The 141096-nt window shown below is 40.3% G+C and overlaps 2 protein-coding genes across 2 annotated transcripts; one reads left to right on the top strand and one right to left on the bottom strand.

Annotated features, from left to right (window-relative positions):
- Positions 1-27596: 27596 nt before the first annotated feature.
- On the bottom strand, positions 27597-31404 carry FOXA1 (forkhead box A1). The gene is made up of 2 exons (XM_059819821.1): positions 31333-31404; positions 27597-28859 (listed from the first exon to the last, which is right to left on the bottom strand). The coding sequence occupies exons 1-2, from the start codon at positions 31402-31404 to the stop codon at positions 27597-27599; spliced, it is 1335 nt and encodes a 444-aa protein (XP_059675804.1).
- A 4900-nt stretch (positions 31405-36304) lies between these two features.
- On the top strand, positions 36305-108184 carry TTC6 (tetratricopeptide repeat domain 6). Its single transcript, XM_059819535.1, has 33 exons — positions 36305-36481; positions 45022-45864; positions 51946-52017; positions 52851-52943; positions 57705-57835; positions 61204-61413; positions 68250-68409; positions 69991-70089; positions 71151-71228; positions 72350-72412; positions 74419-74846; positions 76516-76674; positions 76726-77002; positions 79325-79454; positions 80891-81066; positions 81491-81627; positions 83708-83877; positions 84358-84478; positions 85787-85937; positions 87327-87409; positions 88515-88596; positions 89481-89624; positions 91691-91825; positions 93109-93258; positions 93518-93658; positions 94297-94410; positions 95929-96048; positions 98510-98583; positions 100437-100647; positions 104443-104595; positions 104799-104969; positions 106425-106650; positions 108048-108184. The coding sequence occupies exons 1-33, from the start codon at positions 36305-36307 to the stop codon at positions 108182-108184; spliced, it is 5616 nt and encodes a 1871-aa protein (XP_059675518.1).
- Positions 108185-141096: the final 32912 nt, after the last annotated feature.

Below are 141096 nucleotides of genomic sequence, written 5' to 3'. Positions count from 1 at the left end.
CTCTTGTAAAGAAGCTGTCTCGTGTTTTTGGTTGGCTGGGTCATGCTAATCTATTTCCTTTCCAGTTCTGCAGTGTTTTTACTGAGCTACAACCAGATTTGTGCCTGATATTCAAGATACAGACAAATTGTGACTTTAACAGTTGTCATAGTGATGTTGTCTGTTTTTTTCTCTGCTATTTGTAATCATTTTTAGCATTGGATTTGCTTTATGACAGATGATTTCTTGGAATCAGTATTTCTGTAATAATAACAACAACTCTAGATCTCATTCCTCAGTTATAATATTCAGCTCAGAGATCATCATAGGGTGTATGAAGACAGAATTGTTTTCTGAATGCATAACTTTGCATTTGTGGGTACTGAATGTCATGTTTAGCGTACATTCCCTGATGACCACGAGCTCCTATTCCATCTCTTCTCACAGCTCATGTTTAGTACTCACAGTAACATAGTATCGTCAGCATCTCCATGCTGAATATGGTGATACGAAATAACCACCGTCTCCAAATTAACCCCCTTTTCAAGGTGATTTCTTAGTTATGTTGAACAACATGGGCTCTGGGGCAAAGATGCCTGTAGGACAATAAGGTAACTTTCCTTCACTGTGAAAATGATACATTTATTCTTACCTGTTGTTTTAATCTAACTTTTAACTACTTATTTTTCCATGTAAAGATCTTCCCTCTTACTCCTTGGCAGCTTTGATGAGGAAGCTTGTTTGCTACTTTGGAAATGCAAGTTTACTAAATCAGACCTTGTTTTCCATGCATGAATGTGCTAAATTCCTCCTTCCCCTAGGAGTATCGAGAAGTCCTCACCTTGCCCCCAGTCTTTCTGCCTCTGAGCGAATAATCTTGTGAGTGCAGGCTTCATACAGCAAGGCTGTTTGACCTCCATCCTCTTGTGTCAGCTGGCTTTGTTTAGGAAGGTAGGATTGGCCAGGCAAAAGCAGTCTAGCAGGCTTAATGTCAGATACATCTGGTTGTGGGTAATACTCGATTTGGTAAAATTAGGTGATAATTTTGCTTCATAATTTTCCTTTTGACACATTGTACCTAAGTGAGAAAATATTTCCTGACTCAGTCTTATGTCTTGTACCAAGTAGCCTGAAATTCAGTGAGCATTTTAGTTAGGGGTTTTTATCATCCTGTAGGTAAATGACTTTGAATCATAGTTAAATTAGGTGTTAATCTTTAGAATTCAGCTAGAAATGTTTGTCTTCTTTGAAAAGGACCTTGGGAAATCTACTGTGCTGAGAGGTGAAGATTTGGAAACGGTTGGGTTCTCACTCTTCCTTGCTAACAACCTGGTGTGTGGTCTTTGGCAAATCCCTTAGTGACAGTCATAAAAGGTATGCAGCCCCTGAAGAGGTGCCTAGGCTCCTTGGGGGAGTTTGCAAAAGCATCTGTGTGGCTAACGTCAAAACGCTTTCTCTTCTTCACCAGCTGAAGTGAACAGCAAAAGTCACACAGATCTAGTAATGCACGCCCAGCCTTTAGTGCCCTCAGGTGAATTTCTGGCCCCATTGAACCCAGTCTGAGTTTTGCGTTTCAGTGTAACGAGGGCAGGAATTCTGGTCTGGCATGTAGAAATAGGCAATAATGATAACAAGGGTTAATTGGCTTTTATCGTATAGTTTATTCATTGAGAACTGATTGATGTCCACGCAGAACTCTGAAGGTGAAAAGAAGCCTGCCCTATATAGCAGACAAATGCATTTGTCACTTCTGTCCTAATTTATGAGAGAAGGATGAGATTGCATCAGATTATGTACCAGGAGTAGCAATTCATTTGCCTCCTGATGGAACAGCAGTTCATGATGAAAGATGGTTGTAATTACTGGTCAAATTAGTGTCCCTGCTGTCTTGAAGAGCACTGAGATACTCAGAAACGTCCTTCCCCTGTGAGATTTTGTGTGTTTCCCTTGATGATCCTGCAGAATGTTATGCATTGGGAGCCATTTCTGGTATATGCCAGGGTAAAATATGTAAATAGCATCATGTTGGCTCAGGATAAGAGCGTTATTAATGCTTTTCAGCACTGTAATTATATTCATAGTAAGCCTTCCCTAAGCCCTCACTAATTAACAATATTGTGACAAATCAACTTTAACAGAAAAGAACTGTGAACCTTTAGTCATTTAGTACTGTTTTTCATTCAGCCCACAGCCCAAAATCAGTAGCACAGTTTTCTGTACCAGTGTTGGGAAAACTGCTGATATTTGAAAAGTTCAGAGCCAGCTCAGTCTTGTTAGTGGAATCCTGTAGATGAAGTCAGTTTGATTCCTCTTTAAATATAATCACAAGAAAGTAAGATTCATTAGTTAATCATTAGTGTAGGAGAATATTAAAACTGCTTTTATAAATAAGCCATCATACTGAAATAGTTTAGTAATGTCAATATGTTGTCACAGGCGCATTTATTTATTTATTCCAAATCACAGGACGTTTTCCAAGGTACCTTAATTTTTAAATTAAATGGCTTTATAAATATTCTTACCTGATATTTATAAATATCAGGTAATCAAGATTTGCAACATCTTTAATCCACATAACACAAATTAACTTGCTATCTGTATGTCAGGATTTCTGTGTGCCTTTATTTTCTTCATTTAGAATAATTCCAAAGGAAGGCTATTAGGTTAGTTGTTTTTTTTCTTTTTAATTTGTACCCCAAAAGATTTTCCTCCCATGCAAGAATAAACCATGGGCACATGAAATCACCGGGCGGCAGTTTCTCTGATCCTCTGCTTGCTATGATCGCAGCGTTTCACGTACTGACTTTTATTGCTTCACATTCACATTTCACATCAGGTCTGCAGAACTGGACTTTCTCTGTTTGTTCTTCTCATGCGTTGGTAAATAAAATGTATTCACAAGCCCAAAAAACCAAAGTGGTGTTCTCATATTAGGTTGATTATAAGTCAGCTGTTGAGCTTCAGTGGTCTAAACATTTCATTCTTCAGTTTTGTTGGGAGCACACGTGTTCTGGGAGGCTTTTAAACAAATACTTGAAATGGTTGAAAGATTTACATTGCCAGTGCCTAGCTAAATATGTAGTCTTTAGAAAAGACATGGTTTATTTTGGCACCATTTGAAAAACTCAAATATTTTAAACATTTGTTAAGTTCGAGCTTGCACATTTGAACTAGAAGTTTGCATTCCAAAATTACATCTCGGGTTACCTGTCTCTCTCTCTTTTGTATTTTATAATCCCTTTATTAAAATAGTCTTTGCAAAAGGAGTTGGGTTTTGGGGTTGTGTGTGGGTTTTTTGGAGGGGGTTGTTAATTGTAAAATATTGCCATTAACTTAATCAATTTTAAGGTAATGTTTACCTGGTAACTCTATTCAACTAAACATCAGAAATGCAACGCCAGAAGTGTTTTCAGAATTTAGGGCTTCATGTTGTTAGCCAGGACTTGGTTGTAAAATTAATCGAATACAGGAGTAGTGGCCAAATCCTGCAGTGCTTTACTCTTAGTCATGCTGTGTACTGTGATGAGTAAGTACTAACCCTGCTGGTGAGTGCAGGGCCAGGCAATAAAGAAAACGTTGAAAAGGTGTACTGAACTGATAACATAGAATAGCTCAAGGAAAAGGAAAAGCTGCCTTTCACCTGGAGTTGGTTTTCCTTTCCTTCCCTTGGCAGAAGGGGGAGGCAGGGGCAATGTTTAGTTTTAATTTTTTATTTTAAAAAAAAAAAAATGACCTTTTATTTTCTCGTAAGTTTTAACCTGAAACTTGTACTGAAACTTAAAAAGTTGAGAAAGTATAAATTGAAACGGCCATATTTTGTTTGAAGCCTGCAAGAACCCCCGTTCAACAAGTCCTGGAGCGCACCGCTACAATTGTGCACGTGCTTGGGTGTGTTGCCCTGCCAGCCGCTAGCTTCAAAGGGTCACACTGCTTTCTGGGAAGCTGTCATCAGGAGGAGTTTGGCATGTTTCCTCCATGGTTACCTTGGGCCAAAGGTCGAAACAGTGTCACACTGACAGAAGCTCATCATTATTTGAATGGCTTCTGGACATGGTAGAAGCAGATCCATTGTCACATGGTAAAACAGCAATATGCCCGGTAAAATTGGTCACAACTGCTTCCCAGTGGCGACGCTAAAGCAAGGTTGTGATAAACCTTGCAGAATGCATTTCATGAATTTACGATGATAAATACTCACACATGAATGTGCACACTGTATTTCACATAAAATTGAAAAATGTAATGGTTTTCCAAAGAATTCAATGGCTGGAAATGATGGTATATTTGTTTATGAACACTAATTAGCACAACTAATTCCAGAGCCAAACTTAAAAAAGAAAAAAAAAAGAAAATCAAAATATTAAGATGCAAAAATTAAAAACTGCTTTGGTACTACTCTAATTCATTGTCTGAAGCCTCAGGACTTTGTTCATTAGTATTTGACTTCTAATGATGTAGGGCCACTGTTTCACAAGTTTTGTGATCAAAGAGGTAAACTGTTTTCAAAAATCACTCTATGAAAAATGAGGTTACTGGTGTCTAAGTTGAAATAGATATCAACTTACAGATACCAGCTTAGAAGTTGAAGTTTTGCTTAGAAGCAAGATTTCAAATATCCGTAAGTAAGAATCAGCTTTTCAAAAAACTAATTAATTTCTTCACTTGGATATTTAGCCTATTCAGAGAACATACTCAACTCAGATGCAGCTTCTGTGGAAGTATACTATACTAGAAATAGAATAACAGTAGGAAGTCTCCATCAACACATGCTCATAGCACTAATATCACCCCATTTGGTGCTTTCACATGCTATATAAAATTACCAGCTTTGTTTCGTCCACTTTATATAGGGAAAATGTTCTCTCTCACCTTTAACATTCTACCAATGCATGGAGAACCTCAATATTACAAATTAGTAACAATGGTTATAAACATTACCGGTAGAGTTAAGCAAGAGAGGGAGGCACACGAATGGATAAAGATTAGGAATGTGATCAGCTATGGCATTTGTTATATCAGTTGTTTTAAAATGGCAGTGGCAGAAAATAAAATGCTTCACGTTATGACTGTGGTACGGCAGACCAGTTCTACCACTCGACCGTATTCTCACTGGTGGGGATGCTACTCTCATCCACAGTCCAAATATGTAGGACTCCATATCCACGTCATTGGATATGGATATGGAGCTGTGGGGCTCCAAAACACTGTAGCAAACATAGGGTTATGAGCTCTCAATGTGTGACCCAGTCAGCAAACTGAGAAAGGTGTGAGTAAGTCATAGCTTTGACTTGGATTCTTCTTCCCATTAGACAAGGAAGGCACAAATCAGGACACCTGGACTGCCCTGTTGTTGCTAAAGCTGGGTAGCAGAGAAAGTACAAGATAGAGATTAAATTTTGACCAGAACAGCAGGAAGGAATTGGGTGAAATCCAAAAACACATGAGTGTGGAAGCTTTGCCTGCTTCAGATGTAGAAAAGGAGGAAAAGTTGTTACAATGAGTGACGGAAATACTTTGCTTTGCTTACACATAGAAGTCTTGAAAGCTTCATGGAAGTCAAAGCAAGATACAGCTGTTGTAATATTTGAAAGTAGTTGTCTCACTGAGGTCAAAGTTGGTGTGTGAGCAAAAGGCTAGGAAATTCGTTGAAATTTCGTTGTGTTCAGTTTTTTCACTAAATTCTTGTTTGGTAGGGCAAGCTACCTTGGTTCTAAATTTCAGATAAAACATTTCTAACATTTAGCTCTCTTGGTCACTGTATAATCAATATGAAATTTAGCAGTGTCCCCTCTACTTCTCACAGATTGAGCAACAGAAGTGGCAGTTGTCCTATCGCTAAGGCTTTCTTGGTATAAATATGACACAAAAAGTTATGATATCAAAATAGTAAATCTTGAATTATATTTAATAGGATCTGATCCCTTCTACAATTTTCATCAATATTCAATAGTACTTTATCCCCAAATTGGTAAAAGAAATGCCTAAATGAGCATTTGACTGTATGTTGTATTTCTTCACTCTGGATCTGATTAAAATTGACTAAACTAAACTGAGGATTTTCCAGGCAGATCTTACCACCTGTTGGTGCAGGCAGCACTCCCAGATGTCAAAGCACTATTCCGGCTCAGGTGTACTCATGAAATGCCACATCTAGCCATCCACAGCTCTTCGTCACATTTCTAACGGTTCCCACTCTCTGGCTTAGAAAGTCATGGCTTCTATCCAAGTGAGTAAAAAATGAGCAGGGCTTGGTTAACCTAGCTGATTTTGGCTTAGCCAAAAGTGGTCTAAGAGTGGCTGCAGCCTTTTCAGTGGGCTAGATCAGTGACCACAGGGAACATCTGGAAGATCTGGTCCTTGCTAAATTACAGGTCTCAGGTATTCATTCTGGGCTGTCTCCATTGTTAGTCCAAGATCATGAGTTGCCACTGTATGAATAAAAGTAAGGGCCACATCTATAGCACAGTTGTCATTCAGTGGTTTAAATTTTAATGTGCCTTTATTTGCTCAGTAGTTGCTTTAAGTCAAGCTATAAAATCATATCAGTAACAGATTTTATATGTACAAAAGGAATTTTGTAGTCTTTAACAAGAATAATGCCCCTGTTGGACTGCTTTATAGACTAATGTTTGGCTACTGGGCCATGGAAAAACCTCTGAAGCTGGTTACAGTTTCCCAGGAGAGTTAACAAAACTGAATTTTACCATCCTAATGTATTTTATTTTTTCCTCTTGCCAGTAGCAGCAATGCTAAGCTTTGCAGAAGGGAGGGGGCCTCCCTCAGAGGCAAAGGAGAACCTGTGGAGTTTCAGGGCATCCAAAGATACAGGGGCAATACTATGAAAGTGAGTGGATTTCTAGAGGATCTGTCATAGGGAATGGGGCTCAGAAAGGTTTGTGTGGTCTTGGGGACCGACTGTTCCCCCAAAGAGGTAATATCCTGGGGGGCAGCTGAGTTGTGTGCAGTAACTGAGATTTAGCAGCATCACGATGTAGGCAGTTATGCCTTCTGCTGACTACAAGACCCATGTTCCCCCTTCCCTAGGGGTACAGGTTTCCTCGCCTGGTGCACACATGTGCACTGCCAAGGTAGAGATGCTCACTTGGCCCTTCAGACCATATGACCACTTGGGCCCAGACATCTCCTATACTGAGGTAAGTTCTTCCTTAGTTCAACAGGTCCCCATAAAAGCCAGCCAAATAAATATTGATCAGACCAGCTGTGGCCAAGAGGGGTGGTGCTGCATGTGCTGGTGAGCCAAGTGGGGAAGGAGAGGTCAAGACAGAAAGGGAGGGAGGAACGGTGGAGGGTGACAGTACTTTGCAGATCCTTGTAGGGTCTTGAGATACGACCTGGCTGTGGGGTCCCAGCAGACAGGGAACCACTGGCCTCTGTGTCCATAGAGGACCAGAAGCAAGTTTTTAATACCATTCTTGCACTTGACAACAACTAATGCCTGTCCATGCCTGACGTCACCTCTGTTTTATTCAGGCAATCAAATCCCAGCCTAAGCCATTTACAGAATCTGGTTGTTTGAGTACATTCAGTGTTTCTGCACATCCTTGCTGGAGTAACACATCACAGGTGCGTTAACCAGGGCTGTGCCCGAATGATGGCTGCACCTCTGCACATCTAGATTACCAGGTCAGGCAGTGCAGGAGAACCAGATCCCTAGAGCAAAAAGATGTCATGGAACCCCCCATGGCCAGCTTCTGTGCATTTGGGGCTAGCTCCATGCTGGTCCCTGGGCTGGGCTGCCTGGTAGCAGGTGATAGAAGCACATCTCTCAGTATCGTTTCTGTGGTATCCTGAGTGCATCGAGACTGCTTGGGGATGTGAACCAAAGCACAGAAAGTGGAGCCAACTGGGGGAGTGGCTCTTGAAGTGCACCCCTAACACAGACCAAAACACAAATGTAAATGCATCCTGAGTCAAATCTGCCTCAGGAATTTGCTCTTTGGAGGCATCTGTTTTGCTTACTCTGCTGGACTGTGATTTCCCCATTCTCACCCAAAAGCATTGCATATGGGACTAACTGCGCCCATGTATAGTACTTTTGGACTAGAGTTTACTCACCTCCTGAGAGCCTGAAGTGCAGGAGGAGCAAGGACAAAGATGTGCAAACTCACCCTGCACTCTGTATTAAGCAAAGGCTTGACTAAGGGTTGTGCTGCCAGTGTGCAGGGGTATCTGTGGAGAGTGAAAGAGACTGCGCTTACCTGCACAGCTACGGCATCAAACATCTGAATACATCAACAACTGCCATAGTATGTGCTGGAACGAAGGCCAGAAAGCTTCACAGTTTTGCTCTTCTTTGATCACATAATGGAGAAACTCATCTCAATTGCTTTTCAAGCAGCCAAATGCCCTGCTTCCTCCACATTTTGCCTGTCTGCTCATGATAACTTTATTTCCCCAGAGCTCTAACAGCCACTAGAGTAAGACTTATAAATCTGAACTGCCTGTGCCTAAAGAAAATATGCTTTCATCAGTGTGTGTTTTTGTGAAATCCCACAGGACTGTTCTTAACAGTCCTATACAGCAAATCCACAACTGCCCATTGTAACTATCCACCCTGAATTTCAGTAATGGCGTTATCCTTGTAATTTTCCAGTCATTGAAATCTGGTCTGCAAATGACTAACATTACATGTTATGAGGTGTTCCATCCAGAACTTCACCCTTACACAGCCTTATTTCCTGTAGAGCCGACCATTTGTTATCAGGTGACCTGCTACCTACTATCTCATTAAAAGTAATATTATTTTTTTTCGGTGCTATTGACATTTTATCTTCTTAGGGCTCTTCTAAAACCACCTGCTGCAGGTGTCTAACTAGGTGCTGTGACTATTGCTTTCCACTAGTAGGAAAGCGAGCCAAGGTCTGGCAGGCTGAACCACATATTACCCTCTTGACCCAGGATGTGTAGGAGATATACCACCACCTGCCACAGGCATGTCCTGTTCCCTTCTTCCACCCCACCCCCCACACACTTGCAAAACCTGTAAATTATGTCTTTAGTTCCTATTCAGTTACTCTTTTACCTAAGTGATTCATATACAACACGTATCTAGCTAGCTACCATGTCGATTTATGGTGATTATAATATGTGCATATAATACAGTTTAAGCCAAAGAAAAATAATTTCCTTGACTTGGAAAGCTTTTGTGCATTGTAAAGGTGAGAACCTGTATAGAATGGTTCAACATATAAAAACCACATGGCAGGCTCCTCCTCCTTGATTTACTGTTGCTTTTATGTTGCACTCACCCTAGGAAAGCTGGATACCAACCAGAACTGCATTAATTCCAGCACCCCTTGGTCTGTTACACCTAAAGCAGGTCCCAGGCCTTCAGGTAGAATGTGTGGGGAATTACAGATCCCTGCCTAAGGACTCCACAGAGGATCTACTGCTGTTACTGAACTTGTTTTCTAGTCTCTTTGTCTTCTTTCAACTTCAGACCACAGAGGATCTACTGCTGTTACTGAACTTGTTTTCTAGTCTCTTTGTCTTCTTTCAACTTCAGACCAGGAGGTCTCATTACATGGCTTTTTCCTGAGAACTTAAAGAGCAATTTACTATGCCAAATCCTTCCCCATGTTGATAATTGGAGACCATGAGCACGTTACTATTAATATTCTCTTGGGTAAACTGAACAGGGTGAGTTTCTGATATCAACTATCAGGTATTGCTCAGACAGTAAGGTATTTTTAATTCCTGGGCATGCAGATGCTTGATTGGACACAATGCTCCTTTCCTGCTCTCAGTCATGGTCTGTATGGAGCTGATCTCCCCCTGCCCTTACTGTGTACTTTCCTGATTCCAAGGACCGTGCTCATTCTCTAAGGCACAGCATCACCCCATGACCTCATGCTCCATGTCAGTCCTAGAGTCAGAGTAGCTGTATTTGTGGTCCATTCCTCCCTAAGATTTTCTGGATGTGGAAAAGACCAGACAGAAAATAATCTGAGGCAGAAAACAATGATGAAAGAGTAAGCCGAAAGATGGTAAAATAGAGTTAGGAAGCTCATTTCAGTGAACTCTGCTTCATTAACACTGATGCCTGTGTCCTGTATTTTTGTTGCTGGACCATGAATCTTCCCCAATGTGAAAAGAAATAGGGCCCTGTCATAACCATCTGAAAGTCAAAAGAGCTGAAGCCAGGTAAATGTCTAGTAAGGCTGCTACCAAACAAAAGTGAAGTGATTGTGTAGTTAATCTTGTTGGTTTAGTTGTGTTCCATGGTGATTTTAATTACACTGTAATTTGAGCTAAGTTAAAGGATGGTAAGAATAGTGGCTGGGTAGAGGTTAGTGGAATGTGAATGGAAAGAAGTGATTTGGGGGGCAGATCTGATGGGCAGGAATATCGCTCTGCTCCCGGGGAGGGGGTGAGGCTGTTCTTGGCATAAGCGTGACAGGGAGCGGTGCCAGGAGGCGGGCAGGGCTGGCGGCGAGGGATGACAGCTGCTGAGCAGGAAGACTGATACTGCACTGACCATGAAAAGGGGGTGAGAAACACTTCACTGACGCTGGTTAAGAGGGAGGAGGTCAAAAGCAGGACTCGAAGGCGTAAGGAAGGATATCACAAGAACAGAACTGCAGAGCTGAATGCCAGCACTGAGCATTCGCCCTCCCTGGCAGACACTTCACAAAATCTGTGAGGCTGTACCTTGAATTCACTTGAGTTTTGCCCTACCCGACACCAGGTCCATCAGTAATGGCTGCATTCAATCACCAGCTATGGCACTGATGGACCCTCAATCACTATTCCTTGATTAAGCAATGCTGTCAAACCTGTGTGCTCTGCAGCACTTGAAAGAAATGTTATTTAGGCAGGCTGGTGTGGAGTGGCAGTAGTTTTTGACCGAAGTATTCCTAGGAATGTTAATGTTAGGTTGAAATACATTCCTAGGAATGTTAGGTTGAAATACACCTAGCACAGCTACTGTGGACTGTAAAGCCATGTAAGACACATGAAGCATTCACTTCTTGAGTCCGTGCTTCAGCCTTCTTATGGTAATGAGGAGCTACTGAGGGTCAATATTAAGAACACTCATTTTACTGATCATAGAATCATAGAGTCATAGAATGGGGCAAAATATTTTGTTTTGATGGGGAAAAAGAGGCACAGCTCAGAAAAGGTAGGCTGGGTTTTGTGTTTCTGTAGTATGTACTGTGTATGTGGCAAAGAAGTCTTATTACTGAGGGAGAATGGAATTGTGCTTGCATATAACATATTTTTGCTTGCATATAACATATTTTGATGTCTCATATTTCTTAAAAGACAAAAGCAGTCACAGGGATGACAAATGGCCCTGAGCATGGAGGAGCTGGCTGCACCCCTCTAGTTAGAGAGCAGTGTGCGGGCGGAGGTCCTGGGGACTCCTTTGGAAGCCAAGAGCTCCCCTATAGCAAACTCGTACTATCTCATGGGATCAAGACCACAGATTTCCCCTTTGATTTTCAAGAGCTCTTGTCATAGCAAAGAAAAGCCAGTGTTAAATGTGTGCCACCTTTGCCCCTGCACTTTGGAGAGCTCTTATCACAGGAGAGACTGCATTTCTGCTTTCAGATTTTGGAAGGACACAGAATCTATTGCACTTTCTTACAATGCCCTGGAACGTTGGCTCTAAAGCAGAAAACTAATGATGGACAGGTTGCAAAACAAATTCTATGAAGTTTGCTTTCTGAAGAAGCTGATCCGACTTTTTTTTTTCCTTTTTTCCTTTTTTTTTTTTTTTTTTTTTTTCCACCAGCGAAAGCAGGTCTCAGAGTAGCTAGCTGGAAGCCGTGTTGCCTTTTTCAGATACAGCACCTAATTTTGTAGATTTAATAGCAAAATTCATGTTCTCTTTCCTTCTGTTATATACTTGCGTAGATGAGATTTTAATTTACTTTTTTTCCAAGGCTAAAGGTATGGATTTCCAAGCCATACAAAGTAAGAACTGTGCCATTTTAGTAAAAATTACTTGAACTCTATGTATTATTTTCCTAATCACATCTTCCACTCCTGTATATCAGCATTTTTTCTGTAGAGACTCTGTGGCTTATTTGCAGTCTTGCTTTTGCTATAGCCATTTCTTCACAGCAGGATCAATCCTGCTCCTGCCAGGTGCTGAAACTGCTGTGGGTGCAACACCAGCAGCTCTTAGCTCCCCTCTGTGGAATGCTACATTTGTATTAACATGTATCTTTCTTTGTGATTTTTTTTTTTTTTTTTTTTTTGAAACTGAAAATGATGCCCATTAAAATCTCTTCCTGGAGAGAGAGAGTGAGGTTGAGAGAGAAAAAAAATACACTCCCCTTGGAATTTAACCTTAATTTGAACCAAGATCAGTGAAAGAAAAGCACTTTCGTGCATTGTTCACCAGCTCCACCCAGCCAGCCCCTTATCTAACCTGAGTCTCTATTGCCTATAGCTTTGTAACTTTTGCAGTAGTACACTCCACATGCTCTTACATGCTTTAGGACCAACCTGGAGACACTGTGACATTATAATACCAAGAAGCACCTAATGATCCTGTCTTGCAAGTCCTTAGACTGCACGGTGCGGCGGCAGGGACTGTCCTTCCACACGTTTATAAAGGGCCCAGTGCGTACTGCAAATAAACAGCCGCGGTTATTTCTGACCACTGGCAGAGGTGACAGCAGCTTCTGAAACCCCTGAGTCAGCCTCTCCCTACAGCCCAAACCAGGGGATATTTAAACATTAGTAACTCTTCGTTTTAACCTGATTCCTTTTGCCTTTAGAGGGAAACAGCCAACCCTTGATTTGCATGATGTCAGCTTGGGGTCAAAATTCAACCTTAAACACACACATAAAAAAGCAAGCTTCCTTGTTTGCTGTTCAGAGGCGGACTTCCACTGTACATCTCATATCGTCTGCACTGGGGGGAACAGCCAGTAGATTGCTTTCCTATTACTTTTCACTTCCTAGAAAAGGCAGACAGCTGCTCCAGGTGTGGTCCACCTTCATGCTGTCCCCTATTCCCTATCAGCCATCTGCTCCCTGCAGTTATCCCCCTTTCCCAGCATCCCTCAGTTTCTCCTGACTTATGACCACTTGGTCCACCTTCCCCCGCTTACTGTCTGCTTTATATCCCTTCCTTCCACACCCTCAATCTTTCCTCCAAGCCCTCATTGCTCATTATTCCCATCCCTGCTTCTCTCGTGCTCCACAGTCACAGGCCCTCTCCCTGGTTCTCCAGGGTCTTGCGTGAGCCTGACTTCCCCAAGCCCGTGGCCCTTTCTGCTAGGTGCCGTCTCCCTTCATCTGCAGGCAGATGTGGCACACACCTGGCAGAGGGCAATGGGCGGTGCCACCCCTGCTAGCAAAAATGGTGTCCATCATCTGCGGAGCAAACTTCTTAACCGAAGGCAGGAATCAGCCATTCATGACGACTGCTTAAAATAAAGACCAAATATCATGCAGCTCAGGAGGAAAGAGAGGATGCTATTAAATGCAGCAGTGGCTTGCCATGTAACCTCCCCTTTTTTAACAACCGCCGGCTGCTTTTCTTTTAAAGAGGTGTTTTGCGAAATGCCGTTTGTTTTCGTTCTAGATAGCCTAGTAATAAAACCCTTCAAGGAAATACTGCATATAGTATTGTTCTTACACTCCTCGAGTGTTTGAAGGACCCCTTGGAATGAGTGTGCACCAGGCGACAGGAGGGAGGAAGCAGGAAAAATCGAAATAAGAAATATCAAGGAGACATGGTCAAGCATGAATCATTTCGGTCTTTCTGTTGAACCCGAAGCAAGATCAGATTTCACATCCACCCTTGACGGGGCTGGCATTTTCACACACACTGCAAACCCGCTGGCATGGGGGTGGCTTGATTTCATGGGTACTACAGGGGCCATTGGCATACATTTAAGCCCGACTTAGACGAAGGGGTTTAGGTGTTTGGGGTGGGCGACGGTGTTCCAGTTTTTTTAAGAAAGCCGCGGATCAGAAGAACAGTTACTCGTGCTTTAAAAAAAAATACTAAATAACCTTTCAGACAGATAGGCAGTTTTAGTAGTTTAGCAGCTACCCGCCGGGGAGCTGCAGCCCAGGCGCCTCAGCGGTGTTTGGAAGCGCAAGTGACCCCAGGGAGGAGCGAAGGCGGCTGCAGCCCCGCGCAGCGCTGCGGAGGGAGCGCGGGCGCGGGGGCTCTGCGCCCCGGCAGCCGCCGCCGGGTGCCTCTGCCCCAGCTCGCTCCGGGGCTCAGCCGGCAGCAGGAGGAGGAGGAGGAGGAAGAAATCCCCCGGCGTGCGGGAGCGCCCCGGCCGCTGCCCGCCCCGCGGGGACTCCTCGGCCGGCCGCTGCCTGCAGCGATGGGCCGGGGCTGGCTCCGCGGCCGAGCCTGGCGGGGCGGGGGGGGCACTGAGCCCTTGCCTTAAGGAGCTGGGCGGGGGGGATTCCAACGCAGTCACAGGCCGACAAACATGCCGGATCCCCGGTGCTGTGCAGCGGGCGGGCTGGCAGGGGAGAGGCACCGCCGGGCCCCGCCGCTGTGCAGGAGGGGCTCCCCGGCCCGCTCGCTCCCCCCGCAGTCCCCGGCAGCAGCCGCCCCGCCCCGCCCCCACCGCTCCCAGACCGATAATCCCTCTGCCGCCGGCGGCAGCCCGCGCGCCCGGGTTGGTGCGCGCCCGCGGGACGGGGGAGGGACGGGAAGGGGGGAAATCCCCGCGCGTTGCCGAGGGCGTGGGCTGCGTTTGGGGTCCCCCCGCCCGGCACTCCGCAGCCGCGTTAGGGACTGCCTGGGGCGCCGGAGCCGGCGGCCACGCCGACAGCTGCCGGGCGGGGGGCCCCTCCGCCCCCCAAAAGGAGGCGAAGCCCCATTAACCGCTCTGAAACCGGCGAGAGGAGGAGGGCGCCGGGCAAACCAGCCCGTTACCGCTGTAGCTGCAAACGCCCTTCGGCGGCCCGAGCTTTAATTCCTCCTGTGATCATTTTGAGACGCCCCTGTGTTTAGTAAGCCGAGCAATAATTTTGTAATTAAACCAGTGTTATTTCGGAAAAACTCTTTTTCTTCTCTTTTCTTTTCTTTTTTTTTTTTTTTTCCCCACGTAGATTTTTAATCTTCGAAGTATCCTGCTCCGCTCATACTGGCTCAGGCGTGTTGCATGTGCCAAACCGCAAAGCCTATAGAGCACAGGTCCTTGCAGATGAGGAGAGCTCCAGCCTGTGCCTTCCGTAAATTAAAGAGCTCTATGTCTTCCTGTGTCTGTATATCGACTATTTTCATAGCGGTTTAGCTGTGGTTTGCAGCTCAGTATTGAAAGGCGTTATTGATACTTCCAGGGAAAAATTGAGAAAATTATTTTTTCGTCTTTTTTTTAAGTATAATGGCAGCTGATGTTTTCTCTGTGGTTTTCCCTCTTCTTTTTTTTTTTTTTTTTTTTTTCCTTACTAAGGTTACTGGCATGGGAATAGAACTGTTGTACTTCACGACCTCATCGATGCACCCTGTGTATTTGCTGCAGTCTGTTACGAAGTATTCGAGCCAAAATATATATATTGTTTGTTTGTTCTCAGATAGCCCTGTCACAAACAATCCACCTGCTTAAGTACAGTGACCTTCCTTCTTCAGAAATTACAAATCTGAAAAGGAACGACTCCTTTCCATTAATGTCTTTTCTGATTAATATATACTGTAGCTTTTATTCTATTCCAGCCTTTCTAGAATGGAGACAGTATATACAATGGGAACACGTTTATGCCTTGGAAAACATATTAATACACATTAAAGTCTCGCATGTTACCAGAAACTTAAAGGTATTGGCAAATCCACCAGTACAGTAGACTGAAATGTTCTGGTTTCTCAGATGAATATGTATTTGCCAAAAAGTTCAGAACTACTGCATGAAGAACCCCTGTTATCAGGCAATATGTGAAAAATACTGTATCCTTTCTTCATTTTTAGTGAAAGAAACGTATTTTTGTAACATCAGGATGAGTCTGGAAACAAATCCAGTTTTTCCAAGCTTTGAAAATCTGAACTACTGCTAAAAAATATCGTGTGGCTCTTACAGTTCCATCCTGCAAAGTGCTGTGCATCTCCTAGGGGCACTTGCAATTGCTATTATTTAATTAGGTCTTATTTGCTTATCATATTCCAGTAACCCATGGATTGTAACATGCTCTGTAACAGAGTGAAACAACGGTCCCTGGTTTAAAGAGCTGATAACCAAAGGTTGGAAGTACCTCCAAAGGCCCCCTGCTTCTGCCACTAAGGTATTTCCAGCCTTCGTTTGGCCTAGGCATGGCAGAGGGCCCGGCAGCTCCCTCCCGGTGGGCCTGCATTACGCAGCTGACCTCTCAGTGCAGCGCTCCCCTTGGGATGCCGAGTCCAGTTGTGTGTGTGTGTGTGTGCTTGTGTGTGTGTGTGCGTGCTTGTGTGTGAGCCTGAGTCCCAGAGAGGAAGAAACTCATCAGTAGGTCAGTCTCTCCCGGATTCCCAGAAGCGGCAGAAGGAAACCCACCAGCTGATTGACGCTGCTGATAATGGAAGAGTAAGAAACTACCCGCAGCCCAGACTCCTCCCAGCCATCCTTCGGGATTCTTGAACACCTCTTTCCCTTGCTTAGTGGTGTTAGGAGGGTGATCTCAGATGGCTTCATTCTTAAAGTAGGAGTCGGTAAAAGATGGTGTGGAGGGAAGAGGAAGCATTTGGAGATTGCTTTCATTCAGCAGGGCATTGCTATGTGTCTTTTGGCTGTCTCTCCTATCCGTCTTGGTTCTCAAGTGGGTTTGACCCAGTGGCTTGCACTCATACAGGCACGCAAAAGGTTTTTACTGCATCAATTTGTGTGTCCCTCATTTGTATTTACTTAATTTTTGAGGAGATGGTGGTGTGAGCGAGCTATTCCCACCTTCACTGTTGTCGAAAGGCATCAACAGCCAAGAAAGGCGAGAGGAAAAGCAGGAGCGTCTGGGGGTGAAGGAGCCGGGCTGAGGCTGCCCGCGGCTTCGCCCACCGCCTGTGCACAGGTTGTCCCCTCCGCTGAAACACCCACGGGAACTCAGAAATAAGGCGTGTGTGTGTGTGTGTGTGTCCCGGCCCCCCGCCGCCCGCGGAGGTGAGGGGTGAGGGTCGGGCCACTGTGATGCTCTGCCAGTGCCCAGCCGCTGGAAGGGAAAGAGGGTCTGCGTCCTAAACCCGGTTGATTTTTACAATTTCTACCCGAATTTGGGATATGCCGGTGATGGCAGGGGGGGAAAGAAATATCAGCCATCAGTCCAAATGAAAGCGTTACTTTTAAATCCAATCGCCTTTCTGCCGGTTTTGCTGGAAATACGGAAAGCTAAAAAATAAATCCACAGAGCTGCCTTCGACCTCTGCCTGTTAAACCATGATATTTAAAAAAAAAAATGGAATTCTGTTTAATTTGGCAAATCGCTTGTGTTTATTTTTACTTAGCACTGCGTAGCATTACATGCAACTTTTGGCCCTGGAGGGGATGAAGGGTGGGAAACCCTGGACAGATTTAAACCAGAAAGAAACGCGGGCTAACTAATGTCTGACTGGTCCAGTGAGCTGGAGATGGTGCCGCGTCCTGCTTTTTACTAGAAAGAAATCTGGCGTGAAAGCAGGATCTTTGTTGCCTAGGAATTAAGTTGTTGCTGCTGCTTATTCCTTACCTGAACTCCTAATCCTCTGTTTGTGCTACGGTACAAAACAAATTATTTCTCATAGACCGAAGGGCTCCCTTGTAACAATTAAAGTCTATTGTGTAAAAGTATAAATGGCACATTGATCGTTAAGGTAAGCTGACTTGTAAAAAGTAATTCTTGGACATGAAGTATGTGGTCATTTAACGTATCCTTTGGAGAAGTCACTATGCAGGGGGAGGTAAACTACAAATAGTAAAATGCTTAGTTAGCCACTTAACATGTATGCTTGGTCTAAACAGACCCTCGGCAGAAACATCGTGAGGTTTGCTCCTGCAAAAGACAGAAGACAAGAGTATTTTGCTACTGCTTTTCCTGGGAACAACCCCCTTATTCTAGATTTTTAAAATTTCTTAAACAAATAAGCAACCCCCTCCCCTCAAATAAAAATAAACCCCTAAGGCACTTTACAAAGTGGGAAATATCCTGGAATCCTTGAACCTCGGACTCGGCTGAGGTCAGTGCAATCTCGGTCCACACTCATTAGGAAAAGAAAAAAGAAAAAACCTACCCCCTGCCCAGGGAGTGTTTAAAAGGAGGAGTGTGGATCCACAGAAACCAGTCCTGTCAAGGTCAGCTTTGTGTTGTGAAAGGAAAGGCGACAGGGTCAGCATTATTGCACAGGAGGAAACCCCCACGGGGAGCTGGAAGAAGTCGTCTCTCTCTCCTCCTGTCTCCCCTTTGGCCACTGTGTCCCTTGTTGGGGAAAACCTCACACCGATGCGGTGGGATTTCTTATTCCCAGAGGGAATTCCTCAGCTGGCCAGTTCAGGGTTCCCGGCTCCCAGTTTAGGGTGAGGTGGGAGGACTCCTGCTCCCCGGAGCGCAATTTGACTCTTGGGAAGCGGGGTGTCCCCCTGCCCCCCCCGGAGCAGCCAGGAGGTCCCTGGGTGGCCGATGCGCTTTGCTGGGCCCCTTCCCTGTAAGCGCCAACGCCTGAAGGGCATTGCCGCGGAAAAGCAGTTTTGAAGACGTCGGTTGGACTTGATGATCTTACAGGTCTTTTCCAACCTGAATGATTCTGTAATTTGCAAGGTGTGGCAAACACCCAGGGGTGAAGCTGGGGCTCCGCGCCTTTCCCTGGCGCTCCGCGGGCGCGTCTCTGGCGGTCCTGGCGGCTCCCCCTGGGCCCTCCGCGCCGGCGTAAGCTCTTACAGGGCCCCTGCAGCGGGCGCTGGGAAGTTTGGAAACACCAGTGGGTTCTGCGGTGGGATGGATGCCTGTGTGCCGGCGCGCAGGGACACGTGAGACACGGGGGTCTGCACCTCTAGCCTACCTCGCCCCCGCTCCGCGTGCCTGCTGACACGCGTGTCACACGCACCCGCTCACCACCCGCGCAGGGCCCCGTAGCCGCCCGTCATATGTGCAATGCCTTTAACCGCTCATCGCTATGTTTTGCTTGGCTTTGAAAATTAGCCTGTTTGGCTAACACCCGATAGAAAACATTTACGCTGGAATCCAAACAGGCAAATATTTTAATCTCTCATATTAACACAGCGGTTTTCCAACGGGTTGGTTTTTGCGCTGGATTATTTATTTATTTATTTGTGTGCGCGTTATCCATTCATTCGCCCCGTTCGTTCATTCATTCATTCGCTCCCTCATTCATTCATTCATTCCCCCATCCCTTGCCCTCCGCCGACGAGACCGAATCCGCGGTTCCCCGGGCTGTGCCGGCTGCCGCTGGAGGCGGTAGCCCTCCCCCGGTTTGTTTGCGCGCCCGTCGCCCGGGACGGCGTCGGGGTGTGAAGGTGCTGAGAGCCCCCTCCCCCCGATCCCTGCTAGGACAGGCTTCTGGGTGTCCCTGCGGCCCCTGGACGGGAGAGGAGAGGGCTCTTTGCCTGCTCGGTGCTTGCGGCGGTTCCCCACCGCTGCTAAGCCTCCGCGAAGTCAGCGTGAGCAGGCGCGGACCGCAGGCGCGGACCGCAGGTGCTGCGGGTGCACCCGGGCGAGGGCCGGTGTCCCAAGGCAGGCAGGTCCCCCCGCCTGCAGCCCGGCTGACACGGGGACGGGCGCCGGGGTGCGCCGGGGCAGGTAGCGGAGCGGCGGGGCCCGCCGGCCCCGGGGCCGTCCCGGGGAGGGAAATGTCAAGAACCTCCAACCCAGCCGGTGCCGACTCGGCCGGCGGAGGGAGGAATGCGCAGTCGGACGGACCACCAAACGCGCCTTGAGCCGTACAATGCGCCACTTAATACACTTCTGTAATTTAAACTTCTGGGGACCCCCTCCTTCCAAGCCGATTTTCGATATAGGTGTTTTCTCATTCCGCCCCCCCCCCCTTTTTCCTTTGAAATGCCCCCACCCCCCTCACCCTCCCGCTCCCTTTCTTCTGAGCCCCGCTCTCTAATTCTAGATGAGTATTACTTTGCTCTTTTCGTTGGCCAAGCACAATTGTGTTATTGGAGATAATGAATTCAATCCCCATCAAAGAGTATTAGGAGCGCCTTGGCCCTGTAGTGCCTTTTTTCAACCCGGGAATGAAAGGCAGAGAGAAAATTCTCTGGGTAGCCTCCGCGATGGCAGCTTTTGAAGTGAAGGGAGGCGGGCATTGTTGGTCACATTTTTGTCCATACGGCTGAAGAAAGACCGGCGGCTTTTGATGAGAAGATGAGAACCGCCTCGTAAGTTGAGCAACAAGTTAGATGGCGAAGTCTTACCGCTGCCTACTGCCTGTGGATAACATATGTCCCGCATTAATAGGGGCTCAAGGGAACAATTGGCCGGGGGGCGGGGTAGGGTGCGGGAGAGCTCTGCTCTGCACCGGCCAGCGGCTCTTTTTTCCCCCGTCCTCTGGACACCCATGCCCCGATGGGGCTGCTCTTAAGGGAGACCCGAGGAGATGCGCCGTGGCTTTTGGGTTGCTCGGCTGTCCGCGGGGCCACGCGGCGGGGAGGCGGTGTGCACCGGCCCCGGGCACCCGGGAGGGGGGACAGGGGGACCCCGGTGAGGATGTGCGGGGTCCCCTCCGCTCACAGTTTCTGATGGTTCTGCCAGGGCTCCTGGTGGCCGGGGCGCGACGTTAGGTCTGCTGCCGTGTGTTTGGAGGCGAGGGCATCCCCCCTTTCTAAACAGGAGTCTTTCTCTATTATTGGTTTTTTCCACTAAATGTGGGGTCGGGGCTTGGTTTTGTTGCTGCTTTTTTTTTTCTTTTGTTCCCCTCCCCTTTCATATAACGTAATCACATACCTGAAGTTTGTAAAGTACTTCCTTAGATAAAGCAACCAGGCAAGGAAAAAAAGACGAGGGAAAACGTCTGTTGGTCACATCAGATAACCTTAGAACTAGAAAACTTGTTGCATACATTTGAATAAGTTCAGACATGCTCTTATTCCAATCTCCTGCCCCGCGGTTCAAAGATTCCCCGCCCCCGGGGCTTTATTATGCTAAAGAGGTCATTACTGAGAGTCACTATGGAGAGATCCCGGTTTGCAGAATGAGGCCCACCTCCTAGTTACCAACATGTTTACATTTTCCGCCGGTCATAACCGGAGGAAATGTGTGTTAGCAACCCTCCGGCCAGGCTCGGAGAAGAGAAGGAATAAAGGGGAAAATATATTTCAGCTACTGCGCAGTAGATTGCAAATGTAGATGATTCATTAGGGAGCACTTAGAGGTATCGGGCACAAAGGCGGTGTTTGCCGTAGAAATGGTTGCAGCGTAGAGGGCCAGATCCTGCTCCCGGGGCGGGCGGCTCTGCGCCTTGGTGCCCGGCCTGGCTGGGAGCGAGGTGAGAGCCCGCTGCGGGCCGGCCGGGGCCCGGGAGCGCGCCTGCACCCCCGGGCCCCGCTAGCGTGGCGTGGGGTGGAACCACGCGGGTCCCACTCTCCGCGGCGTGGGGCAGCTCCTGGAGCCCCCCCGAAGCGGGTGCCAGCCCTGGGGGGCGCACGGCACCTCCGCCTGGCTGCTCATGGCCAGCGGGTGCCCCGTCCGAGAGGGGGATGCCCCCGCCCCAGCTGATGGGGGTGGTTTCTCACCGCCCGGACGACGGCGGACTCGGCACCCTTTCACTGCCAAGAGGTGTGTGAACGGGCCCGATTTCGGAAGCAGAAATGCGGTCACCCGAAACGTGTCCACCCGGGGACCCCACCCCCCGCTATTCCCTCCGGGGACCCCGTGAAGGCGAAGGACGGGGGGTCGCAAACCCAAAGCTGGGCTGGAGCACAGGTGGGCAACGCCGCCCGCTGGGGAATGCTCGGGCCACCGGGGCCGGGCAGGAGACCGGGGCCGGCGGGGAGGGCAGCGGCACCCGCATCCCGCACCCCGCGCCCGCCGGGGCCCCGTCCCGCCCGCACCCGTGTCACCTCCGCGCCGCTCCAGAGCCTCCCCCGCCGCGGGGGGACCTCCGAGGCGCGCCCAGGGTAGCGGGGGCACGGCAATGCTCAGGTTCAGCCTGTGTTCCGCCTGCTGGCTGGAATAATAATAATAATAATAATAATAATAATAATAATAATAATAATAATAATAATAATAATAATAATTCCCATTCTGGCGGTAGCTCCCCCTTGGAATAACGAGCAGGTGTATGAACATTTCACGGGAAAAAATAGATTACCAACAGTAAAACAGTAGTAGCAAAATAACGACGAGCTTCCCCTAAAATAACCCGCCTGGGCAAAACCCATTAGAGCAATGCTTCCGCAGCAGAGGCGCCATTCCGGGAAATGATCGTTTCAATGAATTCAACTAAATGTGGGAGTTTTGGGGTGGGGAGAAGAGAGGTGACTGCAGGTTTTTCCCCTCGTAGAGACAAATGGATTCTGCCATGAGGCTACATATGTTTTAAATCCTAATGACTGGAGACAAAGGTGAGGTCTGGCAGTTTGATCCGTCCAAAGTTCAAAGATCTGAAATCTCAATGAGTTTCTGTTTGAGGTGAAGGGGAGAAACACAAACACCATGGCACGGCTTGGGCCAGAAAGTTGCACCGTTTGGGAGTGAAATGCGAGGTCATTTACACTAATCTATCCTTAACTGCTACTTTGTCACAATGGGCAGAATAATTAGCAGCAAATAAGCAGAGAGAACAAAGGCAGGTTTTCTTCTTATCGCCTCCCGTTTTCCACTCTTCTCTTCCCTCAATTATTTTCTCCCGCTGAAAAAGACCTTTAGACACTGCAAATCGCAGAAAATGTACAACCTATTTTTTTAGTTATTACTCTGCCTTTGCTAGTAGCTGAGAAGACTGGGTTTGCATTAAGAGGAGGGAAAAAAAAAAAAAACCAACCCATTTTGCAGCACCGCCCTTGACTTTTAAATAATCAAACCAATTGCATTTTTATTTTAGCTATTAACTATTCTCCTGTATTTCCTAACACACTATCGCAGCGTGGGAGTTTTGCGAGGACCTACATGTACATTCCGCACCCCGGTCACTCTCTGTGCACTATTGTGGTGTGATTTTCGCCTGGTCATTGTGTGTTGTGTGTATTTCCACTTGTCTCCCCTGGAAACAAATACATATTAATTATATGTATGTTAATATATACAACATATGCATCTGTATGCCTCCCGAGAGAACTTTCTATCCCATGTTTGTATGAGGATAATTTGCTTCTTCACGAATTACAATTGTCACGAAAATGCACACGAGAAGTATATATTTATTGAGTCTCTGTTTTAAAAATATGTTTTCAGAGCGATTAACCACATATACTCACATATATATGCCTAGATCCCGTTTTATCATAACAGAAAAGAAATAATACAAGGTGCATTGTTACCGCAATCAAGCGTTTTATCTACAATACCGCTGTAAAATTAAAACCGAATCAATTGCTCTTTTAAAGGCTAGTTGGCCTTACAGCAAGGGAATTCATTTATTTCGGGGTTATGCTGATGGACCAGTAACCATTCAAGTGTTCAATATCCACTCCACATTTCAAAACAATTTTTGAAGCGATGCCAAGGGCTGAAGTGTTTTCTCGCGCCGTTCTTTTACGATATACTTATATTTTATTGACACGACCAAGTTTCAGAGGAAAAAACTGACCGGGAAATATTTTTTCTCATCTTTCAGTCCCGAACATTTCAAATTAATTCCTTCCAATAGATGTACACCCTCCCGTTGTTTGCCGATGTAGATGTCAGTGTTGTCCATTCTCACTCAGAAAACAACCCAGAGGGTACGTACTTGTGATTTTATTTCTCCCTCCTGATTTGGGCGGCTGAAGTTGTTTTCATTCCGACGGCTCTTCCCTTCTCCGGAGGGAAAGTGCTGTTCGCAGGTGCTCCGAGGAGGCGCCTCGGGCGAGGGCCCCATCCTGCCCCCCTCCCCGGGGACGCAGGGCCGCCGGACCTCGCGGCAGAGGAGGGCTCCGCTGTGCCGAGGCAGGACCCGCCGCGGCTCCTCGTCCCCGGCTGCGGGGGGTGACCCTGCCCAGCCCCGCGGAGTCGCGGCCGGCTCCGCCGCGCCGCCTCGACGGCCCCTGTCCCGCCGGCGCGCCCTGCAAACGCGCCCGACACCCCCCCGCCCCAGGCCGGGGGCCTCCTCACCGCCCAAACTCCGCGTAAATCTTTACAGAGGTCCCCCGCCGCCCTGAATTAGTCCCCGCTTGTATTTAATGACGTTAAATGAGCCGTTTTCGCTCCCTCGCACGTGGCCGGTCAGAGATAATTGCCGCGTAGGAAAAGGCGAAGTTCCCCTATAAATTGCGGTGACGGCCGGAGCCGGCAGCCTGGCGGACCCCCGCTCTGCCTGTGTCCTGGACGCGGGGCTGAGACAGCACCTCCGACGCGGGCAAAAGCCCCGCACCCGCCCGCTCCTTCCCTCCTGGCACAGAGTCAGCGGTCCGGCTGGAAGGAGATGCTCGTAAGCTCCCCTCTACATATTGCGGGGCGGGGGGATGCACCCTCTTCCCGTGGAGCCTACTTTTAGTTTATTTTTGCACTGTGGCTGGGGGCTTCTGGAGCACCGGATTAAAGCAGCAGCAGGGCAGCTAGGAGCGGGGCAGAAAACAGGGGACTCTTCTCGCCTCTGGTGGCTTCCAAGTCTTAAACTGATCACAGAAAGCTGCGCGCTCTGCGTCGGGGACCCGCATTTTTAACATGAGCCGCATCCCTGTCGTGTCAGTGGATCATTGCCCACCGCGGCCACCATTCGCCTACGAGAAGAAAGGGAAGGAATAGAATCTTGACGGCGGGTGGCGAAGGGGCACACGCTGTATCCGTGACAGGCTCCGCTCCTTATCTATGAGAGGTTTGGAGCCGCGTCGGTCCGCTTAAACCCTTTTATTACCCACGCCCCGAATATTTCCATTACACACGGTCTGTGCTCCTCAGCTGATATGTGAAACCTGCTGCCTTATCGCTGTCGGTCGATGGATATTTTCTGTGTACAAGCCCAAGGCATTAAATCAATGTCTCCACTCTGCAGTGGCGTATTCTCTATAGACTAGTCTGTGGGAGGCAGGTGAAGTCCTGCTGAAAACGGCCTTCATCCTGCCTCGATTCGCACGAAGCTCCTTTTGGCGGAAGAAGCCGGACATTAAAAAGGATCCACCTGCCCGGACTTGGTGCCGAGCAGCCCCGAGCTGCCCCTGGCTGCGGGGGGTCTGCTGGTGTTTTCCAGTTCAGGACATACAGAGGGCGAAGGGGCCGCACAGCCGGGTCATGGGGTACCCGGCCAAACCCGGCGTCCCGGGCACAGACCCCCCCGCTCCCTCCCGCTGCAGGACCCGCATGCGGCAGCCCGGCGGCGGGGGGCCGAGATGCGAGCACGGCGCTCCCGGCGAGACGGAGCCGGCTCCGGCGTTGTGCTACGCGGGTGCGCTCGGTCAGGCGGAGCTTTACCGATCCAGCCGCACCTGCAAAGCCCACGGCAGAGGGGCTCTCCAGCATTTTTTTCCTCCTGTTTTCCGCTGGGTAGTAGTGCTGGAGGAATTTGGAGAGATTTCTGGGACGCCGGCTTGGCTTTTCTTTTCTAAATCGACCCTTAAATTTAGTTTGTCGCCGCTGTCCCTAACCCGTCAGGGGGCAATTATGTGATAATTATGAGAATTACACAGTTCTTTTATCCGGCGGCCGTGCACGAAGGGGGCTGAGCACAGCGAAATCTGTTCACGTTTAAACCCCCCGCCCCCGACGATGCCGCTTGCTGGGGACCAGCGCTCGCCAGCGCGGCTGCTGTTATTACCGGGGCCGATCCGAGCCAGGGCTACAAAGCGGGAGGTGGGCTGGGAGCTCGGCCCGGCCTTTCCAGCGGCCCGAGGCAAGGTGGAGCAGCGGTAGAGGTGCTCCCCTCGGGCGTCGCCCCGTCCGGCGGGGAAACGCCGGGTCTGGCTGCCGCCGGCCGCAAAGCACCCGGGAGATTACACCGCCTCGGGTGGCTTTTTCCCTCCCGTCCTCCCTCAGCCTTCCCCGGCACCGTGGATTAAAAAAAAAACAAAACAAAACACCGCCACATACACACCCGCACACGCCGGTGGCATCGCAGCGCCCCGCAAACACACCCTGCGGGCGCGTCCCCTTCCTTCCCTCCGCACAAGCTTGGCTTGGCCGTACAAACCGTTCCTCTTCACATCCACGCTTTAGCGCGACGTTTGTTTTTCTGGCGCATGGCTCTGTCCTCCGTAACCCGGTCCAGAAATTTTGAAAGAAAATAGCAGAAGTCTTTCATTGTTGACATTTGATTTATTTAAAGTCCTTAACTGAAAATGATCAAAAACATACTTCACGCATTAAATTCTCAGTTATAGTTTTAAATCAAAATATTTTTCAATTACAATCACATTTATAAAATTAACAAAATTTCTTAAATTCACGTGTAATTCTTTTTTACTGTCATTTAAAGCAATTTCCAGCTGTAAAGAAAGAAAAAATATAAACCATGCAATAAATTAAGAACATTGAGACAGCGAACAGGAATAATAATAAAACCCGTCTGGCTATGCTAACACCGTGTAAAACTGTGGAAAGTGCATTAACACTGGATGAAACAAGCTAACGATGGCGATAATTAAACGGCCACAAAAAAAAAAAAAAAAAGGATGTGGAATTTATTAAACATGTGGAAAAGGGGCGAGAGACAGAGCTCTCCGCTTTTCCTTGCGTCGGTGTAATAGTCAACGTTTCCTGGGGGAGGGGGAAAATAACCTTGTTATAGATGCACAGTTCTAGCTGGTACACAATGAAGACACTTAAATTAAATAAGCATGTCATCCACATGTTGATGAGAGTTCCTGATGAACGAGAATCTTCAGTAACAGATGGGAAGGAAAAAAAAAAAATATCCAACTGGCTGTGACCTCTTGTAACTTTATATTACATCCCAAGACAGGTAACACTTGGAAAAAAATAAGGGTCGCATCCTGCACTCCAAAGCTGCAGTTGGTCCCCTCGGGAGTGCAGGATCCGTCCCGCAGCATCTGGGTGTATGCGGGTTGTAGTAGCCGAAGGTTTATTTTGCAAGTATCAAAAGGATGATCTGAGAAAGTAAATAGTCCTCTTGTTGCTTAGAGATTCTCTTAGTGTTTTGCTACTTCACAGCAGTATTGTCCTTCAAAGCCTTTTTAATTAAAAAAAGTCTTAAATGTCTACTCGCTTCTTCATCTCCGTATTGTTAAAGTATTGCCACATACCTGTAAACTTACATGAGATTATAGAGCACGGAAGGGGGGGAGACGAGGGGGCGGAAAGCACAAACAAGTAGTTTACAAGCTCAACAATTTTTTCTTCTTTTTAGTAACACCCTGCAAAGGCGAGGGGGGACCCCCGGGGGGAGGGGCTGGGCGGCGGGGGCGGGAGGGGGTATGTACAGGCGGGACGCGGCCGGCTTTGCAGGAGGTCGCGGTGGATCATAACAACACACAACGCGTTGCGAGACAATTAAAAAGTAACAGTCCTTTGCACGCAGCGTGCGGAAACACCTCGGTTTGTGGCAGGGAGAGGGAAAGGGGGAGAGAAGCCAGGAAAGGGGAGGGGGGGAGAGGGCTCGCCCCCGGCGGCGGGGGGGTGCAGAGCTAGGAGGTGTTTAGCACGGGTCTGGAATACACACCTTGGTAGTAGGAGGGCTCTAGGGCCGAGGGCTCGATGCTGCTCCGGCCCGCCATGGAGGCGCTGCCCAGGGGCAGCCCGCCGGGGATGCTGGCCCCGTAGGAGGAATATTGCAGCGCCTGCTCGTAGGCTTTGAAGTCCAGCTTGTGCTGCTGCTCCGAGGAGGACATGAGGTTGTTGATGGAAAAGGGGTGGTTGAAGGAGTAGTGGGGATCGCCCTTGAGGTGGAGCTGGGGTTCGTGGGCTAAGGAGTGAGGGGGGTGCGGGACAGAGGCCAAGGTGGGGACGGAGCTGATGGTTGAGGAGGCGGCCGAGGCCGAGGTCTTTAGCTCCGTGCTCGATCCGCTGTGGTCCATAGACTGGGGGCTGGTGGACGGGTTGGAGCTGGAGAGGGAGGTGGCGGTGTCCAGCTGCGCGGGTTTATTGTGGCCTCTGTGCAGGGGGGAGTTGGAGCTCGAACTGGAGGCCCCGGCCTGATCTTTCCTGCCCTCCTGAGGGGCTTTGCTGTTGGCCGGCTTCTCGCACTTGAAGCGCTTTTGCCGGCGGAGGTAGCAGCCGTTTTCAAACATGTTGCCGGAGTCGGGGTGCAGGGTCCAGTAGGAGCCCTTGCCGGGCTTGTCGGGGGAGCGGGCCACCTTGACGAAGCAGTCGTTGAAGGAGAGCGAGTGGCGGATGCTGTTCTGCCAGCGCTGCTGGTTCTGCCGGTAGTAGGGGAAAAGGTCCATGATCCACTGGTAGATCTCGCTCAGCGTCAGCATCTTGCTGGGCGCCTGCTGGATGGCCATGGTGATGAGGGAGATGTAGGAGTAGGGCGGCTTGGCATGGGGGTAGCTCCGCTTGAAGGTCTTGGCGTCCCGTGTCCTGCCGAGGTTGGACTGGGTGTAGGCCATGGGGCTCATACAGGGGTTCATGCCGCCGTAGGGGCTCAGGCCGTTCATGGGGGCCGGCTGGGCAGACATGGCGTTGATGCCGCCGGGGCTCAGTGCCGTGCCCATGGCGGCCACGCTGGCTGGCATGCCGTTCACCGGCCCCGCTGAGCCCCCCGGCATGCCGGCCACAGTGCCAGGGCTCAGCCCGGCTCCCAGCCCCGTGTTGGCATAGGACATGTTGAAGGAGCTGGAGGTCATGTTGCCGCTCGTCGTCATGGTGTTCATGGTCATGTAGGTGTTCATGGTGTTCATGGAGCCCAGCCCCGAGTTCATGTTGCTCACGGGCACCGAGGAATAGGCCTAGGGCAGCGAGACGGAGAGAGGGGGTTAGGGGGGAGAGGGGAGGGCAGGACCCCGGCGGGGCCGGATCCGCACCTCCTGCCCGCCTGCCCAACGAGCCGAGCAAACGTCCTGCCGCGGGACGCCGTCCGCTTCCCCGACACCAGGGAAAGCGCTTTCCAAAAGCCGCACGGAAAGGCCGCTGGCGCGATGGAAAGGTCTAATTCTAATTACAAACACTCGCACCTTTGTAAGTAGACACGGAAGGGGGGTGCTCGGTCCCGCTTTACCGGCGTGCCGCGGCTAGCACGGGCTGCGCCGGGATCCCCGGGGCGCGCAGACCGACGGCCTTCCCGGAGCAGCTCCGCACCCCCGCGGAGCCGGGCTGCGGGCTTTATCTGCGCCGGGAGGAGATTTCCTCCCGGAGTGTTCCCGCGATTTTGCTGATTTTGTGTCCCGCATCGCTAGCTAAATGTCTAAACTCCTCTGATTATTGAAATTTGCCGTCGTACACTGTCTGCGGCGAGGAGAAATTCGACTGCCTGCACTTCCTTAGAATAATCTCACGCATCTCTCCCACCCTGCACTGATATAAATTTCTATTCTTACACAAGATGTGATAATGTCTTGTCGAAAAAAAAAATCAAACCAAAATCAACAGCTCACGTCCGCGCGTTTTATCTGCGGAAAGCTTTCCCCTTGTCCGCGTTTTCTATCAAGTCAGTCTTTAAATTAAAGGAAAAAAAAAACAACCAAACAAACCCAAACTTTCCCAAAGTACGAAAAGCCTGAACTTTCCCTGCTTGAGATTTTCTACAATTGTCTGACGTGCAAAAATTGTAGCGCCCTACCACATAGCACAACTCTTAAAAAAGGCAGAACCGGGGAGCCTAAAATTGTGCTTTGCAGGACGGCATCTGCTTTAACAGGAGGGAGAAAGACGTTCCCAGTTTACCTCGAACAAAGGCAACACGGCTACGAAAAGGATGTTTAGGCGGCGGTTAAATGTATAAAATTCATTACTGTTCGCTACAAATTCCACGAGCTTATAAATGCGCTTTTAATTTAGAGGATCACATTAATTATTTGAGATGGTAGAACGCGGACGGATTTCCCACCTTGCATCCATGCAGTGATTCAAATTAAATAGCAGGGGAGGAGAAAAGATTGAGGCTAAAAAATAGCAAAAGCGAAGGTCGCTTAACTTTATGTTTGTGGATAATAAGAATGGCGAGGATAAATGAGTCTGGAAACGGCACATAATTAGGATGACCCTTATTTGCCCTTAGCCGATTTTCCTCTCTGAAGTAAGATGCCAGCAGGGTGACACGTATCTGCCTGTGCCCGCGTGGCCCTATGGGCGCTGTGTGCCAGCTCCGGGGTGCAGGGACGAGGCGTGGGGACTGTGGAGCCCTGTGTCCGGGTGTGCTGATGCAATGCCCGGGTGCGCACACCTAGGTGCCTGCCTCGCCGCCAGACTTCCTTAAAACGGCTCCTTCCCGGGCGGGAATCCGAGGGGCTGCTGGCGGTGCTGCTAGGCGCTGGCGGTGCTGCTAGGCGCTGGCTTCTCCCGGGGACCCCCACTGCAGAGCCGCAGCGGCACAGTGCGAACCCCGGGCCCCCGCAGGGCCGAGGCGCGCCGCGGGGAGGGCTCCGGGCGCTTCCGCGGCCCTCTCCTCTGCTGTTGGCGCTTGGGCCGGTTCTCCCCCTCGCTTTGCACCGTGTTGTCAAACAGGCGCGGGGGGCGGAAGCGCCTCCCGGGGTGCCCCGGGCCGGGCCGGGGCGGCGGGGCCCGGGCCGGGGCCGGGGCCGGGGCCGGGGCCGGGGCCGGGGCCGGGGCCGGGCCCCCCTCCCGGGCTGGCTCCCGGGGCCGCTCTCGGCAGCGCCGCCAGCCGGCCCGCGGCAGCAGCGCACGCCGCAGGCAGCCCGTCCTGCAAAGTACGAACAAACGGCTGTTTCCCCCCCGCCCCTTTCTCTTCGCCCGGCTTTAACAGGTGAGGCCCCCGGCGACGGCGAGCAGAGAGGCCGGCGGCCCCGCCGAGGAGCCCGGGGAAGGCGCTGCCCCCGCCCCGGGACGCGCTAGCGAGCGGCTCCCTCGCCCCCTGCCATCTGCCGGGAAGGAGCCGGGGGCCGGCAGCGCGGCGAGTCCTCTGCCCCGAGCCAAGAGTTTACGGGGCGCTTTTGTGCGCGCCGCAAGCGGCGATTACGCCTTCCAGATGAGATCGAGGGCTGCCCCCAGCCCCCCGGCCCTCCCAGCGGGCCCGCAGCCGCCCCGGGTCTCCCTCAAACGCCTGCCGGGGCTCTCGGAAGCCGTGTTTTCCTCGGCCAGCTTCAGCGCCGGAGGGAGGGGGGTGGCACGTTTGCGCTGGCAGGATCTGGAGCGCAAACCGATTCCTCCGATTGCTGCCCCCCTCCAGACCCCCAGCCCTCCCCTCGGCCCCCCCTCCCCCTTGCAGAGGGGCAGCAGCGGAACCAGACCCTGGGATTCACTCACCTCCTGAGTGTCGGCGTAGTAGCTGTTCCAGTCGCTGGTTTCATGCCCTTCCATTTTCACAGTCCCTAACATTATGGAGCCAACCTGCCCGGTGTAACCATCCAGCCCTCTTGCAAGCGAGCGACGGGCAGCAGGAAAAGAGCCCGAAAGCCCGACCTAGCAGGAAGCCAGCTCTCAGGAGGGGCGGGGGGTGCTGAATTCTCCTCTATAACCAGCCAAAAAGGAGGCAGGGAGCGGTGTGGGGCGAGACAGTTGAGAAAGTGAGGAAGTGCCGGCTGGGATGTGAGTGGAGTTGAGCTGATGTGGATCTTACGTCGCAGAAGTACCCACCTCCTCCTCCTCCTCTCCCCATTTGTCCGCCGCACAAAGGCGTTCGCACCTACAAAGCCGGAGATGCACCTGCAAACAAGGCAGTTCCCCTCGCCTGCAACTCCCCCCGGGGCGGCACTTTATTTGCAAAGCGGCGTAATTGGTTTAAGCTTGCGGGGAAAGAAGGAGAGACAGAGGTAGGAGAGGGGGAGAGAGTAGGAAGGGGGGGAGGAACCCACCCTTTCAGATGGACAGGGCAAATGCTAGGAGGGATCGGTGGAAATGAAATGAGGTAGATAAGGGAAGGGCAGCCCCCTCTGTTTGAAGAGAATGCAAAAGGCCATCCAGCCTTAAACCCCCGAGATTAGGGGCAATATTTACTGACGTCCAGTAGATGCTCCTTTAACTTGATGGCCGGGACGTGCTCCAAAGTCCCGACTCCTGCACTCCACAGGCTCCCCCCCGCTCCCGCCCCTCACTTCAAAGCTGGTTACCGCGCAGGTACCTCGGCGGCGCCCCCCGCCCCTGCCGCGGTGCCCCCCGCTCCCCGCGCCCTCGGGGCGGGGGTCCGGGACTCCGCGCTGCGGGCTGAGAGCAGGAGGGCTCGGCTCCGCGCTGCCCAAAGCCCTCCGACCGCCTCCCCCCCCCGGACTGAACCTAGCCCTTCAAACGGGGCTGCCGTTCTGTGTAGATGGTGGTGATGGTACTTCTTGTCTGGTGCCTTACGTTTAGAAACCATGTGAGTCACCGCGCTGAGACTTAACACTACAGGCACCCAATAAATGCGGACAGAGGCTTGAATGCGGATCCACCGATATTAACTTCCACTTGGCAAACATCAGGTGAGTCACATTTTATATCTTTACTGTGGAAAACCTCCAGCCCAGAAGGCTCCTTTGGAAGTTTTCTCTGGTGCCAGGCACCCAGGAGCAGCAATCATAAGTAGCGGGTATCTCATTACCAACTTCTTGCTCATTAACCTGATTTCTCGCAAAGAACAGGGGAGGAGGAATCTATACAGGCTGGTAAAAGGTAAAAAGGTACAGCATCGATAAAACAAATTGAAGTTGGACAACGCTTTTCATTATTATGGAGGGAATCTCGCAGTCTTTGCAGACGGATCGAACATTTTCTGTTTCTGCTCCTGCTCTGTCCGGCTCTTCGAGCTTCCGTCAAAACCACAGACTTTTCTTGGGTTTCTTTGCCCTATCCCCTATGAGTTGGTTCCTACTCAGCTACTAGAACTTTTATCACCTCTCAGTAAAAAAAAAAGACAAAACAAAAAAAACCCCCACCCACCAAATAAACAAGCAAACAAAAACCACCCAGACCCAAATAACTTTCCGGGCGATGGGAATTTGAAGGGGAAATAAAGTTTCTTGGGATTTTGAAAAAGGCTTGCGTGCCATACACGCAAACTAAAATACACATCTGGGTCTGAATTGCTGCCTGGCATGTTTATCGTCCAGCAGGATCACAGTTGCTTCCACCGTCATTTGTCCTCGAGTGATCTGCGAAAACGTCACTCTCACAAACACGATTTTAAAGTTTCCTATATAGAGACCCAGGATTCAAATGACGAGATATAGCATATCTCCACCTCGACAAATATGTTTTGACTTGTCCTCTAAATGCGTTTTCTGTTATCCCTTTCTTTGTTCTTCCCCTCCTCGTCCTTCTTCCTTTAAATCTGGCAACAGAATTAAGTCAAATCCTCGAAACAAACAAAACTCTGGAATCAGCAGACGAGAACAAGGGATGAAAATGTGTCCTGAAGGAAATAAACCAGATAAAAGCACTGAATTAAACCCCTACTTTCTCAAATGGTCAAACTACACCCGTGGAAATTGGAACAAAACCCAGTGGAAAATCTAAGAGATATTAAAACTGCGGGCTTCGTGTACGCACCCTACCCCTTTCCCTAATGGCAGCGGTCTATACGTCTGAAAATAGGGACCCTTCGGTGGTGGCTTGTTCGTTTCAGTACTTGAGGTCTGTTCAGAACCCCCACAGCAGTACAGCTGCATGCGGCGAGGCTGGGAGGGGTGCAGCGGTCCTGGCGGCACGTCCCCGCCGGGCGACCTCGGGGCGGTGCTGCCCCGCTTCCCAGAGCCCAGCCCCGCGGGAGCAACACCCGCCGGGACGCGGGGCAGCCCACGCAGGGCTCACTGCGTACGTGGGAAAAAGAGCAGGCACGAAGCCGGCCACGCTCCTCGGATGCTGCTACAAACCGCGGAGGCGTTTCGCCGGGCGGAGCAGACGTGGCGCCCGGCAAAGCCGCGCTCCGCGCCGGGCGGCCCCGCGGGACGCTCCCGCCGGGGTGCCGGCCGGTCGTGCCGGGCCGGGCCGGGCCGTGCCGGGCGGGGAGGCGAGGCCGGGGGTTGTGCAAAGCCGCAGCGCCTCCTGTTGTCCGGCTGCGGCTCGGGCTCGGCTCCCGCTTTCCGAGGTTGCTCCCAGAGGTGAGAGCGCAGACGGGCTCCCGTCTGTAACCTTGGAGAGCCTTTCGGCTTGGTGTACGAATCACAAGCCCGAGGCAGAGTCAGCCGCTGCTGGGAAGTCCCTTCAGCCCGGGCTGCTGTCTTGCAGCCCTGCTGGAGAAAAGCCTTCCCTGTGTGAAGAGGAGGGTCCTGACGGCTCTGCCCGCGGAAAAAGAGGGTATTTCGGTAGTTGCCCTTGCCCCGCACTTAGGCTCTGCGAAACCCGGTGTGGGATGCTCCGAGAGTCCAGCGCGATTTGTCCGTACCCTTTGCAGCAGGCTCAGCGGGAAGGGAAGGACTCTCCTAGGATGGAGGACGCGTGGCAGCAGCCAGGAGCTCTCCAGACGCGCTTAGCTGCTTACGCGTTTTCTAGACTTCAGGACGGTAGCCGTGGCCCGACGTACACAGAGCCTTTCCCCAGCCCTCGTTAGAGTAGCGCCAGTTTCTGATCAAGCTGTATACTGACTTTTTTTTTTTTTTTCTTTTTTCTCCAGGGGGAACTATTTGTGCAGGCTGAGATGAGCTGTGTTTTCCCCATCTAAACGGGAGCAAGGTCTCAGCTCCTGGCTCCAGCGGTGCGCGCTGCCAAGGAGGGAAACACAGTAACTGACCTAAAAGAGGAAAGTATGTGTGTGTGGTTTGGGTGTGTGTGGAGCGGGGGGAGGACGTCCTCGGGATCCCGCGTACCTAGCGCTGGCAGTGAGAGCTGGGCCCCGCAAAGACCGCTCAGCAAGCGGGAGGCGCATCACTGCGGGGTCCCGGCTGTCAGGCCGGGCCCAGGGGCCTCGCCCGTGGGAAAGGCCCTCCGGCCGCGCCGCGGGGAAGGGAGCGAGCACCGGTGCGGCGCTGCCCACGCGGGGAACCGCCACGGCCCGGGAGCCCGTCGGCGCCCCTTGCCCAGCCCTGCTCGGGAGCGCCGCCCGCAGGTACTGTCCCACGCGTGGGGCTGGCGGCCGGAGGAATCGGCGGGGGCTTTAATTTTAACTTTGGAGCGCTGTTTTAGTTCACTCCGGCGTGAGAGCTACTTTTCCCCTGGAAGGGGCAGCGCCTGCCGGCCACCCCTTCTGTTTAACTTAGAGGGTCTTGCTTGATTTTACCCAAACGCCATCGTCTCCCGGCCGGGAATCTCTCGGCAGTGCTTGTGCGGGGCAGATCGGCAAGATGCTGCGAGGCTGCGTCCGCATCAGGATGCATTCCCTGCTCCTCCCTGTACAGCCGCCTTTTCTTTTCCGTCTCCTGCAGAGGGTCGCTGGTACCTGGCTTCCCAGGCGGGCCCAACACGAGGAGGGGAGCTGCGCAGCGGGTCTCCTCAAACTCCGTGGGACGCCTCAGCCTCTCCCACCCTCTCCCTGTCCTTACTTATCCACCCCTCCCGACGGTGGGAAATCTCTCTTCCCATCTGTTTCCAACCCGGAATCCTCCCCCACCCAAGCGGACAAACAGCAATCGGGTGGGAACGTGCCGCTGCCCAGAGCCGGGTCCTTCGGACCGGGGTGGGAGCCCGGGCGGTCCCGGGGCGCTCCGGGAGCAGGAGCAGGTGTCTGTGACTGCCGGGAGCGCCCCTCGCTCCGGAGGGAGCCCATCGAGACGGCGGCAGAGTCGGGGGGCTTGTTTCTCTGCCTCACACAGGCAGAGCCGCCCCGGCTCTGTGCTCCTGCCGCTGAGCCCTCAACGAGAAGAGCCGGCGGGGACCCCCCCCGCCCCCCGCTGCCCGGAGCACCCCCCCCGCGGGACGGTGGCTCCCGCGGCCCCGGTCCCCGGAGTTCACGAGCCGGTGTGATGCGATAAGTTGGCGTTTACCTTCCTCTCTTTCGGGAGCAGCGCCTGGGCAGCTGAGGGCACTGCATGGGGTCAACGCTTGCTCTGGAGCCTTTTCTGCGTGAACTTTTCTTATCTACGACCACCACAGCCAAGCGACCCCCTTCCCCCGACCAACCCGAGGTAGGAGGGCGGCACCCCCTTTTCTTTCTGCACCTCTCCTCCCCGGCACCCATGGTCTGGATCCTCCTGGGCGGACGAGACGTGCCCTCCCGCTGCCCTGTCCCCGGCAGGGACGGCCGGGGGGCGCACCCCGCACCCGCCGGGCCCTGCCTCCCCGCTGCCTGCTTCTGGGCCGCCGGTTTTCCGCCCTGTCAGCCGCCCCCGCGGGCGCAGGGGGCTCCGGAGAGGCCGGGACCACCACGGGCATGTGCCGCGCTGCTGCCGGCGGGAGCGCAGCGGCGGGTCGCCCCTCGGGGGCCCAGTCCTGCCGGGGCCGCGGCCCCGGGGCACCGGGAGCGCTCCCGGGGGGTGCCGGGCCTGCCGGGCTCTCACGGGTCACAGCCACGGTGCGCCTTTCACCGGCGCTGTACGAGGCCCAGGAAGTATTGTGTGGCTCATTGCAGTAGCGACTTTCTGTTGCCGGATTTTATTTTATTTTATTTTATTTTATTTTATTTTATTTTATTTTATTTTATTTTATTTTATTTTATTTTATTTTATTTTATTTTATTTTTCTTAAATTTCATTGCAATTCATTTTTCTAGGCATCATTCAGCATGTAGTCACTTGAGCAACACTCCCGACATAAAAAATAATACCACCCCCCCGAAAATACTCATGTATCAGATCAGTTAAAGGAGAAAGAAGCACAAATAACGAAATGAAAAATTACAAATAAGTTAATATCGAATGGTTGAAGAGATGAGATTAAAGAAGCCTCTGTTTTCTTGTCCACTTTTTCTTTACTGTATCAATATAGTTCTTAATTAGGTAAATCATGACCCATTGCATACACTCACTTTATTTTTGCTAGCAGGGCTAGATGTGTGTATGCTGTTTGCAGAACTCCAGTTGGCAGGATGCCCACACTGCAGTGTGGGATTGGCCAAGTGTGTTTTACTTACTTTATGTAAAAATAAATGCATTTGATATTTTGCATTTGACTCAAGAGCAGCCATGTAGGTATTTATTTCAATTATTTGGTCTTTCATTTATGTTATGATTTACCAAAATGTAAATGAAAATGCTCCTGTTGTTTATTTCAACAAGTGTGCCAATTCTTAGGCAATTACTCAATATCTTTTTGAAAGTTTTGTGTGGTTTGTTTTGTTTTAAAGTAACTGCAGTAACATGGCATGGAAGAAACAGTATCAGAGGAGGCGGGAATTTGATTATGCTTGATAAACATATCATAAGATATGAGATAAACACATACACACCAATGGCACCCACTTTGTAGAATCTCACCCAAATTGCAAAAGTGGTATTTCAGGATATATATAATTTTTTTTCAACACACATATAAGGAAGCAAGAAAGCAGACTGAGACAGTGAGTGCAGTTAATCTATATAAACTGGTACAAGAAACAAAGCTTGGTAGGAGAGACTTTTGCATGAATCCTAGAATTATTTCTTTGTTGAAGTTGTCCAAGTGACTTCATGGGCCATAGTCTGCCCTTTTTTTTCCCCCAACAATATCTGCTGGTTGAACAAAAGGTATTTCCACTCTCCACGAGTCTTGCTTCTCCGAAACCTGCAGTGAGTTCTCTGTGAGAACGTCTGTTTTACTGATGTAAACCAAATATCACTGTATTGGACAAGAGATGCAAAGCTGATCAACTGCTTATAATATTCATGCCAATATAATACTCCAGTTCTTCTGCAAACTGACCTTCCTATGCAGAAGATGGACTTGGTTTGGTAACTTGGATTTTGTGTGATGGAGAGTGGAGGAATGCTACCCTTCTTTCACTGCATAGCACCATATTTTCAAATTGTTTGCTCCATTCTCTTTTACCTACAAAGAACTATTCATTTCCCTGTCTCTGTCTCCACAGCAGTTTTATGGAAAAGCATTGGGAGAGACCAGTATCCATCATAAATGGCTTTCTTGGCTGGCTTCAGCTCTGAAGAATCAAATGTACAAAATCAAGGCTGGCTTATTTAAACTCCTCCCCAGGGAGCAGTTCCACAGTTTTACCCAGCTTGCAGTTCCTAGAGCATAAATTAATTCAGGCTGAATTAACTGCACATTTTCTTGAGCTGGATTAACACGGACACCCAGCAAGTGTGGGATGTGTGGCAGCACGATCACACATATAGAGAAACACTTTGGCCATTTACTCTGTCAGGGCACATACACTAACCTGTGTATAGCAAAAATGATGTTTGCCTGGGAAAAGGATGCCTGGAAGCCCGATGTAACATGTCCCATAGTTTTACATTGAAATGTGAGAATGTGGATATCAACGGGTAACACCCTAAAATCATGAGCAAGACCCATAAAATAGGATAGTCAACTAGTGTCTGTGGGAAAGCAGAGAAAGGTCTGGATTTCGTAACATCGGGGGGGTGGGGGGTGGGCAGCAGCTGTTCAGTATTTTGGAGAGTGGTTGGTCCTCCCAGCAGTTGGCCTAAGCTTCTGCTGCTGCTTCAAGCATTTCAAGGGTGAATCTCCCTGCTGAGCAGATTTAAGGGAATGACGTCAGGAAGGTCACTTAGCTCACCATGTGCCTTCCCTTCTGTTGTCACATTTGCTCAGTTCTCTGTATAACTACCGGTGAAACAAGGAAGAATCAGATTTAGTTCATTTCTCCTCCACCCCTCCCCAGCCAACAAGGCGACTGCCAAAGTATTTCTGCAGCGCATGTAGTTTCAGTTTTACTCCTTTTTAGGTAGTGACTTAAGGTGGGATGATTGGGAGGGAATCCAACAACTGACCTTTCCTCCAGTTCCTCCAAAAGAGAGAGATCCTCTCTTCCATCCCAACAATTTCATAGCTGGATCAGGTGGCTTTCCTATTACCCATTGAATAAACAATCCTTTTCCCCTTTTCAGCATCAATATCAAGGATCACCATCCATCCTGTGCCAGAAATTCTTCAAATCTTTTTTAACATTACCCTTAGAGGTAGCTGGAACTTCAGCTTCCGCAGACATCTCTCCTCACCCTTTGCAGGGCATTTCCTTTTGCTCAAGAAATTGATCAGATGTGAAGATTTTTCTTGTGATTAAAGGGGATTTCTATGTCCCCCAACACTGAGTCCTCAGCTGTGAAACCTATGAGATCTACAAACACACACGTATATATCTACATCTATACATCCACAGTCAAGCTGTTGTCCTAAGAGAAAAGAAGAGTTGGACTGGAATAGCTGAACAGAAAATCTGCTGTATTAACTGAAAGACAATGGAGAGCAGAGATAATATGATCAAATTTTAAAACTAAAGCAAGTAAAGGGTTGAGCCCAGCAAAGACTTTGGCAGGTGTTTAGCTGTAATTTCTCCATTTATTGCTTACAGCCTTCTTCAAAGCCAGGAGTGTCTCTGACCTTGTGCCTATAATAAAGGCTATGTGTGATGGGCTTTTAGAAGTAACTCATGTCATTTCTCTTGGGCTGTATAATAAAATGGCACATATCTGGAAATATTACAGTCACATCATACCAAAAAATAAATCTGGGATTCATGATCACTCAAAATGACCAAATGATTTTCTCATTGTAATGATTCCTCATTATAGATACAGTTCTGAATAAAAGGGCTTCATCTTCTTTCCAACTTTTTATTTATTTTTATTTTGAATTATAAACAAAATGCCATTATTTAAATAATGTATTTCATTCGGGAGGGAAAAAAAAAGCAAAGCCCAAAATCATAGGAGGAAGAAAAATTTTAACTATTTCTGCTGGCATAGTACTGGCAAATACAGATATCTCACAATCAGAATGGAGATTAGTAGAGCTGGGTGTGCATATTTGTTATGGATCAAAGATAGGATATAGTGATTAGAAGAATGACAATGCTTTCAACACTCACAAAGGGATTGAATGTGTGATTTATAATACTAATTCCACAAAACCTTTCTATGGCTGCTTACTGCACAAGGGATTCAATGCGGATTGATCACCAAAAAAAAAAATAGAAGTATTTCCTTCAGCTCAGCTGGATCAAACCCTTGCAACTAACCAAAAAGCTTTTCAGTATTGACACTCTCTGATTTAAGAGATTATTCCCCCCCACCTGTTTACTCCACTCTTCTGCTACAGATTACTGTCCCCACAGTGTAACTGTCAGAGAAGTTTGTGTGGTACATTCCCAGTGGCGATACTTCACAGTTCAATATTCTCTGAGTATTTATGGCCATTTTATATATATATGTGACAGAAATATTAAAACAAAGATGTTGATGCAAAGAGCAAACAGTAGCCTGTAGCCTGAGGACACATACCTCTGATTATCTATTTCCTAGCAGACAGAAGCACAGACTCAGTTATGAATGTGCCACTGGTTCTGCTAGGGGTCTTTGGAAAGTCATTCAAACTCTCTTTGTTGTAGCTCCTGGTCACTAAAATGGGATAATGCTACTTGGGCATCATGGTGAAACTGTATTTGTAAATATGTTGTTAGCCTTGCTAGAACTATTGCATTGGTGAATGGTTTTGAGCAAGTGTGCTGCCATTTCGAAGCAGACTAGACTAATGCTCTGGCTGTAGCACATCGAAAGGGAGAGCACAGCATCCCCGAGCAGGGCTGGGGGCCTTTGGACTATTTAATGTGAAAAGAGTTGCAGTGTGCCCAGGTGGCCAAGAAGGCCAACGGCCTCCTGGCCTGTATCAGAAATAGTGTGCCCAGCAGGAGTAGGGAGGTGATTGTGCCCCTGTACTCGGCACTGGTGAGGCTGCACCTCAAATACTGTGTTCAGTTTTGGGCCCCTCACTACAAGAAGGACATTGAGGTGCTGGAGTGTGTCCAGAGAAGGGCGACGAAGCTGGTGAGGGGTCTGGAGCACAAGTCTTATGAGGAGCAGCTGAGGGAACTGGGGTTGTTCAGTCTGGAGAAGAGGAGGCTGAGGGGAGACCTTATCGCTCTCTACAGTTACCTGAAAGGGGGTTGCAGAGAGGTGGGTGTTGGTCTCTTCTCCCAAGTGACTAGTGACAGGACAAGAGGAAATGGCCTCAAGTTGTGCCAGGGGAGGTTCAGGCTGGGTATTAGGAAAAAATTCTTCACTGAAAGGGTTGTCAGACATTGGAACAGGCTGCCCAGGGAGGTGGTTGAGTTCCCATCCCTGGAGGTATTTAAAAGACGTGTGGATGAGACACTTAGGGACATGGTTTAGTGGTGGACTTAGCAGTGCTAGGTTGATGGTTGGACTTGATGATCTTAAAGGTCTTTTCCAACCTAAACCATTCTATGATTCTGAAACTTAGATGATACAATTTATGTGACATTAGAAAGCTTAGTGGTCTGGTGAGGCCTAATTAAGAAAAATAATAATGTGTACCCAGGCACTGAACTTGCACAGTTTTCCAAATCTAGATCCATTTGCTAAGTATAAGGATTCATCTATTGATTAAATTTTGGATTTTGCAAGCTACAGAGATAGGGCTTAACCTGTTTAACTAAATACTCAATAAAAAAACACCTTCAGGCTTCAAGCATCCCTGTGATCATTAAGAGAGTGGCACATGCAAATAATACCTGTGGAAAGGGGAAAAAGTTTTCCCTGTTTTCCTGTGTATGAGAGACCAGAATCTCTGCAACTGTCATCTCTGGAGCTCAAGCTGAGGATCTAGGGGATATATTGGCAACACTTACTCATGCAATGACTGCTAAGCAATGTGTGTGGCTCAGTAGGGGAAAAATAGAGCATTTGGGATTTAACTTGACATCAGCTCCCCTTGGGTGCTTACTCCCTTTGCTTACAAGACCCAGGGTCTAAATGCTGTAAAACAGGAAACATTTATGAACCAAGGCTGGAACCTTTCTTGCAACCTAACTACATTCTCCAGGAGCCAGTCCCTGGTCTGCTGCAAGCAGAACTGACAGACAACAGACACAGTAAAATAACACAGCATACTAATTTTCCATTTTACCACAACTATTAACCTAAAGAGGAAACCCGTGTGTAAGGATTTTTCCTTCTTCCTAAGATTTTTTTGATGCAAATACTTCTTGCCATTCAGCAGCTTCTTACAGGAACTTCCTGATGCAAATACCTCTTCACATGCAGGGTCTTTTCTTCCACATCCCACTGTGACTCCTGCAGAGAGGAACTGTTCTAGGTAAATGAAAATGTTGAGCCTTTACTTACTGTTTAACTAGTTTGAAATGGATCTGTTCTCTAGGCTTGCAACTGCATTAAACTGCTAATAGGATTCATCTTCAATGAGGCAATTGAACATTTCATTCCTGTTCTGAACTGCTCTAATGGCCTGGACAGCTAATGGGAACCCTTCAACACAGACCAACTACTTCGTATTTCACTTTCTGCTCCTCCAGCTACTCTGGGATTCCTGCTAGAGAGAGGGAGAAGCAAATCAGACACCAAATAGATAGGCTTCCTAGGGTGTATTAGATGGCTTTAATCAGTTATCTTGCTATCAGAAGAAGAAAACCTGCAATTAATTGGGATGTAATGTGATTGGCTAATGAGTTTTTAATCTTCAACAAGTTTTTAGTTGCATTAGCAAGCTAAAAGTGGGCCATCTAGCCCAGTGTAAGAAGCATTGTTTTCAAGAAGTATACTGGCTACCTCCTTGCACTTCAGGAATACAATCAGGTAGGGAAAAAAAGCTACAAAGCTGTAGCTGAAAGCTAGAAAGAAAGGAGAGGATAATAGAAGACATTTGCCTGTTAGATCAGTGGAGCCTTTCAATCAGTTGAGTGACATATTTGAATACAATATGTGCAGTTAGTCCCTACAGTTCCTTGTTATCACAGTATGTTTGGGGACCCAAACTGAAGAAAAAAAAAAAAAAGGCTTTATTTTTACCCACCATAAGAGATATCAGTAGATTACAAACATAATTTTGTGAACTGTTGCAGCCCAGAGATTCATGGAAATCCCAGTGCTTTGAGCTCAGATTATATGTGGGAAACGCCTCCTTTTTTTTTTTTTTTTTCCCTTTCCCCCCCTTACTGCTATAAGCTGCTTTGTTTTTGCCTGTGTTCTAGACAACCAGCTTTTTAGGGAACCTGGTCAATGTGACCTTGTAGGTTTGTGCCATAGTTATAACCATCTTGATAGATTCACTTTGACTTTTCACATTTTCTTTTAATTTATATCTTCATTTTAAAATTTCTTTCCTGAAGTTTGATGATTTTTGGCACATGTTATCATCCCTACATTTGTTGGACACTGAAATGGTCATACGTTTTCTTGGTCCACTTTTACATCATACGTTGTGTTTGAAAAGAACTACTGTTAAAATTTAACTTTCAGCAGACAGCTGTCAAATGTATTTGATACTTCTGCTCTTTGAAGGACAGGCTAGGAAAACTGTAAGACACGGAGTCAGGATTCCTCCCAGAGAACTGGTTTCAGACTTTTTGCTCATGTCAATGCTGCAAAGCTGGTCGGTTTATGGAGTCTGACACGGAGTCTCTCCTGTTGCAGGCAATCCCTAGCATTGTAAATTAAATCCCGACAACAGAAATTTTATTGATGATAAACTAGTTAAACGCAGCTGAGTTGGCCTTTCATCTCCAAGCTGACTCTCTGACAATTAGGGAAATCAGTTTGACGGGAAAAATGCACCTGTAATTGCATTTAGGAAGCGGCTGCATTGCGTGGCACGCAAATCCCCAGCGATGCCATGCGTACGCTTGGTTTTCAGGTCAAAACTTTAAAGAGCCTGTGACTGACAGCAGAACAAGGTTTGCCGTACTCAGAAGAGAAAGGAGGCTACAATGGTACCAATAACCTCGGCCATACCGTGGCCCTCAGAAACCCGTGGTTCAGCCTGAACGTTTCTAACGTCTCCAGATGACGCTGAAACTTGCAGACCTTCAAATATAAGCTCACTCAGGGGAGTAAATTCCCACCAAAGCCCCACACGTAAAAGACTTCACGTCCCCGTCACCCACGGGGAGGGGAAGTGGGGAGATCCCGGGTGCCGCCTGCGCCCGAGCGATGCTGCGTGCGTGGAGTCCGCGGGGAAACCCAGCCTGGCGTGGCCCCCGCCGGGCCCTCCCCGCCGGCAGGGGGCGCTCGCTAGGGGTGGCCGCCGGCGCCGCCCGCTCTCTCCTCCGGCGGGAGCCTCGTTGCTTGGTTACGGAGCGCGTCCTTCCCCTGCCCGCCGGCTCAAGAGGGAGCGGCTGCGGTGGTGGCTCCTCCTGGCGCTGCGGGCCCGGCTCGTCGTCGTTCCTGAGGCCGCCAGCGCCGTGCGGGAGACTAGCAACCCTGCTGCGCGGGGCCTAAGGGACTGGGGGGGGCCGCGGGGCCTGTGCCGGTGCGCGGCGGGGTCGCTGCCCCGTGCCGTGCCTCTCCTACCGGCGGCCCGGCTGGGGGCTGTCAAGCTGTGAGGTACTTCTGAGAGGGGAGGGGGGCCCTTTGCCTGCTCGAGGGGGAGAGGTGAGGCTTGGAGGGGTCACTGGTTTTTGTAGGTGGAAAGCTTTGTGTGGTTACTTCGAGAAAGCCTTAAGCTTTATCCTTTCTCTGTTTTTTCACTCTTGGGAGTTTCTGTCCAACCCCCGGTATACGCTCCCAAAGATAGAAGTACTACTCATAGGCATTTCTGGTGCTTAATTATATGTGTTCAGAACAGTCTTGTTCGAATCAATGGGGCCTTTAGCAAAATGAAGTAGTCTTTGCAAGGTTGGGTTCTGTGTTGGTATATAAAATAAAAAACCTCATTTCTGTTTGAATTTACAGGCTGCATACAGTAGGAGAAAATTGCTAGAAAACATGAACACTTTGGACTGAGTTATGTGGAAGAGCTGAATATGATTAAGAAATATGAAACTATATGCAATGGGATAGTCTGTAGAAATGTGAGCATTTATTGGAAAACTTAACACCAGATCAGTTGCATCAGTTAAGAACATTATCCTCTCCAGAGGTCAAAGAGTCCACATAAGCCTGTCAAGAATATAAATAAAAATACTACTAATTAATTCATTGGGTGTTCTGGTGTTCGCAGAAAGTAAGGATATCTTCTGAAGTAAAAGACATGAAAAAACAAACTCCTGATCTCAGGGTGATTACTCAAAGAAATAAATCTGTGGAAGAAGACAGTGCTGACAAAAATCAGACAAGTTGCTCTGAAAAAGTTAGCAGAGAAAATGCCACTTGTAGTTATGAAAGTACAGTTGTAAAACTGCCAGTAATAGCATCATTTGCCGGTACCACTAAAAAAATTGTAATGGTCAGACACCCAGCACCATCTCAAAAGCCAAGTTACTGCAGGTCTAATTTTCATGTTAATAGCTCCCCTATCTCATTAGAAAAGACAAAAGCTGTTAGTAAAGTAAAGAATAGAGTGCATATGCTACAGATGGATCCCCAGAATTTAAAAAGAGATAAAACTGCAGAAATAGATACTGTGATTAGAGAGAGTGATGAATTTAGCTCTACAGATTCTGATACAAGTAAAAATATTTCAAGAAAGGGAAAAATAACCAGGGAAAGCTGTAAGAAGAGAAGCAGTGTGATTTCAAAAGCAAAGCAACAAGATTTAGATGTTGAATCGGTAAGAGTACTGAGAAAAAGAAGCAAGCAGCCAAGTGTGAGGTCTGCTAGAGAACAGTTGGAAGAGGCAAGAGATGTGACTAGACCAGACATTTCAAAAATATACGAGAAGAACTTCCAGCAGAGCAAACCTGAAGAGCCTACTTCCACACCAGCATTGCCTGTGAAAGTGGTTGCAAGGTCCATTGATGAAATAATTGCTTCCCTGCAGTCTACTTCTCCATCTCCCTCAGACCAGACGATCAAAGAACTCCTGGAGAGTGTTCTTGGCCAGAACTACAACATAAAAACGGAAGTAGGTGAACCAGAACAAGAGCAATATTTTTCTCTTGTGTAAATATTACTTTTATGAGAGTTGTATATTTTTTTTCCAGCTCCTACAATGTGTTACAACACAGAAGCCAGACAAAACAAATGGATAAAGACACTAATGTATCATAGAATATTCTTCACTGTTTCTTCTGCCAGTTTTTTTGATGTCCCTTAAAAATGAAAATGAGCCAATATCAAAATATATTAAAACATAAGCTCTTTTGGGGTGTTATTTTTATTATACTGCGTATAGTTTAATACATCTTTTTTTTTTTTACTCTCCTTTCCCTTAAGATGACATATTCCAGCTTGACAGATGAAAATGCATTAAATGTATTTGGGATATTGTTGGAAGTATTGCTTCTTTTAGTTATTGTTTAGCTTGTGAAGTCTTGGTAAGACAAATTTTTTATTGTCAAGTTAGGCAGATTGTGTAAGCAGCTGTAAGAGAGTCCCTTCAATTAATTACAGCAGGAGATACCAGTAATACTAGGCATCAGGTAGATGCTACAGAAAACTCTCCTAGATTTTCACCAGAGGGTTGTTGATTCAATTGTTAACTGGACTAGTAACTTACTATCAGAGGGCTCTTTGTCCTCTCTTAGCCAGACTGATAGTTTTGTTCTAGTTCCAAGAGGGCTGAAACTTATGTCACAAAAATCACTCTCACACTTGGAATTCATGCTAGCACTTGTTAGGGATGCCATGGAATGAATAGACCCATGGAGGGTGAACTACTTCTTTTTAGCAGCAACTGCCTCTGCAAGGAAGTGTGGAAGACTGATGAAAAGCATCTGAACCTGGGTTTTAGGAGATGATAAAGAACATTGTTTCCCACAATTATCAAAATGGTACCTTTTACGATCATAGAGTATCTCATAGAATTTAAGTGTAGTACCTTATGTTCCCTTAATGTGAGATTGACTGTCTTTTGATTAAATACAAAAGTTAGGACAAAAAAGATTCCTGAACGGAGTTAATTGCAGTGTGTAAGTCCATGAGCAGCAATAGTCTGAAACTGCATTTCCAATAGATTTATGTCCTCTGATTTGATTTTCTTCTGAGAGCTGTTTATGTGGTTGAAGCATTCACAGTGTCTCCCACTCTCTGTATATTTTCTGGTGTATTTCAACTGGGGTTGAAATCAGAGAAGACTTTCCTCAGTGTGGCAGCATTGAGATGATCCCTCTTCATTTCTTGACTTGTATTTTAGGAATGTAATAATTTGGGAGTGTTCTCTTGGGTTGAAATTTGCCAGCTGGATACAGAAATAGTTCAGGGCAGATGGGAAGAGGGCTAAAGAAGATCCTGGATCTAGAAAACAGTTTCTTGTTCAACTTACCCAAAATAATTATTAGTGATTAGTAACATGTGTTCTGTGTTTTTTCTTACTCTTTTATAAATATGGCTTGTGTTCTAGGTAAGATGTTAGAAGTTTGGCTCTAGCAAGTCCTACTGTTCTTAATTTGAAGTGAAAAGAACTGATTTTCTGTTGTTTGTAGTGGGAGTAACTGGGCTCTGAGCTTTGAAAATCTGACCTCTGGAGTATTCTGATGTTTAATTCGTTATTTCTAAAACTAACATCAATCAGGTTCAAAGTAAAATGAGAATTTGAACTTGGTCACGACTTTCTGGTCCAGTTGTTTGTTGTTTAATGTTTTTTTAGGTATGGACATATGGACATCAGTGAGGATGAATGACACCCTTGCTGATTAAATTTTTTCTTTTTAATCAAAGGTGTTTGAACTTAAGTGACCTTATAAATAGGATGAAGACTCTAGCAATTCTTTATTATTATGCATGGTTTATTTACTTTACACTGAGCTTCAAGGCTTGCCTTCTCTAATGAAGTAAGAAATGTATTCTTCTAAATGAAACAGAAATACCTAGGAAAAGAACAGAACTACTAAAATGAAAACAAGCTCTCAGAATTAAATGTGTTTTTCATTTCTTACAAAAAATATTCTGTTCTCTTTATCTTATTCTTGATCTTGCATTAATGACTGGTTAGCATTTGTAGCTTATGATATTGCTGTGAGGGCTCAGTGCTGTTTTTCCCCCAGCATCGAAAAGAGCATTATCTGGGGAATGGAATACCAGCTCGGTGGGACATTAGTACTTAGCCCTGTTTCCTTTGAGGGAAATCAGTTATGAATAATGATTCCTACCACATTTTCTGTTAAGAAGTAGAATTTTTATTATTAGAATAATATGATTTCCAATGCCTGGAGTAATTTTGTTGCCTTGAGGCTTGTTGCTACCCCTGAAGTATATTGAGTTATTAAGTTATATGTTGGATTTGGTATCCATAAGAGGGTGTTTATATTCATTTCAGAAATGCATTTTCTTTGTATTCAGCTTGATGTTCAGCTTTCTTGGTGATGAACCTGCAGCTCATCATCTTTAGTTATTTTTTTCAGCAGATCAGTACTTTGGTACCTCAGATGAGTTTGTGCGGGTGGTAACTAAATGAACAACATTTTTGTTCTTGAAAAATAACATCAAATTTGAATGCTTCTATTAAACAAGGAGTATACAGTTCACCATACTAGCAGGAAACCAACATAAAATATACTTTAGTTTTAAAAAAACCCCTAACCCTCTAGCTCTTGTCAGCTAATCTCAATAGTGAGGCCTTGAGAAGATTTTCTCTGTAATGCATTAATACTTTCTCAAAAGTGGTTCAATGGAGACTAATTATTGTTAAAATTCAAGAAGAGATAGACTTGTATTTACTTTATATCTATAAGCAAATACTGCAAAGTTATGAGCAAATACTTGTTTGTTTCTCTGTTATTATTTGCTCTGTATGTTCTTTATATTTCAACTGACCTGAAACTTACACAACAGATCAGATATTGCTTTCTGATAAAATGGTATTTTTAAGAGGCTTATTGAATATTTCATTTTTTTCCCTTTAGGTGCTGTAAGGTGTATGCTAAGTGTCATGGAAATGAACAAAAGACTTCAATTTATTTCATTTCATTCTCTTTAAGTGGGAAAGCCCTAGCTCTTCCTATTGCTTTTCTTATTTTCTGCTTACAGGTGGCTTATGGAATGCTCTTCTCATGTTCTTTGCATCCATTAAAATGTACCTAAATCAAGACCATGATGCTTTTTGCTATGAGTTTGCTATTACATTATTAATTCAGGAAGCACACGTTATTGACTATGCTCAATAAGGTTAATCATGGCAAAGGCTATGGCACTTCCTGCCACTTGCTGAAGGGAGACACTTGGTCTTCAGGGATGGACACTACCACTCCTGGATACATGAAAATTTTGTTCTGGAACAGTTAACTCATATTACTTTAGATTTTTTTAAAAAAAGATGTTTTCTTTTCATAACATTGCAAGAAACTGCCTAAGGAGAGGTGTTGAATAGATGGTTTACATATGTGGACTTCTGAAATCTATCTGTTTATTTCTTCAAATTTACCAGTGCAAGTAACTAATTAAAAGCAATTCAGTTGTGCAGTTTGTTACATTTTATCAACAATCACTTTCCAGTTCCTTTATGATCATTAGGCCCACATAATTTATGCTTGTCTTAAAAATGCTACAGACTTTATGGGGCAAGGACTACCTTTTTACCCTGAAGTCTAACAAAATGGGAGACTAATCCTCATTAGGTCTGTAAGCTGCTAATATGAGAACAAATTGTTTTTAATCAGATAGATTGTAATGTCCCAGAGTTTCAAGCTTTGTCAAAGGGGTACAGGTTGATTAGCTATGTTTGTGTACAAATAATTTGTATAAATTCACCATGTTAAAAGAATGTTTTAAAATATTTGTATGTTCACATATCTAGATTGACTTTGTTTTGTCATTTATCAGGGTCTTTTCTGCACTGGTGATAGAGACTTTTCCTGTCAAAACAGAGAGGAAAATTATTATTATAGCATGTAACTATCAAATGAGGAACCAAAGACATACCAGATGAAAATCTATAAGTAAGATAAAACAACAAAAAATCTTAAATTTCTGTATGTCAGGACTCACAATGAATCTTTTCAGCTACAGAAGATACCACCGACATATCAAAATGACTGAAAATGTTAAAATGGTTTCTAATGAATTACAAGGTGCTTGGGTACCTAAACAGTTCTTTACACCTCTAGGAGGAAGGCTATGGCTAATAAAGCTGTTTTTTAAAGGCACAGTAGAAGTTTCCATCAAAAGGTTAAAATATCAGCGCAGGAAACAACTTCCTCAAGAATGGGCAGAACACTCAAGAACAGATTCACACAGGAATTAAGTTGCCACAGTTCTCAACACTTTTATTTCCCAAAGATCACACCTCTTTGGCCTTGTTTTTGTTAAGGCAAACACACAACCCATAGTACATCTATAGACAGTACACATCATTTTATTAAAATAACACAATAACATTGTGCCCGCGATTCTCCCATGGGGAGTGGACAAAAGAGAAAATATCGCACCCAACAAAGGAAAGCAATCACATAACATGTACAGGTGTCCAAAATTAAGATAATATGTGCTCACATAATTCTGTTGGTTTTGCCAGAACAGGAAAATTAATAAGTAAAATTGTAATTTACATATTATGCAATAGTTTGGAAATGTAAGTTGATCCAGTCTGGTTGAATGAAAGGCTTTGTGAAAATTTCTCTTTGATTCCATAAATTGGATAATAAATTGCATGAGGAGAGAATTACAGTTGGCTGAGATGGACTGTAATAATTAATAGTCCATGAGAATCACCGTATTTGAAAATATGCACGTGTTGCAAAGAGGAGGAAGGTTGTTTGGTTGAGAAGATAATGCTGAATCTGTTCCTTTTAGTCTGAGTTGTTACCACATTTCTCTATTTTAGTTCTTTGCACTCATGGTGATGAAAAAAAATATGTAATATGAATTGTTTTTTTCTTAAGCTGTCTTTTCTGTCAAAGTTAGATAAATTACTAAGGCTTTGGTTAAAAGCAAAACACCAGCGTGTGCAATCTTCTGCAAGGCCATAGTTTTTTATTGCTTAATAGTTTACATTTTTGGGCTAATATATGCATCTATCACTTTGTGTTGGCCTGGAGACTCCTCCTTTTTTCCTTTTCATTTTCTAATATGCAAGGGAAAAAAAGTTACAGCTCAGAATATGCTTCTTATGTGGTATTAAAGTTAAATGCAAAATATCCTAAAAAAAAATTAATATTTTTAGATTGCTAGGTGGACAATACACTCAATGGAATAAAAATTCTACTCTGTGGAAGATTCTTACATTAAAAGAGCAAATGGACATTTGCAGTGCCAGTAAAAGATTTTTTTTATGATGTGACAGATTTTTCCTAACATGTATTCAATTGATAGCTTTAATGCATTCTTGCATCAACTTGTGGCTCTGAAATATTTTCCCCAGAAATATATAACATTTCTGTAGCAATTTTCAAGAACTTTATTCTAAAATGAAATATAGTTTAGATGTGATACGTCTGTTTGTTACTGTTATGTTTAAAACTTGGTTCCTCAAGCCAGTATATGGCACAAAGGGTAAAGTACATGTGTGCTGAGTTATGTGTATGTATGCTAACCAGGTGCTTAGGAAGCACACTGTCCTTAAAACTACCATCTGTTTAGAGAGTTGTTGCTATGTTTTATTTCTGCTTTTTTCGTATGGGTATACTGTAACCAAAAGGGGAGTTGTTGAACTGTTCCTTTGATGAGAAAGAATAGTATGTCTGGGAACTAAGAACAGCTTCAAATTTTGTAGTAGCTTTTCTGCTAGTGGAGCAATTTTAATTTTCTCCTGTGGAGAAAATGATCAACTGAAAATTGCACTCAACTCTTAAACTTCTCTACTATAAGCAGTTCCATGGAGAAGTTATTTATAGTAAAGAGTTAAGCATCCGTGTATTTGCAAAAGATGAGCCTAGGATCATTTGTCTCTGAATGTACTTGTTGCTTTCAAACTAATTTGTGTAATGAAGAGCCAAACTTTAGTTTATGCATATATATTGTTTTGATGTTGTTTTGTTCCATAATGTTGTATGAATAATATTTTTTTTTAGCGTTCTTGTTTGACACTACTTTTCTTCTCTTGCTTATACAGCAGGCACCAATTGAATATGAGGAAATAAAAACTGAATCTCAAGTTCTGCCAAGTTTTCACCAAGCAAGCCTGGTAACATTTTGCATTATCTAGGAATGTCAAAATATAAGAAGTTAATAGTGCTTCTATTTGCTTGCAGAGTTGTTAAGATAGGTAGTTCATATTTTAAACTGATAAAACTGTGAAGGAAATGAAATAGTCCTTGAGAACATTTTGGTACTTCATAAATCACAAGTATACATTTGTTTTTCTCTCTTTCCCTTTTATGTCTCTTGTTCATTCCTTTTCTTATGGGGTTTGATTCTCCAAATGCCAGATATAAAGAATTTTGCTTTTATTAAGTAGCATGTCGATTAGGGCAATGGAATCGTAAGACATTCATCTATATTCATATATATTAGTGCCCATCATTCTATGCCTTTCATTCAAACTGTTTTAAAAATTTAAATATTTAAACTTAGATATGTTTCGGGGATTGCTTAATGTTTAGAGGCGTTAATAATTTATTCGCTTTAAAGGCTCATAGATCTTTTGATATAAATTTCTGATGTATCTTTCTTCTTAAATTTTGCAATTTCTTCTTACAAGTGCAATTTGTAGAAGAAACAGACAGATCTTTGATAAGAAATCTCTGTAAATATTATTATTTAGTGTTAATCGTTGTAGGTCCTTTGCTTATTACTATATTTATTTTTGGAAATCTAGTTAGCTGTTAAGGAAATATTTGGCTTAAGATAAAATTGATACAATGATCTAGGTGCTTCATAAAATGCATGGATGATGAAAGAATAATTGCTTATAATAAATATTGTACTGAATTACCTGTCAGGGAGCGCAAAAGTGTTTGTACATTCACCTCTTACACTGATTTTTTTTTTTTTTTTTTCTTCCCCCCTTTCCCTCAGAAGACACCAGTAGTTCAGAAAGAATCTCAAGCAGCAGAAAATGAATCTCGGCCTAAAGATGAGCTGTTAACATATAATAAGCAGGTGAAGCAGGTAAGCAGGTTTAGTACTATTGTGAGATAGTATTAGTTTTCCCATGCTTAAGGTTTTGATGCTTTAGAGCGTACAGAGGTCTGCAAGCTGTTTCCTTACCACCTGCCCTTTAAAAGATTTTCTATAAAACAGGTCTTCATACTGGTCTTACAGCTTAAGGTTAGAAGAAAAAACAAATTAAGGTTCATTCGGTCAAATGTTGGGTTAGGCTTTTCTTTATGAGATTGGAAAGAAGATTACAAATGAAACAACGTATAAATAGAATCCTAATCTACATTTAACAAGTGGATGCCTTCCTGGAAAATGGCGTAATGCTCAATATCCTTTTGGTTTTGCAATATTTCACACATGACAAAAACTGTCATTAGAATATCAACTCTATAAAGCTTAGATTTTTAATAGAGAACACATATCAAGTTTATAGAGACAGTACCACAGAGGACAAATTTGTTGCAAAGACCAAATAATGTCTTTTCCCATATATTGTCAGTTTTTAGCGTTCTGGTATTTCAAGTCTATAACCAGATACTAAAATAAAATCCTAACCTGGTTCCTTCTGCAGCTTTGATGTAAATGATTACTTTGCCATAAATTTATTATATATGCTTATTGTAAAGCAGAATAATTATATTTACAGTGGTATAATGAGAAGGACAACCAAGAATGGGGTATGTTTCCACTAGGCAATGTTATGTGCAGAGATAGCAGATAGCCTTGGCCTAAACTTAAATAAGTGAGATGAACACAAGGTTGGATAAGCTACATGGGAAGACAGATACAGGTGTTGAAAAGGAGGAGATAAAGGGACCAAAATGAAAAAAGAATGAGAGACAGACGTGGAATGCTTGTTGATAGCCCAATATTTGCGAGTATGTTGTTTCAAGGCCTAGGCCTCTGTCATAAGGCAGAGGTCTAGTCAAAATGAGAAACCTTCTGAATGTTGAAGGGCCTTGCTTCAAGCTGCTTCTTCAGCTCCTCCCGCTGACTGTAGTTTGGCCCTGATTGGGTCTCTTCAAGCTGCATGGAGAAAGGGATAGAGAGAGGTAGGCACGCGCCTGGAATTCCAGAAATTATCAACGAACTTCCCTGATCAATTTTAGGATAGCCAAGAACCAAAGATACACACAGCTTACCCTGAAGAGCTAAGGGACAGGGGAGCTCTGGGAGTGAGTCACAGGGAGACGACAGAAACTCCCCATCAGTCCTGGCACTGCATTCTGCAATGGGGCTGCAGTGGACATGAAGCAGAGCCCTAAGTGGCCTGGTGATGCTGGCCTGAGCAGTTCCAGTCGGCAGGCATTCTTCTACAGCTAAGGATTCATATTTCCTAGCAACTTTTGTGGTAGCCAAATTATTTCTGTTAGATGGGTTAGAGTTCTTCTGTTGAAGAAAATGGATGAAAAGGAAATTATATTACTTTTAAAAAATTCTGCTTAATTAGAAAAAATACTGTGTTTTGAAATTTTCCTTACAATATTTGTTTATTGGTCAGAAATGTTTCTAATCCTTCAGTAACTGAAATCTCATGTGCCGTCTGTACTTGGCTATAATGTTTTATATAAATAATATTAATAATGGTGTTTGCAGGTACTTTTAAGAATCTACTCTGCAACATCAGTTGATCTGTTTGTTACTAAACTAAATATGCTAAATGATGCGTAAACAATACACAGTACAATGTCACTGATGGTAATTTTTATAATATTTAAGAATATAGTAAGATTATTTGTTATTTCTAAATTATATACTATTTGCCAACAGAACAGTTTTCCAGTTATTTAAACAGTACTGGGGTACTGTGATGATGGTTTTTGGACAGTATTATTTTGGGCAGCATGCCACTTCTATAATGCACTGGTGGTATTGTTGCAACAAGACCCATCAGTGTGCGTTCAGTGATCTTACAACACAAAGTAGTTTGCAAGATTGGCACCTGAAAAGTTAACATACCTTTTTTTTTGTAATGGTTGGACTTGATGATCTTACAGGTCTTTTCCAACCTTAGTGATTCTGTGATTCTGTGATTTGGTTCTATTTAACACAAGTAGTACGTAATTTAAATATATTATTTAATTTGAAAGTGCATGCTTTCACTTTTACACACAGAAAAAATAATGGAGACAAAATTTTAGAAAAAGAAAGAGAAATGGTTTTAAGAACCCATATGTATTAGCTAAATGCTCTATTGCATCCTTAGCAGAACTATTTGATACAGAGTAACGGCAATGTACTGTATATTAGTATTTCTATAGAACACTAGTCATCGGCATTTTTCTGTGACATCATATTTTTTGAAATTATTTTGCTTTGCTTAGTGGGCTGCAGGGCCCATGCAATTTCAAGATAAATTGATTGATTGTGAAGGTGAACATGCAAATTTGGTTATACACAAGCAGATGAAAAAATGCAGATATTTGCTTTAGTTATTGTAATTTTATGTTACATCTGTAACAGAATTACATAAATATTTTGATTAAAAAGTTAGGTGTTAGTTCATCAACATTTTTACAAAGAACATGAAATAAAATATGAGATTATATAAATTTAAAATGTCCATCTAATAGTAAGTGTGTTGGCTCATGTTCTCTGATATTAGGCTTAAAGGAACTCCTCTCTACTTAGTATAGTTTCCATAATTTATTAGCAACAGTATGTTGAAGTCCCCCTTTGTGATGTTTCACAAAAAAGATGAGATCACAGAACTTTGGCTTATGATTTTAAAATAGTAGCTGCTGTAATTTTAGTTTTGGAGGTTTTCATTAACCACGTCGGTGTCTAAGACATCGACAAATGTTGCTGAGTATCTTCTGTTACTTTGGATGTCACTTACATGGCATTTTTTTTCAAATTATTTGAGTATCTGGTCATTCCAAAAGCTGGTAATGGCAATGCATCCAATCGGGTTACTTTTCTTCTTTAAATTGGACAAGAGATCATAACAGAAACGTTTACCTGACATTCAAAAGCAAAAATCATAGTCTTATATTTGGCTCATTTTAATGATACATTTTCAGGAAGACATATTACTTTCAAACTTTTCCGTATTCCTTATTTTGTTAGCCTATTTTCTCCATGTAAAACTTTGACTTCCAGTTTCTCTGGTAAACATCAAACATCTGACTTCAGTCCTTCATATTTTTTCATGTATGTGCTGATATAAACAGAGGTGTTGGTTTCAAAAATAAACTGACAATATATGAAACCATCTTAATTTTGAATAAGCCTTTTCAGAAGGTAGTGACTCATTTAGGTATCTTTTACAGTTCTCAGTATCTTTTACTTGGTGATTAATATACTTGTTTATGACCTATAAACTTCCATAATTTTTTCATGCAGTGATTTCTTCTAAGAACTTAAATACTGCTGAAGTTGTCAGTAGATACAGACATTGTGCCCAGTTATATTCTGGGATAATTAAAGCATGTGAGTGGACAAAGAAGAGTAAAATCCTATGCTTTTGTGATTCATTTAATCAGATATGTGACTGAAAATCTTAATTAGAAAGGCATTTGGGCACAACAGTTGTATTCTTTGGGTTCCTATAAATTAAGCTAGCCAGCCTTACAGACATAATTACCATGGTGTATCAGGAAGAGCTGGGCAAAAAAGTGGACTTACTTTTCATATTGAGAGAGAAATTTTTTTCAAGACAAAGCACTTTAAAATTCCTTTTCCCCACTGTGTTGTTCTCTTTCTGTCTGTCTTTGTTACGCTCTGATTATACTTCTTTATTTTCTTGATCCTGCTTTGTTGTGTTATGTATGTAAGCTTTTAAGTGGAGTTCAGAAGAATCCTTTTTATTGATGGCATTGCTAGTCTGTTTTAGGAAGATGTTTAACAGTTTGCAGGAAACAGAATTGTGGAATGGTTGACGTTGGAAGGGACCTCTGGAGGCCATCACAATATGGGAAAAGCAGCACAAGGGTATAGATCCTGAAGCTGAGTTTTATGAAACACATGTAGATGCTTTGGCAGCAATGATGACTTCAGTAGTTCCTTTTCCTTGCTGTTTACTCTTGCTCCTGGATTACAGTGAGCTGCCCCCACAAAATTTCTATGTGGGGACACTCTACAAAGGGAATCAGAGATCTGGATTAATTTCTGCCTTCCTTTCACATTTCTTTTAGTATTTTTTTTTTCAACATGGATCAGTTACCTGATCTATTTCACAGTGTGAAAAAACAATTTTTGGCACAACTAAGCAGGTGGTGCTCTAATAAATAGGAATGAGCAGCTGTGGGTGGGAAGAGTAGGAATTCCTTCCATCTGTATTCCTGCTGAAGCTCCTGTATTTAATAAACAAAACCTTGAAGAAACTTTTCTAAAAATGTCATCCTTTAAACTATGTGTATCTCTTTGAATTCGCTTAAAAATATAATAAAAATTTTATGTGTTCATGCTTTTCTAGGTTTAATAGTTCTGAACAGTAATATTATGATTTTGATGCTCTTTTGATTAATATATTGAAATACACGCATCTTACACACTATTCAGAAATGCAATTTAGGTAGGGCACATTGGAAATTTTGTTTTACAACACTTTTCAGCTTGTTTTGTATCCTGAATAGCTGTGGGTGCTGCTATAATCTGCGTAGTGACAGCAATTCTAAACTACTTTAGTTTAATTGAATTGTGTTTTCTGATGGTCAGAGTTGCTTGTGTGCCATTGCTCCTTGTTCTACTCCAGAGTTGGTGTGAAAATATCAATATAACTTACCAGTTTGTAACACTGTGTTTATCTTCTGTTCATGAACATTTTAGGCTCCATCCTCGGATGTGTTACAGGTGGAAGGAAAAGCAATATCAAAAATTAAACCGAATGAAGTTCAGAAAGAGCTACAAAAGGAATATGGCTTGCAACAATCTCTGCCTCCTCAGGCTTCAAATGTCAAGTAATTTTTTAATCTTATTTCATTATTATAAGAAAATATTGAAAATATATTAAGTTATTAGTGCATAGCATGATAGATAAGTTTGGAGAAGAAACAATGCCGTCCCCCCGAATTTGGATCTGAACACTTGCAATTTCTGATCTAAATTATCAAGTTTAGTTTGGTATCTCCAGTTTTAATTTGCTATTTATCTCCTTGAAATAGTTCTGATTTATGTTTTTTAAAATCCAGAGGGCCTATTCAGGCCTGCTGTATGCAGATGAAACTTCTCTTGACTGCAGTAGAAACTGAAGTTGCTTATGTGGGGGTTGAATTTGTCCATACAATTCCAAGCATAATCTAATCAAAATAATTAAAAACAAACAATGGAAAATACCACAAATTTAATATAAGCAATGCCAGCTGTAAGTCATCATCTTTAAATAGAGAAGATGTATTAAAAATTCATTAACTTGAATTTGTATTACAGTCAGTGCTTGTCTGAAATTCAGGAGATTTTACATGGAGAGCTGTAATTTAAGGACAACTGCTTATTATCTTGTTCTTGTCATAGGTTGTATCTGTCGTTCTGTAGTAGGAGTGAAAATTACAAAAGTAGTACAGACCGTGTCCTAATTTAACTGATCCTGTCCATCCCATGTCAAGTGAGACTCTTCAGTTTTATGGTCTTCACTGCTAATAAGATCTTTATAGATAGCTTTGTTTAGATGTACCATAGGTTGCTTCTTCACTTCTCTATTGAGAAAAGGGGAAAAAAAAGAAGCAGCTTTAATTATTAGCTTTTGTTGTTCTTAGGGTCCTGAAAGGTCTATTGGATACAGAAGAGAGCCTTTTTATGGCAGGCCTAAAGTTTGTAAATGGATAATACTTTCAATTAAGTAGCTGAGAATAGTCATGGGAAAAGAATGCTTAAGTTTATGAAACAGTCAAATTGGCATTTAAGTGACCCTTTGCATGCCATTGCTTATCTGCATTGCTTAAAGATCATTTGGTTAGCAAGATTATATATTAAAACAAATAGTGTCAACAGACAATGAGTGTTTTACCTTCAATAAATACTTACTGTCAGATTATCAATGGTGCAGAAACTGCACGATTTTCTAAAAAACCTGTATTTAGTGCATTAAGTGAAGGTAATGTAGGCCACACACATAGTATTGTTTTTTCATGTCCCCTTTTTTCCAAAGAATGATAAATAGTCTGTTTTAGGAGAGTATGTGCTGTAAAAACATTCACCTTTACCTGCAGCATGCCCCAAATATTTCAGTTTACATTGATAAAGCATTCAGTTAGTTAATTCAATGAAATGATAAACTTCTATACAACACCAGTTATGATAATGCAATTAAAATAACATTAAAATTGTTTTTATTTATTTAAATTAAATGACAAAACTTAGAGAAAAAGTTCCTAGAGAATTTAAAAACTATTTTGCCTGCCATCGTTTACAGAAATCACTCCAAATATTGTAAGTTCAAAGTTAAACTGTTTGCCACCTTTTTTTTTTTTTTAATTGTGTGGTAATTGCATTGCAGAGAAAGTGAACTGTGTTAGAGCATTCTGAGGTAAACTACTATAAAGATTTATGAAGATTATATACTCTCTATCAAGTTAAAAACGCAGTGTGAAATATTTCTTTCTAATTTTAAATTAATGTCATCTACTTATTAAAGCACTGATCTCTGATTTCACACTCCAAAACAGTTACTTATTTCCGTTTATGCTGTAAATGTATTCAATTAGTTAAAAAAATTATCCTTTGTGTTAAATGGGGTTGCTGTAAGCATGCCTTAAATCCTAATTAGTCTCATGTGTTGTGTGATTGAGTTGCTTTTCAAACTGGATATTTCATTTTTATGTTTAACTTTCACGTTTTATTTCATAACTTTGACCCTGTTCTCATTCAGACAGAAATGCCACTGATTTCAGTAGAGGCTTTGGATTGTAAGATCTGGTGAAACTGTCTTGTTGAAGCATAAAGTAACTAGGCTCTTTTCTATACATTAAAGTTGTATGGCTTGAAAAAAATATTTTGAGCAGTTCTAATTAAAATTAAAAGACTTACTGACACTTTCCTGTTGGGTTGTCATGTGCCTATAAACTTAGGGACTCAAACTATATTAATGTAACAGATATATCTGGTATATACTTGATGTGATAGTTTCTTGATTGTGAGTCAAATTTCTGTTATATTACACTGATTTTCGTGGGTTTTTTCTTTACATGTGTGATTTTTATATTCTACTTTTTTGCTGTCATTATTTTTCAGAAAACGTAAGCAAATATAAAATATTATTTTTGTAACTTGAATATGTATTGTATGATAAATCAATCTTGTGTTTTGCCTTACTTCACTTTGTAGTTCTTGCTGATTTCCCCTTTATATTTATATTTTTATTTTATTTTATATTTATATTTTTTATTTATAACATAAGGCATAGTTCTCAATAAAACAAAAACCAAGTTGTTGAAAATGTCATTGTCTCAGGAGAACCTCAGAAAAATAGTTAAACCTGAAAACTATTCAGTGTAATTTCAAAGTGGAGTTTTAACCATTTTCATTTGGGATTTTCTCTTAAAATATGAAGATACTTATGAACTTTCATTAAAAGTAGCATACATTTGGGGAGCCATTTCTGAGTTTTTTACATCTCGGACATTTTCCATATACTGCTCTTCACATTGTAACTGTCTGCACGTTAGACATTTATTAACTTTGTAGAGTTCATACAGTAGCTGAAGACTGTTTTTAGAATTTGATCCATGGCCTGTGGAAGTCAATAGACTTTCATCATCTTCAGCACAACTTAGATTGGAGGGTTAAATGGTAGAATTTTTTAGTTATTAACTTTTCAAAGATAGTCAAAGACCCGGTGTTTCCTTTAAAATCAACAGCTGAATTGAAAAGCTAGGAAGAAGTTTAAGTGACGGCATATCATAAAACTAATTAAAAGTTTTGAGAGTATTTACGAGGTACTCTGTCATGGGAGAGAATTTGCAGATGAATATATATGTAACATTTTAACATAACATTTATTCACATACCCAGTTTAAGCTGTAAATCAGCATTACTTGGTTTAAGTTTTCCATGCAGCAAGTGAAAGCTCTACTTAAGTTGGGAAAGTAAAATTGTGACTACTGCACTTATTTTTTACTTGAAAATTACCGACATTTTAGCTTTTACCTGTTTTTCTTTTCTAAATAATTTGATCTCTAATTTTAGTAGAAATTACTTTGTCAAGTATTTATGTTAGCAATTTATATCCTATGGTCTGATATATGTCATGATGTAGTATTTGATAAACTATGTTCTTTAGAATATAGAGAATGGATATTAAGATTCTTGATTTTTTTGTTTTCCTTTTTAGAGGTCAACATTATCCCAGCATTCATCGTCTATGTACTGCTTTTCCTAGTTTTATATTGCCTCCTTATTTACAACTGGTTTCTAGAGTTTATCATACTTTAGACAGAAGAGGTCATAATATCTTATTTACAGCAGAGGACACAGACAATAAGGAGGAAGAAACAATGTGTTCCAAATGTATTTATTTGAAAGAGCAATCTGAAAGCAAAAGGTATGAACTTACTTATTTTCAGAGTTACTATGATTTAATTAATTTTCTAAGTTAAAGGATTATATGTTGAGAAATAACTTTCATGGTGTTTCAGTATTTAGTAGTTTCAAAGAAGTGGCAAAGAAAAAGATTTGAAAAAAATTTGCCTTACTTGGTAGATGTGTTTTAAAATAATTAGAACAAGGGTACTAAAAGTCTTGTATCTTGCTTAGAATGTAAAATATATTGTTTGTTTTTAAAAATAAATTGCATTTTATAGACATATTTTAAGTTATATGTTACAATTTAGTTTATAAATATTTTAATTTTTATACCTCATTCTACTCACATGAGAGGTCCCATTGACATAACAAGAAATACTGAGCAAATAGAGTAGGCTGTCTGTGAATGTAAAATTCTGCAATAGTAAAAGGTTTAAAGTGCACACCCACTAGCCCTTTATCACAGAGACAATCTTACCTCAATCCTGATTCTACAAGCACTTAGGAACAAGCATAACTTTAAGTAATTGAGTATAGTTCTGTTGAGCTTAACATATGCACAAAGTTAAGCACATACAGAACTGGGACCTAGATAAACTTGTAGTCAAAAGTATTCATTGCATATGTAAAAGGTAGTCATGTGATAACTGCAGGATCCTGCATCTTTAGTGAATGAGGAGCTGAAGTAGAACAAAATGCATAATAAGTAATTTTTCTGAGGTTGATGCAGCATGTAAAAAGAGATCTGTCAAAAAATTTCTTCTATAAGAAGTAGTGAGGAAATGTAAATGTATTTTGGAATAAACCTACTCAGTTTTATCATATTATTATATTACCAATTTTTATATTTGATGGTAGTGAATTCCTAAATCTTGTTTTTTTCTAATTTGTTTTTTTAACATCTTTTGCACTAAAAAAATATGCGTATGAATGAATAAGAAGCATATTCTTATTTCATTGCTTATTACTTTGGTTACATCTTTGATTTTTTGTGACTTTCTAGTTTATATAGTAAAGTCAAAAAATTCAGAATTGGAGCCTTAATACTCTCAAGTTTTTCCTGATAGTTTTTCAGACTGGCATTTTGCTACTTACAGTTTCTATGTATCACCAGCTCCAGAAATACAAAATTCCTGCTCATAAAGTCTGTAGTGATCTGAAGAAAGGTAGAGTGGTAAATAAGGATAAGGCTAGGTCAGTTTTACAGGGCAATTTGTGTAGCTTGTTAACTTGGGCTCACTTGAAAAACATGCGTTTTAGTGCAGCCAAATGCAAGGTCATAAGGATAAGAATAGGGGATTAGGGTCATCCTTTGTAGGAGGGTAGATTGTATTCTGAAAAGCAGTAACTCTGAAAGGAGCTTTACAGTCTTGAAAGATAAGCAACAGAAGATGGCTGTGTAATATTCTCTGAACTTTAAATTAAACATGTTTACCTTAAAATAAAGGAGGTGAGACATTAGCAATAATACAGAAAAAAAGTTTTGGGATTAGAAATACTATTCAGAGCTTTTCTGTTCCAGGTAAGTGCTCTAACAACTGAGATAGTCATGTCACCACTTGTTCTGTCTCTTGACTACATGACTTTTGCATTCTTTTCTGCTCAACAGCACAACTTCCTGTACCCAGAATGGTCAAATAATCTAATGGTGAGTGAGGTTTGGATCCTCAGATAAGCAATGAATTTTCATTTCCTGGCTCTGTGCTTCAATAATGAATTATCATAAAGAGGTGGAAATTACCACTCTGCTTTTTTTCCTCTCTTATAAAAGAAAAAAAAAAATCACCTTGCCCTTCCTTGTAAGAATAGATGCATCCACCCTTAGAAGAGGCCTCTGTGTTCTGGATTTGAAATGGAGGGAAATTTCTGCCTGCAGCCCCTGAAAAACCTAAGCTCCAGAGAGGGGCACCAGATTTCCTGTTGGCTAAATCTGTGATTCTTCTTCCATATGAAGGTTTCTAGGAATGTTGTAAACTTAATATACTCAACAGAGTGTTCCAAATACCATTCTAGGGGAGCAAGCAGAAGTGTCGATTCCTGTATGCAATCTCTCTTTTTCTTGAATACCAGTTCTATATTAAGACATTTTAAAAGATCATTATGTTGGTTTTACACAAGAGATATAGAGTTGGTTTGAATATGTTACCTCCATGGTATAGTTTCTGATGCAAGAGGATTTGCTAAACAAAAACATAACGGACCCAGTAGTTGAGGTTTCAGTCTAGACAAATTGAGAGTAGCTATAAGATTTCAATGTATAGCAATGAAAGTAGCAGCTTCTGAAATTATCCATTATTTACAGCCTTTAAATCAAAACTGGATTTCTTTCTGAGATATATCCTGAGTTTCACCCAGCAAATTACGAGCTTGATGCAGGAATACTGATGAAATTTTATCACCTGTATTATTTAGAAGGTTAGGTTGGGTAATCATGATGCTTCTCTCTGATCTTAAAATATGAATTCATAAATTGCTTTATGAAAGTTTTTAGTTATTGAATTATTTTGATGTAGTCAAGATTACCCTAACCATCAAGGATGGCATTATTTCAGGGTACAGGATTAGGCCCTGATGTTTCCCTTTGGTTTTTGTGAGCTTCTGCTTCTGTCAGGAATTTGGGTAGCATGTGAATATAATTCATGGCCATAATTGGAGTGTTTGCTTTTGATTCAGCAGCATTTTCTGTCTGTTGGACAGATACAGAGAATATAAGGACTCAATGAGAACAAGGACACTGATCAGCATTGTAAGCAGGGGTTTCAGCATACCAGTAGCCCAGCCATTAACTGTTTTGCAGGTGATGGTGGAAAAGGATTTAAGGAAATTCTGAGAGAATAAATTGATGGCTGTAGTGAGCTTTTCTCAGATGTGAGAGGCAGCATGAGGGTGGGCAAAAAGATGTTCAAAAAGGAAAAAAAGGAAGTCAGTGATGGAGTCAGAAGTCACAAAAATAGAAGTTGTTATTGCTTTACTGATCTAGAAATGACAAAAAAGGAACGGCTGTGAAGGCTTTGAAAGCAGAGGAGCATCTTATATTTGAATGGGCTTCTCTTTTTCTATTACTTCAAAGAATGGGATAACATTCAAAGGAAGCAACTGTGATCTTTGCATTAGTGCTTTGCATGAATATGAACAGAACAAGGTGATGCTTGTCTAGGCTAAAGAAGTGCATGCAGCAGCAAGCGAGATGAAATTAGATACCAGACTTCAGCTTTGTAGAGAGATTAGAAAAAGACTTCAATTTTAGAATGTTGTGAATGATGCCTGTGTTCTGAGCCTGTGTGAATGATGGGATGCTAGCCATAGTGATGAAGAAAGTAAGTAGTGGGGAGGCCATGAAGGTTGAAAAGGGAGAGGCTCATAAGATCCTTATCTTTCGGCCTTGCTGAGCTGGCACTGGCAGCTTGACATCCCTAAGGGGAAGATCATCTGATCTTTTTTGTTGGTGCAGAACAGAGTGATGAATCACTCTCTGATTCATTACCATGGAGAGGGAACGTGTACATGGTCTTTCACTAGAACATTGTGGGACATGGTTTAGTGGGCATGGTGGTGTTGGGTTGATGGTTGGACTTGACGATTTTACAGGTCTTTTCCAACCTTAGTGATTCTGTGGTTACTAGAAATAGAGTACAGGAAGAAGAGAAGAGAGTAGAGGACAGAATCCCTTGAAATACCCAGGAAGCTGAAGGAGTTAGATGGGAGTGGAACTAGGAGAGATGAATTGTAGAAGCTATGGGAGGACGGGATTTGAAGAAGAGAATGGTTTGGTTTTCAAGAAGTAGCCAACAGGTTGAGAAAATTGAGGGTGTGTCTGAGCTTTATGAGTCAGTAGAAATTTTTGGGAAAAAATTTTTACATTGAGAGCTACATTCTCCGGAGATGAAGAGAACTAAAGTTTAAAAAGAAGCCCATACCAAAATTCCTTGCTGAATTCGTTTAATCCTTGAGATCTAGAAAACTAAATTCTTTGGAGCACTGCCATCTAGTGGTACCATCTACCATAATCTTCTGGTTTTAATTTTTAAAACTGGTTGCCTCATGTGAGTCTTGAAGGTCACAGGTATCATTTACCTGACACTAATTTAGATCTGTTTAAGCCGATCACATTTTATTACTGACCAATTCCCTGCATTTAGCTAATTTCACAAATGCAAATGATCTATGTGGGGGTAAGCATGATTTCTGTGTAGTGGATAGTAACATTCAAATTACTTTGTCAACTATTTAAATAGCAATAGATCTATATTTTTTCTGTACTAGTTCTGAGTTCTTCTGTGAAATAATCTTGTTTGACTGTAACAAAGACCAAAGAAGCCTACAGTGGTAGGATTTTATGGTAGATCAGATAGGCAAGCAATAATTTTCTTGCTTTAAAGTATCATCTTCACTATGAAAAATACCCACAGGCTTAAAAATATATGTAACTTTTTATTCACGTCCCCCAAAAATGTCTTGCAAAGCAGGGTGTATCAACTTATCCAGCTATAAACTTCCCAAGGTCAGCTACAACACTCTCCTGGGATTAACTGTATTAAGTTTATTTCATCAGATAGCAAAGGTGCCTTGCTTTTGCTCTCCTGTTTAATCTTGGCATACTCTGCAGACATTAGTTATCTGAGAGTTTAAAAAGCTACTTTTTTAGCTATGAAGACGAGTATTCAGCTAAATATATTTTTATGAAGGTTATATATGGATAGTCAAACCTGTTCCTGGCAGATATTCTACAAAAATTTTAACAGGATTTGTAGCTTCACGTTATGTTTGTTAAGATTCCTTCATGCAGGAATGCCTTCATCTTCCTAAGACATTCTGATTTTACAGTTCTTTACCAGCAGATGGAAACAGAGTATTACTAGATCAGTATTATTATTACTTGGAGCTTTCCTCCATGTTGCTTGTCTCTTCAGAAATGAAAAGTCTGAATGCTGTTTCACATTAACTCACAGTTGCTTTCTTAGTATAAATTCCTTGAATTGAAAACTATTTATGACAAAAGTGCCCTAAAAGAGGGACAGCTCTTTTTATATTGTTCATTTAAAATACTTTTAGCTGCCAAATGCTGAGGAAAATTTTGATTGTTTTATACCTTTTTGTATCTTGTATAACTTCACTTGACGTTGCTTTTATGCAGACATCCACCTTGAAGAGTCAGAACCATCAAATATTTAGATGTAAAGAAAAACTAGGAAGGGCAAACACTTGTCAAAAGTTAGGTTTTCAGTTCTTGTTTTTCTTCTCTTTAAGAAATAGGTCTTTTGTCAAAGCTTCCACTTGAAGAAAGGAACATTCCAGAAAAGAGTTCAAGAACTACTCCCAGATCTATAATCTTTCTTTCTGTGTAAGAACTACAACTTCTGGGCTAATGATACATTTTAAGGATTCCTTTTTAAACATCCAAATGTACTTCAGAAGGCATTTTGTTTGCTAAATCAAATGGCTAGTTCTCAGTTATGTTGAGACCCCTCATTTACACAGTATTCTGATAATTTAAATAGGTCTTAAAATGGAAATACATTGCAATTAGCATAAATGAGAATCAAGTCCACTATAGCAGGTATACGTCTGACAGTGAAATTGCAAGTAACAGAAGTTGCACAATTTAGTTCCATGAATGCACAAAGAAACGTCATTATTAATTTAGTGTTAGCAGAAAACCTACCCCAAACCTGACTAACACCAGTAGATGTCACTGTTGGCATATGCCAACGTGTTGAGAAAAGTCAAGTGTTCCATGTAATGTGTATTTTAATTTACATACATTTATGGATACCTGAATATATGAAATTGAGTGTTTTTTCTTGTTCTTTTGTATATGTATTACATATTTCACCATTTATTGCATTCTGTGCTTGTAATTGCTAGTACAGTAAGAACTATATAAGTGAGAACTTCAGTAATTATTGTACTATAAAACAAGCTACAAGAAAATAGCAAAAAATATAAATGTAACTTCTACTCTCTGTTAAATAAAAATATTCTTTATAATTTTATGTATAAATCCTGTAAAATATCTGTTTAAGTGATAAATGCTAATAGTTGTTGCTACTAATCTCTAAAGTAGCTTTACCAGCTTGGTAGTAGTAATAGATCATTCAAATCTGAATTTCCCTTTAGAGGTGCCAGGAACAAAGGAAATATAGGTAGAACAGTTATTACAGGGTTTTATACATATATATATACACACACACATATGCATATATAAACATACTTATGAGTTACTGTGTTAGGTAAAAGTGTTCACTATTTTTGGAAATTGAAAGTGTAAATAGATAGGAAATTGGAATGTATAATTATTTCAGACTACAAATTTCTGAAGTGAAATATTCCTTTTGTGAGGTGTTTGCCATAGGTAGATTTATTTAAAAAAAGGGGCAAACAAAAAATCAGAATCCAATCCCCAAGTAATCACATAAGGTGCTGTTCAAAATCAGCCAGACATTCCTGCTGAAATCAGTTCTCTTTGGCATTTAAGTATATCTGACTGTAAGTACAGCACTCAAGTGGTGTATTTGCCATGCATGAAGTTATGCATGTAATGCCTTTCATATTAATTTAGAGCTTAGTGTTATGTTTTTCTTGTGACTTCTGTAATATACACTGTGGACCAGATCATGAAAGTCATCTTAAAATTATTTGGTGTGTGACTACAAAAATTACAAGTTTGGCACTAGATTTCCATTGTATATTAAGTAATTTCAATCTTTAGTTTAGAAAAGACATTTTATTCATCAATTATTTCTAATTTGATTTAAATTTTACCTAATTTTCTTTGTCTCTAACAGCACAGAAATAGCTTGGTTGTTAATAATTGACATAGTCAGAGTAATTTATTCATCTTTTATGTTGCTGCAGAATTTATTATGAAGGAGTTCCTATTTCAGAGCAATTCCAGAATAATCGGATGGATGGGATTCACTTTCTTCCCCCTCATACATCAAAAAATCTAACTGAACGCCAAAAAGTAGCTGAATATTGTCTTAAAAAGCCACAACTGCAACTGTTAGGAGAAAAAGTAAGAAATAATTTTAATAAATGTGTGCTGTACATGCACAGCCCTACAAATGAAGACACAAAATCCAGGGGGAAAAAGATGTTGGTTTTTTTATTGTCATGCAACAAAAGAACAGAACACCTTGGAAATAAAGTTCTTCTGATTTTTCAACATTTGACAGTATGCAATATAAAAATGTATATGGAGATTTTCACCAATGGGGAATGTTGTTCTAAAACCTCGTGTCTCTCTCTCAGTTCTTAATTCCTTGTCTGAACTAATAAAATACACTAATGTGCTAATTAATAACAAACAAAACCACTAAAAGAGCAAACCAGGTAGTTCATTCAGGCTGTGGAGCCCTGTAGCTCTCAGGATTTTGTTGTATTCAGTGGGGTTGTTTTTGACAAAATCATGTTTAGCAGAAAACAATAGTTCAGATTCAGTACAGACATTTATAAACTGGGTTTATGTTAGTTGATAACTGAATTGTATTGGTTTTGAAGGTTTCAATTTATCCAGAAGCTTTAAAAATGTTTTGGGCTCCAGCTCCACCAAAATTCTCTGCTCCAATTTCTTCATTAAAGGAAATTTTATTTCCTACATATGAGGTAAATGTTTTAAATGTATTTTTAGTGTTCCCATCTTTTGCAGAAATACATGTCCTTTTCTAACATTATGTTTGTTAACTGTAATAGTTGTATTTTATGCTGCTATCTTATTAACACTTCTGTATATTCTAAGCACAGAATATAATTCATTGTACAATTTGTAATAGTAGGTATTGAATAGTATTGTTTCATTTTCTACAATAATAAAGTTCCTGGTAGTAATTATTTTAATTACCACTTGCTATTATATTATCTTGCTTAATGTCTTTACATTTATGTTGAAAGCTACTCTTGCATAGTTTTTCTTCTGCTATGCTATGCTGGCAGTGATTTCAATTAAAATGTAATACAATATTTCATGTATTTAACAAAGTCCATTTTAGAAAATGCCAATGTTTTTGAGTTTTGAAATGTTTTGAATGTAAAATCTCCACTGTGATTACATTATTGCGAGAGATGAGCTGTTCATGTAAAACGGCATGCCTTATTTTATGCCCATATTTGTAGCACTCTGCACCTTCATATGGCAAAGGTTACCGAGAAACAGCATTCCATAACCAGTTCACACTCCTGTCCAAGAGATAAAGCATATCTATACATGGATTAATTGATAGCAGGAATAAACCTGACATAGTTCCCCATCTCCTAGCCTTACTATGACCAAATTGAGACCTGTGCTCTTGTTACTATATGGACTACTGCAATGTGACATGAATTACCAAAGCTAAAGATGAAAACTTTAGAGAATCAGGTAGCAATAATCCGTTTCGTCAGGTCTCTGCCCCTTTTGCACCATGTAATTCTTGATCACATTAAAGAATGTGCTCCATCAGAAGCCTAAGATAAATGGCTTCTGTGATGTTGGTCTTGATCATCATAAATCTTTAGGTCAAATGCATTATAGGCTTTATTTATTTATGTATGTTTTCTATAGTTGATTAAAATAATAGTATTGTACAAATTGAAGTATGCAAATGTATTAATATTTCAGAGCAATGTTATTGAGGATGTTGTATTTGAAGACTTTTTCACTGATCATGAAGAGTTAGAAGCTGAGCAAGATGATCATGATTTCTATGATTATGGACTGGTGTGTATTACGATACAGTTTTTTTTAATGTAACACTAAAAATTAAGATTAGCAAAACAATTCTTAGTTTGAAGATCCAGTCATAAGACAAAATATTTCTATATAGTTGACTTCTAGAAACAATTTTATGTTAGATATTTGTTTATTTTTTAATAGTTAGAAAATGCTAAATCTTACTTTTTGAAACTTGAGACTGTGCTTGGAAAGAGTCATTGCATATCCTAAAGATGCTTCGTATTTTGCATTATTATAGCACTATATGATGATTTAGGGGAGGGCCTGTGATATAAATAAGAGGTTTTGAGTAATATGACATATCTCAATGGAGTGGCTTACTGGATGTTTCACTATGCCCAGAAATCTAAAAAACTGCGAGTCAAGAAGCAGAATAGGGGAAAAGAGATGTTTCCAAATGTGTGAATTTTTTTTATCTAGAATTTATCTGAACATAATATTAAAGGATAGGCAAACAATTCTACACAGGTGATTTGCAAGTGAAAAATTGAAGTATGGCTCTAAGTTGCGGTGTGGGTCTTTCCAGTTACAGAATCCTGACTATCTCAAACACTGTTGATCTAGTTCATGGAGGCACTGTGGGAAATGAGAGCTGTGAGCTCCACAGAGAACCTGAAGTGCCTAATGATGGTGTTCAGTTACATGTGTTTAGATAGGGTTAGCTATTTCAAGTGAATAGATCTGAGAGGTGGAAATGTGTAAAAGCTTACCCAAATCCTATGGGAAGTAAGCTGAAAATATTTCTTTGCCAGAGAATTTGAGGTATAACTGAGTTGTTCGGTAGCTAAAACACAGCTGAAACCTTGGAATTGGCCAGCAATGTTGCTGAGACCTCAGCTGGAACTGAGGAAAACTAATGCATGAGTGGATGTATTTGCAGCCAGAAATGGGTAAACTGAGGCTAGCATATTATTGCTGCAGCTGAGCTCCCAGGTATAATTTAGTGTTTGGAGGCACTGTTTTATATTAAAATTTAGGGTTCCTTCTGCAAGTTTGGACTATTAGAGCAGTTAAGATCTGGTGGATAATGTGTTTCCTATTTGAAGGTGAAACATGCTGGGCAAGATGCACTTGCTTTTGTCCTTGAAAGAAGCTTTTTTGATAGTGACTATGGCTGTCTGAGAGTATGTCATTCAAGAGTATGTGACTTGTAGATGACATGAAAGTGGAACAAAAAGGTAAATTCAATTATGATAAAGGAGCACTTGCTGGTTTGAATATTTCTTGCAGGAGCTGGCTAAAAATAATGAGGAGAATCTTATTTACTATGTCAAAAAGGAAGAATTCTGCGATCAGCTTTTCATGTGTCTTACATCCTCTGGCAGCAGCAACTTAAAATAGTTATTTTGTGTTTGGCTAAAAAGTATTTGGAATTTTGTATCATGTTTGACTTCAGGAACAAAGAGGTTATGGCTGTATATGTAACCATAAACTGATTTGGAATTGTCCAGCAGAGATGAAAAGTGCTGGTAGTCCTTTGCCTACAGGTTGACTGGGCCATTAGATATAATAATTGGAAGTCATAAAGTCTGCAGTTACTAAAATATTATATTTTATTGCGTGTTTACTTGTGGACCTATTGGGAACATCTCTTTTACTGAAAAAGAAAACTGTTACTATGATACAAGTAAGTCTATTAACAACAATTAAAAACAGATGAAGCACATACAGATTCTTAGGAAGATGTAATATTCTCATTGGAAATTATGGTTGTGGTGATGTTATGTGGCCATTTTTTTGTCTGGGATTCCCAAGATAGGATGTGTGTGTGACTAATGTCATTTAATGTGGAGTGAATATGACATTTTTAAGAAGTGTCCGGCTTAAAACATGTTCATTGGAAAGACATCTCCATACACGCAGTAAATTCACTAGGTGATCAACAGTATAACATATTCACAGTGTGTTCTGAGATTGGAGTATCTACTGCACATATATAGAGTGTGTCCACTGACTGTGCTTGCTCTTTAGCATTAATCTATATGAGTACATTGAATGTGTCTTGGATTTTTGAACATCTGGCAGTCAATTGGCTTAAGACATCCAGAAATCCAGACAAATGCAGTCCTTACTTCACTCTGACAAAGGTGGGGTTGGTTTTTTTTTTGGTGAAAATACAGATTTCTTTGGACATTAGCTCTATTTTTGGCAGTCTCTGCTTTTAAAAGCAGAATGTATCTGAAAGCTCTATTCATATTAGTCTCAGACTAATTCAGACTTATTTTGCTTTTTGTTTTATCTATAGACAAAAAGTTTACTGAGAAGATGCCAGTCCTTGCCTGATTTTTCTGACAGTGAGAGCTCAGAGGTATTATTTTATATTTACTTGTATTTGTTCCTGAACTGTGATTTCGTGGAAGAAATTTTTCCACTGAACTGATTTTAACTTAGTATTTTCCTATTAGATGCAAAAGTGAGAGTCTCAAAGGTCTTTTTTCAAGTGGATTAGTTACATTAAATAGAAGAACATAGCTTTGCAATGAGAAACCCTCTTAACGTTACAGGCATTTGGATAGAGATAAGTGTGAGTAGATTGTACTCTAGCTAACCTGAAATGAGTGGAACAACATATCTGAGTAAAGATTTGCTGTATCAGGTCCTTGGAATTCAGACATATCAGGGCATCACTGTTGTCAAGTTTCCAATCTGTAAAGTGCTATGTACTTTTATGGCTATTGCAGTTATGTTAGCTGTTTCACAAAATACATAAAGCAGCAATAAACCTTGCAAATTTTACACTTGTGCAAAGATGACCTTGATAGCATTATAGAAGTAATATTTTATTAACAAATTTGATTTTGAGTAGGAATTTGAGGAGTATGTATTTATTTAAAAGTTCTATATAGTCCATAAAGACCTACTTAAAATGTTGTGGCCATGTTATTTTGAAGACAGACATGAAGCATGGCAGCAGTTTGTATGCAATGATAAATAAAATAATTTAAACGCCAGATTTGCAATTCAAACTAAACATTGATGCTTGATTTTTAAAGTACTAGTTACATGCTCAAATAGAAGTAGTCTTGTTGAATTCAGCTAGCAATCCTTTAGCAAAACTCTGCATAGTTCATTATAAGAATTTATCAAGTAACAATTCAATATTTATGCAATTTGCAATCAAACTATTTAATTTGGTGATAAATGACAGCTAATGATAGATACATGTAATGATAAATAATAGCTTTACATTGAGTTTCAGCTTTTTAATAAATCAGTATGAAGCTTAGATTTTTTAAAAAAATATAATTTTCCTAAAAAAAAAAGCAGCACACTTGTGACGTTAAAGGTTTTTTTAATCTTTTCAAAAATTCACAGGGCATAATGCATTACCACAGATAAAGAATGAAAAGTATTTAGTTACTTAAATGGAGTACTTTAAATTATTATTAAAATAAACTAAAGGCTGATGCAGTGTCCTTCTAATAAATATATAAATTAAATAATTCTTAGCAGATGTCTGTAACCAAGCATTGAAAAAGTGCTTCTTTGAGTCTAATTAAAAATTATTCAAAATTATTCAATGCTTATTTTATTTTTTCCTTTATTTTATATATTACTAACAATTGTTTCTCTCTGTAAATTTCAGGCAGTGGACATAAAATTGCATTTTAATGTCTTTGACAAAGATGTGTTATGCCTAGTATTATAGTGCAAGTTAGTGAACTGGAATTAACAAAAAGACTGAGAAGCAATACATTTATTATTGCACATAGTACTTGCTTAATAATTAATAACAATTAAACACCAGAGGATAACAGTTATTCTTTTGGTTTTGATTTGGTCAGGCAATTCAGGGATGGGGGCACAAAGCATGAGGGTGCATAATTCCATTCAGATATTAACCTTGTTTCCATATGATACCATTTTACTTCCAAATATTATACAGAATCCTCCTGTCTTTTCTTCTGAGTTTATGAATATATCTCAGTTCATCTTTTTGTAAATGTCACCACCAGTGGCATACATTTTTGATTTTAAAATTTTAACTTTCCTACAAGGACTGGGGGTATTTAATTCAAATTTCTTGTTATACTCTTAAGAGAAGATTGATTTTAGCCCTTTATAAGCTTCAAATAACTTTGAATTAATGTTTCAAATCTTTTTGCTTTGACACATATCCTGGGGTACACAGAACTTTTTTCCCATTAAATACTATAATTTTTTTTCAAGTGTAGTCCCCATGTCACTCTTTTATTTTTTTTCTTTACAATTTTATATAAAATAAAATCCAGTCCATTAAAACTAAGGAAATGTGATCTCTAAATCTTATTTCAAATGCACATCTAAAAATTAAGTTTCTTTTTTTTTTAACAGACAAGTTGGATTAAAGGGTCAGTCTCAGCTCTGGAGATGACTGCTTTCCAAGATGAAACTACATTAAATATGTCAGATAATTTCAAAACCAGCATGGAAGAGTTGAAGGTTATGAAGCAACAGATAGCTGAGCCAGACGTTGGGACAGAAATCGGGAAAAGCTCCCCTACCAAGCATCCATTGAATCAAATATGTGATGATCTTCAGTCAATGCAGACAGATATACCAGCAGAAAAAATGCCTACTTTGACTGGACAAGAGGATAGTGAGAATGACATTGTTCTTGCGGAACGACCTCAAAAGACTGGGATTAAATACACTGTTTTCCCAAGAAGAAAGAAAACAAAGAAATCAAAGAAAATAATAAACACTGGAAAATTAGAAGTTGTGACTAAGAAATTAAGTCAACCCCCAAAGATTCTTAAAAGGTTTTCTTTAATTAATGTGTATTGCCTTTTTAAAGAATGTATTTTAATTTGTAGTCGTATTATCTAATTACAGATTTTTATCTTTTTTAATATTAAATACTGCTCTGAAATTAAGTAATTATAGTTTAGTTATTTAGGAATAATGTATTTTTTAATGCAAAGAAAAATTGCATACGGCTCAGGTATCTTTAGGACGTTTAGTATATACTGCACTTTAAATGGAAACGCAACAACAGAAAAAGTTTTATCTAAGTATAAATGCATGATTAAAATGGTCAAAATTCTTTCTTCTGAGAGACAAGGAGGAAATTCTAAGTTCTTAGGAAACCAAAATGCTAGGCTGGACTAGCCTTCTTTGTACCGTGAACTTTGTATATTACATCAAACAAGTAGTTTGCTTTTTACCTTTCGTTTTCATCACACTAAATATTTTTCTACTGAACGTTTATTATTTATGTACTTCAGATATGGGGTACCTTAGAAAATATTCAAGTATTAAAAAAAGAAGAAATATTCTTGCTAGTTTTTTGATATTTCTTAAATACTTATGCTTGAAGCGTGACCTACAGAAAAAACCCAAGTGTTGTCTATTTTTGTGTACAGTCATATGCGTCCACATTGTACTTACACTGATGCTCAGGTCTGGTCCTTCAGGCCAGTTTTCCATTCAGCTTCTCCTTTTTTCTGCTTTTAGGCACCTTTCAGTAGGTTTATTCTTAAGAAAATTAAAGATACTTAACTGATGTGATATACTGGTATAGTGAGCTGTGGCTAAGGAAGAAGGTGGCCTTTTTCCTAGGTCGTGTTTTAGACAGGGGTACTGTATGTTCTTTGCTGTCTAAGGCTTTCATACCAGTTTTACTAAACCAAGGGGGTTTCATCTTTATACTATTTTGCTTGTCATGCATGCGTGGGTCTACTACATTTTTTATTTAATTTCCCTTTTTTCTAGTAGGATTCTTATGTATAAAAATACTATAAATATTAGATACATAGTATTATAAATACATATATGTATAAAATATTTTATCTATATTCCCTTCTGGTATTCACTTCTGTGTTAGCAAGGCTAGTATTGTTTGTGCTAAAGAGTGTTTCTGTTAAAGACTTCTGTTTCTTTCATTTTGACATCTCAAAGCAGATGCTGATGTTGAACATTTGTGAAGGTTCTCATTTTGGAAGCTATGAATTTTCCCAGATTATAATTTTGGAAATGTCCTTGTAAATTTCAGTGCTTTTTTCCACCTCTGAGTGGTGCTGCTTCTGCTTATATTCTCATGGCCTCTTCCTAATATCATTGGGATCTAGCATTGATATAGTCAACCATCTAGGATTTATTATTGTTTAGCCAGGCTGATAATTGTCCACTCTGAAATATTGCCTTAGTTTTACAAGGGCAATGCTAAACCTAAGTTAGAAGCTTTTGGAGGAAATAAGCATGCAACTGCAAATAAGTGCTGAACATTCTGGACACATGAATAGTTCAGAACAATTCTGCTTACCTGCGGCTTCAATAATGGTTTTGGAGAAATGGCTGATAAGTTACAAAATTATCATTAACAAGAGAGCTAACAATAGGTTTTTGAATAGCTGTTGACTGGCAGATTGCAATTTGATATTGTTAATATATCTGGGAATCCTTAGTTAATTTTAATATATTTTTCCTTAGGTCTATGTCTCTGGGAAGGCTTCCTATTCATGATAAATTCAGTATCAAGGTGTCTTCAGCAATCAATCAATATCAGAGCCCCAGCATTCCTTGTTTGTTAGATTTTGAAAAGTTTGCAGAAGTAAGGGGTGGAATTCCAAAACAAACTTGTGCTTGCATGTGGGTCAGTTGAATATGGAACTGCTGGTTTGATGAAACTTTCCCTCCTAGTGGGACTGCTTCAGAGGAGAAGGATACTGAGCTACTAAAAGGAACTGAGATGGTGGCCTCTCAAGAAGCAAATCTACAAATAGAACTAGTTGACTCAATACAGCCTGTTCTTCTTGAAGGTGCAACAGTTACTACTGAAGATTTAGAAAAAGAAGTAAGAAGACTGACTGAGCTAATAGAAAAGGAAGAGCATCCTTCAGCTTTTCACTACTGCAGGCGTGGAGCAATACAAAGAAAGTTAGGCAAGTTAAAGTCAGCTATGGATGACTTGGAAAAAGTAAGTTTAATGCCAAATTTTACTTGTATCGAGCACCTTTTTTTTTTTAACTGAGTGTCTGAGTTCTTCAACAGGTGAAGAACAAGAACCAGGAAAGCTGATAAGTAGCTGAACACTGCCACCTTTTATTTTTGTATGACAGCATGATCCAAGTTTAGTCCCACAAGAATGAAGATGCAGGGTCTTAATAAACTGTGTTTATTTACCCTAGTGTTCTTCAAGCACCACAATGCTTCTTTGGAGACCCATGCTCAGGATACAACACTCCTATATGGAGTTGGAGATAAGACAGACAAAAAGGACACAAAGTCTTTTGCTTTAAGTTTTGCTGCTGGCAAAGCTGACAAATATATTTTTAATTTCTGCAAAAGCATAATAAGCAAACAAATTGTAAAGTCATGTATTTCCTGTTTATAATTAAACTATCATTTGACACTAAGATTTTATACAATAATACTAGTGTTTGTCTATATATGTTTATTTTTTCAACACTTTTAAGTTCCCTTTATAGTGCTGCAAACCTGCCATTACTTCTGCCCAAGACCCTACATAACTAGAAAGAAACTACCAAAACAGAATAAAAACATTGCTGAAAGAACAGAAATGAAAAGAGTATTTTTAAAGCCTATAAATTAAACATGGAAGCTGTAAAAGTTTTCAAAGACATTCTTTAAGCAATGGTATAGTTCAGTACATTTGTGAAACCTGGGTAGAGAAGTCAGGTGGTGTACTTTCGGTATGGTATTTTCATATTATTTAACATCCATATTACACACAGCTAGTCATAACAGGTTGGTACCCCAAAGTACTTAATCCTATATAATGTTGTGCAGAAAAGATGTCCTTCTTTCCTTAAACAACGTCCTGGCTCTTAATACAGCATTTGGTGTTCAGAGACGCAATCCTTAGCAGCTGCTTTGGGGTTCATGATCCTTGTACTGGAGTGCTTGATAATGCAAGATTGAACCAGATCTTTTGTGTTGATATTGCTCCGTAGGAGTAGAACACCATCAATCTGCCAGTGTCCCTGAAAACAATCTTAACAAGCACCTTTAAATAATGTAAATAGCATTTCTTTTGCTAAAATGCAAGCTCAGTCAGTTGGAGTATTTGGAAATGTGCAGAGGAATGAAACAATGACGTACAAAACAGATTGGCTTCATGTTGGTTTCTGCATTCCTTTCAGCTAACAGTCTCAAGCCACAATAAATTTTAAGGAGGTTCACCACGTGTCCTGCAGTGAGATCCACCCTTCAGATTTTACTTTATTTCTAGAGTTTGTCTTTCCCAAAATGCATATTTCTTAGGGTGAAATTTCCATTTATAACACCATTTCTGTTAATGCTTCTCTTGGGGATAAATCTATCTATATTTTTTTTTAATGGGACATAGGTACCTATTTTATGCACCTGCCATTTGTGCATATTAACTTCCAAAATTCATAAATTATCTGACCAGAAAATTGACTATATTCATAGAAACTCAATGATTATGTTATGTCTCTTTTATTCACCCCAAACTTTAGAAACAGGCTGTCAAGGATCTGAAAGGCTAAAAAATCCACACCCTGGCAAAGTGGTTCATTGACCAATGGGCAGATATCAGCTGTCAAAATTGCTTGCCATTGCTATTGCATATTTTAGTGATAATGTTATTGACTTTTCTCTTTAAGATATATGAACACAATTCCTATGTAGTTTATGGATCCTAGAAATAGTTTATAGACCAAAATTTGAGAATTACTGTTGTAGCAAAACAGTCTCAGATTTGTATCAGTCTCTATATTTATTTCCTTGTGGCTGTTAAGTGTGTGTTATATGCATAATGAACATACGTGAAATATCTTATTTGATTGATAATATCTGTCAAGTGATTTTTGTTAGGAAATGTTAACTACTTTCTTTAGGAATCATAACAACATGGTTTGAAAAGCTGATTCCTTTTTCATAGGGATAGGTTAATTGTTTCATACTTTCAAATCGAAGAATTCTGACTTCTGGAAATAGTTCAGATAACTATTTTAAAGAAATTATCAAACATAGTGATATCCCATTAAATTAACATTTTGTGCTGAATATTCTGGTAGCTTGGACTCTGATTCTGCATATGTGTAAGTACATGATGCTTTTAAATAAAAAAGTGACATTAGTAAATTTTTTCAGATTTTTAGGTTAAATAGAAGTGTGTCAGTCCAGGAATTTTCTTAAAAAAATAATAATCATTTCAGTGCAAAAATTTTATCATTTCCTATGTCCTATTCTTAGCACATTTGAGAAGTTCCTTCTGCAATATAAATAAGTTATTTACTTATTTTGCTTACAGGCTATAAGTTTAGAACCACTACTGCTTAATGCTTACTGGCATAGACATTTGATTTACCTCTTTCAAGACAGAATTTCTGCTGCTTTGGATGACCTGCATTTTATAACTAAATGGAGCAAAAATAAAGCAGGTAAGTATCTATTGAAGTGTAACTTAACAGTTAATGTTTCATAGTGTTTTTTCTCTACTTGCCTTTGGCCCTAGTTCTGCAAATGTTTTTGTATGTATTTAACCTTATATTAATTGTTTTATCCATATTATAAAAAGATTATAAAGAAGACATGAATCTTCAAAGGCTTGGGACAGAAGCTGGGTTTCTAAGGCAAAAATAAGTACTTAATTTTAGTGTGTTTTTGAAAAATGAAAAAAAAAAAAAGAGGGAGGACTGATGGAAATTGTATCCATTAATTTAATGGGGAAAGCTGATAACAATCCTGTAACAGAGACAGTGTGCTATTGTGCTTCAGTCAACCCTGTTCTGCCATACCCTTTAAACTGGGAAGGAGGAGCTTGAAAGGGAAAGATACCACCTGGTTGACACACCAGGCCTTGCAGGTCATAGAAAATGATTCCCCTCTGCCAGGTTGTGATGCTGCACCTCCAATAATTTGTCCAGTTTTGGAACACCTGGTATGAGAGAGACAAGCTGGAGAGAGTCCACTGGAAAGCCATTAAGATGGTCAGGGGTCTGGAGCCTAAGTTGTACATGGAAAAGATGAGGGAGATGAGTTACTTAGCCTGCAGAAGGTAAGGCTAAGAGGGAAGTCTGTTCTCAGCTATGTAATGGGTTGTAACAGAAGACAGAGTCAGACTCTTCTGAGAGATGCACAGCAAAACAGGAGACAATGGTCACAGTTTGCAACAAAGGAAATTTTAATTGGACATGGACTTGGAAGACATCCCCCCCTATTTATTTTGTTGCTGAGCATGATGTTATAAGGTATGGAATATCCCTTTGGCCTACTTCAGTCAGCTGTCCTAACTGTGTCCCCTCCCAACTTCTTGCCCACCGCCAGCTTACTCACTGGGGAGAGGGCAGAGTGGGGAAAAAAAAATAAAGCCTTGATACTGTGCAAGCATTGTGCTGCAAGAGTTAAACCACTGTTGTGTAATCAACACTGTTTTAGCGACAAATCTGAAATTCAGCACCATACAGGCGATTATAAAGAAAGTTAGCTCTAACCTGACCAGACCTAATACAGTGGGATAAATATTGTGTGGGCCCGTTTAAACTAAATCTCTTAATATTTGTTTGTGATCAACAGATCTGCACTAAATGGCTTGATGAACCATTTCTACAGAGCTCTACAGAGAGCAAAGATTTTTAGTCCCTGTGAATCCAGCAAGAGCTATCAGTTTACAGCTGCATCGGCTCCACGACTGAGCACACAGCTATAGCTGTAAACTTTTGAGTTCTGTTGCTCAGGTTAAAACAGGACTTCCCAACCTTTTGTATAATCTACTGTTCTATTTCTATTGCTTCTGTTAATTACCCTGTAAGGAGGAGATGACTTATTGTTTTGGGCTGCTAAATAGTGCCTTTTATATTTTGGGTGGTTGTTTCAGATACATACCTGTCAATGGCTGAAATTTACAGAAAACAAGGTGATAATACATTGGCAATCATCAGTTATAGCTCTGCAATACAATGCAGCCCTACAGATGATGACATTTATTTTAGGAGAGCAGAGTTGTATTTTGAGGAAAATAAATTGTTATTGGCCATGGATGATTACACCAAAGTAAGTTCACTTTTTTGTATTGTTACCATAATGTAGTAACTTTGTGTAACTTTAGAAGAAGTAAACTGTATTTGAATATATCTGGTAAGTAGCTTTGAGAACAGAGATCCTTTCAAATAAATTATGTTTAAAAAAAATCAGTGCTATGGAAATAAATAAGTAATTTCTGTTACTCCTGCCATCTAATTCAATAAATTACTGAATGTCTACAAATTATCAGCCACTAATAAGCTTGCATCCTAACTTTTTTATTTCACTTTACAGTTAATGGAAATGACAGTAGACATTAAAGGACAAAGGAATAAAAATGAAAATCTGAGAATAAAAGAATATATTATTTTTATGCTTGGTTAAGACTTGTAATCGTTAGAAATAATAAGAATGAGGAATAACATCATGTACTACTTTATTTTTTTCATTATAGTGTTTTCAGTATAACCCAAAAAGAACAGATGCACTTATGAAACATGGAATACATTTCTTTGACTGTTCAGTTTTGACTACAGCTATTCAGGATTTTACAGCTGTGATCAATGAAGACCCCAGCAATGCTCAGGCGAGGTAGAATATATAGCTTGATAAAAGTATTTGAATTTTAAGTGGATTATCAAAATAATATTAATGTGTAAAATACTGAATATGCATTAAACAATAATAAAGTAATTGCATTTCCAAAGAGGTGTCTAATAGAAATAGAATAAGACTTATAGGCCATGATATTCATTGGGGAATATTTGTATTGCTTTAATGACTTTGGATTAGTCCCTAGACCTTAATTTAGCGAAGCACAGAACCATGTGCTCAGATCCCACTGGAGTAATGCAAATATAGAGTGTTGGACTTAAGCACATGCATATGTGCTTTGCTCTAAAGAGCTGGATTTAAATACATGCTCAAAGTGAAGAATGTCCTTAAGGATTACATAGTTCTATGCCTAATTTTTATTTGTTGCCTTGACACTTCTAGCTTTAGCATTATGCTGAATTAATGTTTTCTGTGAATAATTGGAATTATGAATGAGAAGCATCTTTATTTTTAAATTATAATGATGATTTTGAGGTTTGACTTAATGACTTATTTTTAATATCATTCCTGCAAAGATTTACGTTCTTTTTATACTCTATTCTGCATTCATGAAAATAGATGTAAAATAAAAATAAAAGCAGATATTCGATATCAAATTATGATACCTGAATTTAGGTGTCAGCTTGCTGTATCCATGGGATGTAGGTGTCTGAGCAGCTGTTACTGCCAAGGACTCTAATCAATACAGTTAGGAGACTCTAGGTAGACTAAATACAGACTCTTCTATAAAATATGGAGAGCTGTTCAGCTGAACAGCCAGTAAGTGTATATTTTTGGATGAACTGAATTTCTCTCATCTCCTTGGATTATATTGACTAGATCTTCATCAACTATAATGGAAAGTCAGACACCTAACATATATTGTAGACATCTACAAATAGACACCTAAGTTCAGATGTCTTATTCTGGAACTGATTCCCATCCAAACTGAATAGAAATGGCTAGGGAAGGACTTCCCTATGTGTATCTTCTACCTGTCAGTCCATCTCCTTCATCACAGAGAACCACAGAATCATGCAAAACTTTCTTATGACATTAGGTTCCTGTGCTACTAAAGTAATTCACAGATGCTCCTTAAAACTCTGACTTTGAAATAAGATCTTGAAGCAACATAAAGCTGGGTTCCTGAAATCCACTAATTAATTGAGGCTCACATGTTGATGCGTGGGCTCTGTGAATAGTCCTAGTGTGTATGATTAGAATCAGTGCCTTGCGTTCGTGTAGAGTTAAGCACATGATTTAAATTCTTGAAGAACTGACTTTACTGTATTAGGTTGAAAAAGGGAATAGTATGTATTTTGCATGATAACGCTGCATAGAAGTTGGATGTGTTGTAAGACCTGCTTAATAAGTGAAAGCTATCTTCAGTAATAAAAAAATGTTTTATATATTGCGTTTTGCATTGATAAAATAATTTTACAGCCATTGATGTCTATTCACACTTTTTCACCTGCACTTGTGATTTATTTTGTTGAAATATATTTCTACTTTCCTGAATTTGAGAGAGGAATAGTGTAAAATAGTAGGATCTCATTTTGTAAACTTGTCTGTTTGAAAGAAATATTGAAGAATAGAATGCATGTTTTTAGAAAGCTTTAATAGTAATGAGGGCAGTTTTATATTTTTTCTTTTAAATCAGATTTAACAAAATCTGGTATTTCCTGTACAGAAACTGCTGCACCAACAGACTATGGAACTTGGAGTTCCATTCAACTCTGTGATGCCCAAAGCTGATACAGGGTTCTATTATATTGAACTTGATTTATGCAAGTGCAGGGATCTGCCTATATGGTATAGATTACAGGACCTTATTCCTTCAGACTTGCTTTATTAAATTCAGAAATAAAATTGAATGTTTATTCTATTTTTCACCATTTTTCATGAATAATTACTTGAAGGTTGCATGACAGAAACAATGGCAGAACTCTTGATATTAAGTTGACTCAACCTATTATTATTATAAATACTAGTCTATGACTTCACACTATGACTTCATTCTGTAGGTACAATTTTCTAAGGGAAACTACGTTTAAAGAGAAACTTTCTTCCTTGTTAGGCTGTATCGAGGAAGAGCATATGCTAAGCAGCAGCAGTATGGAAATGCAATACAAGACTTAGGAGCAGCTGTCCATCTAGACCCTTCTTGTTGGTTAGCATTCTACTATAGAGGTTGCATACTACGACAGATTGATCCAAAAAGAGCTGTGCAGGACTTCAGTGTTTCTGGTATTGTTTGTTTCTTTTAATGGTGTGTATGTTTATCATTAAAAAGAGGAATGGCCGTTCACCAGTAATTACTATACTGCAATATAACACAGATATGTCATGTTGCAAATATTGAAATGTATAGTTGTTGTTCAGTGTTTGGTAATAACTTGCTCCTTTTAATTTCTGTTAGGTTTGCTATTAGACATTCTCTTGCTGCCATTGTTTTTCTTCAGTTATTTTGCCTTATTTTCCCAAGCTTCTCTGCTTCACTTTTAACAATTCAAGTGGGTGTAACTGAGAATTATAAATATGTCTTGAAGGTATTTTGTGCCACAATGAACAGTTATGATCTAATACGTTTTGTTATGGTTTATCTATGATATTTTATAAAACTCTAAGAAAACTAGAGTAAAAAGTAATGTGCAAATAAGTTGCATGGAGTAACTGAAATATATGTGAATATCTGAACAATTGATTTTTATTCTCGCTTTCCCACAGTACTCATCAATGACACTCAGAAAAATTTACGTTCTTTTCTTCATCGTGGGATTATTTACTCAGAACAGTGTCAATGGTCCCTTGCCATCTGTGACTTTGAAAGTGTCCTTGCTCTGGACAGGTGATTGGACTTGAGAATTTTAATATATGTTGTTTATATTCTGATTACCCTGGGGGGCATAAAAGTACTAGTAAAAGAAAGTAGAATTAGAACTGTTATTCAGCAAATAGACTGGAATTAAATTGCACAAAAACATACTGCAGTCTTCTTTTAATATCTTTTGCCTCATTTACTATAGTCCGAGTATAATAAAAATAATTATTAATGTATTTCAAAATCAAATTTTATTTTGCCTTACATGGCAACTTGGCAAATAAATTATTCAGGTTTGGCAGACAACAGATGAAACTGAAGTCCTAATTAAAGTTAACTACTCATGCCATAATAATTTTGTTAGTCTTTTGGGAGGGAATCTGTCCACAATGCAGGTAAAAAGTAAAACTATTTTTTTCTCCTAAAAGAAAATGCCACAATCTTTTCTTTAGCAAAAGACAGTAAATGGTGTCCCTGAAATAATATAAAAAGAAAATGCTGTTTGTGGTCCTTGATAGTTGGTGACTGAAGCTGATGTGGTTTCTCTGAATTGCATTTCTTCCTACCACCTTAAAATTCTTCAGAAACAGATTATATCAGTAGCAGCCCTGCCATGCAAATGGTCTTACAATATGCAACAAGCCTCCCATACCAGTTAGCTGCATTAATTACCTTACTCTAAAGGTAATGAGTTCTTATTCAGCCTTGGGCAACCTCAACAGTCCTGTCTTGAGCAAAGGCTTCCATTCCAATCTGTGGCAGGCCTAAAGACCCCTCAGGTCTTCCTTTGTCTTCGCTCTGCTATAGGAAGTCTTGAACTTTGCCTAGAAACAGTCTGTAAGAGTAGGCTGCACAAGATATTGCAGATCCTGGAAACCCAGGTCTCCCTAGCAGCTAGCCAAGTGAAATGACAGAAAGTAAGGGAGCAGGCTAGATGGAAAACATGTTAGCTTTGTCAGTCTTTTAAAACTACAATGTGTTTTTAGTGTCGAAGAATTCAGTATTTCTCGGTGTATTCACTATATACAAAATTACCAGCTAGCTCTATTTCTTGTCCAGCTTCTGCGACTTGTCATAATTTCTTCACAATTCATATTTGGAGTGCTTTTTTGGTGATTAGAGAGCCTCTAGTGTGCAGCCAAACATCATAAACTACTGAAATAGTGTTTTTTGAGCTTTGTCCTCTACCGGCAATTACAATTCTTCAGTTCAGGGTGGTCACAAAACAGATGTGTGGTAAATGCCATAAAAGTAGATGAAGCCTGTATAAGTTGTGGTTAATACAATGACATATTTCACGTGATAACAAAAGGAAAAAAAAAAATCTGTTTTTAGCTCTGTCATCTCTGCTTACCTAAATATTGGTTTGATACTGCTGTTGCATCTCAATCAATGCTATGAAGCTATTCGACAGTTTACTAATGCCATTGAAACTGATCCTCTCAATGTTCGAGCCTACGTATGCAGAGCACTAGCGTATCATAAGGTAATACATTCCTTTTCTTTTGTTTGCCACTTAATATAGCTTTATTTGTATTTATGGTTGTTGTGAGTATTTTAATACTTATGCCTTGGTGTTATACAGATGTTAGAACCTGCTTATAACTATACATTTCAAGTAGTCCTTGTCACCATAATAGAATTACATCCATTGTAATTGTAAAATATTGTTGGCATGTAATGCAATGACGCAAAATATTCCAAGTATCATTTTATCTTTTCTACATCAGTGTACATCTAATTTGAGCTTTAATAATTTTTATGAAATATGTTTCAAAAATATTTTTTAATATGTATTTTAAATATAAAAACCCACATTTTGAAATAGTGTTTTCTAAACAGAATTTTCTTGAACATTCATTTTTCAGGAAACTAAAATTTTCTTCTCCACAAATGGAAGTGAAAAAATTTTCAATATTTTAATTTACTGTGAAACAGGACATGTTCTACTTCTGCATGGGATTTGAGAATAGTTTCTTCTAGCATTTGGTTTTTTGAGACCATCTCAGGAGTACAAGGAATGGAGTATTCAGTGTGACCTAATTTCTATAGATTTCATTGGCAGAATTCAAACAACTGCTGTGTCTTGCAGTGGGTAGTTTTCAAAATGTTTTGAGAAATTGCTTATACTGTTCATTTTCTTCAACAACTAAAGGAAATGGCTTTTAACTCAGAGTTTATCTAAATGGATTGATGATATTCTTTTTTTTGATACTGTCTTTAAGAACTTGTGCCTCATGGTTTGTATTGGAGGTCATCCACTAATGCTCAGGTTGCTTGTGTAGGGTTTTTTGTTGTTGTTGTTTTTTGGGATTTTTTTTGGCTTTTTTATTTTAAATTTCATTGTGAAACAGTAAAATAAATCTTAGTACATGCATTCCATCAAGGCTGTTCTTCAATGACAGTTCGAGTTAGCAGCTATCTCAGCTGGATGAATCAGTCCTTGGGGTCTTCACTGTAATGATCTCCTTTCCCCTCAGCATCTGAAGCACGCTGAATAGGACCACATGCACAGACACTTGAAAAATAAATGCAAATTCATTACAGCAATGAAGATTCATCAGGACATACATGCATGTGGAACTCATGACCTAGTCTCCTTCCCAGTAGTCCAGACTCTGGATTTTGGAAAAGTAAAGAAACTGTCTGGAGTTTTGATCTGCTCTGTGGGAGAGTATGGAAATATGTAGGGTAAATGTTTCAGACCTTTATTAAAAATATGTTGAGCTCCTTTACAGAGGGCATAGGTGCCTTGTGAGTTGTTACCATGTGGGCATTACATTCTGCAGAACCATGTTTACAGAAATAGTAATTATGTCTCCAAATTGTGTTCATATTAGCAATTAAATTGCTTTTTTTCCTTTATAAATTACAGATTAATAATTTACCAAATGCTGTGAAGGATATAAACCGAGCCATTCATCTTTATCCAAATAAATCACAACTTTGCATATTAAGGTAGGAAAGTGATTAGTTGAGAACTTCACAGATAACTCTCTTTTAAAAACAATTCCATTTGGAATGCTGTTGGTAGATACCCTTGTATTCTTTGAAACCTGATCTGAATGGGTTTTAAAAAATGTAGTATTTTCATAGCATTCTCCAACCTGAAGTACTTAATCTGCATAGTGTCACCCAGCTATTGTAATCATTGCCTTGGAGGGAGGAACCTTGTTTCATATAAAGGATTCTGCTCTTTGAGGTATATATATTTTCTGGGGAAAAAAGAAGTAAATAGGTGCCATGACAAAAAGCAAGTCTGAACTTTAAAAAAATTAATAATTTTAAATGTTTTCTCCAAGTGGATGGGTCCTTCACTGATTTGCCTGCAGAATCCACATAATGCAAAGAACGTGAAGGGTTGAGTCCAGGCCAATTTAGATTTGAACTATTCTTCTTCCCCATCTTCAGCCCAGTGAGAAGTAATGACCTTTACCAAGACTAAAAAATAAATTACTAGATAAAGCTGTTTCCTCTCCTGAAAAGCTGTAAGAACTAAGGAGGAAATGGTAGGATATAATTCCTAGGGTGTATTAGGAGAATTAGTTTCTATGTTCCAGTCAATAATACTGTATTTTCCCAGTTTTAAGAGTGGGTTTGCTCAGCTTGTCTCTCAGAGTGTGGTTTGGCTAGCATGACCTCTTATACTGATGCCAATATCCAAAGAGGCCAAAAATTGTCCTTGAAAACAGAATGTATCTATCAGCTATCAGTCTGTGGTGGATTTTAGAAACAGTATTGTTAAAATTAGTATTGCAGTTCTTGAGATTTTAAGGATTACTGTCTGTGGAATCCAAAGAAAAAGTATTTTTGTAACTCCTACAATCTGAAGAGAGGTAAGCATATAATTTCCTGGTACTGTGATGTGACAGAAAAAATTAAAAATTTGACAGGTATTTCTGATGAAAAAAAAGGAAAAACTTTGGATGTTTTTATTGGAAGGCATTATTTTTCCTTCTTCTCTTTTTATACTAATGAAAACATATTTCAGTAGTAATTGCACTTTGAAAGAAATGCCTGGAAATAGTTTTACTAATTACATTCAACAAATATTTCATTACAGGGGACAGTATTTAATGGAGTTGAAGAAATATGAGCTGGCAAGTTTATGTGTTCACCAACTTGCAGAAATGGATGAAGGTAATGTCAATTTCCATCAATTTTCCTAGACAGTTGTGAACCATGGCAACAGTCTGTAACCAAGGAATTGTTCAAAAAAATTAAGTTCAAGCATGCAAATAGGTTAGTTACCATGAATCAGCTAAAATATAGGTACTTATTATCTAAAGTATTTTGTTTGCATGGCTGAAGCCTTTAAAGGTAATGGTGTACACTATTGCCTGTACTATTACCTGTGACTTCAGAATTTCCTTTATCTTTTGAGTTCTTGTTGTTTTTTATTTCTACCTTTCAATACTGGTAATTTCTGCTTTAAAGGAATACTGAGTAAGGATTCTGTTCTGTACTTACGTACAGTCTTTCCTAACAAAATATCAAATATCTTTAGAACTGAACCTTCGCAATGCGTTTGAACAGTAAAAATGTTGCAGCATAGTAGTTCCTTGTTATGTGCTGGGCATAAAATGGCAGTGTTTAGTGCGTCCTGAAGCTCTTGGTGAATCCATATGAATAGCCATACTGTATGAGACGAATTTCCTGTCTCTGGTACTGACCAACAGCTGGATACACAGGGCACAAAAATATAAAAACAAAGCAGGCATATGGTGATACTTCCACAGAACAAAGCCTCCTTAAATGTGGGGAGAGGAAGGTAAATATTTGCAGGTGTTTAGCAATCAAACTACACTCATTGATAAGTAACTGTTCAACTTTAGACTTTTGTAGGAATTTAGTTTACATTTGTATTTTTATGGATGTTAAAAGAAGCTTTGATACTCTAAATATTTTAATAGCATTTTAAAGTTTGCATATCATTAAAGATCTTTTATACTGGAAAACATATAGGTTGAAGTAAAAGAGATTATTGTTTTTTTGTGGTGGTTTCCTTCCAGAATCTGTTACATCTCAGCCTGTTCAGCAAGCACTCATTCAATCATTTTGTCAAAATCACAATACGGCCATAGAGTGCTTACGTGAAGCTACTGCAACTCAACCTGAGCCTTCAGTGTTTGTTATTTTAGGAAAAATACAAATGAAAGCCAAGAAAACTAAGGTTAGGAAAGTTTACATTTTATATATATACCAAGCAAGACAATGTTTTTCTGTCTGTATTCTTTTAATATTTTATGAAATGTGCTGGTATATAAATAAACCTTCAGAGTACCTAATTGTTTAAATTATAAGAAGACCTGAGTAAGAATTTTCAACAGCAGCACTAATAGTTCAGCACAAATTAGGCAATTTTAGTTTTAAAACATTTAAGATGATCAATAAAAAGATACAATTTTGTATATTGAGGTCCATTATATGTCATAATTTTGCTTCTTTTGAAATAATATGGAAGAATGTCTAGCATTTTTTGTTTAATAAAATGCAGTAAAAAAGTTTAATTCATTTATGTGAACTGAATGTATAATGTATAGTTACAAGCATTTTCTCAACTTCATGAATATTCATATGTCATAGGATTTAACCAATGTTGTCATTCCTCCGAGTCCTGCAGTTAGCCAATATTTGAGGCCTGCAGAATTGTTGAAATTGGCAGTATGGATTAGCTGTTTCTTTTTGTACAGTCCTATTTATTTATACAAAATGTACAGAGTCTTCTTTCCCTAAACACAATAGCAGCAAGCAAAAGGTAGATTCATAAAACCTTAAATGTACCTATCTATTGAGTTCAGTGTTTGAAATGCACAGTCTTTCTGTTTCCTCTTAGCCTCCTGTTTGCAGGTTCTTTTTAAATGAAAAGGTGTCCATGTTGCAAAAATTATACTCCAGCTCCCTGGGCTTGAACCAGATAAACCTCTTGATCCGTCCAGCTTTTTGTGTTAGGCTTGGGTATTTTATTTGTCTCAAACCATAATGGCACATAACTAGTTCTGCTGTCTTTGAAAGAAGGCTAAGTCAAAGATGGTGATCATTAGTACGCTCCAATTCAACCCATTTCAGTTGTCACAGTAAGACGATGTGTATTAGTCATTCCCTGATTGCTCAGAGTGCTTCACCCAAAGATGCGGACTTGCATTGTCACCTCTTTTGGAGAGGAATGACACAATACTCAATATGAGAAAGTGATCAGACTTCAGGCTATAGTGCCCTGAGAATCAGCTGTGCCTTTAGAATTATATGTGAGTGAGTTCAGGTATCTACAGTTCTTTTTCCTCTTAAAATGAAAGTATTTTTAAATGTAGGAATAGAGTAAAATTATTTTTAAATGCAGTAAATGCAGACCTGTTTTGTCTGCAAACCTGGTAGTTTTCTACTACCTTGACAACTTAGGAAGGCAGGTGTAGTATTTGCAGACAGCCCTATGGGCACTGATATTTCAGACTGATTTTTCTAAACAAATACTTCTTCATCTTGAAAGACTCACTTAAGAAAAAAATGCTATAATTCTTTTACTCTTCTTGATACTGAAACTTTCAACTGTGGTCCCTTCATAATCCTCAAAGGCTGAGGAATGGCTTATCTTGAACTGCTCTTAATTTTTTGGTTGTTTTCTTACACTCTTCTTTAAACCAAAGCATTATTAAATATGCATGAATTATTGCCCAGATCTATGAGACATGGTAAGATTCTGAGAGGCTATTCACTTAAGTTCCTTCAATGCCTATACAGGATTGATCCTTTCAATATATTACTTAAAGGTTGTTAAATTTCGTAAGTTGTCTATGAAATAAATAGTTTGTCATATTTACATAAAGAAACCAGTAGCGAGTACTTCATTATCATCAGACTCTGTCGAAAGGTCTACCTTTTCTCCCAAGGAAATAAATATAAGTAAAATTAATAAATAATTATAATTAACTATGTACCTAAATAACAGTGTAAATGAACTGTATGTTATTTCTAGATCATGTACATTAGCTACTTTGTCATCTATAAATAAAACTCAGAAAAATTTCTCTGTTTTTCTAATCGGTTATTAATATGAACTGTTCAGAGACCAAGAGTGTGTCTAACTCCAGCAACATCAAGGAACACTAGACTAGTAATTTTTACCATAAGGTTCCAAAGAAAGACTAAGAAAAAGACATTTAAAAATGATTAAAATGTCTAACAAATCTTGCAGATTTTCAGTTAAGTGCTTTACAGCTATTAATATTCTCTGTATTGCAGGATGCTGTGAGAAGTTTTAAAAAAGCTATGAAACTTCTGATGACCTCAGTAAAAATCCTGCCTAATACATTTGAGGCTGCAGAAATGTATTATCTCACAGGCCTGTGTTACATGGAGCAAAAAAGTTTATTACAGGTTGGTATTAATTATATAGAATATATTAGCCTTTGACTCCACTGCTTGTAAACAACAACTATGATAACTGAGCAAATAATTTCAATATTTTAAACAGCCTCCACTGCTTTTAGCAATTTTCTTTTGAATTCACGGTGTACATTAGACTGTCTTGCAAGTTCGTGAGTAATTTTTCCAGTGCTAATGTTATGATTTTTTTAATGCATATCATTAATTGCCATTCTGATGGAACAAAAAACTACATGAATTTCTTCTCTGTTTATCAATATCTTCACAGAACTTATAGACAGACAACACTCATGTAGGAGTATTGGTGGCTTAGTGAATTGGTAGTAAACTTGGACAAAGGAATTCCTAGATTATTGTATTATGGAGTTGGTTGTAATTTGTTAACTGTTTTCTCTATTACTGTAGCTCATAACACCCCTAGCTGGTTCTTTTTGGCACTTATGTATGATACTTAAGAAAAAAATGTTTTCCTTCTTTCAACAAAATCAATACTTTTAACTGTATTAGAGGCTTCTTTGTTGAAAACTACTGAAAGCCTATCAGTGAGCTTTGTGGCAGGCCTAGTGTGAGTTCATGCAAATATTTTCTATGTTGATATTTTAATAAATATGTTTCAGTGGGTGATTTGCTAAAAGGCTCAAGACAGAAACTAGAAACATTTGAAATATCAGAATTTCACAGGGAAGAGAACAATTTCTTCCCTTGTCTGCTTCTAATCCTGTTTGTCAAAAGTGATACTCTTTCAGAAGGCAGCTGTCAAAATTGTCTGAAATATCTAATGTGGTAATACATGACAATTGCAAAAGGTGACTTTCTGTGTCAATGTACATCTGATATTACAGCTGTAGATCCTGGAAAAGCCTGTGACTTTGTAAGCTAATGTAAAAAACGATCTGGATGGATTTTAAAGGAGTTGCATACTAGCCATGATAATCCGTTGTCCATTATAATAAACAACTTCACTGTTTCAGCTCTTATAGGCAGAAGACCATGTGTGCTTGGTTAAACTTTTTCAGTCTCACTGAAGAAATGAGATTATTAAATGAGTTAGATTGTGCCTCCTTGAGGTTATGATTGCATTAGCTAGGGTGTTAAACATAACAAAATTTTAAGTAGCAGTAAATAGATGAAAGTGATAAAAAACAATGCAGGTACATGGTGGGTTCCAACTGCAAAAATAGGTTATACTTAGCTGTACAAAAGAATCAGTTAGCCTATGGTTTCAGCTGAACAAACAGACCATATTTAACCCCGATGATATGTCATCCTTTTAGGCCTGTGATGCTTTTAGTACGGCTATCAGACTACATTCAAGTTACCCTGATGCTTTTTATCAGCGAGGGCTGTGTAGAATGCAGCTCAGACAAGCTAAGTGCATCCAAGATTTCAATCGAGCACTTGCCCTTTGTCCATCACATTTCCAGGTAACATAAAGACTCCTGATTGTTTCTGTGAGGCATTTTTGGATGGGTTCAAAGACTGACAGGTTTTGCATTTATGGGTGTATTGCCTTGTAATCTGCCAGCAAGCACATGGCAAGCATTAAATAAAAAAAATTACAAGCTTCCTAAGATGTTTGTTTTATAAAACTTGTAATTTCTGTCTTCTATTTAACCCTGTTTTATAATGCTAAACAAAGCTGGTTTTTTTTACCGTGTCATCATTCCATCTTCATCTCTACAGGCGTATATGAGTCGTGCTGCTTACTATGGAAGTAAAGGTAGATACTCTAAGGCAATTCTGAATTGCAATGAGGCAATCAAAATTCTTCCTAACAGTGTGCGAGCTTATTTTTATCGAGGAACTTTAAAGTACCAAAATAAGGTGGGACTGTCTTTTATTGTTGTACTTTTGCATTCTCCCTTAAAATGTAATGTATCTTACTTGACACTTTATAATGGTGAAATAATGGTAAACGTTTTGCTGATGGAAACCAGGAATTCCACTTTATTATTATACTTTCCATTCCCCATTGAAGCTATTCCCTGGTTGTTCTATGTAACTGAAAATGATTGATGGGTTGGAGAAGCTACTGAGCATCTATCTGGTTATTGTCCTCTTAATTTCCACAGAATAGATTCTTACTTAGGGATAGACTGAAGTACCAAAACTCCACAAAAGATACCTTCTATGTTAGGTTAAGATATAAAATGTAAGCTAGTAAAATTAAGGATTGATTATGTATTGCAGTATATGGATGTGATGTAAGAAAACACTAAGAATGTTTCTTTGCCCAGTCTTTGCACTAATAGAACTTCTGAACAAGTGCTCCCATTGCAGCAAGGACTGCAGTAAGTAGTCCATAGAGGATATAGGGAAACGGTTGGATGCCTTCCAGTACTGATGAAGAACCAAAATGTAAAACTATGAAATAAAATTTTACAATAGGCTATTATTTGAGGAAGAATAGGTAGTGCTGTGAACTCTGAATTACAATTTATACAGTGTTTTTTAATTTGCAGACATTTAAAACTGCAATTGAAGACCTTTCAAAAACTATTGACCTCAACAAAACCTGCATTTTGGCATATTATAACAGAGCTGTCTGTTATCATCAACTAAAGGACTTCAGAAAGGTATGGTATTAATGTTTTTTCAACATCACATGAGCACTCAGTTGTTCATATTGGCTAGTAACCTGTTATTGACAATTAGTCAAAATTTCTGACCTCTTGCAATGTCTTCCTGAATGCTTGTGCTCGTCAGGAAATTGTTTTTAAAAAAAAAATGGCTTTTTTGGTCTTTACTATCATATTAATTACATTTCATATCCCTTTGAAAATATGAGAACTACATCCAGAAGAAGACTACATCAAAACAGGGATTTGGACTACATCCAACCCTCATTCACAGCCCTGTTTTTCTGGATGTGTTTATACTTCTGTCAACTTGTCTGTGACCTGCCTCTAAGTGTTTCTGCTTTCTGCCTTTGTTATAAAGCAAAGGGAACACACAAGCACCATGCAGCTTCAGACTGGGAACACAATCATGTTGAACTGTCTTTTTGATGGGGCCTGTTTTCTGAGACAGGGCTAGTTCCTAAGTATTTGAGCTCAGATGTCTCAAGTCAAATTGGTCTTGGGCAAAGGCCATTTGTGCTTAGAGGTTAATTGGCCAAGAATGATGCCGATGGGTAAAAAAAAAAAAAAGATGATTACAGTAACTGAAGGTAAAAGTGAAAATGATAGTTCCTTCATAAATAAGGTATTATAAAAATTGTTCTTTGCCATCACTCTCCAGAAAAGCCACTTAAAGTATAGGGGAAATTGCAGAAAAAATGTAGTATATTACTGAGAGAAGAAATTTACTAGATCTAAGAACAACTGGTTTGTTTTCTTTAAATCTGTTTCTAATATCTAGCTTAGTTGAGAAGTGACAAAGAATAGAATTTTTCTTAAGTGGCTAGTATATGGAATACTGCAAAGAAATTTTTGTCATATTAGCCCTAAATAGTCTAGTTATTCTTAAGTATACTATGTAAGTTCATTCTTCAGGTGAAAAAAGACTTCAGCTAGAACTTCTTCAGACCAAGCATTGTTGAAATACTGTTCAGTTTAATAAATTTGAGAATTGAGTCTACCTAGTCATGTCACTATTCACTGTTTTACAACATTTACAGCCAAATTTAGTTAATACAACTAGAGCTTAGATTTTTCAATAACAATAAATAATATTTGAAGATACGTAATTTTAAAAATACCTTACTTTGACAATAAATCATGACTAATTAATCTAGAATAATTTGTTTGTTTTTTTAATAAGAATCTGGACATAAAATTTAGCAGTAGAAGCAATTAAGTTTTATTTTGAACTCTGAAATTTATATAATGACAAAACAAGTTTTATTTTTGTCTATTTAATATATTTGCATTATCTGTGCTTCTGTACTCTAGGAATGGGTATCTATGTAATTATAGGAGGCTCCAAATTCAGGTAAATTCAGTCTGCAGACAGTGAAACATTGGAACAGCCACACTGAAGTTCATGCATAGGCACATGATTTGTAGGAATTTGAAAGTGTGTCTTAAATTTTGAAGTTTCTTTGTATCCCTCTGAATAAATAATGGTTTAAAATAAATTTTATCTTTTTGTAGGCTTTGAAAGATTATGGAATTCTTCTTCTGCTTGAATTGAGTAAGGAAATAGCTTTTAAAGTGTTAATTAATCGTGGACTACTCTACATGGAACTTGGTGATTACGCTAATGCATGCGAGGTACAAAATCCTTCATTGAGTAAAGGAAATTTAGAGTTTTCTGTAAGCCATTGCTGATATAAAGACCAGCTTGAATGTTTTTATATTGTTCTGAAATAGTTTGTGCCCAGTTCTCATTTGCCCAAAACCTAATATCAGCCTGGCAGTGAAGATGCCAATAAAATGCAGTTTTACTTGTTTTACAATTTTGTGCTGCTAGAATGAAACATGGGAGTTGCACAAAATTTAATATTCAAGAACCTGATTTTTCCTTCTTTTTTAATCTTGAAGTAATTTACATTGGTTCCAAATGAGTACTAATTCATTGCAGAAGCCTAAATAAATGGAGGTTCTGATTGAGTGGGCTTGTTCTGTTCCTCTGGGTGTGCATGTGTGTGTGTAAATGACCATTGTTGTTGAAAGGGCAGGAGGGGTCAGACCTCAAGATAATTTTCTTAAATGTAAGAAAATAGTATGTGTTTCTGACACTGACTCGCAGTGCAGGTGACTCTCTCATTCAGTGGGTCGCCACCTGATATAGCCATATAGGCTTGAAACCTAACGGAGTTAAACATTACTCTTTCACACACATGTGATTTTATTTTTGAATTTTAAATAGTTTTAAAGTTTTCTAAAAGTTTTATTTTTTCTTGCCTTAAAAGCAGGGGTATTTATTTTCAGTGTAGGTGGTGCGTTCATTGCTTCCATTGCGGACTAGTAATTTTAAAATGTGTTATCTTCTTTATGTGATAGCAAAAATTTCAGCATAGGCATTGTAAAAATTGAGTAATATTTCTTACTTGCAAATAAAAAATGAAGAATGAATATTAATCCCATTCCAATGACCCAGAAATGTTCTATTGGAAGTGCACAATAAAAGCTCTTTACAGTTGGTACATCTTAGATAGAAATAATTTAAGTAGGAATATTGTCTTATGCTTCAAGATGCAGTTTGATCAGAATAGTTCAGGAAAGAGGCTGAGGTGGTACAAACTGATATGTAGGGCCAGTAGAGACTGGGGCAGAACCATCAGGATGAGCAAAAAGTTCTTTGAATGGGTTGTAGTGAAGACAGATATACGAAACGGTAATTGAACAACAGACACAAAAACATAACAGCTAATTTAAGAAAAACATAAGTGATTATAAATATGCTTGAGAACTTCTTCTGTATCAGTTCTGAGAATATTTTATTGCAAGGAGTATGTCTGTGTACATGTATAGTACTGATTGAATTAGAATATAATTACTTAAGCACAGATACATACTACTTGAAGTGAGTGTATTCCTGAATTGGATACGCTAGAAGAAAAAGGAAAAGTTACAATTCAGTCTATATAAGATCTGAATTGCTGAATAAAGGTGTCTTTTCTTGTTGTTTCTGTGAAGTGTGTGGTTACCTGTGAGGATAGCACCTTTGGCTTAAGTAAACCAAACCCGGTCCTTGGAACTTTGACCCTGCTTTTGCTCTGCTCCATACACAGAGCAGAGTGTATACTCAAAATCGTGCATGTGAAGAATCCCATTAGCTTTGCTGGGTATTCTTTGAAAGGCTTTGCTGGATGGGTACTGTGTGTCTCAGTAGTTTTTTAAACACAGACCTATAATTTTATGATAGCGTGTTCACCAAAAGAGAGGTTTTAATTTAACAAAATAAATATATGTATCCGCACATCATTATTGTGCAACTTCTGTAATTCAAACAGTACTAAAATCTTCCACATCTTTTTATTTTTACAATTTGAACAAGTAAAAAATGCTTTCTAAGTTGTGGTTCAGTGGATGCATCAGCTAAACCACTCCTACTACATATTGATTGCTTTCCCATGCAGAAGCCTAAAGTGCTTCCCTACATCATAACTAAAATGATTGTATTTGATTTTAAAAGCACCTGTACACTTTTTACAATTGAACCACATTTATCAAAACCACAAACAGTCTGAAAAGTGTTCTGAATGTTAGTGAAAGGTAAAGTCAAAAGCCCTATGATGTCTTTCACTAGAACAGTGTGCGTAGTGTCTCCCAATGCAAATATGAGTTTGGTTTACTACATTTGTCAAAGTAATGACAGAAAGTAACTAGATAATTTTATTACTGGAAGAGTTCTATTGAAATTGCATATAGCAAAATATATATTCTATATATATATATTTAACAATAGCAGTTGAGGTACAGTATTTCTATTAAAAACAAACAAACAAACAAAAACCTTTCTGGAAGGTTTTGTTCTGGAAATGTTGCATCCAGCTTTGTAGGAAATACCATGATACCACATAAATTTGGAGATTTTTGTTCTATCAAAGTCTGGGACAAGAAGTATGAAAACAGCTAAAAACATCTCCAGTACTTCTGAAAGTATAATGCCTTTGTCAGAAGTCATCTCCCTTTTTATGTAGAAGTTTAAAATTGTTTAGCTATAACCACAGTTGTAGGTGAAGTGAAACAATATTAATTTGCGTGATTTAATGTCTGTTCTTTTCAGGACTTTAAAGAAGCAACTTTGCTTAATCCAGATGATAGCCAGATCTTTCAAGCTATTGGAATCTGCTATCATAAGTAAGATATGCAGTTTTGTTTGATACAGAGTAGAAAAATGAAATAATTCCTGAACTTTATGTTCCTGTTCACCTTTTCATAGTGAGCACACTGAGAACTGGGGGAGGGGAAAGTGGTGAAGACGAATGGAAAAAAGAAAATTAGACATTTTTCAAGTTTAACAACTGGTATTAAAATCTTCTGGTATCAAGCAACTATGTGTTCGTGACGGCATCAGGAGGAAATACTAGGATGAGGAAATAGAACCAAGAGCAGGACTGAAGAGCAAAGAATTATGAGATAAACAGGTATTATTCCACACCCTCAGGTGGAATATGAAGTAGCTATGAAGTTGTGTTGGTTTGTTCAGAAATAGTTAGGATGCAATTTGTACTTTGTCCTTTAGAGAAAAGCAAAAGCCTCAGTGGCTTCATCAAGATGAGATTTATTTAGAAAGACTAAATTAAATCTGTTGATCACTTAAAATAGAAATAAATTGGAAGAAATGTACATTAGTATCTTAGTCTACTGATCATAGTGGCACTTGGAGTTGATAGCTCCTATTTTACACAAATATCACCTATGATAAAAAGGAAATTTTAATAGCTGTCTGCCTACTAGTTTAGTCTAATCTATTTTATTCTGCAGTTACTCTGCCAGCTAACACTGCTTAACCTTGTTGCTGCTGAGGCAGTGTGGAGGTGAACATATTCAGGATTGTAGCATCAAAACTTCTTGTGTTACTATACCTGTAGCTAAGGGCATAACTGGCTCCATCTTTCACAGTGTCTGGATGATGTAGTACTCACACAGGAATGCTGAATCCTGCTTCTGAGAACTGAGGATGTGATTTTGGTGCCCATGTCTGTATTCAGCTATCAAAAGGAGTCACTAGTAACTATATAACTCAGCTGTATAACCTGTTTTAAGATGCATTTGGGATCCATCCTGCAGTCTCTAACCTCATGACTGCAGGATTGAAATGAAGCCCCAATTTGTTTTTGCAAGTGGTGTGCTTTTAAAAAGCATTTAGTTTACAATCCTTAAAGTTATTTGCTAGCTAAATCTATTTAATCTTTCCTTTTTTGGTAAAGAAGTCACACTGTGCTTCAGGTAGACACAGGTAGCTTATATTCAAACAATATCTTATCTTCCAGTATCATCTTGGTAAAACAATTTTGTACTTTGACACATTAAAGTTTTTGCTTTATGTGTAAAGATACTTACTAGCATTCATTGATATTTCAGATATTTAATCCTTTTTATTCCTACCCAGTATACCTCAGATGCATCAAGTTTTATCTAAGGATGGAGTTCCACATTTGGCTTACTCTTACACCAGAATTGCCTACGCTTAGAACCCTGAATACTGTCTCCTTTTACCTTGCAAGTTTAGCATAATTTGGATAAGTTCAAGAATTGGTATGTGAAAAAACAAAGAGAAGGCTTGTATTAGAAGTAAATTATTATTTATGGCTGAAACATCTGTGCCTGAACAGACTACCAAAACCATGTTTGGTCATGACATTTGGACAGCATGAATGACTCAGATAAAGTCTCTCTGAGTACAACTGTTGAAAAGGTGAAATCTTGGCCCAGCAAAAGTTAATAAGAGTTTTGCCATTTTCTTCCTCAGGCCAAGGAAATCAAACTGAAGTCTTCAAGGTCTTAAACTGACTACCTTCTCTGTTATAACCCTCAAGGAGCACATACTGAAAGCAAACTTAAGGGGAAAAAAAAAAAAGGTGTCCCTTTCAGTCAGAATTGAACTACTTTCAATGGGCTTTATGTGGTAGTATTTGCTGATCATTCATAAATTAAGAATTTTGGTTTTAGAATTTTTAAACAGCAAACATTTATATATCTATTTTTAGACTTCATGAGTTTGAAGAAGCTGTGAGATCATTTGACCAGGTTCTCAAACTAGATCCCATTTCTGTGGGTGCCTATGTTGGACGAGGAAATTCATACATGGAAAACGGACATGAGGTTGGTCGTAAACGAGCGCAGAAAGATTTCTTGAGAGCAATTCACCTGAATCCAAGGTGTGTGAAAGCCAGAATTTGCTTAGGATACAACTTGCAGGTAACACAACAAAATTGATTGGCAATGCTATGTTTAATCAAACAAAATGACATTATTCTTATATGCTTACTTTTATGTAATACTAAACATAAAATAATCCATGTACTTAAAACAAGTCTTATGGCATCTTCTTTCTTTTTAAGTAAATGGATAGACCATTATTTTCTTTTCACTTTTGTGCCCAATCTTGTTGGAGTTCTGCTCTTAAATAATGATATTATCAAGTAACCTTACACTCATTTGATTTGCATATATGGTTCTCTGATAAACTAACATTAAGAACTGGCCTGTGTATGAGCTACTTTACTGAAGTAGAAAGCAGCCAAAGTGTTGACAAATCTGTGTAAAACAAAATCTTATATATCCTAATTATCCAAACTACACTTAGCAAATCTGCTAAAATCCCTTGCTAAAAGCCATATTATATAATGATCTCTGAAAACTACTTACCTGCATAAAAATGAACTTCTATATTAGCAAAGGGATATATGATATGACTTGACAGTTTTTGTCTGTGTCTAATTCCTCTCATTTAGTTACTGTGCTTTATTATATCCACTTGTCTGAAATGTCTTGAACTGTCATGAATCTTGTTGCCAATTATTTTTTGCTAATGTAAACAAGGGAGTAATGTAGTAGCCTGTGTCAAGTGGTTTTGCATAGGTGTCATGCAAAATTCCTTTTACAGCTTTGCCAATGCACTTGAATTCTAACTAATGCTTTCATAGTGCTTTGGGAAGTACTGTGCAAGAGAAAAACCTGGAGTGTCTAGATTGGTGAGTAGGTAGGAATAAGATGTAGGCAGCAATTAGACATCTTAGGTGCAGGAGGCGACCCAGACATAGTAGCAGGTGCTTAATTTCTGAGAGGCCTAAATCTCACTAGATGCCTTCTCTTAAGCTTTATTATACCTTTTGGGGCTCACACATAGACACACAGAATCATTTAGGTTGGAAAAGACCTTTAAGATCATCAAGTCCAACCATCAACCTAACACTGCTAAGTCCACCACTAAACCATGTCCCTAAGCACCTCATCCACACGTCTTTTAAATACCTCCAGGGATGGCGACTCAACCACCTCCCTGGGCAGTCCGTTCCAATGTCTGACAACCCTTTCAGTGAAGAAGTTTTATCCAGTCTAAACCTCCCCTGGCACAACTTGAGGCCATTGTCTCTTGTCCTGTCGCTTGTCACTTAGGAGAAGAGACCAGCACCCACCTTGCTACAGCCTCCTTTCAGGTAGTTGTAGAGAGCGATAAGGTTTCCCCTCAGCCTCCTCTTCTCCAGCCTGAACAACCCCAGTTCTCTCAACCGCTCCTAATAAGGCTTGTGCTCCAGACCCCTCACCAGCTTTGTTGCCCTTCTCTGGACATGCTCCAGCACCTCAATGTCCTTCTTGTAGTGAGGAGCCCAAAACTGAACACAGTATTCGAGGTGCGGCCTCATCAGTGCTGAGTACAGGAGGACAATCACTTCCACATGTGGAGAAGAATTTTGATGTGGGGAACTAGATGGTTCACCTTCCACCTTTTCTTAATTAATCTGTATATTAGGTAAAATGTTTACATTTTGCCTGTGGTCCCAAGTGGTGTACTTGCTCAGAATTAAGCACTTCCTTGACTGTGCTAAGTCCTTCACAAGGTACAGTATACCAGAGTTCCATTTGACCATCCAGGGGAGGTACTTTTGCCGAACAATCTAGTGGTTTAATTTTATTGCTATGTGAAGTTCAATATATAAGTCTTCAGGTCACAAGCTCATCTATATCCCATCAAGAGGGGCATAAAGGGCAACAAGAAAGGCTTCTACAAGTACATCAGTAGCAAAAGGAAAATTAGGGAAAATATGGCCTGCTGTGGAATGTGACTATGGATGCAGTGACAAAGGACATGCAGAGGTACTCAATGCCTTCTTCACCTTGGTCTTTACTGGTAAGAGTGGCTTTCAGGAATCCCAAGTCCCTGTGACCAGTGGAAAAGTTCAGAGTGAGGAAGACTTACCCTTGGCAGAGGAGGATCAGGTTAGGGAACATTTAAACAAAATGAACATATACAAGTCCATGGGACTTAATGGAATACACCCACAAGTGCTGAGGAGCTAGCCAACATCACTGTGAGGCCACTCTCAATTATCTTTGAAAGGTCATAGCAATCAGTAGAGGTTCCTGAAGACGGGAAGAAAGTAAATGTCACTCCTATCTTCAAGAATGGCAAGAAGTAGGATCTGGGGAACTACAGGCAGGTCAGCCTCACTTCAATCCCTGGAAGGGTGATGAAGCAAGTAATTCTGGAAACTATTTTTAAATGCATGAAGGACGAGAAGGTGATTTGGAGTAGTCCGCATGAGTTTATGAAGGAGAAATTATGCTTAATCAACCTGATAGCCTCCTATGATGAGATGACTAGCTTGGGGAATGGGAGGGGAGCAGTGAATGTTGTTTATCTTGACTTTTGCAAAGCTTTCAGCAGTCTTTCCTAAGGTCTTCATAGAAAACCTGGTGAAGTATGGTCTAGATAAGTGGACAGTGAGGTGCAATGAAAACTGGTTGAACTGTCAGGCTCAAAGGGTCATTATTAGTGCCATAAAGTCCAGCTGGAGGCCAGTCACTAGTGAAGTATCCTCAGGGGACAGTAATGGGTCCAATACTGTTGAACATCTTAATGGCCTGGATGATGGAGTAGAGTGCACCTTCAGCAAGTTTGCAAGTGATACAAAATTGGGAGGAGTGTTTGATACACCAAATGGTTGCGCTGCCATTTAGAGGGATGATGGGCTGGACAGCCTGGAGAAATGGCAGACAGGAACCTCATGACGTATAACAAAGGAAAGTGAGAAGTTCTGCATCTGGGGAGGAATAACCTCATGCACCACTACAAGCTGGGAGCTGACTGGCTCAAAAGCAGCTTTGCAGAAAAGGACTTGGGGGGAGTCCTGATGGACAATAAGCTGAAGTTGTCAATGATGTGTCCTTGCAGTAAAGAAGGCCAATGATACCCTGGGCTATGTTAGGAGCAACATTGCCAGAAGGTCGAGGGAGATAATCCTTCTCTTCTACTCAATACTGGTGAGGCCACATCTAGAGTACTTTGCCCAGTTCTGGGCTCTCCAGTACAAAAAAGACATGAACATACTGGCACTCATCCAATGAAGGGCCACTAAGATGATTGAAGCATCTGTCATACAAGGAGAAGGGAAAGAGATGAAGGCTTAAGGGGGAATCTTATGAAGGAGTATGTTCTGATGAAGGAGTATAAATAAAGTGGAGCCAGGCTCTTCTTAATGGTGCACAGTGACAGGACAGGAGGCAATGGGCACAAACTGAAATATAGGAAATTCCATTTAAACATCAGAAAACTTTTTTTTACTGTGAGGATGATCAAACGCTGGAACAGATTGCGCACAGATGTTGTGGAGTCTCCATCCCTGAAGATATTAAAAATCTAATGATTCATGGTCCTGGGCAACCTGCTTCAGCTGACCCTGCTTTGAGCAGGGGGTTGGCCTAGACAATCTCCAGAGATCCTTTCCAAACTCAACCATTCTGTGATTCTATGACATAGAAGAGGTAATACTTGCAGTTAAAACAGTTGTGACAGATACATTACATAGTTACAAAGACAATAAGTATTGCATAATTAACAGGATATTTGAATTAATTTTTTTCTGTAATTTAGTTAACTGCTTTTGTAAACACAAGCATGCTTCTATTCTCTGCTGTAATTTTTTAAGTGGGACCGTTAGTATGTTTGGCATTTCTTATGTTTTATTGTGGACACATTGCAATTCATTTTAGGCCCTTGGAAAGTTTCAGAGAGCATGGAGGCAATTTACAGTTGCCATTTGCATTGATCCAAAATGCCATGCTGCATATGATGGACGAGCTTCAGTCTGTCTTCAAATGGGTGAAACTTTTGCTGCATTTCAAGATACAAATGCCGCACTACAGGTAGATATTATTTTAAAGTGATTTTACTAAAATCAACATGTTGCTATGAAGGCAGCCAATACTGTACAGCAATAGTAGCCAATTTGGATTAGAAAGTGCAATTCAATTTTTTTCAAAGTAAATCTGTCTTTGAAAACCAGAATAAATTACTGTAGAAGTGTAAATTTTCCCTGGCTAAGAATGCATCTACTTCTTCCTTTCAGCTCACTACCACTGCTCCGCTGCTAACAAATCGGGGTGTCATCAATCAGTTAATGGGATATCTACCCTGTGCGATGAAGGACTATCAACAAGCTATTTCTGTTGACCCCAACTATGCATTAGCCTATTTCAATGCAGCAAATATCTACTTCTTTAATCGGCAGTTTTCACAGGTAAGTCTACAGTCTGTCTTTATACTGCCTTCAGAACTTTTTTCCTTCAATAAATAGTGTTGGTATAAAGCTGTCTTTAATTGTACTTAACATGAAGCTTTCTTACATTGAATTTCATGCTCCTCTACCAGGAGATGAATTAATCTGTAGTAATTCATAATAAATAATTGCCCTACTGCTATGTATTTTATCATTGATATGAATGAACTAAGATGCATGACAGCTAGGATACACATCAGAAAAATTTGTAAATAATTGAGATACAAAAATCCCACTGATGTTCAGTAACTCCCCCCCCCCCCCGCCCCCAACTCCCATACATTAAAAAACTTGCCTGGATTCACTATAGCACTGTAACAAGGAGAATGAAAATAATCTCCTGCTGATGAGCTTTAATCAAGAAGTCAGATCTTTCTCCTGTTACCACAGTAACTTTGGAGTTTTAAATCACCTAATTGTGCTTAAATACAGTGGGTATCTTCAAATACAGATGAGTTGGGTACTGAAATTCCTCTTGTGAGAGAATTTGAAATCTGCTTGAAGGCAAGGACCATTTATTTTTCTCTGTGTGAGGAGGCCCCTGCAATGACTTTTCCTTTGGTTTTCCAGTCACATTTCCTGGGCGTAGGCTCAGGCTTTTATTTGATTGGAGCTTTGTGGTCCACCAGCTGTGGAAACCCAGAACCAGCCTGAAAGCTTCAGCACATTTCATCTACTTGAATTAATTCTCTCCTAGAGTTGCATCTGTAAATACTTCAGCTTGCAGTTCACTTATTAAGGAATTCATCATGTATAGTACAGGCTTGGCATGCAATTTTAAACCTAGATTGTACTTTGTACAGCACAAGAAATAGATCATGTAAGAAAAAAAATTAATGTTCTTGTATGTTTCTCTGAGTTAAATTCCTTGTTGCTCTTGAGCATTAGTTAGACTTGGATCGGAAATTCCTTAGAAGTCCAAGGTCAGTGCCCTGCATATGGCTGCCTCTGTGATCATGTAATCGCTTTTCTTATGCATCTGGTATCATTCTTCCATGTCTGGTCTTGCATAGGCTGTTCTTCCTCTTTACTGTGTTTCTGTGACTGCTTACTGTCTTACAGAAGCTGTCTAATTATGAAGAAAGAAGTTCAAGAATAGGTGTTGCATTATAAACTATTTTCTATGTTAATTCAAATTGGCCTTAGTGTGTAGCTTATTTCTTCTGCTATAATTACAATAGAGCGTAAACAGCTTTTATTTTTCAAAAGTCTGTCTGGGTGGTGGTCGACCTATTTGTGGATAAACATGCTGGTGCTGTCTCTCTCTTTTCTGTGCACAAAGAATGCTGAACAGAATGAGTAAAGACTTAAGAATACTAACGGCTTAAAGAAACAAACTGGAGTTTACACGTTGTACATAAGCCATTTCCTCAAATTTTAACAGTGTACTTTGGCTCCATGTCATATGTTTTGTAGGCCTATTGCTATTATTCCAAGGTATTGCAACTTGACCCAAGAAATGAATCTGCTGTTATGAATCGTGCTATTACAAATACATTACTAAACAATATTGAAGAAGCAAAAGAAGACTTTGAGAAGGCAATTTCTCTCTGCCCATTCTCTGCAGCAGTGTATTTTAACAGGGCAAATTTCTATAATGGATTGAAGCAATATGAACTAGCAGAGAAAGACATTTCAACAGGTAATCTTTATTTACCTGTCATGATTATGTTTTGGTAGCATACTAACAATTATGATAACAAATTACTTGGCTTTATTACATGATTCAGAAAGTATGTGTGTATTTTTGCTAGTACATTTTCTGCCTAACTTGATCAGATATTACGATGTGATTAAAAAGAGGAAGTTAAAGCAAACATGCTAATTAATTGTGGGTTTTTTCCATTCTCAAAATTGAAAGAATATGTAAAGTAGAAAATAAACTGTTTCATATAACGTGTGTCATTAGCAGCTGAACAGAGCCCCATTCTAAATGAAATTGTGGCAAGAAGTTATGGGAAAATACTTACCAAGTCTGAAAAATTTTTGCGAGATTTTTTTGTGTGTGTGTTTATGTGTTAGGATATTCTAGGTGCCTAGAAAACGGCATTCAGGTAGCTTATTTTGTATATAAACATGAAATTTAATGAATGTGCTCTTTGTAGGACAAGTTTTGAAACAGTATTTGGCTTCCATAAGCTTTTATGTTGGGAATAGATATGGTTCATAGAGAAGAAGAACTGAATCAAACTTTCATCCTGATCTTAGTAAAAACCAAACCTTTGTTCAGGTTCAAAACAGCTGATCTATATTACTCCGTTGCTGCTTCTGTCATTGCTACTAACATGAGATTAAGCAACTCTGGATAGAAAGACAAACTTCTTCCAGTAACTAAAGCTATGTTTAGTTTGTGTTAATTTTATTGAAACAAAATTTAGTAACGTGACTTTGATTTGACAACACCTGATTGCACAGGTAATCATCTTTCCTAAAAGGATAACTCTCTTTAGATTTTTTTTTTTTTTTTTAGAAATTAGTTTACTTTTACAGTAGAATTTGTCAAAATAGTGGTTTTACTTCATGGCTTTCATGAAGAATGTTTTCATAGTGTTAAATAGTGAAAATTGACTAAACCTGGGAGCTGATTGATTTTCGAAAAATTTTCTCTCTAAAGCAGAATTTTAGAACAGCAGATTAAGCTTTCCAACAAGTACCTAAATCCTTTTTATACAGTGGAGAAACTGAATAAGATATTGGGTCCATTGCCATGTTCCAGAAGTTGGATGATGGTAGTTTTTGCCTCTTAGATTTTGCTTGCGTTTCAGAGGAGGCATAGTTTCTGCCATTGGGGCAAAATTAAAGTGGGATTCATAAATGGCATCAAAAAGAGAAAAAAACCTGAAGTATAAATAACGTAACAAAGTTGTCTACCTCTTGATGTAAAGTTAATGTATGTAATATGTTTTCTCTTGTGAAAGCATGTCTGCAAAAGAATTTGAGCATTGCCAAAAGTTTTTGGACCATGCTTCTCTTTACAATCAGGTGATGATGTTAAAAAAAAAAAAAAAAAGCCTAACATTCTATTTCTTATTTTTACAGCATTGTCAATTCAGCCTAATGATGCCTTGATGTATAAATTTAGAGCTGATATTCGTGGTAAATTGGGTTTCAATAAAGAGGCCGTAGAAGACTACAAACAAGCAATCAGCATTCAAGAACAGATTGATTCCATGTGAAAAGATACCTGTTCTCATACCACTTCGGTTCTATTTACAGATTTCTCAGACCTCTAATTAAAAAAAAGAAGTCAAACATGCAAGAGAAATTTGTAACTTATCTTCATTTTTATATATTCTACACACATTTTATTCTCCTAAATAATATAATTACCTTGATTGAGTAAAACTAACCAGAGTTCTTTAAGAATAGAATGTCACATTTAATTTTTGAGTTTTAGATTGTTCTTTATTTGTTAGTGTCAAGAGATAATTGATTGTGTTGTGTGCAAAATGAATGACAGAGAAGAGGAATTTATAGGCAAAAGACCTCAACCATATTGGTTATAGAAGGATAAAAGAGACTACACTCCCCCTTGCCCCCCAAATATAAATGCTTACAGTGTTGCTAATTCTATGTCACCTGGACCATCTGGGAAGTAAAAATTCTAAGATGGCTACCAAATGCTTGTGATTGCTAACTAGGTCTCATTTTCTTCCTGATTTTCCTTCTATACCGCTTCATAGGAATTCCTGTTCCCTGTCACTCACATGGTAGGGGAAAGCCATTGTGCAAGGTCCATCTATTGGACCAGTGTGACAACTACTGCAAGAACTAAAATTTGAGAAGGACAATTCAGTTTGTGATTAAAAAGTTGAGGTTACTTGCTTCCACTTAAATATATCACACTGTGCCAGCTTGAAGAGGTAGGTAAAAATGCATGACTAAGAGATCATAGTTTTGTGTTCTAAGCTGTAAGAATGGGTTTAAGAACAGGCTCTCACCTAAACTTGGAGATTGAAATGTGAAGCTGTGTGACAAAAATTTAAAAATTGTCAGGCCCTACCCATGTACTAAATTAAACTCCGAAGTTTGGCATAGTATGGTGAAGATAGCAAAGGAATGAAGCAAAACAGATGTCTTTGTCTCAGAAAAGAGAAAAAGGAGGAGTCTTAAGGTCTTATTCAGCATGCGAGCAGCCCTGTGGTTTCAGACAGTGGGAAGATTTCTAAAGGCACAAATGGCACTTCAATGCATAATCCCAGTGGTATAGGAATTGTATGTGTAATTTCAGTTTAGGTTTACATGTAAAATGCTTTCAATTTTCCTCTTGAAAGAAAGCAAAAGGCAAAGGTGAGAGGGACCTTCACAAAAAAATAGACCTAACACACGCTGATATGTGACTGTAATTACCTAATGTTCTGTATGTGGAATAATCCCTAGATAGTAGAGAATAATCCAGAATAAAATAAAATTTAAATAATCTAATTTATATAAAATTAGTATTAAGGAATTACATTGGTCCATTTAACTTTATAACCAACCTTTTTTGGTACTCCTGGAGTTAAGTGACTTCTTAAATTTATGTGCTATTGAGATGAAAGTAAAGAATAGCATCATTGCTTTGTGTCAAAAGAATTGCATTTTATTTTCTCTCAGTACTTAACACATTGCTATATGCTATTTCTGTAAAAACATCTGTTCTTGCATAGCTATGCAGTGTATGTTTAGCCAATGTGATAGACAGTGACTGGAATTTTAGCTTTGTTCTGATATCTAAATTTTTGCATTTGTAATATCACATTACATTGTAAAAATGCCTATGCTTGTCACCTTATGATATTTGGGTTGCAAAAAAAGCACTATGGAAAGGAATTCAGAGTATCACAGCTAAGAGCAGTTAAGTCAGTATAAGTATTTGACTCCGTCCTTACTCTCCTTGACTATGCTCTTATCTTGTTTAATATCTATCATCTATGATGAGACTTTGCACTTGCAGGATCTGTGATGATAAGCTTTACTGGAATAGATGCATCATAGTTAACGTGTATAAAAGTTAAAACAAGTTCAAAAAATTCTGTATTTAATTTTTGTTTATTAATGATTAGTGTCTCTGATGTTTAAAAATGAATGTTTATAGATAGAAATCAATTACAATATTTCTAGACACTGTAGGATGTTACATATTAGTATTTCTTTCTAGTATTATACATTAGAGTGTTACTAGAAATCTCTTTGGAATGACAGTTTTTCTTAAAATTAAATTAAAATATGTGCCCATGGGATGATCAAAAAGCAATTTCTGCTTTTCTGTTCTCCAGTAATTTGCAATATGAACTGCTAGTAATAGCTTTTAGAAGTATTAGTTTTACCACACTACAATAAAAAAACAACTGGTAGTCTGCAACACATAATAGGGAGAAATTATTTGTGACTATTACAGAATTCAAGAATCAGAATAGCTATGTCAGGTCTGATTAGACCATTGCAGCTACCTATTTTTGTGAAGAGTTTTCCTCTTCAGAGATGCTGCTTTTCTGTCTTTAATGTTGTCTGTTATGTTACTAAAGCTAAATTTGTGAAGTCCAAGGTGACTGAATAATTATTTACTGCTTTTTTTCCTCTTGTTCTTTTTTCTTATTTATTTACCTTATTTATTTTTGCAGTATCATCACCTACTCAAGTGGATCAAGTGTAATGAACAAAGTATAAATACACGTGTGTCTGCATTTCCATGCATGATTATCATGGTTGTTGATGCAAAGTGGGTAATTATTTATCTAGTTTCCTGTATGCACACAAAGTTGAAGTTTGCTTGCAAGACGGTGTTGTTGGTATTTTTGTTCCCTTTCTCCTTCCCCACATGCCTCTTTCAGTGCTCTATTTATTATCTGAAGAATTGTTTATTGATGAAGCTGCTAAATTATGCATGATTCTATGGCCTTTTCCTTTCTTTGACCTCCTTATGAATTACCTGCTGATGGGTTGTGAGATAGCAGTACCCTCATCATGTATAGTGCATCATCAAACTTAAATCAGAATGAAGAGAGGTCAAACCTTTCCCTTGGATCCTTGTCCTGTGATATTCACTGTAGATTTTCTTTAGTTTAACGGCTCTTGAATGCCAAACAGAAATGGACACTTAAAAGATTTTTGTCTTCACATTTAAAAACTGAAACCAGATACAATCAGTTATGACTCACTATTGATAGTGACTTGATTTAAATCATATGGACTATTGTAATCACTCTTCTGCTTTTAATTTTTTTATTCTGGGTGGTATAGAACTATTTTTTTAACCCTTAAAACCTGATTATTTATTAATTCTATAGTTGTCTATGTGGAGTTAAATTTTTAGAGCTTTTCACTGTATTACACAATACTTAGGAAATGGTTGGTGTCCCACTGTATTTCCAATTTCATCATTTAGCATCACTCTCATTCACAATTCACGGACCATGTTAGATTCTTTTTAAAGAAGATGGAAAGTGGATGGAGAATTTATTTGCACAATAGAACATGAAAATTTCAAGTTGCATCATCAAAATTTACAACATTCTTTGAAAAATAGATTATTAGTTCCTTTTTTTGTTCAAATCTTTCTTTTAAATTTCCTTTCTGACCTAAAAGAAATTTTGTATTTTCTAAAGGTTTTTAAAAGTAGGTGGAAATATTTTGTATGATAGCACTTCTTTCATGTATTTTTTTTTTAAATAGATGAATAGAGTCATTAGTGACTCTAAGAATCACTGTTCCACTAATAAATTGCAATTATATTTTGCAGGCTGAACAGTAGCACTTGGATTTCCCTGTTGGTAGGGACTACAGCAGATTTGTGGCATTCTGAATTTTGCCCAACCCAGTATGGGACAGGTGTTAAACTCTGAGGTTACTTCCATTGCTAATAATAGAGCCAGTAAATTTTCATGCTGGGGATTATCAAAGTGATTTTGCTTTACAAACACAGTTTAAGAGAAGCTCCTGTCCCTTGCTATGTGATGGTATTTGTTCTTTCTGGATTTAAAATCTGATAATCTGAGCTTCATTTTTTCTGAATTTATTACCTTTCATTCTCTTTTTCAAGAAAATCCTTTTGATAGACTGTAGTTAAAAAACCTCAGAGTTACTAAGGAACCTCAGTTGCATTCAGGTTTTTCCGCCTTTAAAATACTGGTATTACATGCATTACTGGGAAACAGGTAATACTGTTTGATTAATAGAGAATGCAGTAGATGACTTGTTATAAAAAAAGACCAAAGCAAATATTTCTATTTGAAGCCCAATAAGGGGATAGGAAGTTATGAATAATCTTTCACAGAAGAGTAAGTTACATACATACATACATCTATCAACTGAATGTTAAAGCATTTTCTTTTGATATTTTATAATTTCAAATTTTTGGATGGGGTACACCACCAAAATGATGAGGAAGCAGATCTTTTGTTACCTCCATTGAAAAGCAAAGGGAAGTGGTACTTTTTGAAACAAAGTGGGAAACTAGTTTATAAGTTTGGGGAAGTAGTTTTGGTTTTTGCAGTTTTGTGTCAAACCTTTGCCTGAAGTTATTGATCAGGTCTTAGTTTTTATCAGACTAAATCTAATTTATTTACAATTCAAGTCAGAAAAACATTTGCATAGTGGTAGTATATCCCTAGTTTAATAATCGAGTCTGAGAGAGAATGTGACAATCAGTGGCAGTGAGATGGGTTATTTCACAAAGTGTAAATGACAAATGTCGTTGATTTTCCCATGTCTTCAAGATCTCCGCCTTTGTAAAATAAGTAGCGAAAATTTACTTTAATCTTTTAAAATCATTGCTGAAAAATATTTAGGTTCATCTTGGAGTTAGTATAAACAAGATGCACTAACTGTTTGTAGCTTACAGAGAAGGACAATAAAGAAAATTGACATTAAAGTGACAAACTGAAAACTTCAATGACAGTAAATAAAGCAGAACAAAAGCAAATGAAAAAGTTGTGTTCTCAGCTGAACTCCAGTGTCAGCTGCTCTTCTGAGTTTCAGATAGTTTGGATGTATGAGTGGGGTTGTTTTTTATTGAGAAGCAGGGCTTTGGGACCTCACAAAAAAAATACAAGTCCTTCCCAACTGGCCACATATACCAGAAATGCAGTCAATTCAGAAAATAAATTCATGGCTGGTGCTGAAGGCTGTATGGCTGAGATAGCAGATTGACAAGACTGCTGTACAAGATTGCCATAAAAATGAAAGTGAAAAATGAGTAAAAGTGAACCAAACTCTGCACTGCTATGGTAAAAAGCAAGCCTTGCAGGACAGATGCTATTCTTTAGAAGAAAACTTCTGAGTTTTAAAGATAATTTGGGAAAACTCTTTGTCAAAACATAATGAATGCAAGTGGTCTGTCATTATATCTGAGTTTGTAGTGTTTTCAGTTTTCTTGTCTGAAAGGATACAGTAAACTATAATGCACTGCTGGCTTTGTTAAAGCGAGGGAAGACTGGCAACCATATTGCAGAGAGAAGGATAATCTTATGGCTGCTGCTATGGGATTCTCACTAGACAGTAGTTTTAGAGCAGAGCAATCAGGTTTTAGTCTTGCCTTTCCAGGTGTGCATATGAAAGTGTATTTTCTTTTTGAGTGGTTAGGGAGATGAATCAAATCTTAAGTTTCTGTGTTATTTTTATCGCAACACTTTTTCCCTGAGAAACGTATCTCAGAAATTTATTTTGTTTTGAAGGCTTGGTCAAGTAATAGCAGATTTGTAATTTTCAGCAAATTAAAACAAATGCAATACACCCCAGAGGCAGGGAATAAGAAAACTGTGGGTAATGTACTTCTAATTTCAATGAGAAATATGCTGATTTTCTCGCATTGTTTATGTGTATGCTACACCTGTACTGCATTTTATAAGGCTGAGCCAAAACCAGGTTCTAGCTTGACCTTAAGCTTGCCTGGAAGTTGTATGAGCAGCACACTGTGAGAAGTAGGATGCAGGACTGGTATAATGCGTGCACAGTGCTCTAAAGACATTACTTAGCAAAGGCTGCCTATGATTCAACACAGAACCTGTTTCTTACTATGGGACACTCTGTTGTCTTTTTGTACACTGTGTACCATTGCCACAAGGGCAGATGGAACACCAGATGGTCTAGGCTGGTATGGTGACCCCTTTGGTAAGCCATGGCGTACCCGAGCCATCTACTGTCCTTAAGGTAAGAGTGTCCCTGGGTAGAAAGAATATTAGCTCAAGTTACCTGTTGTGTCTTCCATCCCACCCCAACTCAAGTCTCAAGCCAGTGCTTGAGCATGGGCTCATGTGGACACAAACTGAATGTGGATTTGAGTTGGCAACAGACCAAACCTTGAAAAGCAATGTAGATGCAACCTGAACCGTTTTTGCGATACCAGGAAAAGAATATACTGGAAGAAATAAGCTTGCAAAATGCGCTCTGAAAGAGTCAGTGTGAATAAAGGTGACGTTTTAAGTAACGTTATTCAAAAGACGACTCTCTTACAAAGCGTGACTTTACGTAGGAGCACCAGAAGATGGCAGTCTGCAATCTTCAGTAGACCAGCTCTACTCTCCAGTAACAACCCAGTTACACCAGCAGCCTCTGGCTCCGATAACTGTTGTGATGAGGTACTACGGTATAGTGCTGTTTCCTAATGATATCTGAGATTATCATACCTCACAAGCGCTTATGTAACATAAAACTGTAATATTATAATGTAAACGTACGTGTATATGAACATGTGCACGAGCACCCCCCATATATATGTATACACACATGCAATAACACAGGTAATAAGTGGCACAAGCCCCGAATAACAGCTCCTTTCCTGTCCTGATTTTTTTTCCTCTCCTGGTTTTGAGGTACTTTTCTACAAAATGAGGCATTCAGCAAAGGAAGGCAAACTGTGTGGAACCTTTTAACTGCTCCCAGGAGTCTTATTTTGCAGAATGTTTCTTTTTATTCACTCTACAGAGTCAGTGAATTCTTTTTTTTTTTTTTTTTTGCAAAAGGAAAAGGCTTATCATTGCTATCTATTGGAAGTCAAACAGAAAAACTAAAAAGTGGCCACACCTTGCTTCATGACACATTCCTCCTCTCTGCGCTTTTTTGCCCCATTCTCAAAATGGACACAATGTTTTGTTTATGGAGAGTGAAAAAGGTAAAGTGCTTTCACTCTGAGGAAAAACACCCAGACTCTGAGCTTAGAGCAGCAAGCAGAGGTTGTGACCTTCCAGAGCAAGTCTTTGTCAGCTCTAATAAAAGGAACGCAGGCATCAGGCATTTCTAGAGCTGTAAGCCTGGTTTCTCTGCTGGGTCAGGCTCTTAATTGAATTGCAGTCTTCTATTTTTTTTGTGACTAGATGCATATGTGCATATAATGGTCATTAAAGTCCTGATTCAGAATTCATTAAATTCAGTGAAAGGAGCTTGACTAAGTTTTGAGTCAAAGCTATAAGCTACAGAAGAATGATAAATACTCCCTTGCCATTACTTTTTCCCATGTTTATGAAAACTAGAATGGTGTGACTGACCTGTTGTTGGAAAAGACAGTGTTATTTACCAGCTTTTCCTGATCTGTTTGACAGTGATGCAGTGTGGCAAAAAGCTTATTTACAATTCCTAAAATTTAAATTTATAACATATGAACAACTTTGCAGTGAAGTCTTTTTGTCAAGTAGTATGTGCAACTTCATTTAGTGGTCTCGTAAGTATACCATTTACTAAGGCTGTTCTCACGGAGAGATAATATGCAACAAAAAAATGCCCTGGAAACTCATATGCTGTTTTACTTGAGAGTAACTTCCGCAAATAGACCTGTGTGGTGCAGACGAACTCTCCATCTACAGAGGTTCATCTCTATTACCAGGATGTTGCCTCTACTATTTTTAAACAGAAATGTCTGGTATAAAGGGTGGAAAAATGTGTCTCAAGGGCATGGCAGAGCAGGGTTCTGGTCCTCTCAGTTGTCCCTCTTCTCCAAAGATGTCAGGTGGCTATGAACGTTGGAGAGATACTCGAAGCTCTCTGGGCGGCCATGAGCCTTTTTGCTTGTCCCCACTGCAAAGGCTGGGAGACATTTCTTTCTGAGATGATGCACATGGGGATCCTTGCACCTGACACATTGGTTCCTTTCTTCTCTCCCACCATGCCTAAAAGAGAGTGGAATGGCCCAAGGGCTGTGCCAGGCTGGCCCACGGTCCCTGCTGTCCGGCTGTCCCCGAGGAGAGGAGCTGCCTGGAGGAGAGGAGGAGACAGGCCCACTTGCAGGGATGCCACAGACCCTGTCCCAGCTCCAGGAGGGGCACTTGCTGAGCAAGGGCAGGGCTGCGGGAGGCTCATGTCTTGTCTTTCCTTCTCTTGCAGGAAGGCAGTTTGGGAAGAGGAGGAGGCACTGCAGCAAACATACATCTAGACTGCGATGCCAGCTGGTGCCTGTACTGCGGCGGCAGGGAGCAGTGGGAAGAGGAGGGGTAATTCTCCAAAGGAGCAATTCCCCACATCCTCGGTGGAGGTGAATGCCTGGACAGGGTCTGCCCAGGTCTCTGAAAGCCTTGCAAAGAGGTGGAGGGGGGTCCTGAGGGGAGGGACAGAGCTCTCCCGGGGGACATTGAGCTTCCAGGGGAGGAGGGATACTCCAGATCTGATGTCACTGATCAAGGGCTCCTCCAAGCAGTGAGGCGGCTGCTGGGGCTCTGCCCAGGCCCATTCATCGCAGAAAGGACTCCAGGAGTCACAACCCACACAGCCAGCCATGAAGACCTCTGGCAATGGTGCTGATGCCCAGCCCTGGCACGTGTCCTGGCCCTGCTGGCTCGCAGGAGGCTTTGTGTGCTGAGATGGAGGTGAGGGGTGATGTCCTGGGAGCTGAAACCCATGGATGACAAGGGGAGAGCAGATTGCTGGTGCTTGAGCAGCTGCACGTGGCCCTGCCACCTGGGTGGGGAGGAGGGCTTGGGCTAACCCTGTCAGGCTCTGGTACCTCAGTCTGCGCCTGGCCTGGCCTGGGACAAGCTTGAGTGCCAGGGAAAGCTCTTGGGGATGGAGCAGAGTGAACCCCTGCTCCCTGACCACCCTCTTCCATCTCACCCTGGTGCTGCCCAGAGCTTGGTGGGGGCAAGGAGGCTGGGGAGGGCTGGGGAAGATGAGGACAGGGAGAGAGGGAGCTACGAAGGCTGGGGGTGCTGGAGGGAGCCTTGCTTTGGGCCAGAGTGTGGGGCTAGAGTCAGCCTGGGGAGGGTATTTCAGCAGGAGTGGGATGTGGTGGAGTGGACAGCACTGGCTGTGAAGGTGAAGCCCCACGGGCTGTGCCAAGGCACTTTGACTTGTGAGCCCTGGGGACACCTCCAGCCAGTCTGCCACCTCCTGCTTATTGCAGCCCTGGGGAGTCCCTCCAGGAGATTTTCCCAAGCCCTTTGAAAGGTGTTGGAGTCACCCCCTGCTCCTGCTTCTTCCTCAGCATCAGCAGAGGAGCTATCGGCACCGATCTGCAGTGTGGCTGCCAGGAAGAGGAAGGCCCCCAAGTCAAGGGAGGATGGTGAGAACAACTATCCCCGCAGCTCCCTGAAACCAGAGGACTGGGTGGGTGCTGTAGGGGTGGGATGGAGGGGGGCAGGCAGGAGCTCCCAGGAGCCCCGGTGCAGTCTGTCTTGTGCTCAGCAAGGGAGGCTTGTCTTGTGGGGAGGGATGACTTCCCCAGGTCCCTCTGGAGGTGCTCAGTGGGGTGATGCTTGCCCCTTATAGCTCCCTCCCTGCCTGCCTCCAGAGTGCGTGCTGTGCGCTGCACGGGCTCTGACACAGATGCCGGTGGGCTGACGTGCCAGGAGGACGGTCTTCTGCCTGGTGAGCTCCCTGGGCTCTGCCCGCGGCTTTCCCCTGGCACCCAATGGGACACCTGAAGCCTGTAACTGTGGAAACCCCTGCCCAAGGCACTCGGCAGGTGTCACCTCCTCCCCCTGTGCTCCCAGTGCAGTCTCCCCACACTGGTGCTGCCAAGTGACCCTATTCCCTGTGTGCGGGAGATCCAGCCCTTCCAATCTGGTCCTCCCAGGCACATCCCCCAGCCCAGGGGGACTCACCGGGTTGCTTTCCTGTGCTCTCCTCTGGCTCTCCACCCTGGCCACCCAAGCACGGCATCTTCCTAGCTCTAGAAGGCATAGCTAGCTACTTCTGCAGGGCTGGTCTCCAGCCCTTCTCCATGGCCGTGGACAAATGCTTGAGGAGCCACAGCACACCTGGAGCTGCACCAGTGCAAAGAGCTATTTCTTCCTGGGATGATGCATATGAATATCATCGAACGTTGCGTGCAAGTTCCTTTTTCCCTCCCACTACGCCTAAGGGAGAGGGGAATGGCCCAAGAGCTGTACCAGGCTGGCCCATGGTGCCTCCAGCCCAGCTGTCCCTTGAGCTCCTATTGTCAGAGCCCTGATGGCAGCTCCAGGTCTTATTACCCCTGGCCGGCCCCAGGGCCCTCCTGGTGCAAGCAGCCATAACAGCGGCCTAGTTAGAAGGGGAAAATTACTGAATGGAAGAAATGGATGCATTCCCCATTCCTATCTGTAGTCCCTGATCCTTTTGGAATGACCTTCCTACATCCTAACTGGATAAAACACTGATACAATAAGTGATAAAACTTTTAAAAAATTGTTTTTCAGGTTGATGCTGCTTCTTTTAAAATCCATATAGAAAACAGTAGGCAGGTTTAGTGTAGCTCATTTGGTTGCATTTTCCTAGAATTTTAAACAAATTTTTTTCCTTATAAAGCTTGATGAGAAATTCTTCTAAGATCAGCTTCATGCATTCAATATTGCCCTTACTGATTGGCTTGCTCATTGTGAGAAAAATTATAACTTCTTTTTTGCAAAACAAAACTCGGAATACACTCTTCCATGACTTCACCAGTGTCCTTATTTTTATGGAATTACGGCAGCAATTGTGTAATATTAACTACAGCTGTAGAAGGTGTTGTCCTGCATAATCTTCATGTCCTGCATAACCTTCATAGCCAGTCTCCATCAGGACAGAGTTGAAAAGTATAAATAAGAAGCCATTTGTATTTACTTAAAAAACACAAATGGTATCTTATTTGTGCTTTTTAAATGTTTTGCCGGGCCCTAGTTTACATGCTGATGACACTGACAAGCTTGGTGTCCATGCAGTTATCAACTATAAACTTTGTGATTTAATGAGAAATTCATACACTAGTCTTTAAGTAACCAGTTGTCTCAGAAAACTGAAAATTAGTTAGCTAGAGTCTTTCCAAATGTCCTTTAATTCTAATTAGAGCTGTTCAGAAACTATGAGGTAAAGAAAGAAAGTCTGCATCATTGAAGACTAGCTCTTTGGTAACTAAACTGTGTATCAAGCAGAACAAATGTCTTAATGTAGTCTCAATAGGGAGCTAATTAGTACAAGAACCATTAGGCTTGCTTTCTAATAATAGCATTATCTAATATTCCATCCTTCTCTCCTGGCTCTTTTCGTGAGCTCACAGGGAAAAAGTGTATTTTATTTTCCACCAATATAGTAAACTTGTTGACTTGCCTAATCTCATTAAGTATTACAGTGTTTATTTCTGTATCAAGGGACACTGCAAATGGTCTGTCAGATTTTACAATATAAATGTGAAACTTCTGGTGTGTATTTTTTTTAAAAAAGTAAGTAGGACATGTATATAAGAAAAGGACAGAGGTTTTGTGGAGATATAAATCCAAGCAATGTGGGTATGACTATGCTGTATTTATGCAGTCAACTTTTTTCAGCTGTTGCTCTCCAGTCTCAGGATGGGGTTCTTGCTCTCACAGCTTTACAGAGGTTTGTGTAAGAGGGCTGGGTCAGTGCAAAGGGGACCTAACAGCCCTATTTCTGATCAGGAGAGGCCATCCTTTGCAGCAGATGTTGTAGAGGAGAGCAGGTAACTGTCTTCTGAAGGCCTACAAGGACTGCAACTCTTGGTGTAGCTCCTGTGCTAAGATAGGGATGGAGGTGGTTGCAGCAAGTCATGGATGAGGTTGTGGCCTGCAGCACTGCTGAGATCCCAGGTGATACTGTGCTGCTTGCTTGCTTCGAATGATTGCTGTGGTATTGATGGCTTTTAACACATAAGTTATACCTTACCATCTTTGACAAACTGCAAACTCTGTTTTTTCTCTCTTTGTTGCCATTATCGGAGATTTGGGAGTGTGAGTTGTCTGCAATGTTGAGCCATACCCATGTAGTTGCATTCATAAAGGAACTGCAGTTAGGCACTATTTCCTATTTTGGCACTTGAAATCCTGAGCCCTTAGCACTTCTCTTAGCAGCCCTTCTCTGTGAAACATTTCAGAGTGTATTCTGGGAGAACATCTGTCTGTTCCTGGCCCATGTGCAGAAGTGCTTTTAACTCATCAGCTTGGCAAACTAAAGCACTTCTAGCATGGCATCCTCCACGTGGCAGCTCAGAGGTTCTCCCCCAGATAGAAGGGAGGCACAGAGCCAACTCAAGATTTGTTCCAGTTGCTTGTGACCGAAAAAACTCATATTTTGAGAAAGGCAAGTGGATGTGAATGAAAACTCAAGTAACTTGTTGCCTTGAAGAAGTGATAGTGTGCCTCTGGTGAGATTGTGCAGGCTGCATCATGCAGAAACATTGGGTTACGACAGCTGGTGCAGATGTTAGTAGGTGTACTGATTTGACTGTCCGAAACAAGGTTGGAAACACTAAATGGTGGAGCTGCACAGACCAGCAGAATGAAAATGAAATGTGAACAACATGGCTGATTTATGCACTAAGATATACAGGTCAGTGAGGTAACTCAGGCCTGTCCAGATGCAGCTGATTATTTCTTCCCGAAACTTGGCTATAGTAGTTATATACCCACTGTCTTTCTCTTCGCTCTGCTTTTTTGTTCTGCTTCAATTTCTCTGGTATTCGTTATACTATAGTGAAGTGTAGAATAACATAGTCTTGCTGCATTCAAAAGTATTGAGGTGGTCTGAAGTATTGCAGAAATGAAAGTTAGACCTATATAGATGAAGAAAGCCAGCTATTTTAGAAACGTTGGCAGTATTTTCTGTCAGTTGCCAGGAACTGGGATGACACGTAGAGCAGCCAGCTTAGTCCAGCCAGGGGGTTCATGGCAACTGCACCTCCCTAGCTCTGGTTATTAGTTCCTCCTCTAAGTTTTGGAAAATAACAACAGATGGATTACTTGTTTAGAACAAACAAGGCAGCCAAGAGTAGAGCCAAGCCAACTGTGCTGATATCCCAATCCTTCCCTAATGATCCATTAGTCCAGCTACTGATGTGACTCTGTGTTGTCAAGTAGGAATGACAAAACACAGTCCAACATGAATGGTGAATCTTTCCCATCTCCTGTTCTGGGAAACAGTTGCCAGGATTTCCCAAAGCAAGTTTTCTTTAAACAAAATACAATTAAAAAATTAAACTGTTGAGCTTAAAATGAGAATTTTCTGCATATTCTCTGAGAAAGAAAGAAAAAAGGATAGTTCAAAATTTGATAGCAAAATTAGATTTAAATTAATTTCTCAAAAGTATCTGAAAGGATTAGACGGCTAATTCTCATTTTCAAATGCAATGTATACATTTACATAATTTAAAATGTTCCAGCTGGGGACTATCTGTGTATTTAGGTGTCTAAATAAATCTCAAAATCTGGGATGTAGCTGATTGCTAATGTAACTTTCACTTACAGACCATATGATTAGCATTAATCAGAAATTTTTGGACAGAAGGTTTTTCTATCAAAAATGTTGTTTTTGTTAAATCCAGATGTTTGTGGAAGCACGCCCAAGTCAGTGAATTCTTGTTTAGACAAAAGCCCAGCAAAATAAAACAATTAATTTGCATTCTATTTTGATGTTTACAGAACAAGTTAGTTTGACTTTGCTTTGAAACAGCTCTTTTCTGTTTTGGGAAGTTGTGTTTTACTTAAAAAGCTGAAAGGACTTTAAATGAGGCAGTAACATTTTAATTAGTTTAAAATAAAGTCTTAGTCCATTAAAAACAAAATTTCATTTGGAATATCACTTCTCAAGGGAGTTTAAATTTCTTGTTTACTCTCTGAGCAGTAGAAAGCTTTCAGATTAATTTTATTCTCCGTAAAAACAAAAAGTCCAGTTCTCCTCTCAATCAATGTGGGATTATTCTCTTTTGAAAATTTTACTCAAACTTGTGATTTTTCTTGTGCCATATTGCCAGTAAGTGATTAAGGCTTTAGTTTTCCTGGCTCAGTATTCTGAATGTGTTTTTTTTTGTGTGCTTGGAGTTATATCTAGAACCTATTAATAATTTTCAGAAGTACATGATTTTACCATTTCTGTTTTGCTGTGAGTACTTTGTTTTACTGCAACAGAATATAGCTGTGGTGAAAGAGAGAAGTTAAAGCAAAACGCTGTCTTAAGTTTGACAAAGTTCCTTCCTTTTTCGCTACTCATCCTCATGCTTCAGTTCTCCAGGCATGTGATCCAGATGGTATTCTTCAGATTCAAGCATGAGCTCAAATTCTAAGCTAACAAAGAAAATTAACTCTAACGAGTAGGAAAAAAACCCTCTTAATTGAGTTTTTCTGAAAAAAAAAAAAGATGTAGTGACAAGAACAAATAAAACAGTAAGAATCTTACTTCATAGGGGGAAATGTCTATGGGGGTGTGAAAGCAAACTAATTGAGCTGTGATAAACTCATTGGATTTTTATGTTGATGAAAATATTTTTATTTATGGACATTAGCAAAAAAAAATCCTTCAGAATCTAGCACGGTTATTTTCCCTGGTAATTGAATTTTGCATGCATTTTTTCAGCTGCAGTTGGTATTAAGATTTGATAAAGTTCATTGGCAATGAGTAAATTAAAGCTTTTATGTAGCTTTCATTTCTTGAATGCAGATATTTTCACTGAAATTAATGAAAATCTAAGATCAATACATTCATAAAGGATGACTGCAAAAAAGACCAATGTTATTGCATCCTGTAGGTTGCACTGAAGGTTGGTGTTTGCATCCCATCTTTTTTGACATAATTTAGTATGATTTCTAATGAGGAGATAATGCATTCAGCTTTGGAAACAACCAAAGGAAGGATTGCTGCTTTATTCTTCCACTTCCTATAGTTGGCATTAAGGTGTATATGGTTGCCGTAAAAGGGAGTCAATTGTCTATGGTACTGTAATGGTGAATGCTCAGGTGTTTCAGCTGTAGTGAAAATTGAGGAAACAGCAAACAAAATGGAAGTAGGATGTCAGATGTGTAAAAACGGCCATACCGAAGTGAGTAGTTTGGTAAACAGATGCAGACAAAGAGCATGACTATAGAAGTTCTCATAAAAACATGTGTGGATTTACTTAGGAGAGTTACTGGAGCAAACACAAATGACCAACTCAGGCCCACCCTTGATTCAAGCGAATAAACTCTCCTACAACAGCGGTGTCCCAACAGCTTGATTCAGATCCAGTGCAACATAAGCAGCACTAGATGTAGGCTGGCTCCTGTCTAGCCATATCAAGTATCCCCTTTTTCTCTGCTCCTCACTGCTCTCAAAGAGAAGTGTGGAGGCAGATGAAGCAAGGAACACAAGCTGGATCTTTGCACTGTTGTGTGACTGCACCTGCTTTGGTGAACTCTTGGACCTGGAGTTGCAAGGGAGCAGGTTGAAGAAACAGATTTCAGGGAGGCTTTGGAAACCACCACCTGAGAGATGGCATGGCTGATTTTGGAAATCCCAGCTGACGTCAGTCACCCCACACAGAGCCTCCCCACGCTGTGCTCACTGGCACTTTTGATTGTAAGAATGGGGTGCAGAAGTCTGCATAAAGTCCCTGGGATCCCTGCTGGTTCTGCCTCATGCAAAGGGATCTGAGTCTACCGTGGATGCAGCAACAGTGTATTTGCAAAGCAGTGTGCCTGAATTAAGCTCCACCCACCTAAACTGCTTCATTTCCAAGGTGGTGTGCTGCTTAAAAATGACACCATCCCTCCTCATCCTGTGAGGTGCATTGGAAGCTTTCATAGCTTTGCTAGCAGAAGTAGATGGTGGGAGCACTTCTTCTGCCACTTTAGGTAAACATAGTCATTTCAGCTATACCATTCTGACTTGCACAGCTTAAAGGTGGCACACCATGTCCCCTTTTCAAACAGAGCTGAGCAGATACAGAATCACTAAGGTTGGAAAAGACCTGTAAGGTCATTAAGTCCAACCATCAACCAACACCACCATGCCCACTAAACCATGTCCCACAATGCCTCGCCCACATGTTCCTTGAACACCTCCAGTGATGGTGACTCAACCACTTCCCTGGGCAGCTTATTCCAGTGTCTCACCACTCTCTCAGTAAAGCAATTTTTCCTAATATCCAGCCTGAACCTCCCCTGGCGCAACTTGAGGCCATTTCCTCTTGTCCTGTCACTAGTCACTTGGGAGAAGAGACCAACACCCACCTCTCTGCAACCCCCTTTCAGGCAGTTGTAGAGAGCGATAAGGTCTCCCCTCAGCCTCCTCTTCTCCAGCCTGAACAACCCCAGTTCCCTCAGCTGTTGCTCATAAGACTTGTGTTCCAGACCCCTCACCAGCTTCGTCGCCCTTCTCTGGACACGCTCCAGCACCTCAATGTCCTTCTTGTAGTGAGGGGCCCAAAACTGAACACAGCATTCGAGGTGCGGCCGCACCAGTGCTGAGTACAGGGGCACAATCACCTCCCTACTCCTGCTGGTCACACTATTTCTGATACAGGCCAGGATGCCGTTGGCCTTCTTGGCCACCTGGGCACACTGCTGGCTCATATTCAGCTGGTTGAACATTAGCGAGGGCAGGACTGGTTTAATCCATCTTGGCTAGGTCTGGATGAGGATGTCTAGCCATGCTATGAAATCAGGAACAATAAGAAAGATGAGAGGCTGAGCTACATCAGCCAGTGCAGTAAGGGTCGTTTGGCTGTTCTGACAGAAAGCACTCCTTGATTTTTCAGCTTATGTGATCTTCATTTTTATTGTTCTGGGAAATTTAAAACACACTAAATTAGGCATAGATGATGTTAAGTAGCCTTTTAATCAAATAACAGTTTTGTAAATGATGTTACCTAAAATGAGAGGTCATGTTTTAACCTTTCCCTTAGGATAAAATAAGACATTATCATTCTTATGTGCAGCTTTATATATATTATGCATTCTGTATAATGATTGTCAAGGGTGAGTTTTTCAAAGCCATTTAGGAGGCACTAATTTTGATGAGTGAGTAGCTCTTGCCCTAGATAGCTGTTCAAATCTGTCAGGTTCCTTTTAGATGTTATAGACTTTGTGAGGAGCAGAATCAACAACACTTTGGTGTTCAATGAGGATTTTTCTTCCTTTAGTAAACTGGGTGCAGACGCTGGATGCTGGAGTTGATGTCAGAATTATTTAACTTCTTCTCTGACATTCTTTCTAATGTTCACTTTTCATTTCATTATAGGTCTATGATATTAATATTTCTGGGTGGTCTGACTGTTCATGACTATTGGCATGAAAATTCATGCCAAAAGTACCTCTGCAGCAATTTTTATAAATGTTTTCATTTCCGAAGTGTTAGTTTCTTCAAGTAACTATGAATATCTATGGATAACTTTAAAAAGTCTCAGAGCAGAAACAATACCAGATAATAAGCTTATTTTAGGTTGCTTTTTACAAAATAACTCATCAAATAACATGGCAATTGTCCTTCAGATGTTTAACATAATTACATAAATCAAATCAGCATCATCTCTTTTTCTGAAGTTTGTGAAGATGTTTTTGGACCATCGTTTCAGTAAGTACTATTTAATATTCAATGCTTATATGCTAGAAAAAAAAATAATGCATGCTTTCAGAATTTCCATACCCATTCTTAAATCCTGCTTATTTGCACATACACATGTTACTGTTTATTCTGCGAATGGCTTTCACAAAAGATTAAGAAAGATATTTCTCCAACAATACCTAATTAGCTTTTTCAAATACATAAAACTAACTCCTTTGTTCTCTGCTAGTTCCACTAATATAAGGGGTGATTTCAGCGTAATGACAGAGCTACCACTTCTAGACTGGAAGTTTCTTGAAAGTGTATATATATCTGGATCACTCAGAAAGGGCCGGCATGCAAAACCTTAGCACAGGTCAGAACTAATGAATTTACCAAAGCATTTATCTATTTGTGCTCTTCCTTTCACAGGATTTTCAGGTATTTTGGATTCCCTATGCTCATGCCATGAAATGTAGCAAAAATTCCTTCTGTAGCCAATTTCTGTTTTCCATTAAGCTCGTTGCATTACCTGGCATCTTCTTAAATATTAGTGAGAATTTGGAGAAATTGGCTAGTGCACTAATTAGGTGGAAATTGGAGACCTTATCAGTTAATATTTCTGCCATAAACAGTGTTTGGGGCATTACTAATTTAGAAGAGTCTCAGAGTCTCTTATATGTAGTCTTTCAATGAGAGAGTTACTGCCTTTGCAGAGAACAAAAAGAACCTTAGGGAAGTGCAGCTGTATACACAATTCAATAAACATGTTATTTATGTACTGTACAAAATGAATTTTTTTCTTTGGAGGCTGAATGTGGTATTCTTCCAAATCTTCCAAGTTTTAAGATGTTACAAATAGACACAATGTAACAGCCTTCCTTCGAAATGTTGTTTCCTTCCTTTAAAATTTCATTAAGATGTTACGGGATATTTTGTAGCTAAGGTGCTCTACAGTTCATCATTTGTTGATTGTAGTTGCTCTTCTGATACAAAGCTTGCATATATTATAGCTAGAGAGGGTCAAACATCAAAATAACAAACCTTGAGAGGTTTTTTCTGCCCCTTTTTTCCAGTCTCATAAACAAAGCGATGATCGCAGTCACATTCAAATACTACGTGCAGATTAAAGTACAGCAGTGACCTGGAGAATCACTCTGCCTGGAAAAAAAATGAGAAAACAAGGGAGAGAAAGCCTGCCTTTATACTATGCCTTGCTCTTAACTGAATCCAGAGGGTTGCTGGGTCAAACTCTGGGTCTCGGTGTCATTTTCTTTCCCTCTGTAAATACAGACTCGTTAGGTCCTGTGCATTCTGTGTGAAATGCATGCGATATGCTCCTTATCCCTTCCCCTACATCTCAGGTGTTTTTCCTGCTGGTCCAGAGTGTCTCTGTGCAGTGCTCCCAGCGCCAGGTGCACCTGGTTGGTAGCCAGCTCACTTCATCTGGCAGAGGAGAGCGTGGAGTTAGCTGTCTTTGGGAAGGAGAGCCATTGCCAAACACCTGCCTCTCTAGAGAGCCCCTCCAGAAGGCTCCGGCTCCAGCGAAAGCCTACAGTCATGGCCCCATGGTAGTCACAGGAGTAATATCAGGATAAATATTTAAAGCAGGCTGTAAAAGTTATGTTACCGGAGACTGTACAAGTGCTTGTGAAAATGTGTGAGCTAATTTTCTCTTAGAGTGTAAACTTTTGGGACATAGATTTCTCTTTTCTGTATGCTTATAGAAAAGCATACAGGGAGCCTATTGCAACTACTGCCTGGCTTTAGAAGCTGCTGTAATACAAACAGTAATAATAATATCTGTCTGCAACAAAAGTTTTGATGAAAATGTTTGTTCATAATATATGTTGTAGGAATAGTTACTATTTTGTTTCTATATGGAATTGCTCAGTAGGTGTCCTCACAGGATCAGAACTCACTGAATAATTTTTATAATGAAGTTTGGAAATGGTCATATTTGCCCAATCCTGAATGATTATCAGCTATAAAGGGAAACTAATGATGTATATCTGTCTCTGACTCAACTGGGAGATTAAGGCAGATGGAGATGGCCAACTTTATATCCATTTTTACACTTCAGATTTAAAACTGTTACAGTTTTTCCTGGTTTTGTACAGAATCCACACAAGCTATTGAGCTAATATAAATAATAAGTTAATATATAAGTAAAAGTTAATGTAATCATCTTTTGACAGGAGAGGAAGAAGAAAGAAGTGTTGGAGTAATTAACAGTACACAAACAAGAACTTAAGAATTTGAAAGCCTTACTGTTCCACGAACATACTTCAAATAATCATATAGAATATGAGAATGACGGTAGTCTCAAATTAAACTTGTTAGCTCTCCAGGAAAATGTTTCATGTTGCTCAGAGGTAAGTGCAACAGATTTACTTGGTATTGAATGAATAATTGTTCCTGTATATCTTTGTCTTCTGATTATTGATTATTTGCCATTAGTGTAACTAAAACAGCTCCCACTATAAGGCAGCCTGTCTTTGATTTTATGTCATTAGTTAGTCTTCTTGGGAGGCTAGTAGCTGTCTTTTCTAAGCTAGTTTTTTCCATTATAACACCAAAACTGACCATGCCATCAGTTAATTTAACCTCCTCTATAACACAGGACATAGATGTTCAACAAAAAAATATAAACAGTCATGGGCAGTTATAACTGCACATCTAAAGCTGTTGCTTTTGGAAAATGTGGAACGTACCTCAGGCAGATTTTCAGCTCCAGCATGTTACAGCCAGCTAAAGACTGATTTGTTCCTTTCTACAGACTCATGCTAAACAGGTCTTTTTTCCTTGCACAGGAACTAGGGTTGCTAGGGAGCTGCTAGACTGGCTCAGTACCATACAAATTAACACATTTTTTCCATTTTTTTTTTTTTTTTGCATTTCTAAAACAGGGACCTGAACTGTGTTTTGAGAGATCACTTTTTATTGGTGAACGTCGACCCATAATAGAGTGAGGAGTAATGCAGTAGAATTGCCTTTACTCATGTTCTCAATTATATAAACCGCTCAAGCTGTTTTGACAGTTACTCCCTAGAAGTGTTATTAGTAAAACATAACACAAAAAAATCTTTTAATGGAACAGAAGTTTGACATAGTGGAGTAGCAAATCAATTGGACCTTCAATAGATGTAACTAGATCAAAGATGGGAAAAAAAGACAGAAATTGAGGGAAAACACAAATAAGCAGGTATTTTGAAACTCAGTAAACAAATCCAGCTCAGAGTAGTGAAAAACTAATGCTTTGCTGGGAGATAAGCTATGAGATAAACTTAGCATGTGAACTACTTTGAGATAGTTGCTTGTGTATAATCAGCGATGAACAGCACGTGTTTGAATTGCTCTGCATTCTCACATCAACTTGCTAATCTCCCCTGAAATGCCCTGGTCAAGAAGTGATAAGATATTATCCTCATTGCAGCTGTATGCTTCCCAATACACCATGCTTCATCTGGAGCTTTTTTTAATGAACAGCTCAGAAGTTTCTCCATAAGCTTTGCATCATGTCCATTAGTCACTTTTGCACAGTGTTATTCTCAGCTTCCCAATTTGACGCAAGTTTCCCACTTAGTACCAGGTGCCATCTTCCTTGTCTCTTGGATCAGTCTTATGGCTGATGGCATCTACCTTAGTGAGATTTATCCTTTCACTGTGGCTGTGCTGTGTCTTGTAGATGTCCTGGGCCATTCAAAGATAGGTTGGGGATCTAGGAACTAAGTTGCCATGTCCCTACATACTCATTTTTAGATATGCTCATTTGTCTTTTCCTTTAAGGGTTAATTCACAGACATACCTAATGTAAAACACCTTGTACAGAAGTCTTGTACAGAAATAGAAGTGGCAAATAGAGATACGTACTTCTCGGAAAATGTACCCACTGAAAAATATCAGGATGTACATTGAAATAGTAGTACCTGGAAGGCAGTTATCCTAAAGTAAAACTAGAATTCATACTGCCTGGTAATTTAATGGTGAATATGAGTAAAAGGGAAAAACAGTGACAAATCTGAGGTGTAAATATTGAAATACGCTATCTTAGACTGACACAGGCAGTACCACTTGTGTTGCTTGGCAATGAAGAGGTTTTTGCCTGTGGAACAGTAACAGGAAAAGATCAAAGGTTAAGCAGAGCTGTTTTATATAGAATTTTTTTTTTTTTTTAAAAGGAATCGTATACAAGCTGACTATGAAGGTCTCTAGAAAATATGGACTATGTTCATAGAATGTGTTTTAGCTTAGCAAGCTTAAAGATCTTACTAGAGTGAAATGGAGTAGATGAGCTTTTGTGGAGCCTAGTCATATTGGACTCATGCACTGACTAGTTGTGTGGGGAAGTTTAGCTTCATTCACCAGAGGAGACATCTGTCTTCCCTAGCATTTGTGAATATCTGTGTGATGGCAACCAACCTGGTCCACATAAACATAAATTCATTGTCTAAATGAATGGAGGACAACTTAATCATTAAAAATAGCCACCAAAAACCCCAAGAACAATCCTCAAAAGAAATTTGGGCAAACTGTTAATGAATAGTATTATATCAGTAATGACTGCTTGAAGACCACAGAATCACTATGATTGGAAAAGACCTGTAAGATCATCAAGTCCAACCATCAACTAACACCACCATGCCCACTAAACCATGTCCCACAATGCCTCGCCCACATGTTCCTTGAACACCTCCAGGGAGGGTGACTCCACCACTTCCCTGGGCAGCTTATTCCAGTGTCTCACCACTCTCTCAGTAAGGAAATTTTTCCTAATATCCAGCCTGAACCTCCCCTGGTGCAACTTGAGGCCATTTCCTCTTGTCCTGCTGCTAGTCACTTGGGAGAAGAGACCAACACCCACCTCTCTGCAACCCCCTTTCAGGTAATTGTAGAGAGCGATAAGGTCTCCCCTCAGCCTCCTTTTCTGCAGACTAAAAAGATGAGACACTCTGAAGAAGTAACGGATGGAATTCCTACTCTCTGAACTACTTAAAACTTTACAGTGGGTAAATGCTTTGAGACTGAACTACAGGGAGATGTCCTGCACTGACAAGAAAATAGACTTACCTGATACAATGTTGTTGGATCTTTTCTAACGCTCATCCATAAATTTAAGCATATTTAGTGCCATGCAGTGAGTGTTTAGTATATAAATGATAAAAGAAAGCAGGTTTTGCTATAAAGGGTATTGGCAGAGACCCAAATTCTCCTCTGATAAGACTGTACTTATATCCCAATCAATGTTTTCAAAATTTGGAAAGGAATCTTAAGAATTTGTTTAGAAGGAATGAATGTGTCACGCACTTCAGTTACTGGAGTCCTAAGGGAGGTTAGGAAGTACAGAAGCTCTTGTCTATGAAGAAGTGTTAAGTCAGTGTGTGGGATCTCTAAATTATTCTGGGAATGGGGACAGCAGAGTCCTGGTCTAGAGAAAGACCAAGAAATTATCTGCATGCCCTACCAGAACTGCAGTGTTTTCAAAGCAGAAATGGAAGCAAAAGAGAGCTGTAGGTACATAGCAGCACTCTCTGCAAGATGCCTGTCTGAGAAATAAACATCGGAATTCTAGTGATCTGAGAAAGAAATTAGAATTCACAGTGGAGAAGCTGGAAAAGGCTCAGAAAGGAGACTTCAAGTAGGTGCAGGCTGAAGAAGTGGTGTTTGGAAGGCCAAGCATAAACTGACAGATTTAAAAAGAGGGAAGAATAAAAGTTTTCAAAGCACATCAGTAAATACAGGTGAAAGAAAGAAGCTGAATAGCTGCTGGAGCAACTCTGAGTTGAGTGTGTATTAGCAGTGTACTGCAGAAAAGGCAGAAGTAAAGACAAATAAATTCTGTCTTACATTCTCTCTAACTCAAGTTCTCTAAGAAAGCAAGCACTGGGATCTCTCACTGGTGCACATCTGTGCTACTCTATTCATATCAGTGTTCTCGGGGTTTTTAAAATCCGTTAGTACCTTCATAGCAGTAGAAGCAGAATTTTGCCTAAACATCCAGGCTCCCATTCCAAGACTGGTGCATTTATAAGAGGTAACGTTGCTGTCTTCTGTTCTGTATTGTGCCCAAAAGTTGTTGCCTGCAGGCACAGCATCTGTTATCTGCTACAGTGACAACGTGACCCAGTAGCTGCCTTTTCAAAACAGAAGATAATCAAGTAATTTATTTTCTATAGATAGCACTATTTGTGGGTAATTGCTTGAAGATCATAGAAACTTCTCCACAGGATTTCTTTTCACGGTATTTTGATTTCTAAAGTGTGCTTTCATTAGTGTCTTCTGAACAAGCCGGTTAGGTCAGCCTGTTTAACTACTATTCTGCTTGGAAAACCAAAGGAGAGGCTGGACATGCAGGGATAGCTTAGTTCCCCATGTGCGTTTGTGGCGGCTGGCACTGCAAGAGGCTGTCTCGGTCTCCACTGTAATTTGAGGGTGTCTCCGGAGTTTCTCTAAATCGTACATGGCAGCACAGCTATTACAGTGTCATTTTACAGATGAAAATTGCCAGAACAGAACATCTGTGTGATTTCCAGTACCTCCTGTGTGAGAAATCCTGGTAGATAGAAGCAGGAGGAGTCAAGTACCCAGTTCCCTTGCTATGAATACAAAGTATTATTTCTAAATCCTTCTTCTAGCAATCTTGTCCTCTAGTCAGCATTTCAAATCTGTCTGATATAGCTAATTGAATTATGATTTTTAGTATCTGTATTTTCCTTACCAATTCAGTGTGCCTGAGTTAGGGCATGGAGGATACTATGAAATTTTGGGTCAAAATCCAGAGAATGTGTGAGGAGATGCGCTCTTAGTCTAGTTAGTAAAAAACCTGTTTATTTATTATGACTTATGATTTGGCATTTGTAATCCCTCAAAGTCTCCCGAAATGAACTTTGTGGGCAAAAAAGTCTGCAGATAGAGGACTGCTAGGGACTTTAGTGAGCAGAAGCAATTATAATTATAGCAAATAACATTGAAATAGGAGAAACTGGTGCATATGAGTCTGTCAGTAGGGTAGAAGTCTTACTTTTTACACATGCTTTTTGTTTCCAAAAGCATAACCAGACATTAAAGAAATAAACAATATTCAGTTGTAGCATTACATTATTTTGCATCTCAGCTCCTACTGAGAAGTACCTTTTAGTTTGTGACCTTCACTATAGCCAGCAAGGTTGTTTAAACTTCAGGCATCAGCAGTAAGTTGAGATGACAGATAAAAACCTGAAATAGCTCTTTAGGTAAAAACTGGCATGAGGAATTAGTCTGAAGTCTATTTGCAAAACTGTTACTGTGCTTATGCTTCTCTTTTATGATGCTGTAAAGGTCCACCGTCACAACAGGAATGAAGCCTGGACAATCTTTGCTGGTTATGCGCTAGACACGGCTAAGGGACCTCCTGAACAACCCAGATGAGTCCACAAAGTGTACCATAGAGAGCAGTGATGTGAGAAAATGAGATTGTTTATATGTTACTGCAACTACGACATTTTCTATTGGGCATGCACCGGCACGCTAGAATTGGGGTGTGGTGTGCGGGCGTCAGTATGCAGCCTAGGTCCTACAGACCGCATTTTTTTTTATTTCTTTCCAAATGATGGAAGTTGTTAATCTAACAAATATCATATCTGTTGGTGTATTTTTTCCACTTTGAAATACACTTAGCAGAAGATATGGTATTGCAAATAATTTAAATTACCACTTTAATGGCCACATTAATGCTGTGTCAAATGGAATGTTCTTTCCACAGGGCCTCAGTGTGAAGCTTGCCATAATGCTGATGTTTTGGTATGCTATTTCATTTTAGGGTTTTCATCTTTTTGTCATCATTACTATCATTATCATCATTAATCTGTCAGTTTCTCAGCCGACACAACAGATCTTTTAGCATCTACTACATGATGTTCAGTGTGAAAGCTGAGACACTAAGATTAAAAAGTTACTTTTCAAGTGGAGGTGCTTAAACTTTAGACTTTTAAATGTGTATTTGAGGTGTCAAAATGCAGTGACTGTTAGACATGCAGAAGTATTAACTCTGGAGAAACTGTGACATTTAATGCACAAATATGGGCATCTGAATTTGAAAATGTTGGTCCATTTGAGATGTCCAAAGCTATTCAGGACGTCTGTGGCTGAGCTAAAAAGTGAACTTGAAATTGTCATCTCCCATTTTTGTAGCTTATTTACTACAGCTGCCCCTTCCTGCACTGAGGTTTTCTAGGTAGTTATTTCTGACTGATTTCAGATTCACATCATTGCACCCTGTCCTGTATTTTGCTAATTAGTCACCATTTTTTCTCTGTAATAGTCTTTCATAGACAGTCTGAATGAGTCTGTCATGTCACTGCAGTCCTGATATATGGGATACATGTTGGGCCACATGCTGGGAATGGGCTTTGGTGCTCTGCAGACATCACAGACAAAGGAATACTGGGGAGCTGGAGAGAAGCAAGAGGGTAGCAGTGCCAGTGGTTAAGACTTGAAAGGACGGCTTAGTATAATTAGTTTATTTTTCCCCGTATATGAAGTACATTCCAATTCTGTGGATTAAATTCACAGGCAGTTTATCACATCTTCCAAATTACTAACAAAGATAGTAATCTGAGCTTAATACTGAATCACTCAAGTTCATCTAAGTGGGTAAACCAGACCAGGGTTTCAAATGGGAACATCCTTGGAATGAGGTACTAGGGTACTGTGAAGGTCACTGAGGGCTCCTAAATGCTCATAAATAAGGATTCATTTGACTGGGGTTTTGTTAGAGGGTTTTAGAGAATCACTTTGATTCTAATATTTTTTTAATTTTATTTGGGGGATCATTTTCCAAAATATCAGCAGTGTTGTTTTATTTGTTGTTCTCCAAGAAGGCTATTTTTAGAAGATGGATGGCTAGAGTTGGGGGAATAATAACTATTTTGGCGTAATGGTCACAATAAAAAAAAGAGGAAAAAATGTATTTGGCTTGATCCAAAATGGATTTATTTTTCTTTAGGAAACAAATTTAACCTCGGAACAATCCAAGCAAATCCTTGCACTACTGATTCTTTTTTTTGAGGGATAACGTTAACCCTTCAAGACACTTATATCTTCAGAAAATTACATCAATTTTTAAATGAACTTGCAAAACATTGTATTTTTAAATAACTGAAACCCATTCATTTTCCATTCTACCTGGTCAGTCTAGAACAGAAATCCTTTCTTTCCCTTTTCTTATGGTGCTTACAGGAGGAATATACAATAGATACAGTGAACAAGAAATATTACCAAGCTCTTTCCACATTGGAATGGGCAATAAATTAAATGGTGACCTGGCAGTCAGAAGTATTTCTGGAAGGTCTTTCACATGTTGGAAAATCAGGTCAGCTTGCTCAGCTTTCTGTCAGGTTACTGTGGCACTGGAAAGAAAGTACGAGCATAGCGTACAACTGGTACTGGAAAGCTGTAGATGTAGCATATTGTCCTGGTTTCAGCTGGGATGGAGTTAATTTTCTTCCTAGTAGCTGGTATAGTACTGTGTTTTGGATTTAGGATGAGAATAATGGTTGGTAACACACTGATGTTTTAGTTGTCTCTGAGCAATTCTTAGACTAAGTCAAGGACTTTACAGCTTCTCACACTGCCCTGCCAAGTGCACAAGAAGCTGGGAGGGGACGCAGCCGGGACAGCTGACCCGACCCAAACTGGCCAAAGGGATATTCTATACCATATGCCGTTATGCTGAACAACAACGGGGCGCATGGCCGCTGCTTGGGAACAGACTGGGCATCAGTCAGAGGGTGGTGAGCAAATGCACTGTGCATCAATTGTTGTGTATATTGTTTTATAATAATTATTATTATTTTCTTCCTTTTCTGTCCTATTAAACTGGTTTTTTCTCAACCCACGAGTTTTGCTTTTTCTCCGATTCTCTCCCCTATCCCACTGGGGGTGGGGAGTGAGTGAGCAGCTGTGTGGTGCTTAATTGCCAGCTGGGGCTAAACCACGACACATACCCACACTGTTTAACATGTAACCTACTTAGAACATAGCATACTGTAGGCATGGATGCACTTAGAAATGGGCTATGCTGGTACTTGCCATGAGAGGTAAAGTAGTACCAAATGTCTCATCAGCCTGCTTGCATAATTTCTTTACTTTCTTTTCCAAAACACACTTGTAGCTACTCTACCTAAGCTGTATATAGCTTCGTGCTAATGACTTGTTGAAGGATTTAGTTTATCTGTGGGTGTTGGGTGAGACCATCTTGGTTACAATAAAAACATTTTGTCTTTGCATTGCATCCTCCATGTAGAAGGAAGGTGGAATGTTAGACAAAGGGGCTACTACCCATGACGTTTCTTCTTCTGAGGCGTACAACTGTTGTGTTAAAGAATATTTTAGAGCAAGGACTGAAACCTCTGAAAATGCTAAAAAAGAAATAATTTGCAGAGAGGAAAATTGGACAGAGCATTGGTGTATGCCATATCTACACTTGCAAAAATAGCACTGAAATCTTTTTTAGTTGCAAAGAGTTGCAAAGTGTACCATCACTCTCCTGAAAAAGCACAGGATGTAGTAATGCTATCTCATGACACTAGAAGGAGTGCCAATTCCAAATATGCAGTGTCTTGGGGTTTCCAAATAGCAGTTGACTCTAGTATTTGGTTGTGTTATCTGACAATGTCAAATTCTGAAATAGTGAATAATTTTGGAGAAAACTCCATGAGCTGTGTAGGCAAGTGGAAAGCTAAAATAATTTTTTGTTTTCTGCAATATTTCTGTTCAAATGCTTAAACAATATAGTTTTTGGGAGCAGTAATGACATAAAATGCAAAGCTGAAATCTGAAGTGGACACTTAGCAAATTATCAATATCACTGTCACTGTGCTTGGGCACAGTGAACTCATTTTGCTCTGTTGCTCTTACTATTAATCTGTTACTGGTTTAGAGTACTTTTATTTCCTCTTAGCCCTGCGGTGCTTCATGAAATGTTATCCCTTATTCCTCAGCCTGGCAGCAGACTAACCTACCTGTGAGAAAAGGAAAACAACCTCTCTGATACACCTCTGAATTGGCCCTTTATGCTTTGCTGTAGGCTGCATATTTTCCCAGACTTTATTGCACCTGTTTGAATGTGTCCTCATTTCCTAATGAGACTAAGGTACTTGGGTTTTTTTGCAGGCTGAGACATGGCTATATGCTGTGATGCTAAAAAATGTTTTTTAATTGATTATGTGGGAGAAGGAATGAAGTGTTTTTTTTTTTTCTTCTAATTTCTTTCTTTCCTAAAAGCAGTAGTCTCTTTTTTTGCCTCCTTATGGATAAACTGTTCCTGGTTCACTGTAAAATACATCTGTCCTCATATGTTCTGCAAGGCTTTCTGAAGCTCTGTGATATCTTTTGATAGACATAATCTCTGAGGGAACAGTTGTCCATGCCAGCATCCACACTTTGATCTAAAGTTCAATGTCAGTAGTTTGGTGCTTTAACCTGCTGTGTACAAGGACCAGCTGTGTCGTATATGAAGAAACTTTGATCACAGCAGTTCGCCTACCTTTCTTTTAAGGGGAATAACTATTTTTTGCACAGAAGAATATTTAATTTTATGCAAGAGACGTGATCCAAGACCTCCATCCACTTGTGATGGCATTAGTGATTTTTTTATTTCTGAGCACTACAATTTCACTAAAAATGAAATACAAAATCCACTGAGAGTTTAGGTTATATGAAAAGAACCAAAGGATCTAATTTTAGTTAGTGTAGTATATTGCTATTTCCCAATACAGATAGTATTGCAACAATCTTATTGAGGTGATGCTGTTTCTTGTTTCAGGAGAGATGCCCTACCTACATACATCACTTTGATTTCTCTGTATGGGTATAATTCCTGTCATTGGACTAAGGAGGATTTTTAACAGAAACATCTGAAGGATATACACTTCTGGGGAACATTAATGATGTTTTATTTTTCCAGTTCAATGAATTGCATAGTTGGGAACACAGTAAAGTGTTGCTCAACTGTTTTTCATGGAAGGAGTGTTTTCTTGTATATTATTGGAGATTTTTTTTTTTTGCTTCCAGGAAGAATTTTCAGTGAGGCATTTCCTTTCTATGTTATAGCCAATAGAAATATGTGTAATTTAATTTCTTTTGGTTTCATGTTTGCTGCTGACTTTGAAAAATAATCACTGAATTATTTCAGTAATAAATATCCAAATTTGGAATGTGCATGTACAACTGGTGAGGAAAGGCAGGGTTTAATTTCTGTGCAACTGTGAGCGTGCAGGGGAAGTGCCAGGATGGTAATAGCTCCTTCTTGGACTAATTGAACATTTTATGAAATCAAGGGCAACCTCTTTGTTGACTTAGAGATGTAACGGACTCATATTTTGATGGATTCAAGTTTCCTGTCACTATGGTTTCCTGATTGGCTTAGTTTATTTTTGTTTTGGAGGTCAAATGCTGAGGATATAGCCTTAAAAAAATACAAACAATCTGGAAGCAGATGAGGACAAGAAAGAGCAAGTCTGTTATTTGGGAAGAACCGGCATGAGGCAAAGACAGGACCTAATTTCTGATACTAACAGTTTTTCTGTGACTTGTGAATCATCTATGTAAATTTTATTTATAAATAAAAGGCAAATAATTTTTAATGGATAGCTGTTGATTGATCCCTCGAGTTGTTCCAGACAGGCCCGAAAGACATTAGAGTCTGTGGCTGGCAAAATGATAAACAATGATTGCTTAAAATTCTATTTAGAAATTAGCTTTGTGCTGTACTTTGTCTAGCTGTACATATTGGCTGTCTGGGCAATGTACTTCACATCTTCTGTAGCCCAATGAATCACAGTATGTTATTAAAAATCAGTGTTGGCTCTTACCATCTCTCATCTCCTAATTGTTTTGTGCTATGTGGCAGGTATGATGCTTCTGGGAGGCTTAAGTAGTTTCTGTGTTGCTGCTACACTGCATCCACCCTTATTTTTTGATGTATTTTTCTACAGAAGATAAGGAAATATAGAGCATGGCATCCTTGTGTGTTTTGCACACAGCTCAGGCAGGGGAGAGAAGGAGAGGAATACGATGATGAAGGCACTACTCTAGCTATTTCAGCATAGACTTTTCTTTCAGTGTTGAGAGGAGAAAGAGGGAAATTGCTCGGTAATTAAGGCATGTGAAGTATGTAAAAGAAAATTCCAGGTATACAGATGAGCCAAATTTAAGAAAGGCATGGAAAACTGATATATGCACATATATATGGAAATATATAATACATACATGTAAAATAAATATGTTAAATACATGTGTATATAAAACATATTTCTATGTGCTTATGTAATAATATATTTATAAAGTATTTTCAGTAAGGGATAATGATAAAGACGATTAGCTCACATACTTTCAATTTTTAAAATATCTTATCAGATCAAACATTTCTCAGGTTCTAAAAATTTTCCAAAGGGGAGAAACTGTGTAGGTCAAGACATTAAGATTAGATAGTGACATATAGATCTTTTCATCTGTGGGATCAGGAAATTAAGCTGTGAGCACAAAAGAGCAAAGTATTTTCACACAAGTAATTCTATCCCTCTCAGGAAAGCTCTAATCCTGTGCCTAAGTCCCAGTGAAGTCTGTGAGATCTGTCTGATAATGATGATGCAGTTTCTGATTATATTATAGCATGGAATAAATACAGTGAAATTCAGCATTTTGCTGTGGATAGGAGGTTTCCTAATTTAAATATGTTTGAAGAGGTATCAGAAACACTAATGAATATTACTCATTAAATCCATGATTACCTAAAATGTATTCAGTAACCTTTCCTGAAGCCTTAATGCACACTGTGAAAAAGTTTCTAACATTTGTTTCAGTTTTGTGTTCAACATTGAGAAAATTGACCCAGTGATAAGTAGTAAAAAGATGCAGAGCACCATCAGCATGGGCATATCTATGTGAACAGAGGAATCAGTTAAGTGAAAATAGAAGGATTTTATGTGCATGTACAAATTTTCTGTGCAGTACTACAAATGGAGAAGTTTGGGAGGTGAATGGTTTGGTCTGGAGAATTCCACCAACAAAGGCATCTGTGGCTGAAAACTGGCCCTTTTGCCATAACTCTGCATACAAGACTCCAGGAGAAGGATAAAGTAATTCTCACATGGCTTTCAAACCTAACTGAAAATTCCTCTAAATTAAAAACTCCTAACTGGAGCAGTGTGAATACGAATGTGTATATCCTGAAGCACTGTTGCAAGCCATGAGAAGAGACATCTCTTGATATCTCTTAGGGGAACCAATTGCTGAAATGTGAATTTTGTCTTGATGTACTTAGTGGTAATTTTTGTTTCTTTTTGTGTGCTTTTTTTGCCTCCTTTTAAAATAGAAAAATTGAGAATGACACATCAGTCAATTGGAAAAAAAAAAAAAAAGAGACATCTACATGAGAATTGAATTTGTAACACTCATCCAGGATTATTTTATATGTGTTCAACCTTACAAGGTCAACGTAAGTAAGGGTTGTGTTTTAAACCCTCTTATATATTTAATTTTATTAATTATTTTCCTATGAACACTTTTAAAGCTGTTTTTTGAAGTAAGACAAATCCACAGAGAGACACAATGCATCTTCATGATTTACAGAGGTAATCTTGTTTCTATGATACTGTCCCTGCTCTTTCCTTAGTGAGTTACTGTCATGTAGCAGGCAGATGGGTTAAGGAAATAATTTCATACTACAAAAGGCCTTAATCGAAATATTCCAGTAGAGCAAAGTTTCAAAAATTAGCCTTTCACGTCATCATTGATGATGATGGCTCACTGATGTCTCGGAGGGTTACTCCAAGATCAGACTCTCTATCTATTGGGGTCTACAAGTAATAATGTAAAGCATATAAAATGCAGTGGGAATCCTTTCCATTGACTTGTGTTGATTTTTACTGGGTTCAGAATGAATCACACAAGATAGTCACTTAAACTTTGTTCTGTAAATCAATGCCTTTTGATGCAATCAGGTGTTGGAACTTTCCTTCTCTGAATGAGGTTTAAAAGGGAAAGTTAGTTAAGAAAGAGAAATATATGACCAGCATATTTCTGCCACTAGAAAATTCTAGTCAGTTTACTCACTAGCATGTTGCTGTATTTTCCACAATAAAACACAGAATATGCAATATTCTGCACGTTACAAGGATTATTATACTAATGCTGACTACCTTATTATCCTATAAACATCCTTAAATAATTTGATTTTACACTTGGCTGGTTTGCCTCAGCAAATTAAGTAAAAGTGCTAAGAATGAAGATGGGTAATAAACTGTTCTCCACACATGAAACAAAAATTGACTAATATTCTGAGGTAAATTGTAATTATAGCACTCCTTTGTAAAGATGTCCTCTGAGCTTGGTGAATTTGGGAAAGATTCAGAAAGACAGGTTAGAGGACCTGAAAATG

The sequence above is a fragment of the Gavia stellata genome, chromosome 7 (genome assembly GCF_030936135.1).
Source record: "Gavia stellata isolate bGavSte3 chromosome 7, bGavSte3.hap2, whole genome shotgun sequence".
Classification (NCBI taxonomy): domain Eukaryota; kingdom Metazoa; phylum Chordata; class Aves; order Gaviiformes; family Gaviidae; genus Gavia; species Gavia stellata.
Note: the sequence above shows the minus strand (reverse complement) of the source record. Positions and strands in the feature narration are given on the sequence as shown.

Bases quoted from the DNA above. Each gene is read 5' to 3' on its own strand.
- TTC6 (XM_059819535.1), top strand. From the start codon at position 36,305: ATGTGCCGCGCTGCTGCCGGCGGGAGCGCAGCGGCGGGTCGCCCCTCG. The intron at 74,847-76,515 runs GTTTTCTTTAAT...ATTTTTCCTTAG, and splicing joins CCCCCAAAGATTCTTAAAAG to GTCTATGTCTCTGGGAAGGC. The intron at 88,597-89,480 runs GTCAATTTCCAT...GTTACATCTCAG, and splicing joins CAGAAATGGATGAAGGTAAT to CCTGTTCAGCAAGCACTCAT.
- FOXA1 (XM_059819821.1), bottom strand. From the start codon at position 31,404: ATGTTAGGGACTGTGAAAATGGAAGGGCATGAAACCAGCGACTGGAAC. The intron at 28,860-31,332 runs GTGAGTGAATCC...TCGCTGCCCTAG, and splicing joins ACTACGCCGACACTCAGGAG to GCCTATTCCTCGGTGCCCGT.